Genomic DNA, 119,667 nt, shown 5'->3' on the forward strand with positions numbered 1-119,667 from the left:
TCTGTATCATTTCATGATGGAAGGCATGGGTAGAAGGCTCTATCCAGGAGCTCACCCACGCACTGCAGATTCCCGCAAAGCTGGCCCCCAGCCCCTCTGGCACGGACCCAGGACGCCCTGTTTGCACTTTGCAAGTCAGCTGCTCAATCACTCGTAGGTGATTGGACCAGGAGTGGTCACCTGATTTCATCTGGGCCAATCAGGTTCTCCCCCTGAGCATATGCTTACCATATTGTGCCTCAGATTTGCAATTCATAATTTTAGGCACTGGGGGCAGCTATAGGCCACGTGGGCAGAGGAGAGTAAGTAGATTGGCAGTGAGAGGGTTGAGAAGGGATGCATCTGGTTCCGACTCTCTCCTGAGGCACTGCTGCCCTTGGTCACTTCCAATAAATTTCCTTCATTTCCTGTTGGGAGCCAGATGGCTCCCAACAGCTCCAACACCTGCACTCACTCTTTCTACACCTGCCTGAGGCAGGGGGCTTGCATTTGAAAGGGTTCGGAACTAATGGTCTAGGCTGCATAGAACCGCAAACTTCTGTCATTAAAATAATTATATGTTAAGGCAACATCAGAGGAGATCTGGCTTCTCTTCAAAATAAGATTTTTGAAAAATAAACTAGGAAAGGGCAGATTTATCCTTCCTTCTGAAGATCGTGTTTCATTTGCTTCTTTGTTTTGAAAAGTCAACCAGCAGCTTCCTTTAATTGGGCAGGTATCTCTAATAAAACCTCAAGAGCAGCTGGGTCCTTGCGGCCCCTCCAATTTGCCAGTGGATCTTGTTACTTATTCAAGGTGCTTATGTTCGGAAAGAATCTGAGACCCTGTAACAGAGATCTTGGAAGGGGTGGTGAGGCGGAAGAAGGTGGGGGCCAGACAGATGTCAGGATGGGTGAACTGTGGTCAGCAGTTTGCTACGGGACCCTGGAGGGCCTTCTCAGGCTCTGCACCTCTTTTGTGAAATGAGGGACTGGACTCAGAGGTACTCAGCTCGCTTCCCATGGGGCTCTGTAGACCCAGGGAGGACTATCCTCAAGCTTGTCGTGGGCACCCACAGGCAGCCCTCACCCCCTCACAAACAGCCTGGAGGACCAAAGGGCAAAGAGCCCTGCCTTGGGTCCTGCCCCCAAGATGCCCCTTGCTCACCAAAGCCATGACCTGTGCCCACTTATGAAGGAAGCTGTCCCCATCACTCCCTAGACAACCTAGAGCTTTTAAAATGTAGATTAATTCCAAACCATTGAAACTGAGAAATTTCACACAAAATCTAGCTTTTTGACTCTTGAAATATGTTGATGATCTGTGAACTGTGGTGAAGTTTGCTGAGCTAGGTGGGGCTGTCACTTTGGAGGAAGCACCTGCTCTGCACAGCCCCCTAGTCCCCACAGGGCATGCGGGGACGGGGGCAGTGAATTGCCTGGGACATGGGCCTTCCAGTTTTAAACCTGGACCATCCTGGGGTAAACGGGGCTGGTTGATCACCATGGTCCCCACCCAGACCATTTGCTCACTTTTGGTCCCTCTGGCCCCAGCATCATAGTTTGGGACCTTGTTAATAATATACTTGGGGAAAAAAAGTGAAAGTGTTAATCGCTCAATCATGTCTGACTCTTTGCAACTGACTCTTCACAGACTATAGCCCACCAGACTCCTCTGTCCATGGAATTCTCCAGACAAGAATACTGGCGTGGGTAGCCATTCCCTTCTGCAGGGACTCTTCCTGGTCCAAGTATCAGACCCAGGCCCCCGGCATTGCAGGCAGATTCTTTCCCATCACATGTTAATGACATGCCTCCCCATTTCTTTTGCCACTCCAGCCCCTGACTCCCCTTTGCCTTTATCATGTGATGTCCGCACCTGTCCTTGACCACCAACACCTGCGTTTCTCTGTCTGGCAGCTTTCTTTTGCTAGGACCCACTTTATCCACCTTTAAAGCTGGCCCACCAGATAGAGTGAAGGCAACCCTGAGCCAATGCCTGAGCCTGGGTAGGAAGACGCTCAGGTGCATCCTGGGAGCAGCCTGGTCACAACCCCTCCCGTCACTGGCTCCTTCCCCTCCCTGTCTCACCCTCACTCTCCTGATCACTATCCAAGACCATCTGAATAAACCCCTTGCACTTGAATCCTTGCTTCGGGTTCTCTTGGTTTGAGAACCCAAACTAAACCAGCCACAGTCTCCAGCACAGAGTCCAGCAGCAGGGACACTCAAAAACCATTTTTGTACAAACCACAGAAGAAGCAGTTTCCCCAGGGCTTGTGAAGCCTTCCTGCTGTGCAAGAGGCAGTGCACTGTGGCCTAAGAGCAGAGCTTTGGAGTCAGACCTGGATTCTAGTTGCACTTGTGTCCCTTATTACCCACTCTGAACCTCAGTACCCGCATCTGTGAAATGAAGATAATCACCACTCACCCCAAAGGGTGCTTATAAGAATGAGCCGGGTAAGGCAGGAATACTCATTGCACTGTCTGCATGAGGCGCCTGTGTGCTCAGTTGCTCAGTGGGGTCCGACTCCTTGTGACCCCATGGACTGCAGCCCACTGGGCTCCTCTGTCCATGGAATTCTCCAGGCAGGAACACTGGAGCGGGTTGTCATTTCCCATTCCAGGGCATTTTCCTGACCCAGGGGTCAAACCCACATCCCCGGCGTCTCCTGCATTGCAGGCAGATTTCTTTTACTGCTGAGCCACCAGGGAAGTCCAAAAACCAACCATGCTGCTGCTAAGTCACTTCAGTTGTGTCCGACTCTGTGCGACCCCATAGACGGCAGCCCACCAGGCTCCCTCGTCCCTGGGATTCTCCAGGCAAGAACACTGGAGTGGGTTGCCATTTCCTTCTCCAATGCATGAAAGTGAAAAGTGAAAGTGAAGTCGCTCAGTCGTGTCCAACCCTCAGTAACCCCATGCACTGCAGCCCACCAGGCTGCTTCGTCCATGGGATTTTCATAGACAACAGTAAATGCAGTGTGGCCACATGTGACTTAAGGCTGTAGTCTGCCAATCCCTGCCTCAGAGTACAGAAATTAAGTCTGCTCATGTAAAATATACAGTAAGACAAATAATGAATTAGGGCCTAAAAGAAAGGTATAGAATCTTCTAGTCCTTTAGGAAAACCATCCTATAATGCCTGGAAAGTATTGTCTACTTTAGCTATATCTACACAGTCTCATTCATTTCTTACCCAAATGTGGTACTGACCCAATGGTGTGTGTCCCATCGGCATTCCTGGTGTCTCGATCTACCCCAACCCACAGGACCCGAAGTGGTCCTGTAATGAGGCTGTCAGCACCCTGAGGGACTGATTTCTAGGCACCCAGGCCCATGCTACCTTGGGACACAAGAGGCTGATGTAGCCACACCAGGATGAGCCAGATTCATCTTCAGTGAGAGTGCCTGATGGACAAGCTGTGTGAACTGACTCAGAGTAAACACCTCCCCGTGGTCAGTGCAGAAGCAGAGATCTAAGAGCAACCCACGGAACATCCAGAACAGATTCTGGATGTCAGGGAGAGAGCCAGGCAGAGGAGTGAAGGTTTTACAGCCCAGCTCTGGAGGCCCACATTATGAATCTCCAGCAGGGGACAGCTAGACGTCAAGTGTGGACAGCTGGACCACACTCAAAAAGCACACTCAAAGCAAAGCACATTTAGAATGTGGACGAACCACCACCATGGTTGGTGATGGAGACGCTGTCCCTGTGTCTCCGTGGCTGGCAGGCCTCCCCCATCCTTTATATCCCAGCTAAGGTGGCTTTAGCGACGCTCCCAGTGCTCACATGACTTTCCTACCAAGAGATCCTGCATTTGTAGTGAGTGCCCACTGTTTCGTGCAAAGCTTGGGAATCCCAAGACCTCACTTCTGACACCAACTGCACGTGGGAGTCCCCAAGATCACCCTTCAGTTTCATAATTCAGGACTCACAGAATTCAGAAAAGCCATTTTACTTGTGGTTACAATTTTCTGCAGTGTTCAGCAAAGGGCAGAGTCCGGGAGAGACCAGGCATGACCAGGCGCAAGCACCCCACTGCCCCTCCCAAGGCAGTCGGGTGGACAGCACTTAGTTCTCCCAGCACTCATGTGACCACATGCTCAGAAATACTGCCAAGCAAAGAAGCTCACCCAGCATTGACTTCCAGAGTTTTTATCAGGGTTCAGGCACGTGGACTTGGCTGACCACATACAAGATTGATTGCAACCTACAACCTCTCCAGAGGCTGAGTCCAAGGCCCCCCTCCAGAAGTCACATTGTCGGCACAGACCATTCATTGTGGCTCCAGGTAAACACTTTTGGGCAGGATATTCCTAAGGTGACTCCCAGAACTAGTCAAATCAGGCAAGGTTAATCCCTGACTGCTGGATGTTATAACAAATCACCACAAAGGCAGGGGCTTCAAATGTTGCAAATTATCCTGTTACAGTTCAGTGGGTCAGAGTTCCGAGATGAGTCTCATCGGGCAAAAAGCAAGGTGTCAGCAGAGGGGTTCCTCCTGGAGGCCCCAGGGGAGAGTCCACGCCTTGCCGCTCCCACCCCCCGGGAAAGCTCGCACTCCCTGGCTGCGGGCTGCATGGCTCCAATCTTTTGCTCCCATCACCACACCTCTTCTGTGATCAAAGATCCAGCTGCCTCCCTCTGAGAGGAACGTGTGTGATTACATCAGCGCACCTGGATAATCCAGGGTCACACGCCCCACGTCAAGGGTCTTAATCTCACCCACAGAGTCCCTTTGGCCTTCATGAATAATCCTTGCAGATTCCAAGGATTAAGATCTGAACATTTTAGGAGGCTCTTTGCATCAGCCACCATTCTCCCCAACACGCCCAGATCTTCCCTGGGCCACGCCTCTGCAGCCTTCTGATTTCAGCTTAAACTCTATCAATCAAAGGAGTATTTTTAGGATCCCTCTGTTGAAAGGGGCTCCGGCACCTCTGCCATCCACAGCTCCGTCCTTAGTAGCCCCTCCTTCCTCTTGCTTCTTTCCTTCCTGGAAGTAACTGTAATGACACAGAGTATTTACCTATTTTATTTTCTCATACTCTCTGCCTCTGTGTCGTTGACTTCTGCTAGCCCAGCACCCAGCACCCAGCCTGGCACATAGTATGAGCACAATAACTGTTTGTTACATGAATAGATGAGTTGGCAGTTTGTCTTTGAATGGACTCACAAAGCTTTCAGCTGACTGAAAGGCCCTGTGATAACACAGTCGATGGGGAGGAATTTGAGGCTGGAGAGTCCCGAGGTTGACTTCCAGATTTCTCTGTGATTTCTCTACTCTTAGCTTCCCTGAGCCTCCATGGGCAGACAGTCCTCTCCATGTAACGTATGCAGTGAACACCCACGACCCACTCAGCACATGTGAGGTGTGCAGTCAGCACTGGTTCCAGTCCCACAGGAGCAGCATCGGCACCAAGTAGGGCCTTCAAGAATTTCAAGATTCTTGGGTCCCACCCAGACCCACTGGACCAGAAATGCTAGGGGTGGGCCTGGGGATCTTTAACATGCCCTCCAGGGGGTTCTTTGCATGCCCACGTGTCAGAACTCCTGGGGGCCACGTTAGGTCTCTGCATTGCACGTGTTTTTAATTTCATCTCTGTTCGGCTGTGCTGGGACTTTGCTGTTGCGCGCTGTAGCAGGGGTTGCTCTCTGGGCGTGGTGCGCCAGCTTCTTGCCGCAGTGTCTTCTCTCGTTGTCGAGCACAACTCTCAGCACAGGGCTCAGTACCTGCGGCCCCGGGGCTCTGGAGTACTCAGGCTTCAGTAGTTGGGGCCCGTGGGCTTAGCTGTTCCGCAGCCAGTGGGATCTTCCCAGACGAGGCTCGAACTGTGTTTCCTACACTGGCAGGTGGATTCTTTACCACTGAGCCACCAGGGAAGCAAGCGCTGCGTGTGTTAGTACCTTCTGATCATGACGTGGTGACTAACATGAATGACTGTTCCTCCGGGTGTCCCTAAATCACCACGTGAATTGCCTGGGGAGACTGACCGAACCCCAGGGACACTGAGAGAAGTGGAAGCAGAGGGACCGCCCCATGGCCACACAGCTTGTCCCTGGCACAACCAGAGTCAGAGTCAGGACGGCCGCTCCCGACCCTCTCTTCTCTGCCCAGCGCCCCTCTCAGTGACGCTTAGGGGTGGAGCAAGCAGATGCTTTGGGCATTTTGACTTTTCTTACTTTAGTGGGTGTGCTGATTCTCAAAGCCCCCTGGGTGAAGGGAACCTGATTTCATGTGAGAAAGTGCAGACTTGGGGGTCAGACACTCAGCCTTTCAAGGGCCGGCTCCATCACTGCTGGCTGCGTGACCCCACCCCCAGGGCCGGGCTCATGAAGGATAGGGGCATTGGGTTAACACCTGGCACCTGAAGGCCAAGGGGCCCAGGTCATCCCAGGCCGAAATCACCCCGACACCAGAGCTCAGGAGCAGTGCTTAAGAGGGGAACCCGAGGACCCCGCGACTCCGACTACTGGAATTAACTTTTTCCTTTTTTGAACTGAAATAAAATGTGAATCATGAATAATTAAACAGCTGTCTTGTTCGATCCTTAGGGTAGATTCCCAGGGACTCCCAGAGCATTTGGGTGTGTCAGGATGGGGGTGGTCATTGCCAGGGGTCCGCAAGGGTGGGTCGTCTCTGATGAGGGTCCCTGAGGGGGACATTTGCTACAGGGAGCACCTGTGCCTTCTCCCCCCTGACCTGGAGCCCCTACCCCTGCACCTCTCACCCTCTCCTTTCAGGTTTGTTAAAGACTCTTTTGACTTCAGTACAAATAACTAGTGAAGTCATCAGGCTGATCTTTAGAGAAGCTGACATACAAACCATCTCAACCATCCTCAGCTTTTATGTCACAAAAGCCTCATCAACACAAGCTCTGAAAGGTTTCCCACATTTCTTCCAGCACAGTGCTGAGACTTCATGGCAAAGACAGGAACCCCATCCACCAGGCACCCACTGAGGCCCCGGCTTCCTCCTAGGTGCTCACTGGGCGCCTGCTGCAGCCCAGGCGTCCTCCTAGGTGCTGGGAGGGTAGAAGGGAAGGAGGAGACAGTCCAGGCCGGGACCCACTGGACGCCATAGAGCACCCGCCACCCTTCCCGCTGAGAGCATCAAAACTGTCTCCAGTCAACCGTGTCCTAGGGGGCGAAGCTGCCCCTGGCTGAGAATCACGGATCTGACCTCAATCAAGGACACCAAAACGAGGTGAAATAAGGTGGAACAAAGTGAAACTAGGTCATAGAACTGTAGGTATCTTTTAAACCCCCTAAGCTACTCATCCACATAGCTAGAATTCCAGGTAGATATGCATAGAGACACAGATGTAGAAAGAGCTGTACAGATAGGGATACAGAGGAACAGGGCCGTAGAGACAGATTCCTTCTGGCGCAGGTGGTGATTAGCACTCTGAAGAGAAATCAACCAGGTCCAGGGGCTGACTTAGAACAGGGGTCAGGGCGGGCCTCTCTGAGGAGGTGACGCTGGGCAGAGAGCACTGTGAAAGAGGGAATCGGCACAGGGATGTCAGGGTAAGAGCTTCAGGCACAGGGAGGGGAGGGAGTCGTGCAAAGGCCCTGAGGCTGACTGTGCAAAGTGAGCGTGGAGCCAGGGAGAAGGCCAGTGTGCTTGGGCCAGAGGTGGCGATGCAGGGGCAGGTGATGAGGTCAGCGAGACATCAGAGTCCTGGTCATATTTGGCCTTGGTACCATTGTGACCATTTTGGGTTCTGCTCTGTGTGAAGAGGAACCCACAGAGGATCTGATCTGAGCCGGGGAAGGATGTGATCTGACTTAGATCTTGAAAACCAGGCAAGGGGGTGTCAGGAGACTGTGGCGATGGTCCACACAAAGGATAGTGGCAGCTTGGAGGTCAGAGAAATATCCAACTTGGAATATAAAAGATCAAAGGACGGTTGGTTCTGGAGGTGATGGGGAAGAAGGGAGGGAGGGAGGAAAGGAGAAGGAGAGAGGGAAGGGGTGGGGAGCAACTGAGGGAAAGATACAAGGATGGACTTTTGGGCCAACAGACTTGGGTTCAAATGCCAGCCACACCACTTCCTAGCTCTGTGACCTTAGGCAAGTAGCTTGCCCTCTCTGCCCCTCAGGTTCCACATCTGTAAAATGGCTTAATCGTATTGCATCCCGCCTAGATGAGGAGGAGGGAGGCTTCTCACACCTCAGGCCCTCAATTAAAAGGGTCTTCCTTCAAGGGAGGTGTTCTTGCTCCCCTCTCCTATCTACCCCGCCAATTGCTCATCACACGGAGGTTTTAGGCAGTGGGCTCGGCAGAAAGCCAGAGCCAATGCCCTCCCATGTGGAAATGAAACCTGAAATCTTAAGGGACAGCAGACCCTGGGGCCTAATGACTATCGTCAAGAAGAGCCTTCTTTTTATTTTTTTGGCCATTCCACACACGGCTTGTGGGATCTCAGTTCCCCAGTGAGGAACTGAACCCTGGCCCAGCAGGGAAAGTCCTGGATCCTAACCCCTGGGCCAGCAGGGCACTCCCAATAAAAGCCTTTTGGAAAAACTTGCAAGCAGGAGCCAGGTTCTAAGGCCCCAGCCGGCTCTTAGAGCCAGCATTCCCTGCCCCCACCTCACCCCACCCCCGCTCCCTGACAGCTGGTGTGGCCCCAGCCTGCTCCCAAAGCCGGGGGCTGAGGTTTGCTTTTTTTCAGCCCAGTAACAGCCCCGCCCCCAAGGCCATCTCAGCACAATTCAGCAGGCTGGGCAGGTCGGAGCCCTCCCACAGCATCTGCTCAGAAACCCACCCGCACACCCCCACCTGGCAGGCATGCCCCTCTCACACGGGGTGGGGTACCTGCCCCGGGAAAGCCCGCTGCTCCGCAGAAGCTCTGCAGATACTTGGTACTGCTATGGAAACAGCCACAGTCACAGGGGCAGCCGGAGAGAATGTTTCAGAATCCTTAAAGGGCCTGGCAGCAGGGAGCAGGACCTGGAGATGAGCCTGGGGCGTCTGTCTGGGACTTTTCAAGCCTTCGGCAACCTGGGACCCACTGTCCCCACACTCTCTTTTTGGCAGAGAAGTAGCCAGCAGGGTGAGATGGCTCCAGGCTCCCACCGCCTCTGCTTCTCCCAGGTTGTCCAGAACAAGGAGAACTTGCTCTTGGAATGAGATGCCAAGCCTTCTTACATAAATATCCAGACCTGGGGCTTCTTCTGAAAAATCAGAAGATTCTGGGAACATGCAACCATACAGCGTGGGTGAAGGTGTCCTCTTTACCAGGGCATGGCCTCCCCCGGCAGCCACAGTGCCCACCCCTTCCTGCTGCCTCCCTGGCACTCAGCCTCCTTCCCCGCCCTCAGCCCCCTGTCCAGAGAGGCTTCTGGGGGGCTGTCCAGGTCAGAGGAGGAACTGAAGTGGGCTGGGGCCAGGAGAAGATGCAGGAGGCTTTCTCAGTTAGAATCAACAGAACTCAGACAAGGAAGAGAGAGGGACACGCAGGTCTGCAGGTCTTGAGCTGGGAGGTTGTTGAGGCTGAGATGGGGGTGGATGGAGATGGGGAACCCGAGGAGGAAGAGGAGGGCAAGGAGGTGTCCTCTTGGTGTTTGTTGAGCCCCAACTGAAGTACACAGGCCTGAACTCAAAGAGGAGGCGGTGCGTCATCCAGTCGTCAAAGCATTTTGAAACAAGCACCGCTATTTGCATATCCGATTGGCAAAAATAGTAAAAAAGATTACTAATAAAACAGAAAGCAGTTTAGCGGCTGCCAGGGGGCGGGGGTGGAGATAGGGAACAACTGCTAAACTGGTATGAGGCGTCCTCTGGAGAGACAGAAAGTTCTGGAATGACATAGAGGTGATGGCTGCCCAGTGATGTGAATATAATGCCACTTGAATTGTTCACTTTCAAATGGTTAAAATGGTAGATTTTATGTTATGTGCATTTTACCATAATTTTAAAAAGGCCTAACCAGTGATGGTGAAGGGTGTAGGGACACAGGAGTAGAGTGTCAATCAACACAGGGCTTCAGGAGAGCGCTGTGGTTGTTCGTGTCATCATCTAAATGCTTGTACCCAAAAATCTTGTAGAAACTCCTGTGACATCAATATACATATGCGAAGAGGTTCAAGATGGAGCTGTTAATTTAAAACAGACAGGGACCTCCCTGGTGGCCCAGTGGCTCAGACTCCACGCTCCCAATCCAGGAAGCCCAGGTTTGATCCCTGGCCGGGGAACTAGATCCCACATGCTGCAGCTAAAGATCCCACATACCGCAACTAAGACCTGGCACAGCTGAAAATATATATTGTAAAAATAAATAAACAATAAAAACAAACGAACACACAAAAATCGAAAACCACCTAAATGCCGCATTAGTTTTCTGTGAACAAATTACCCCCATATGGCAGCTTAAAACCAGACTTCTCTTACCCCTGCCCACCTAGGGTCTCCAGGTTCTGTGGGTTAGAAGTCCCTACATTGTGGGGCTGGGTTCTCTGATCAAGGTATCAAGGCTAAAATCAAGCTGCCAGCCTCGCCTAGAGATCGTGGTCCTCTCATAAGCATACTTAGGTTGGTGGCAGAATTGATTTTCCTCGGGGTTTATAACTGAGGCCCCCTTTTCTTGCTGACCGTTGTCCAGGAGTGGCTCTTCCACGTGCCCCCCCCACCCCTCAACCGTGGAGAATCTCCCCACAAGGGAGAACCCATTCCTTTTAGGGGCTCACCTGACTCGGTAAGCCCACCAAGGAGAACCTCCCTTTCTTGAAATCCACAGTACCAACCACATGAACTCTACTCACAGGAGCGACAGCCCATCGTATTTGTAGTTTCCTCCCATACTCAAGAGGAGGGCATGGCAACCCACTCCAGTATTCTTGCCTGGAGAATCCCGTGGACGCAGGAGCCTGATGCGCCATAGTCTATGGGGTCACAGAGAGCTGGACGTGACTGAGCAGCCGCAGTAGCAATAGCAATAGCAGAGGACACTCAAGGAGAAGGAGCCGTTTAAGGGTGGCGTCACCGTAGAATTCTGCCTGTCACAGTGTCCATCAGTAGGAGACCATGTCAGTAAACCACTGTAGCTTCATGATCTCAAAAACTGGAAAGAATTTAAATAAAACGAGAACTATCTATATGCACTCATGGGGAACATCTTCCTTGATGCCCTGTGAAGTGAAAACAGCACACTGCAAAACTATATATTATTTTTCCTCTGCGTGTGTATATATACAATTTCTTATAGATGTGCAATTTTACACATACAATTTCATTTGATCAAAAACAACTATGTATGCCTGTACATGTGTGTGTGTTTGTACATGTACAAAGAAAAATGTAGAAGAATACAGATGGTTGAGGGGCTCACCATTTATAGTTTGGTCTCTAAACTTTATTTCATCCAGCTGCGTATTATTTAGAATCAGTTGCAGTGAGTATCTATTATTTCTGTAGCTTAGAAAGATGAACACATGAATAAGAAAAAGCTCACAATGTAGTCACCAGTTGAATCACTGCGTTTTAAGGCATGGAAAGGAAACCTCTTCCATGTCTCCCCCTGCCCCCCAGGCTTTTATGATATGACCGTGTTGGGAGTAATTCTCAGGCCAGACTCATTTTCTCATTATTTCTCGTTTTGAAATATTCCTTAGTGACTCTTGAAGTTACTCATTGCTAAGGGAGCGCTCCCAGCAATCAGAGTAGTGAGAATTCAGAGCCACACCTTGTACAAGGCTGGGGGGCGGGAGCAAATGCCTCAGGGCAGGCAGGTCAGAGTTTGAAGTGGGTTGACTACACTCGAGGTAAGCAGCAGCCCATGAGATCTGAGTCAGGCTTAGAATCAGACCCGGGTGCTGATGGAAGGGCAGGACAGCCACACAGGCCAGGCAGTCAGCAGAATTGGGGTACCGGGAAGAGGGGTGTCATGAGTCAGGCTCCATGCAGAAAGTAAAAACAATCCAAAGTCTTTCCAGCAGAAAACAGTTTCACATGACACACTGGGTGCTTACAAAGCCGATGGCGGCCTGAAGGAGCAGCCCCAGGCTCCACTGCGGCTGTGAGCCCTCAACAGGTCCGAACAGGAGCTGCCACACTCAGGAGGACTGAGAAACACAAAGCTGCGAGGGGACCATGGAGTCAGAGCACACCTTCAGGGCTGCAGCCCCAGAGTGAGAGCCCCCACCGCCGCCCTGCACCTGCTGCTAGACACCCCAGAGCTGGAGACTGGACGCCAGCGTCCCCGCGACCTTGCCGGTCAGGGGAAAACAGGCCAGCGAGACAGCGCCCATCTTCTTCCCATCTTCCAAATCTCCCGTGAATGCCGAACTGCAACGGCCAAACTCACATCCGGAACTGGAGCTCCAAGAGAGTTTGGGAAATTCATTTTTAACTTTTCAAAAAAGTTAGAACGAACCCCAAGTACCCAGGGTCATTACCCAAGAGAGAGACTATAGTACAGGAGGGCAAGGATCCCGGGGCGGGGGGTGGGGCGCCTGGGAGACAGGGCAGAGCCCAGCACCAGGGGCCAACCACGCACTAGCAAGGCAGCGAGGAGAGCCCTGACATGGCCTCTAGTCATTTCTTGGATGAACCCTGTGGCCCTTAAACGAAGAAATAAGGATCAGGTTTCTCTGTTCTAACCTCAGTGTGGCTGCACAGATTAACTTCAGCTAAGCTCACACAGGGCTGGAGAGGGTGTAGAGAAAAGGGAACCCTCTTGCACTGTTGATGGGAATGAAAATTGTTACAGCCATTATGGAGAACAGTATGGAGATTCCTTAAAAAACAAACAAACAAACAAAAAACTAGGAATAGAACTACCATATGACCCAATAATCCCACTTCTGGGTATATATCGTGAGAAAACCATAACGGAAAGAGACACTTGTACCCCAGTGTTCATTGCAGCACTTTTTACAATAGCTAGGACATGGAAGTAACTTACATGCCCATCGACAGATGAATGGGTACAGGAATTGTGGTACTTATATACAATGGACTATTACTCAGCTATTAAAAAGAATGCTTTCGAGTCAGTCCTAATGAGGTGGATGAATTTAGAGTCTATTACACAGAGTGAAGTAAATCAGAAAGAAAAAGACAAATATTGTACATAACGCATATGTATGGAACCTAGAAAGATGGCATTGATGAGCCTATTTGCAGGGCAGCAATGGAAACACAGACATAGGGAACAGACCTGTGGACACAGTGGGGGAAGAAGGAGGTGGACAAATCGAGAGAATAGTATGGAAACATACACATTACTAAATGTAAAGTAGACAGCCAGCGGGAATTTGCTGTATGACTCAGGGAACTCAAACTGGGGCTCTGTGACAACCTAGAGGGGTGGGATGGGGTGGGAGAAGGAAGGGGGGTTCAGGAGGGAGGGGACATATGTACACGTGTGGCTGATTCATGTTGATGTATGGCAGAAACCAACACAATATTGTAAAGCAATTATCCTCCAATTAAAATACAAAAACAAAGAAAGAAGGGAAGAGAAAAAAAAATTTTAATGACTATTCTGTATCAAGTGGCTGCCATTATTAGCTATGCACGGTGCTGAGTGCTTCATGCATTGCCCTGTATCAGAAATTTTGCAGCAACCCTGTAAGATGGAGACTGTTACTGCTGTGGTTATTGTTAGTTATGATTTTTTTCTTTTTTTGGCTGTGCTGGGTCTTCACTGGGCTTCCCTGGCGGCTCAGATGGTGAAGAATCCGCCCTCAATGCAGGAGACCTGGGTCTTCACTGCTGCCCGGGGCCACTCTCTAGTTGTGGTGCACAGGCTCTAGGCACATGGGCTTCAGTAGCTGAGGCCCACAGGCTCATGTGTTGCGGTTCGAGGGCTCTCAAGCTCAGGCTGCATAGTTGTGGCGCACAGGCTAAGCTGCTCTGGAGCCTGCAGGATCGTCCCAGCTCGGGGACCGTCCCATGTCTTCTGCACTGGCAGGCGGATTCTTTATCACTGAGCCACCATGGAAGCCCCTGTTGGTATTATTTAAGAGGTGATGAAACTGAGACTCAGAGGGGTTTTGTAACTTGGCCAAGGTCACACAGCAAGTGAATGACAGAACCAGGATTAGAACCCATATATTGAACCACGGTATGACACTGGCTACCACGATTCCTCTTTGATGTTCTTTTTAAATAAGAAAACAGATCTGTACATCCCAAGTGCTGTTTGTTTGGAAGACAACTGTTCCCAAATATGGGATGCATGGGGACATAAATAATAAAAGGAATCCTTCGTGGGGGAGGAGCTGGAATCTACAGGACTAAACGGTGCCTGTGCTCCTGTCAAAGCTAACGTTCTGCTCTATGAACACACCTACCTCCCCCCGGCTAAAAAGCCACTGTAGCCATAGCCTTGCTGGCAGTGACTCCCGCCAGGTCAGGGTCTGGGGGAGGGAGGGATACTGCTTCTTGGAAGATGCTCTGTGACCATCCCTGAAGCAATCTACAGTCCCAGTGTTGCTATAGCAACTCGCATCTGCATTATTTCAATGAAACAGAAGAAGCATCTTCCATCTCTAGGCAACTGTGGCTTTGAAAAGTGACTCGTTCAATCAACAAGTATTTCAAAGTGTCATCCAGGAGTGGCAAATTCAAATGCTTATAGGATCAGACTGATAACATAAAGGAGTTCGTTTAAAAGGCTGGCCAGGGGTTTAATCAGAGAGTTAGGAGCAGTAAGGCCCTGGAGAGCATGCACACGTCCCCATCTGTAAGAGCAGCCATTTCAGTCCAGCCCCTCATCTCTCTGCTGGAATGTAATCCCACTGTTACTAGATCTTCAGATTTGTTGAAAGTTGAGAGTTGGATTTTTATGTGAAATCTTTCCATTTTGAAACACTGGCAACCAATTCAAGATTTGGAGTTGGGCTTCTGAGTACTGTTGTGCAGGTCATATGCTGCAGAACTCTGGGCTCACTCAGTTCAGTTCAGTTCAGTCGCTCAGTCATGTCCGACTCTTTGCGACCCCATGAATTGCAGCATGCCAGGCCTCCCTGTCCATCACCAATTCCCGGAGTTCACTCAGACTCACATCCATCGAGTCAGTGATGCCATGCAGCCATCTCATCCTCGGTCGTCCCCTTCTCCTCCTGCCCCCAATCCCTCCCAGCATCAAAGTCTTTTCCAATGAGTCAACTCTTCGCATGAGGTGGCCAAAGCACTGGAGCTTCAGCTTTAGCATCATTCCTTCCAAAGAACACCCAGGGCTGATCTCCTTTAGAATGGACTGGTTGGATCTCCTTGCAGTCCAAGGGACTCTCAAGAGTCTTCTCCAACACCACAGTTCAAAAGCATCCATTCTTTGGCACTCAGCTTTCTTCACAGTCCAACTCCCACATCCACACATGACCACTGGAAAAACCATAGCCTTGACTAGATGGACCTTTGTTGGCAAAGTAATGTCTCTGCTTTTGAATATGTTATCTAGGTTGGTCATAACTTTCCTTCCAAGGAGTAAGCATTTGGGCTCACTAGTCTTATGTAAATTCAGAGCAAACTGTGCAGCTATATATGTGTAATCCCATCACATCAAGGAGCCAAATCTAGCTTGTGGGTCACAACTTGCCAATTCCAACTCTCTAATCCCGCCTTAGAGGTTTGGCTAAGTTAATGATTGTCCAACTATCCAGTATAAGCCACGAAAAAACGACGATGATAGTAGTATTCGGGAGCTTTCTAGGTGGCTTAGTGGTAAAGAATTCATCTTCCAATGCAGGAGACGCAGGTTCAATCCCTGGGTCAGGAAGATCCCCTGAAGGAGGAAGTGGCAACCCCTTCCAGTATTCCTGCTGGGAGAATCCCATGGACAGAGAAGCCTGGCGGGCTGCAGTCCATGGGGTTGCAGAGTCGGAACATGATTGAGCACACACACATGCACGCACAGTAGTATCCAGTGAGATGGAAGAGTGTTCACCATATATTGATGAATGGAAGAAGCAAGTGACAAAACCATGTACAAGCTCAATTTTTGAAAATAAAAATGTATATGCTGCTTTAGAAAATCTGGAAGGATACACCCCCAGCTGGAATAAAAATTCTATCTTGAGGTGTAGTACTGGATCATTTTTATCCTCATCTTCTCTATCTCTGCTTTTTAAATTCTTTTATGATGGTGAGTATGTACCTTCAGACTTCCCCAGTAGCTCAGCAGTAAAGAATCCGCCTGCAATGCAGTTCGATCCCTGGGTCAGGAAGATCCCCTGGAGGAGGAAATGGCAATCCATTCCAGTATTCTAGCTTGAAAAACTCCACGGACAGAGGAGCCTGGTAGGCTGCAGTCCACGGGGCTGCAAAGAGTTGGACACGACTGAAGTGACTGAACACAGACAGACACACAGACATGATGGCGAGTAATCCTTACACAATGAAAAAGTTTAAGTTCATTTCAAAATTTGTTTTTAAATGGCATCAAAGCTTTTTTCCTAGCAAAACAGTGGGAAGTGGGGTTGTGGTCAAAAACAGGGGTTCCCAAACTCAAAGTGAAAGTGAAAGTGAAGTCGCTTAGTTGTGTCTGACTCTTTGCAACCCCATGGACTGTAGCCTACCAGCCTCCTCCGTCCATGGGATTTTCCAGTCAAGAATACCGTGATGTTTCCTTCTCCAAACATGTGGTCAAATACAGGGGTTCCCAACCTCAAACATGTGTCAGCATTGACCTAAGGGCATGTTTAAATACAGACCCCACTTACCCACCCTGGGGATACTAGGACTCAATAGGCCAATGACTGGGCTGTGGAGTCCGCCTTTCACCAATTCCCAGGTAATGCTCAAGTTCACAAGCTCACACAGGGCCTGGACCACACCCACCAAGAACCAGTGGGAAAGAGCAAGACTAGGCTCTACCCTCTGAAAAGACCTCCTTATCAGGGTGTCTAAGAATCCCTCCATCAACCTGCTAAAAATGCAGATTCTGGGATGATCCTCAAAGACAGTGACTACTGGGGGGGGGGGGTCTGAGCTGGGGCCTGGGAATCTGCATTTTAGCAAATATGCTAGATGGTTCTGCTGTGGGTGCCAGGGGACACCCTTGAGAAGCGCAGCACTCTTTTGCAGTGCCAGCTCATTTGGGTGATACCCATTTACTGGTATGCAGTGGGTTCCTGCTGTGTGCCCAGCACTGTGGCAGGAACTGGACAGACCCATATGCCACACCCCTCCCTCCAGGGGCGGTCCTGGGGGCGGAAGGAGCAAGCACCCAGTGGAAGCCTTCTGCTGAGGCTGATTAGCTGGGGTGTGGGGAGACACGAGGCAGGCCCCTGGGCAGCGAGTGTCCTGGGTCTAGAGGGAGGCAGCCTGGAGCTGGGCACTGGGAGTGTGTGGGGACATTCCTTCTCATGATCTTTCAAACCAACGATTCGTTCTCAACAGCAACCAGCTTCACTGCAGTCAGTGTTTGATCATCAAACTCAAAATATGTGCTGTTGGGGCACATGAAAAGGCGTTCAACACTGCTAATTATTATCAGAGAAACACAGATAAAAGCTGCAAGACATCCCCTCATACCAGTCAGAATGCTGCTGCTAAGTCCCTTCAGTCGTATCCAACTCTGCGCGACCCCATAGACGGCAGCCCACCAGGCTCCCCCGTCCCTGGGATTCTCCAGGCAGGAACACTGGAGTGGGGTGCCACTTCCTTCTTCAATGCATGAAAGTGAAAAGTGAAAGTGAAGTCGCTCAGTCGTGTCCAACTCTTCGCGACCCCGTGGACTGCACCCTACCAGGCTCCTCCATCCATGGGATTTTCCAGGCAAGAGTACTGGAGTGAGTTGCCATCGCCTTCTCCGACCAGTCAGAATGGCCACCATCAAAAAGCCTACAAATAACAAATGCTGGAGAGGGTGTGGAGAAAAGGGAACCCTCCTACACTGTTGGCAGGAATGTAAACTGATCCAGCCACTATGGAGAACAGTATAGAAGTTCCCCAAAAAACTACAACTAAAACTACCGTATGACCCAGAAATCCCATTTCTGAGATATACCTAGAGAAAACCATAATCTGAAAAGATACGTGCACCTCTATGTTCATAGTAGCACTATTCACAACAGCCAAGACATGGAAGCAACCTAAGTGTTGCTTCAGTGGATGAAGTGTTCATCAGTGGATGAAGAGATGAAGATGTGGTGTATATACACAATGGAATGGTACTCAGCCGTAAAAAAGAACAAAATAATGCCGTTTGCAGCAACATGGGTGCAACTAGAGACGATCATGCTAAGGGAAACGTGTCAGAAGCAGGAAGACAAACACCCTATGGCAGCGCTTTCATATGGAGTCTAAAACATGCCACAAATGAGCTTGTCTAGAAAACAGAAACCGACCCAGACACAGAGAGCAGCCGGCTGCCGGGGGGAGTCGGGGACGGAGGGGGCGGGAGTCGGGGGTCAGCAGATGCAAGCCATCACACACGGAGCGGACAGACAAAGTCCCACTGTTTGAGCACAGGGAACTATGTTTAACATCTGTGTAAACTGTAATGGAAAAAGAATATGAAAAAGAATGTATGTACAGGTATAACTGAGTCGCTCTGCTGCACAGCAGAAAAGAATACAACATTGTAAATCAACTATATTTCAATTAAAAAAAAAAAAACACGCTGTTAGGCAGCAGCCTGGCTGTCTGTCCTGGGCAGGGCCTCTGAGCATCTGCTCACGGCTCTTCCAAGCTTCCGCAGCCCCGTCCCTTCGTCATACTTCAAAGTCCACCTGTCCAGGGGGGCCCTCTCTGTCCCTCCTCCCTGCCCTTGCTTGGTGAATTCTTTTGTGTCTTTGTTTTTAAAATGTTTTGAAACTTCTATATTCCAAAACAGACAGGAGATCAGAGAAAACCACCTGACGAATCCCCAGGTGCCCGTGACACAGGTGGTCCCATTGCGCGGATTTTCTTCAGCTCTTCTTGGAATAAATGAACCAAACAGACACAGCTCGAGCCTCGCTCTGACCCTCCGTTTCCCTGAGGCCCCCCTCCCCCTGGCTTACCCATTCTCACAGCATTTGATGTATTTTTAATCATGGGTGTGTATGCATAACCAACAGATCGTGTTATTTAGCCTGAAAATTTACCTCTGATGTTACCACTCTGTACCCTCATTGCTTTGCAAGTTGCCTTTCGCGCCCACCTTTATGTTTGGAGACTTATCGGAAAGACCAGTTTGTCTTGTCTGTGCGTGCTGTCCACGGCTCTGCATGTCCTCAGCGGTGCCATCAGACACAGGCCTGCGGGGGTGAGCCCAGGGCGTATAACGTCTGCGCTACTTCTTTTGGCTTTACCAGACATAAGCCATAGCAGGCTGTGAGTCCTCGGTTCCTCCCTCATCCCCCAGCTGCCGGGCAGCTCCCCCAAACTAGAGTTGGCTGGCGCTGGGCCCCCCTTCCAGATCCTGGGCAAAGACAGGCAGAACTGCCCCCTCCCCGGGCTTGCAGCGTGCACTTTGAGGGACGTGCAAGTCTCGGAAGGCCGAGTCCTCACCTGAGCTTCGACTCTCTGGTGCAGCTCTCAGCCTCAGGGCCAACCTGCCCTCTCCTGCCCCATCCCGAGGGAGCCGCGGGGTCCCCTGGCCAGCCCAGCCTGGGGGCACACTCCAGCCTCTGCAGAGATATCTTAAAAATCTTCCAGAGGCAGTGATAAGAGAGAAGAAATCAGGCTGTGGGTTTGAGCCCCCAGAGGTGGAGTAGCTGGACAGGTGGGAGGGACTGGTAGACAGGAAGATGAGGTACATCCCTGCCCTTTGGCAGAGCCAGAGGTAGGAGCTGGGGGAGGGGAGGAAGCCCGTGGGCCCTCTGCCTGGTTGAGCGTGAGCCAAGTCTGACCCTGCTCTAAGCGGGCTCGGGTTCTATGGAGGGCTCGGAGGGCAGGCAGAGGCACACCTGCCCGAGGGGCACCCCACTCGTGTACTATTGGCTGAGCACCCCCTATGTGCAAGGCCCTGGGGACAGCGCCCTGCCCTGGAGAGGGTCACAGTGATTGGGGGAGGGGAGGAGTAAATGAGAGCAGTTTCCTAAGCCTCCTGGAACAAACGATCACGACTGGGGCTTCAAACAACAGAAATCTAGGCTCTCGCCGTCTGGAGGCCAGAAGTCTGAAATGGAGGTGTCAGCGGGACCAGGCTCCCTCCAGAAATCAGCAGCTCTGGGAGAGTCCTTCCTGCCCCTTCCAGCTCCCGCGGCTCCACGCGTCCTCGGCCTGTGACTGTCTCCCTCCACTTCTCACAGCCTCCCTCTGCTTTCTCTCATAAGGGATGCCTGGCCTCGGCTTCAAAGCCCACCCTAAATCCAGGATGGTTCACCTGGAGACCCTTAACTAATTACAGCTCAGTTCAGTTGCTCAGTCATGTCTAACTCTTTGCAACCCCATGTACTGCAGCACGCCAGGCTTTCCTGTCTATCACAACTCCCAGAGCCTATTCAAACTCACGTCCATCGGGTCAGTGATACCATCCAGTCATCTTATCCTCTGTCATCCCCTTCTCCTCCTGCCTTCAATCTCTCCCAGCATCAGGGTCTTTTCCAATGAGTCTGTTCTTCACATCAGGTGGCCAATGTATTGGGGTTTCAGTTTCAACATCCAATAAATATTCAGGACTGATTTCCTTTAGGATGGACTGGTTGGATCTCCTTGCAGTCTGAGAGATCTCAAGAGTCTTCTCCAACATGACAGCTCAAAAGCATCAATTTTTTGGTGCTCAGCTTTCTTTAGAGTCCATCATTCACATCCATACATGACTACTGGAAAAACCATAGCTTTGGCTAGATGGGCCTCTGTTGGCAAAGTAATGTCTCTACTTTTTAATGTGCTGTCTAGGTAGGTCATAGCTACCCCTTCAGTGAGCCTATTTCCAAATAAGGTCCTGCACACAGGTTCTGGGGGCTTCCCAGGTGACTCTAGGGGTAAAGAACCCACATGCCACTGCAAGAGATGTAAGAGATATGGGTTCAATCCTGGGTTGGGAAGATTCCCCTGGAGGAGGGCATGAAAACCCATTCCAGTATTCTTGCCTGGAGAATCCCAGGGACAGAGGAGCCTGGCAGGCTCCAGTCCATGGGGTTGCAAAGAGTCAGACACGACTGAGCTACTTCACACATATGCACAGGTTCCGGGGCACAGGTGTATTAATATCTTCAGTGGACCACTACTCAACCAACCCCACAGGATATGGGGGACCTTCCTGAAGAAGCAGGTCAGGGCAGGAGCCCATCTTTCTAGAGGGAGAGGGTGGGTGTTCAGACAGAGAGGAGGAAGGGTGCCGGATAGGGATCAGGGGTCCGAGGAGGAAGTGGACAGAGTCCCGAGTGGAGGGACAACCAGGGCTCCTGGCCAACCCCCCCCCTCAACCATTGGAAAATTTCCACTTGATCCCAGAGCAGTGAGGCACTGAGGGGCAGGGATTAGCAAAGGACTAGGATGTAGCTGTAACTGGCGAGCGAAATTCCCTTCTAAGTTTAGGGTGGGCTTTTCTGATGGGCTAGACGAGCCATGAGAAGGAAGCTGAGGTGCAGCCTTCCTGGCTGGCCACCCCCGACCCCACTCAGCCTGAGGGCAGAGCTCCCTCCCGTCTCTCAGTCTCTCTTGAGTCATGTCCTGGCAGCCGACCTTTTTTGGCTCTGTAGGCACCTCTCTTCTGTGACTCACTAAAAAGCGGGGAACAGGAAGCAGCAGGGAGATGAGAACAGGGACAGCACATCCTGGGGGTGGGGGCAGCGGGAGGCCCCCTACCCCCACCATGGCGGCACCTGGGGCTGGGCAACCCCCTTGCCAGCCTCAGATAGCCCCCTGGAGAGTAAAGGTCCGTGGCGAGGCTGGCAAAGTTGAGAAGCAGAAGCCTCCCCTTAGGGATCAATCAGCAAAGAGCACTAATACCCCCCACCTCCCACCCCTTCACCACCTCCCTCCCCCCAAACCCCTGGAGGGCACAGCCGTCACTAGCACAGCAGCTATTGGCTGGTTTCCACGTAGATCTCCTCTGCCCTCCACCAGCCCCGTGCAAGTCCCCAGAGCACGAGGCATGGGCCTAGCACAGGGCCTGGTCACAGCAGGAAAGGTGCTTTTTCAGGAAAGGGGGCACGGGTCTTGGCACTCCTCCTGCTGAGAGGTGGGGTCAAGACCCCTTCCCTTGAATGTGAGGGGGGGATGCTCATGACCACCTCCTCCTAAAGTCCAGTGGAAATGCTGCCATGTAACCCTGGAGACTTGGTCAGAAAAGGACACACAGCCGCATGCGGGTGCCCTGGGATGCTCCCTCTGGGGAATCCTGGCTGCCATGCAAGCCCACAGCCCTTAATGAAGTTAAGGTCCATATGCACAATGAAATGCTACGCAGCCATCCCAAGGAATGAAATAATGCCATCTGCAGCAACACGGATGGACCCAGAGGTTATCGTACTAAGTGAAGCGAGCCAGACAGAGACAACTATCATTATGTGGAATCTAGATTATGACACCGATGAACTTATTTATGAAACAGTAACAGACTCACAGACACAGAGAACAGACTTGTGGTTGCCAAGGGCAGGGGAGGGAGGGATGGAGTGGGAGTCTGGGGTGAGCAGAGGCCAACTGTTACGTATAGAACAGATTAAAAACAAGGCCCTGCTCATAGCACAGGAAACTAAATGCAATGTCCTGTGTTAAACCATAATGGGAAAGAATATGAAAAAGAATATATGTGTGACAATCATTTTTCTCTATAGTAGAAGTTACCACAACATTGCAAATCTACTATATTTCAATAAAACACATTTAAAACATTTTTTAAAAGGTCACAGTCTGATACACTGTGGCACGAGGATGTGCTGGGTGCACTCAGCCACAGACTGGCCTTGGCTGCTGGCCGGGGGCCATGTGAGACAGCCAGTTTGAGCATCCAGGCCAGTTGATCCGGCCACAGCCAAAAGGGAGACCCTGCTAGTGAAAATCGCCCTGCTGAACCCTTCCTAAATCCAGTTCTACAAATTCAAGGGCCAAACGACACAGTGGTTGGTTTACACCATTCAGTTTGGGGGAACCCGGAATAGCTACTGAATGTCCAGTGTGTCAAGTAATTAAGAGTCTGTAAGCAAGGAGGTTCGAGTACCCAGAGCTTCACCCCAAGACCTGCCAGACCCTGAGGAAGGCCAGACTAGGGCGCCCATGCCCTGGGCAGCGTTGGGAGCAGCTGGATGGAATCAGCTCCAGGCAGCACTACCAGATGCCTTCTGGATGCTGGTTATGGTGGTTGAGGGGGCGGGGGCAGTGGAGTTGGGGTCTTCCCTGGTGGCTCAGAAGGCAAAGAATCTGCCTGGGATGCAGGAAACCCAGTTTCTATTCCTGGATTGGGAAGATCCCCTGGAGAAGGGAATGGCAACCCACTCCAGCATTCTTGTCTAGAGAATCCCACGGACAGAGGAGCCTGGTGGGCTACACTCCATGGGGTCGCAAACAGTCAGACACGACTGAGTGAACACCACCTTCACTCTTGACGACATAAAGGCAAGGTCTCTCTGCCCTTGAGGACATCAAGATCCCATCAGCCAAGTTCTGAAATCCCAGCAAAGGCCTGAGCTGCAGTCATCAACTAGAACCCCAGCTCCCTGACACTAAAACCCAGCTCCACCCTCTCTGCCCTGCTCGGCAAACATACCCCCGGAGCCTTTGTCCCTGGTCTCCTTTTCCCTAGGCCCCTTAGCCGGCTTCCCTCCTCCCCTTCACACCTCAGGTGTTACCTCCTCGGAGAAGCCCTCCTTGATGCCCCTAACCAGCCCCAGTGCCTGTATAATTTTTTTCCTGAGGGGGCTTATCTACATGTGTAATTATCTAAGCTCTCCGACCAGCGCTGAAAGCCAGGAAGCCAGAGACCTACTTTGGCTCCCTCTGTTCTATGTTTAGGAAAAACTGGGGCACCCAGAGCTGTCAAGACTGAGTGGCAGGCCTGACGGGATGACGACCGGGCCCTGCCACACATCCTCATAATCCTCACTGCTCCTTAAGGATTTCACGGATGAGGAAGCTGAGGCTCAGAGAGGTTAACCAACCTGCCCAATGTCGCCCAGCCGTAAGCAGAGGAGCCTGGCTGAGGACCGGCCCCGGGCCGCCTCAGCCTTTGCCCACATCTTGCAGGATTCCTTCCTGGTCTCCCCCACCCTCCCCGCCCCACTCACAGCTCCTCCGAAGCCGGCTGTGCATCTGAAACTCCTCTGGCCTGATTCTGCACTCCCAGCAGGGCTGGCGTGCTGGAAATCTCGTTTTGAAGCTCAATCTCAGAAAGCATGTCATAGCCCAGCTGAAAGGGGACGCCTTCTCACAGCTTTCCCTGAATGCACAGAGTGGAGGGGTCTGACCACACAAGACATGTCCCAATCCCACCGTCTCATCACTATTTCGGGGCTGGGCCTCCCCCGTTTCCAGTCCTGAGCCACAGCACCAGAGCCACCTGGAGACTCAGGTTCGAATCCCAGCTCTCCCACCTGCCAGCTGGGAGGCCACAGGTGAATCACTGAGTCTCTCTGACCCTCGATTTCCATAAAATGGGGATGCAAACAGCACTTTTTTTTTTTTTTGGCCACACCATATATGGCATGTGGGGTCTTAGCTCCCCAACCAGGACTCAAACCCATGGCCCCTGCACTACGAGCTCAAGAGTCCTAACCACTGGACTGCCAGGGAAATCCCAAACAGCACCAGTTTCTTACGGTTATTGCTAAAATTGAACAAGCTGTGGAATATGAATACAACCAGCCCCCAAGAGCTCTGTGAAGACCAATTAAAATCTGAAACGACAACCGCCTTCATCTTTCCAGGAAAGAGAGAAGCTTTATAACACCAATCAGACAGCTTTGTTTTTTGAAAAACAAAAAAACTGTTTATTTCTGTAAACCGTTTTGAGTGCAGATGCTCTTGACGACCCCAACGCAGCACAGACTTCCCCCAAAGAAATGAGCAAGGAAAAGAGAAAAAGAACGCTACCAAACGTGCTCATGAACAACCAAGCCAATCGCATCTTTCTTTGACAAAAAAGGAAATCCTTGGGCTGCTCTGATGCCACCGAGGATTAAACCCACAGACTCTGGTCCCGCGAGGGCGGGGCTCCCGCTGCACACGCTCTGTCCCCTGCTGTGCTTGCTGACTGGCTGGACCTCAGTTCCCATCCCACACCCCGGACCTCTCTCCCTAACGTCCTCATCACTTGGGGAGCCCAGGAGGTGACCCCTGAAAGACTCCTCTTGTTGAATCTGGACTTAGACCTTTGCCCCTACTCTACGGCGTTGTGAGATTTCGATCAAGAGGGTGGGAACGGGCCACTTCAGACCGACGGCAAAGCCAGGCAACTTTTAAGGCAAATTTTCTCTCTTCTTGTCTGGTCTGAGTCAGGCCTGCGCTTCTCTCCACCGAGCACCGTCTCAGATGGGCATGGAGCTTAGGCAACTTGGAATGGGGGGGATGGGGGGGACTCTGGAGCGACTCTCAGGGGTGTGAGCCTGGCCAGCGGGATGCATGTGTGCTTGTAAAGGCTGCTGTTGAGGGCACGGCTCCTGGCACAGCCGTCACCTCAGCGGGAAGCAGGCAGGCGCCAAGGAAAACCGAGATAGCAGCACGACCCAGGTGCCAGAAGCGACACGAGGTTGGTGGGTGAAGCCGGGCAGGCTGCTTGTGCGTCAGAGAAATATCAGGAAAGGGTCACCACAGGAGGCGCCTCTGATCTGATGATGTGCGTGACCTTAGCATCAAAATGATTTTTCTTTAGAATAAGAAAGAAGGGCAGGGAGAAAGAATAAAAGAGAAAAGAAAGATGTTCAATGAGCTTCGGGGCTAGGACACAGCAGGTGCACAAGGGAAGTGGGGAGGGGAGCTGGATTTTGGACGGGGTGGTGGACGTCGCCTCTCATTGCGTCTCCTCTCCCTGGTGGGCTGGTGGGCTGGTAGCTGAGGCCGCGGTCCCCTCCCCTGGGGAGCAGGCAGATGACTTTGGCAAGGGGCGGGGTGTGTGAGGGGTTACTCCGTCTGGGCGTCGTAATTGGCTCCACCCGCCTTCTTGAGCTCATTCTTGATGAAATCTTCCTCCAGCTCCTTCCGATCGCTGATCACAAACTCTTTGGCGAAATTCTGCAGGAACAAAATAAAACACAGAGTTCCCGTTAAAAGAGAGGGGACGGGATGTGAGTGTTGCTCAGGCAACACACCAGGAAGTCTTGGCAACTCAAATGCTAAGAAATGATCAGAACGAAAATCTAGGGGCAGAACGGTTCTGCAGGAGGAAAAAACAAAACGTGGCCAGAGATCAGGAAATCAGAGACCCCGAGACCACTCAGAAAGGCCAGGGTCAGGTCTGGGTTCAGATTCTGGCTCTGTCATTTTCCAACTGTGCGGCCTTGAGCAAGTTCCTTCAACGCTCCGTGCCTCCGTTTCCTCACCTGAAAACCCATCTTGTTAGGAGAATAACTGAAGAGGAGGTTGGAAAGGCAGGCTGGTTTGCTGGTCAATGTTTAACACCAGGCGGTCTCACAAAAGGGGTTAGGGGTGGATGGTAGCCTTCTACCCATTTCCATGGCTGGCATAAATCTCCCCACATTGGCTGATTACAAACTATCAACAGGAGCTTGTAAGTGGAGCTGGGAAGAGACGCACGACTGGCTGTCATCAGCTGGTACAAGATAGCTTCAGACACTCCTGTGAAGTGGGGCCTCTGGTCCTAGGTCTGAGTGATCAGCCCAGACACTGGATGCAGTGAAGGCTGTACAGGGCTCTCCAGCCACACTCAGTTATTTGAAGGTGGAGGAATTGTGTGCATTAACTCAACAAACACGGTGCCATGAGATGGGGCTGTAGTGATGAGCCAAATGGCTATAGCTGCTGTGGTATACACGTGTCCACCATAAAACCCCACAGACCCAGCACACACGAGGCTCTCGCAAATGTGTGTGGCTTGAATGAGTGAAGCAGGTGATCTAAGCCATGAAGAGTCAAGAGGTATTTGAATACATGCATTATAAAACTGCTGTAAGGAAAATGTCAGGATGGTGACAGGTAAGAATATGGAGAAGTTACCAATATATGAATAACAAGTCTGAAGGTCAGAACATCGTCCACATTAAAAAAAAAGAGTCTGTGAGGAAATAATGTAAACAATGACCACTGTATACAAAGGGCCTAAGTGACCAGGCAGTGCCACACATTAGCAAACTTAATTCTTAAAACCTTTTAGCATGACTCAGCAATTCTACTCCCAGATAGCTACCCAACAGAAATGAAAGCACATGTCCACACAAACACTTGTAATCACAAACATTCATGGCAACACTATTCATAACAGTCAAAAAGTGGAAACAACTCAAATGCCCATCAACACATGAAAGGGCAAACAAAATAGGGTCTATCCATATGATGGAATATTACTCAGTCATAAAAAGGAGTGAGGTGCTGATTCAGCCTACCACAAGGATGAACCTTAAAACCATTATGCTCAAAAAAAAAGAACAAACCATTACGCTCAGTGAGAGAAGCCAGACATGAAAGACCACATATTGTATGATTCCGTTAATCCAGAGAGACAAAAGGAGCTAGAGATTGGAACAGAAAAAGATGGAAATGCTCGAAAATTGAATTGCAATAATAGTTGCACAACCCTGTAAATTTACTAAAAATAATTGAACTGCAGACTTAGGGTGAGTTAATTTTGTGGTGTGTAAATTATATCATAATAAAGCTGCTTTTTAAAAAATCCTGTAACATATTAATAATCAATATTATTTCCATTGTGAAGATGACAAAACAAAGGCTGGAGATAATGACAGTTGCCCAAAGTCACATGGCTAGCAGGTACAGCTGACTCTAAAGCTGGCCTTCTTCTTTTTATTTTTGTTATTATTATTTTTACTTTTGGCTGCACTGGGTCCTCGTTGCTGTGCACGGGCTTCTCACGGCGGTGGCTTCTCTTGTTGCAGAGCACAGGATCTAGGCACACGGGCTCAGCAGCTGGGGCGCATGGACTCAGTTGCTCCAGAGCACGTGGAACCTTCCTGGACCAGGGAGCAAACCCATGTCCCCCACATTGGCGGACGGATTCCTATCCCCTGCACCATGATGGACGTCCTAAAGCTGGCCTTCTTAAAAGCGTCACCATCTCCTTTAGGAGTGATGAACATATTTTGGAATTGGATACAGGTAGTGTCTGTACAACACTGTGAAGGTACCAAATGCCGCTGAATTATGTATTTTTTAATGGTGGTTAATTTTATGTTATGGGAGTTTCACCTCAATTTTTAAAAGAGGGAGAAAGAAACAAAAAAGAATGACTAAACCAGAAGCGATCTCAAGGTCAAGTTTCACAAAACATGCCAAGCCACCAAGAACACGAACAGGAAGGAGGAAAGGGGAGGCTAATATTTATCAGGCAACTAATAGGTGCCAGGTGCAGCCTCACACATTTTCTCGCTTATCCTCCTTCAGTATATTAGCTTTTTTGTTGTTTTTAAAGATAAGTTCCACGGGCTGGACTTGGAGAGATTGTGTAATCAGCCCAGATGACTCAACATCCTTTTCTACTCCCAGTCTGCCATACTGTGCTGCTAAGGGTCTGTGTAAGTCATCAGCATAGAGTGAACACAGCGAACGGCAGAGCCGGAAAAGGGAACCCAGAAATAAGGTGTTTCTCAACCTGAGCCCCAGCAGCAGGGGGAGGGGTGAAGAGCAAACCAGGAGGAGGAAGCCCCACAGCTCAAGATGCTATAGAAGGAAGTTCCAAAGTTCCTCTGCCCGTGATAGCTATATATGGCTATCTAGAGAAACAAGAACACTTGCGCTTGTGTCTGTTAGCCATTAGACAATGTAGGTTAAGAAGAGGTTTGATAAGGTCTAAGAAATCCACAGTCAAAGTGCACACAGCACAGTCCCCCTTAAAACCACAAGTATATGGGAAATCGAATCATAGCTAAAGAAGCAAACCACGGTAGCAGAACCCAGTGAAATACAGCATAACAATAAGCGTAAATGAACAAAATTACGTTTAAAAAAAAATCTATGTCTCAAACTGCAAAAATAAAACTCAAACCCTATACATTTGAGAATTCGAGACATGCTTAAAACCAAAAATTTTTGACACGTTTGCAAAAACTGATTCTTTCAAACGAAAGTACAGAGACAAGCAGCCTCATGGATCCCTACTATTGGAATCAGCCCCCTCCCTCCGGAGGGCAGACAGGAAGTGGCCGGCCACATAGAGGTGGTCCTGGCGGGCCTGGAGGGGCTCCCCCACCACAGGATGTTGGGGTGGAGTTTGTGGAGGGCAGAGGCTTCAAAAAGGTGAGATCGCCTCAGGGTGTGGACTCCGCAGAAAGTCCCCCAAAGGTCTGAGTCAACCTAAGCCAACCCCAAATGACTGTACACTTCTCCACCTCCGTTCCTTCCAGGGTCCTCACAGAGCGGGCATTCAACATGGCAAGGGAGGCGCCACCACCTCTGGGGAGTGGGCTTAAATGTCAGCTTTCAAAACCCGGCAGAAACAGCAAAAATGATTCTGCGGACAGCCAGACCTCAATGTAGGAGCAAAGGCCACGACCTGAGGGGCCTGCAAGGACTCGCCCACACTGAAAACCACAAAGAACACATCTACAGAAAGCAGGCCCCCCCCCCACCATGCACACACCCTGGACTCTCAGCCACAGTCCCTGGCACCCTCCAGGTACCACCAACACCTCCCGGAGAAGAGGCAGGCCACACGAAGGCTGCAAGCTGCAGGGCGCAAGTCCTTGCAGAAAGGAGACCAGAGCGGCCCAGAGCAACGCTAACACATAGGGAATCGTAAATTTGCTAGAAGCCACACCAGAACAAGTAATTTTGTTCTCCATACTGAATCTCAAAAAGCCAGTGCACTCAGCACACAGCAGTGTGACAAGCCAGGCTTCACATGCTCTGCGGCCACACATGGCCAGTGGCAGTCCGGATCCAGAGAGAACAGGAAAGAGCCTGAAGGAATAACGTGCTCAGGGACTTCCCTGGTAGTCCAGTGGCTAAGACTACACGCTCCCAATACGGGGGACCTGGGTTCATTCCCTGGTCAGGAAGCTAGATCCCATATGCCACAACTAAGAGTTCGAGTGTTGTGACTTAAGATCTCGTGAGCTGCTCCCAGAGCAGATGAATGAATGAAAAATAAAATATGTATGGCTGAGTCCCTTTGCCCTGCACCTGAAACTATCACAACATTGTTAATCGGTTATCTTTCAATATAAAATAAAAGGTTAAAAAATAAATAAAAGAATAATGTGCTCAGTCAAGCAGACACATTAATCATAAAATATTAGAGCTGATCTGGCTCAGGGGGAGGAGAGCCTTCTGGGGCAGGAGTGGGTGGGTGCTGGATCCATGTCTGGATCTGGGCGGTAGTTTCACGGGTATGTACAAAAATTGCAAATTTTAGAATTCATAAATTCATCAAACTGTACACCTAAGATATATGTGTTTTCCTTTACGTGTACCTTGGTTAACCAAAGAAAGTCAGGGTGAGGGGGCATTGAGCTGAAAGAGCCTGTGACACCCTGACATTCACTCCCTCGTTTGATAGATAATAAGGAAGAGACCCTGGAGAAGGCAATGGCACCCCACTCCAGTGCTCTTGCCTGGGAAATCCCAGAGGAGCCTGGTAGGCTGCAGTCCATGGGGTCGCTAAGAGTCAGACACGACTGAGCAACTTCACTTTCACTTTTCACTTTCATGCATTGGAGAAGGAAATAGCAACCCACTCCAGTGTTTTTGCCTGGAGAATCCCAGGGACGGGGGAGCCTGGTGGGCTGCGGTCTATGGGGTCGCACAGAGGCGGGCACGACTGAAGCGACTTAGCAGCAGCAGCAAGGAAAAGATCCAGAGAGGGGGAGTGATTTGTCCCAGGGAACACAGCAGCATCACACTAGGGCCCCGGGGACAGGTCCTCTTGCCCCGACATACTACCGGGTGGGCTGTGCGCCCCTCCCATGCCAGCAGCCATCACATCCTTCAGGCTGCCGGAGCCACATGCCAAGGACTTCAAAGCAACATGGGCTGGCCTGGGGGCACTGTCACCTAGAGTTCTAGAAAGATCTTTGTCATGTCTGGGAACTCAGTGTCCCTGGCTGACAGCCTGCAGACAGGGTCTCTCCCTTTTCTGCCAGGGCAGGACTTCTCAAAGGAAGACGCTTCATCCAGCTAACCAGGACTCCTAGATGGCTTGGAGACACACACTGAGCAAATTCAGGACACATTCTGTCCCCGGGATGTTTCTCAAGAGCATTTAAGCTCATACTTCAAAGACAGAGGATGGACATTGGTCTGCTTCCAAGGAGGGCAACTCTAGAGAAGGACAAGGATTAGGAAGTGGTGCTCTATACACAGTCAAGAATCTATTTGCAAGGCTGGTCTAAAAAGGGCATATTATAGTTTCCCATCCTTGGTTTTAAATCATCTCACTCTTATTACTTTTAAAATACTATTTATTTGGCTGTGCTGGGTCTTAGTTGCAGCAGCCGGGATCTTTGGATCTTCTTTGCGGCACGTGGGTTCTTTAGCTGCGGCATGCAAGCTCTTAGTTGTATGTGGGATCTAGTTCCCCGACCAGGGATTGAGCCCAGCCCCCCTGCATGGGGAGGGTGGAATCTTAGCCACTGGACTGCCGGAGAAGTCCCAAAATCATCTTGGTTTTAAATGGCCCCCAACTGCCTGGGTTTAAGCCCCCGCTTTGGTCCTAAATGTACTGGGAGTGGCCTGGGCCACGTACTGAGACGGCTGCCCTGTGCATTTCCAGCAGCCTGACCCTCCCCAGAAACTTACCCACCTGACCCTCAGTTTCCTCTCTCAGGTGGGGACAGTAAGAGGACCTATATCCTGTAAGGATCTGATGAGTGTGCCTAGCGCAGAGCAAGTGCTCAAGAAGGATTAGGTAATATTTCACAAGATCATGGATTTTCTTCATTCTCAAGATTGTTAGGGCAGTCTGTGAGCTCTAAAGAAGTTTTCTGAAATGCTCAGAGCAAATGTATGGTGCTGCTGCTGCTGCTGCTAAGTCGCTTCAGTCGTGCCCGCCTCTGTGTGACCCCATAGACGGCAGCCCACCAGGCTCCCCAATCCCTGGGATTCTCCAGGCAAGAACACTGGAGTGGGTTGCCATTTCCTTCTCCAATGCATGAAAGTGAAAAGTGAAAGTGAAGTCGCTCAGTTGTGTCCGACTCTTAGCGACCCCATGGACTGCAGCCCACTAGGCTCCTCTGTCCATGAAATTTCCCAGGCCAGAGTACTGGAGTGGGGTGCCATTGCCTTCTCAGGAGCAAATGTATAGGGTGAGGCTAAGTTCCCTTTCCCTCACCCACACTAACTTCTCTATCCTCACTGTTTACTTTTTAATGAAGGGAAGTCTGGGGAATTTCTCAGAATAACCAAGATAGAGACACAGGCTCTCTTCACCCTTGCAGAAGGAAGACAGCAAATCCAGCTGCTCACTCAAAAGCTGGGGACAGAATTAGCCATGGGAAGACAGAGAGGAGGTCTGTGGGGGCAGAAGTGTGTCTGGTCTTCTACCCAGAACATAAGGACCATGATGAGTTGCTACCCTACACAGAGAACACAGATGCCGGGAAAGTCTGGGGAGAAAAAGTGAGTTCAGTCTGTGATGCCAGCAATGCCCATTTCTACAAGGTGGCGCCAGGGAGGAGAGGTGACCTTCATCATATCCTAAGATAACGAGAGTTAATACAAATCACTCTTCCAATTAACACCTGCCTACTGAACATCTACTATATGCCAGACACTCTCTGAGGCCCTGGGCAGTCAAAATCTGATACTAACAGGTCCCTCTGACAGTCTCAGAGCAGAGAAAAGGAACCAGGAGGGCTCTAAAAGGCCCTGCAGGAAGCATTCAATGGCTCTAGGCCCTGGTCTCCATCTCCATGAAAGAAGCGGTCTGGATGGTGGGTCTGCTGTCTCTTTCCCCACCAGCCATCCTCGGATTTGCACCTGAGCCTCCAGAGCCCATGGGACAAAGTTCCACCTTGGACACCAGAATCCAAGGAGCAGTGAGAGAAACCAGCACAGAAATGTCAACTCTGGGATTTGAGCATGACTTTCAGAAAGAAGGTTGTGTGCTGGCTTCAGGCCCATCCCAAACTCTTGCAAAAATGGGGGGGATGGAACCTCCCCTGCCACCTGTGTGAGGTGGGGCAGTGTGTGTAGGCAGTGAGATGGGGCAAAGGGTGGATGGGACACATGCTGGCCACAATAATGTATCTTTTCCCCAAGTGGGCGAAGATTAATTATAAACCAAAGACCCTGGCATGCTGAAGAAAAGCAATTGGTCCCCAGCAGCCCGCATCTTGCTAAGAGAAAAGGCACCCTTCCAAGGAACATGGGCCAGATGAAAATGCACAGCTTCAAACCTGCCAACTCCTCCTGGGCCCCCTACATCTTCCCTCCTACAACTATTCTACAGAGTCTCAGAGACCAAGGTTTTAAAAGTCCTTCTAGTGGGGTATATTTACTAAAAGAGAAAAGGTTCCTGTAACTGGCATGAGTCATCATAGACAAGGGAAAAACAAGTTGGTTGAAAGGGTATGGTCCAGTGATTGACAGAATTTGGGAATGAAGGCACCTGCATCATTGTCACAGGTCAGGAATGAAACGACCCTATTTCAGGAGGGGACAAAGGACGAGAGAGGAGCATGCGGTGGCATTCCGAGTGGGCTCAAGGTCCAACACTGACCGTGGATATTTACAAGAGCCCCGACTCCACTTTGCCTGATTTCTGACAGGGCTCCATCTCGATCAAGGATGGTAAGAATGTGGGAACTGGGGGCTTCCCTGGTGGTTCAGTGCAGGGGACATGAGTTCAATCCCCGGGGCAACTAAACCCAAGCACTGCAATGGAAGGTCTGCATGACACAACAAGACCCCAAGTGCAAGTAAGAGCTAACACAGCCAGCTAAATAAATACATATACATAAAAAGAAGGGAGGAACAAGCTCCGCTCTCTCCTCTGGTACCCACGGCAGACATCACAAATCAGTCATGGCACTTTTCCCACTGAGTCCAGACTTAACCTCAGAATCCTTCTTAATCCACACCTCCAAATAGCCTCTGCTATCAATCAACTGACAAGAAATATTAACCCAGTGTAGGACTTCAATTTCTGCCTGGTTGAAGCTGTGGCTAACATGTCTTTCTTCTTTTAACTTGGAGTATAACTGCTTGAGAAAACCATAGTTCAAAATGACCACTGTACCCCAATGCTCATTGCAGCACCATTTACACAATAGCCAGGACATGGGAACAACATAAATGCCCATTAACAGATGCATGCATAAAGAAGCTGTGGAGCATACATGCAACGGAATATTGCTCAACCATAAAAAGCGGTTAGTATTTCTTGCTCCTCAGCAATACTCACTTTTGGGAATTCTTCCCAAAGGAAAAAATTCAACAGAATCTTTAAAAAATGACAACGTGTATACTCACAGATGTTCACTGTCAGTAAATACCAGACTGCTTCTACTTTTCAACAAAAGTTGAGTGAATAAGTAAATAGCACCTACACTGAACAGTTCCTACACGGCAGGCACTTAGGATACACAGTATTTAATTTTTACAATTCTATGAGTTAGATATTATCATCCCCAATTTTCAGAGGAAGCTGAAGCTCAGGGAAGTGACACAGCTGGCACAAGGCCACACACATATGGGGTGGGGCTGAGGCCCAAACCCACGTCTAATTCCACACCAAGGTCTTCATCAGGAGGATGAAAACCACACACACACACGCACACAATCCCACGTCCACTGAACAGAATAGTATTCAGCCATTAAAATTACAAAAACCGAAAGCATCTATGAAATGTTACGTGAAAGGACACACCCTGCACCTCTGCAATGCTTTGTAATAACACATATCACCCACCCAGGGCTCCAGGGGAATTAGCAGACTTAGCTGTGTGACTAACCATCACTTGAAGTGAAGCAAAGTGAAGTCGCTCAGTCATGTCCAACTCTTTGCGACCCCCTGGACTGTAGCCTACCACACTCCTCCATCCATGGGATTTTCCAGGCAAGAGTCCTGGAGTGGGTTGCCATTTCCTTCTCCAGGGGATCTTCCCGACCCAGGGATCAAACCCGGGTCTCCCGCATTGCAGACAGAGGCTTTACCGTCTGAGCCACCAGGGAAGTCCTTCATTTTGTCCTAACCATTTTTTTCACCGCCTGGGGATAAACCATCATAGGGGAAAGAACAGAGAGCCTGGAGCCTGTTCTAGGAGGGACTCTCAAAAGGCAGGGTGCCGGGGATAAGCTACGACAAGAGAAGGGCAGAGGTAGGGGTGGTCCCGCAAGGCAAGAGACTGAGGGAGCAAAGGTCTGAAAGGCTCAGCGGCCGAGGGCACAGGCAGCCGTCTCAACAGCAGCACTGGGTGTGCGGGGCACACTTGGGGACCTGTCTGGACTCAGCGCTTGGGCTCCTTCAGTAGAGACCTGCACGGCTCTAGTCTGATGTCCCCAGTCCATAGAAACCGTCTGCTGCGAGTGTCAGGAACCACTGTGTGGACACCAGGAGGCCGACCACTGCAGGGGTGGGGAGTGGCGGCAGGCAGGCACCATGCCAAGGCCGGCTGGCCCAGGGCTGGGACCCATCTAGGGTTTTAGTGATGGGCACCCAGCCCATCACTAAACCCGTTGAGAGCTGGCAGAGCTCTCAACTTGTGAAAGCGACTTGCATTTACATGCCAGGCTCAGGGTGTGGGCATCTTCCTCTTTCTCCCATGAGCTTTTAACCTCTTGGTAGCAAGAGCATAGTACCACATTCCCCACTGCCCTCCCCAGGACTAAAATGGCCTCTGAGCCCCATCATCTGGCTTCTGTCTTGACACTCATCCTTGGCTCGAGGCAGCACCCCTCCAAGCCTCAGTTTCCTCATCTGTACGTTGGACACATAACGGCACCTGCCCCTCCACACAGGATCCCGGCACGACCATTCACAGGCAGCTTGGGACTTTAGTGTGTGTGTGTGTGTCTATCTGTGTGTTTTTTATATATATATATACGGTTGTGCCAGATCTTGGTTGTGGCATATAGGATCTAGTTTCCCAACCAAGGATCAAACCCACGCCCCTTGCATTGGCAACATGGAGTCTTAGCCACTGAACCACCCGGCAAGTCCCTATGTTTCCAATACAGGATTCGATCACCGGAAAGCCCCCTTGTCTGAGTCCAGGCCCAGGTGAAACACATGAGCACAAAAAGCCCTTTCTGGTTCTGAGAAGAATAAACGGCCAAACCACAGGCTTGAAGAAGCATAAAGCTCCCCATAAAAACAGCCCTTTCAAAGAGGGATGAGGCATCTAAGCTGGGGCACAGCACTGATGCTCTGCAAGCGGGGGCAGCAACCCCATAAATCTCCCGACACCGAGGTACAGGGGTTCTCCCCGCTGATCCAAACAGCTCTCACCTCTGCTTTGCCCTGAAACAAAAGAGGAGCCTGTGGAAATCCCAAGCCACCCTCAAGCCCCTCCCTGAGTGCAAATGGCTTCCACAGCTTAATTTCAGAGCAGTTGTTGAACATTTACTAGCTTTTGTCCTAGAATAAGAATAAGGCACAGACTAGAGCCTACGTGAACAGATCTATTTCTTCACATTTTACCATGTTTTAGTACTTTTCTAGGCATGAGAAATGCAAATAAAGCAGCCATGGTCCCTGCCCTCGAGATTACTTTCTAGGGCCACTTAATTATAATTCAAGGAATTTGAGCTACAGTACAAACACAGGAGCAATTAATTTTGATTGAGGCTGGTAGGAGAATGGGATAAAAAATCAGGGTTGTGAAGGATGAACAGGAGTTCATCAGTCACTAAAAGGAGAAAACTTTCCCTTTGTTTTTCTTTCATCCTTCCAACAGCTCTGTGAGAATCTACATTCTCTTTAAGTGAGAACAGCTTCTAGAGATAAAGTTACTTGCCCGAGGTCCTAGGGGGAAGGGGCTTCCCTTGTGGCTTAGGTGGTAAAGAATCCGCCTGCAATGCAGGAGACCTGGGTTCAATCCCTGTGTTGGGAAGATCCCCTGGAGAAGGGAAAGGCTACCCACTCCAGTATTCTGGCCTAGAGAATTCCGTGGACTGTTATAGTCCATGGGATCACAAAGAGTCGGACACAAATGAGTGACTTTCACTTTCACTAGGGCGAAAGGTTAGTAAAGCTGGAATATCAACTTGGATCTCACTCCCATTAGGCCCATGATCTCTTCCATTTGACACAGCAGTATTTAAAAAATAAAGAAACACTGTGAAATGATGTTCAGTTTCCAGTTTCAAAAAAAAAAAAAAGTTCTAACATCAAGGAAGATTGAGAACCAGGTCAGTATTTTTAAAAATAAATGTAAGATGTTTGTTTCCTGCAGATTTTCTCAGAGCCTTTCATGTGTCATGCGAGCCTATAAAAGTAGTTTCCAAAAGGTATGTTGGCCTCAGAACATTCTTCCTGGTGCTAGAAGACTTTAGGAGATGTGCAGTGGGCTGAAGTGACAGAGTCAGGGTCCCTGGCCAGTCTGCAAGCACAGGGGACCTTGAGCAAATTCCCCAACTTTCCCCGGTCCTCAGACTCCTCATTTATAAAATGCAGATGATGGCAGAACTGGCCTAGTGAAGAAGAAAAAATTTCAATATGTGGAAAGTCCTTCAAAGTGCCAGGCATAAGGCAAGGGCACAGTAAAACTCTTGTTATTAACATAACTACCACACTTGTACATAAACATGACCCCCCTGGAAGAGAGTTAGGACATCTGGTCCTGGCCCTGTGGGTGGACGGGTCCAGCACGTAAACTGCCCCTGCTCCTGGGGTTCAGAAGCCTTCAGGATACACGTTACACTGATGGCTCCATGCTGTCACTGACAGGCCCGTCCTTCCCACCTCCACTTCCCCTTAGAGGAAATACTCCCTGCTGTTCTCTCCCCAGAGCTGCAAGCTGAGATGTACCTGCGGGTAATTGGTTCCGTGAGCATTCATATGATGTTCAAAAACAAAAAAAGATAAAAGGACCACGTGAGTACAGAGCTTCTGCAAGGCCAGCACAATGCTCCATCGACCGAGTCTGTTTCTAAATTGAGACAGCCTGGCCCGGCGCGGGCTGGTCTCTGGCGGGGCCGCTGCATTGTCCCTCTCACCCCGCAGCGGCGCAGGGACAATGGGCTGGGTGCTGTGTCGCAGGCACCAGCCAGGCATTTCTGTGCAGCAGACGACGGCTGTGACAAGGCAGTCACGCACCCTGTCCACTCAGCACATTTCAGGCCCAAGTCTGGGTGTCATCATCGCCCAGTCTGGCACCCTGCTGCTGCCCCCAGCCTTGCTGGCCTCGTCCTGTTCTCCAGCAGCCTCAGAGGCCAGCCTGGCTCTGAACACAGACTAGGGACCCGCCATTAAACCTCCTGACTTTCGACTCCTTGGGGCTCCAGCCCCGGGCCGGCTGCTTGTTAGCCATGGCTTGATACAAGTCTTATTGCTCAGGGCTACACTTAGGGTTACTCTCCTAGCTGATGAACCCAGGCACAGGCCCCAGGTGAGGTTTGGATTGTTTTGAAGTCAGCACCAGCAACGGTGAGTGAGGCTGGAACCTTCCTGTGTTGCTGACGGATGTGACTTTGGTCCAAGCCATTTGTAAGATAGTTAGGCATGATGGTTCAAAATCAAGAGTCATGTCCCAGGTTAGGGACTCAGCATGTGGACCTGTCAGCCCCCAGGGCAACCAGAAAGCTGTGTATCGCAGTGGTGTCGAACCAGGAAAGCTGGAAGTAATCGCAACTACACTCCCAGGATGCTACCAGACACTGTTCTAATTGCGATTCCTGATAGTCGCTCATTCAATCCCCACAACAACCCCAGGAGGCAGATTCTATACCAGCCCTGCTTCAGACATCAGGCCCAGAGGAGAGCAACTTGCCCGGGGCTGCACACTGAACGGCAGGCCTGAAACCTGAGCTCACTCCATCTGGTTCCAAAGGCTACACCCCCAGACCACTGCACTGCACACCGTCTCTTCTACTGACAAAGTGAAAGGTTCCTTTAAAAGTAATACACTGTGATAAACAAAGCACCCCCTAAACAGATGAGACAATTTCAGAATATATACAAACAGAATAGGACACAGCAGGTCAACTCATCCAATTCTTTTTTTTTTTTAAGAAAAAAAATTTTTTGATGTGGACCATTTTTAAAGTCTTTGTTGAATTTGTTACAAGCTTGTTTCTGTGTTTTGTTTTGGTGTTTTGGCCAGGAGGCATGTGGGATCTTAGCTCTCCAATCAAGGACCGAACCAACACCTTCTGCACTGCAAGGCAAAGTCAACTGCCAGGGAAGTGCCAATCCAACTTATCTTTAAATGAGGAAACTGAGGCCCAGGAAGGGAGAGAGACTTGCCCATGAGCAGGCAGGTGGCATAAAGACCCACGCTTCTTGATTTCAGTGGCTCTACATTCATTTATGGGCTTCCCTGGTGTGCAGTGGTAAAGAATTCACCTGCCAATGCAGGAGATACAGGTTCGATCCCTGTGTCAGGAAGATCCTCTGGAGAAGGAAACGGCAACCTACTCCAATATTCTTGCCTGGAGAATCCCATGGACAGAGGAGCCTGGTGGGCTACAGTTCATGGGGTTGCAAAGAGTCGGACTCGACTTATCAACTGAATAACAACATTCATGTACATTCTCTACAGACAGGGAGGCCTGGAGTGCTGCAGTCCAAGGGGTCTCAAAGAGTCGGACACTACTGAGCGACTGAACTGAACTGAACATTTCATACAAAGCATAAGGATGTGGAATATTTTTATTATTACCAAAAAAAGGCTTAAATTAAATCTTAAATTAAAAATCCATTTACTCTTCACATGAAAATGGTGGTAAAAGGCAGCTGGGGATGTGATCCTGTCCCCAAGACAAGGAATCCAGAAAGGCCATCTGGAGACCCCTTAAAGAACACCTGCTCTGAGTCCCCACTAAGCAGAGGGGAAAACTGACCTGCCAGCATCAGCATGATTTTAATGACTGTTGGAAGATACCATTACACCAGTAAAATCGACCCTCTGTAACATAAATGGCTGTATTTACAACTGTAGTATAAATGTGAGGTCTTGTAACAGCTTCAGGTAATAAACCTTTTTAAATGAAGAGGTGGGAAATGCAAAAGGTAATGGTCAAAATATCACACTGCACCTGCAGTTCAAGATCAAGCAAGCATCCGCTATGCTCTTCATATACCAGCGTCCTTTTCTTTTAACAACTGGAATCAGTTCGGAGCTGTCAGTCATGAGGCTCCACACCTCCCGGCCCCACAGGACATGCATGTGGCCTCAGCTGGGCCAACTAGATCACTTTAAGGGAACGATTGACACTAAGGGAGGAGGACTCTCTCTTCCCCTGGGATCAAGACCCAGAACAGCCACCAGGCCTGGACCATTTCTCCTGCTGCACAGAAGCCACCTGGGGCCACACAAAGAGGAAAGAGAAAAGAGAAAAGAAAAGAAGCTACAGCTTCAGCTCCACATCAAGCCACATCGTAAGCTGGCAATCCCTGCATTTCCTAGTTCAGAGAGCCAAGCAATTCCCATTTTGCTGCAATATGTTAGAGTTTACAAACAAATGAATTATAACCAGTACTCCCGACTGAAGTCTTTCCACCAAAGAATCATATTTCCCCAAACCACTCTCTACCCATTTCACCAAACTGAGAAGAGTTTTAGATGTAACAGGAACTCTGCAGACTGCTACTAGGGACAGAGTTTCCTTTGGGGGTGATTTAAAAGCTCTGGAATTTTTGGACAATGGCAGTGACCGCCCAACACTAAATGTATGTCACACCACTGAACGGCACACTAAAAGGGCTAACATCTTATGTTATTCCATTTTACCACAGTCTTAAAAATGGAAAGAAAACAGGGGTTCTGCAAGATTCAAAGACCACCCTCACTGGACGCGCCCCAGCAAACACCCTCTCCCAGTCTGTGCTGTTCTTCCGGCCACGCCGGGCTGGCTGATGAGAGGGCTAAGCGTGGATGGTGGAGTCCAACGGGAGACCTCTGATCATGGACATGCATTCTTCTGCATTTTCCATTCTGTTGCCACAAAGGAGACCCTTGAAAGCTGGTTAACCATTGAAGCCTCCAACTGTCCAGGAGAAAAACAGCCCGAGGGGTTGAGTAGGTGGCTGCCCAAAGAAAGGGTGCCAGGGCTGGACAGGGTGCCAGCTGCAGTATTTGCTGGTAATGCTGACTAGGCGAGGAAGTGAATGACATTTATGGAACGTTTACCACATCCCAGGCACGGTGCTAGCCCTTTAGGAGGTAATTTGACAGCCTATACCTTTTTTTTTTTAATGTGCAATATATAGGTATTTTTTAATTTTTGGCTCGAATATTTTAAATTTTCATTTTATTTACTTTTGGCCACACCAGCACATGTGGGAACTTAGTTCTCTGGCCAGGAATTGAACCTGTGCCCCTGCATTGGAAGTGAAGAGTCTTAACCACTGGGCCACCAGGAAAGTCCTAGCCTATTCCTTTTTAAAGGGATTCTCACCCCTGTTAACTCTGGAACACTTCCCCTCCTGAAACGTCGTGCTAAAGAAACGATTCAGTGTAGGGCGGCAAGGAGCTGCACATATTAAAATGTTGGTTGGAACGTATTATTTATAACAATAAAAATGGGAAGCAACTCAAGAGGCCAACACCAAGGGGATTTTCAATCCATCACAGTACACTTGTGAAACCGGAGGGTCGGCAGCCAGAAAAACGTTCATTACAAAGACTCTACAGACACATAATTTATGTAATTACGTTATGTTAGGAAAAAGAAGCTGATTAGGTGTGATTCATAGGCTGTGACTGTAGCAATGCAGAGGGGAGTGTGCTCACCCACAGGACTGGGAGGAGAGAAGGAAAAATCGGCCGTAATAATGGAATGATAGGAGTTCTCTCCTATTATTACTTTTTTAACAGAAGTTTTATTTGGGGATAGTTGTGGATTTAGAGGAAAGTTGCAAGAGACAGCACCAAGAGTTCCCACGTGCCCCACGGCCATTTTGACAACTGTGAACGTCTTAAGTTACCATGGTATGTTTATCACAGCCAGGAAGCCAACACTGGAACATGACTACTAACTAAACCCCAGACTTCATTCCGATTTCACCAGTTTTTCTAGGTTTCACCAGTCTGTCCTGGATCTAGTCCAGGACACCACACTGCACTCGGCAGATTTTTTTGTGTGTGCGTTTCTTATTTTTTAGGATGCAATGGCTTTTTGTATATTCTCAGATATGAGCAACCAATACCACAGGTTTTAGAACAGTTTAGAATATTTTCATCCCCTCTAAGGAAGCCCTGTACCAGTTAGCCATCCACCCCCTATCATGGGTTTTGGGAAATCCTTCTGCAAGATGGAGATCCCTTAGGTGGGGAGAAAACCCTCTCCCCTCCACCCCCTTGCCCCAGTCTATCCTTCTGGAATTTGGATTTTTTCCATGATTTTTTGACTTGCTCCTTCAGGCCGTGCTGGGTCTTCACTGCTGCGGGGGCTCTTCTCTAGCTGCGGGGAGCCAGGGTTACTCTCTAGTTGGGGTGCAAGGGCTTCTCTTGCTGAGGAGCGCGGGCTCTGGGACGCACAGGCTTCGGTAGTCGTGGCCCCCCGGCTCTAGAGCCCAGGCGCAACAGTTTCCGTGCACAGGCTTAGTTGCTCCACAACATGTGAGATCTTCCCGGCCCAGGGATTGCATTCACGTCTCCTGCACTGGCAGGCAGATTCCTTACCACTAAGCCACCAAGGAAGCCATAGAATTTGGATTTTTTTTTTTCTCAGCATGACCCCATGCCCTAGCTTCAAATGACCTGCTCTGGAAATTTCCAATAGTGTCAATTTTTGTTATGTCCAAAATGCAAAAATAAAAACTTTAAAATGGGAAGCTCTACAGGTAGAGCTGTCTAGAACTCCAGGGACAAAACCAAGGGTACACTATTTCCCCCTCTTCCTCTAGTCTAACAGGGACGCAGGAGTAAATCAGCTACCACCAGCGCCCAGCTACTCAGTCTAGGGATCTTTGCCATTGCTGATGCACTGATGCAGCCTTTGTCATTCTAGGGTCATCAAAGTCATCTTTAAACCCCTGCTGGTGCCCATGTGATTGACATTTATTCATTCACCAAGTGTCACTGCGCTCCTACTGTGTGCTAGACACCATTCGGCGGGCACCCGTGAACTCTCCCTTTGCGTCCTCACGGCCACGCCGGAAGCCCTCTGTCACCCACAGGAAGTGGCGCCATTTTGGTCATTCCTCCAGCCTCCTTCTCCATGAGCTGCCTGCCCCACCCGGAAAGGTAGACACCAGCCACCACGTCTCTAGTATTCGATGGTCAGGGTCACAAATGCAGCTACCGTACCCAGAAAGCAATTTGGGGTATCTCTCACCAGTGTCGCTAGTGGTCCAAGGACTTAGCACGCCACGTTCAAAGTCACGGACCAAGGAGCCAAGCCTGCCCCTTGTGTCCCTACTGGATGGTGACGCTTTGCGGAATGTGACCCCCCACCCCCCAGACCCTAAGAGAACACAAAGACGGTTACCTGCACCACCTCCTTCACCAGGGTCTTGTCGGTGCCGGTCTTAGCGCGCTGCAGCCCACTGACGTTCTCGCCGATCCATGTGATGAGGGCGAACTTGGACCTCTTGCTCATCGCATCCCCGGTGGTGAAGCGCACGAAGGCAAACAATCGGACGTCATCTGCACCAACAGCAAAAGGAGGGCATGGGGCTCGGTTAGAACACCCAGATCCACACCCTCCAGGCACCTTAAGGGCACCCAGAGTGACACAGAAGGAGCCACCGTTCCCTCCTTGGATCCCAACAACAATGCTGCAGGCGGAAATGCCCACTTCACAGACGGAAGGTGGAGGTGCAGAAGGGCCCCAGGATGCTCCCGAGGCTGCACAGCCAGAGGGAGCCCAGGCCTCTCTGGCTGCCACACCCACCACCCTGCCCTCCCCTCTGATAGTCATGCCTCAAATTCTGAATCTGATTCAGGGAGCAAAAGGTTGTCAACTGTTTTCTCCCAAATCTTTGAGGCCCTATTTGGAACAGGAAAGCCACACAGTAGAGAGACAGGAACCAAGTTGGGGTCAGAGGGCAGGGAACAAAGACAGTGGCCCTGCTTCTGGCCTGGAATTCAGCTTGGGGCCCCCTGGGCATTCTTAGATTGTGGCCAGACAGGCCAATAAAGAATTCTGAGCATTTTTCCACTAGGTGTGTTGTGCTTGTTACTTGGGGTGTGTGTGTGTGTGTGTGTGTGTGTGCGCACGCATATGTGTCTCTACCTCAGCACTTCGGTCATTTGGGGCTGGGTGGGTCTTCCTGGTGGGGTCGTCTCGTGCATTGGAGGACTGGGCAGCAACCCTGGCCTCTGCCCCCTCCATGCCAGTATCACACCCCTCAGCCCAGGATGACCACCAACAACGTCTCCAGCGGTTACCCAGTGTTCCCTGGGGAACGGACCACCCCCAGACGCAGCCAGGTGAGCACCAATTTCCAGACATACTTTGTGTCCCCGTTTAATCAGGACCCCTTTCAGTTTTGCACCAAAATCCAGCCCTTTTAGTTGAGGGCATCACATATCCTTACTCAGATTAATCCCTAAACAGTTCACATGTCAACTGCAGTTATCAATGAAGTCTCGATTCAGCCCCTCCCTGGTGATGGTCGGGATGCAGGTTGCTGCTCAGTCAGTTCGGTCGCTCAGTCATGTCTGACTCTTTGCGACCCCATGGACTGCTGCACGCCAGGCTTCCCAGTCCATCACTAACTCGTGTCCATCGAGTCGGTACTGCTGGTTTGGGGTTAATCATCCTGTACCTGGCCCTTGACTCAGGTCATGCTCTCAAACGGCTTTTTCTTGCTGGCTTTAGGATTTCTCAGGGACCCAGTGACTCATGGAGCTACGTTTCCCAAGCACTGTGTGCATCTGAATCACCTGACATCTCGCTTAAACACAGATTCCAATTCGGCACGTCTAGGACAGGACCCTGGGGTCTGCATTCCTAACTAGCTCCGAGGTCATACCGATGCTGTTAGTCAAAGGATCATGCTTTGAGGTTTCACGACTTTACTTTCTTAAAACCAAGGCATCCTGGGCTTCCCTGGTGGTCCAGTGGTTAAGAATCCACCTGCCAATGCAGGGGACACAGGTTTGATCCTGCTCTGGGAAGATTCCACATGCCAAGATGCAACTAAGCCTCTTCACCACAACTACTGAGCCTGCACTCTGGAGCCCCTGTGCCACAATTACTGAAGCCCTCGTGGCCTAGAGCCTGTGCTCTCCAACAAGAGAAGCCACCGCAGTGAGAGGCCGGAGCACTGCAACTAAAGAGTGGCCCCCGCTCTCAAACTAGAGAAAGCCCTCAAGCAGCAAAAAAGACCCAGCGCAGCCAATAAATAAGTAAACAAACAAAAGCCAAGGCGTCTTGATCCTAGAATCATTCCAGGTGCCTCCATGTGGAATCCCACACAAAGTATAAAGTGAAAGTGAAGTTGCTCAGTCATGTCCGACTCTTTGCAACCCCATGGACTGTAAGTCTACCAGGTTCCTTCATCCATGGGATTTTCTAGGCAAAAATACTGGAGTAGGTTGCCATTTCCTTTTCCAGGAGATCTTCCCAACACAGGGACTAAACCCGGGTCTCCTGCATTGTAGTCAGATGCTTTACTGTCTGAGCCACCAAGACCACCAGCCTCTGGGTGTGATGGAGACAGTCCACCCTGGCTGGTTAGTACCTCAAAGCCCAAGTTCATCCTAGACAACAAGACAGCCAGTCTAGCAGGGAACAATCTGACCCGGGGAAGCTAAGACACAGCGCTTGACAGGGCATGGACTCCAGATTCAAACTCTATATCCAGGCTTTTCTTAGAGGAAACAGATCATAATCGCCATTCACACTGACACAGCACCCTTCAGTTTATGGGTTAGTATTCACCAGGTCTTCATCAGGATGCGGGGAGGTGGGCCACGGGGGGCATCATGGTCACCATCATCTACATCCAAACCACCGTTTGGGAGATGAAGCCAGGAGGTCGTGTGACATGCCCAAGGTAATGCACCAAGGACAAGCCAGCCTGGAGCCAAGGTGTGTCTCAGGTGTGTCTGCCCAGCCCTCCTCCTTTAGGGAACTGCCCCTCCCCATCTGGCCATGGGAGGCTGGTGGGAGCCCATCCCAGGACCTGACCACAGGGGTCAGTGGGTGACAAAGCGGTGAGGACAGAGAAGAGAGATAGGTCTCAGGGACCCTTCATGGGCCAAATTAACAAGCTTAGTGACCGATATATGTCTCACATGTATGCATGTGAAAGCTGGACCATAAGGAAGGCTGAGCGCTGTAGAATTGACACTTTCAAACTGTGATGCTGGAGAAGACTCTTGAGAGTCCCTTGGACAGCAAGGAGATCAAACCAGTCAATCCTAAAGGAAATCAACCTTGAATATTCATTGGAAGGACTGATGCGGAAGCTGAAGCTCCAATACTTTGCCACCTGATGCAAAGAGCTGACTCACTGGAAAAGACCCTGATGCTGGGAAAAACTGAGGGCAAGAGGAGAACAGGGTGACAGATGATGTGATGCTTGGATGGTATCACTGACTTGATGGACATGAGTTTGAGCAAACTCAGGGAGATAGTGAAAGACAGGGAAGCCTGGCGTGCTGCATTCCATGGGGTCGCAAAGAGTCAGATATGACTTAGCAACCAAACAACAACTGGGGCCCCAACTGGTTGTGAGAAATGAGGAAGGAGAAGTCTGGGAACCGGAGACAACATGAGCGCCATCTCTAACTCCCTGAGGAACCTGACTTAATCCCCAAACATCTGAGCCTCAGTTGGCCTCATCTGAAAAATGAGGTGATTTTTTTGGTCCTCCCCATTTTTTCTTTTATGGAAGTAAACGTCACACCACAAAAAATTCACCATTTTAACTATTTTAAAGCATACAAGTTAGTGGCACTTAGGACGTACGCAATATGGTGCCATCATCACCACAGTCTAATTCCAGAACATCTGCATCGCCCCCCAAAAGAACCCCCTACCCACCAGCCATCACTCCTCACCCTTCCCCCGTCCCCCCAGTCCTAAGCAACCACTCAGCTGCTTTCTGTCCCTGGATTTGCCTTCTCTGGACATTTCACAGATGGAAGGAACCCTATACACTATGTGGTCTTTGTGTCTGCCTTCTTTCAGCTCAGCATGTTGGCAAAGTTCATCCATGTGGCAGCATGATCGGCACTTCATTCCTTTTTTTTTTTAATAGCTTGAAGGTTTTATTTATTTATTGGCTTCACTGGGTCTTCATGGCTTTGCAAGGGCTTTCTCCAGTAACGGCAAGCAGGAGCTACTCTTTATTGTGGTGTGCAGGTTTCTCATCACGGTGGGTTCGCCTGTTGTGGAGCAGATTCTAGGTGCACAGAATTCAGCAGTTGCAATGTGCTGACTCCAGGGCTTGCCGGCTTCAGCAGTTGCAGCTCACAGGTTCTAGAGCTCTGGCTCTGCAGCTGTGGCACACGGCATGTCAGTCCGCAGCATGTGGGATCTTCCCAGACCAGGGATTGAACTCCCCTGCATTGACAGGCAGATTCCTATCCACTGCACCACCAGGGAATTCTGGTACTTCATTCCTTTTATGGCTGAATAATACTCCATTGTATGGATGGACCACATTCTGTTCTATTCATCCATGCACCCACTGAAGGACTTTTGGGATGTTTCCAAATTAGGTGATTTTATACCTCTCTTCTACATCAGCCATGAGGATAAAATGGGATGCTGTGAAACCTGTCTGGCCCGACCCGATAGAACCTTCTCCCTGGAGTGGAGCTGTGGGTGAGGTGTGAGCACAGGAAATAGGGCTGGTGGGGCTGAGGAACTGAAACTCACACAGCCACGCACGGCTGGTACAGGAGCCCTTTCGTTCCCTGGTATTTCCCGGCACTGGAGGCTGCGTTTGGGAAGCCAGCACGCTCTTCTGAGTAGTGTTGCTGGAGGAACAGGAGAAGCAGTTCCAAAGTGTTTAATTAAATTGCAGCGTTGACTTGAAGGGGAGGCGGACCACACATCTGATGCCTCCTGACTTGCTAATGCCAAGACAACACCAGCAAAAGAACTTGCAGCCTGTTTCCACAGCAACCACTCTATTTCCCTTTACCTCATTGGTCAGTCTGGATGTTTGGGATCCCGTGACCACACTTGGATCCCAGCTGCTCCGTCCCTGGCCAAAGCCACTGAGAAAGTTACAAATCGTGTGTCCCAAGTACCAGCCTAGGACCTGTCACAGGACAGACGCCTTACCCCCACCCCCGAGGACACGGCCAGCCGTAAGATCTTCCAGGACTGCAGGCCAATGTCATTTAAATTATCACAGCAGGAGAGACCACTTTCCTGGATGGCTGTTTGGTGCTTATCTGACAATGGTCTGGCTGAGAAGATTGCTGACATTTTTGAAAATCCGAGGGTCACATTTTGCTTACAAATGTCCGCTGCTCGGGATGTGGCATGACACTGAAAAGTCAGCGGAAAGTCTGACGTGAAAAACCTGTTGGTCTGGGAGACCTCTGCACAGCTGCCCACACAGACCTCCAGCCCCCATGCCTCCTGAAGGAGGTTCTCAGCCCATCTGACCTCCAGCTAGTCAACGCAGGAGGAAGTTCTCATTTAGTCACTAACTTCCCTCCTCTGAACAAACTGGGCAGATCAAACACGGATGTGCGCATGGGTGTATCACCTGGAAGGGAGAGCTTGACCTCATCACATACATGTATATGAAGCGTGTCTGTGTGCGCCCGTCTGTGTGTGTGTGCATGCTCATGCATGAGTGTGAATGTATGTGATGGCGCCTACACACTAGGCCAGCAAACTTGGCTAGAAGATTGGTCCTGAGGTTACTGCCACCCCTGGGGTGGCACTGGGGGGATTCAGTGGCACATCTTTCCAGTCTGGGGTTGAAGGGGTAGAGGAGTCGAGGTGCAGCTCTGGATAACCCCAATGGGGGGACCCAGGCCCTGAATTCACATCAGAGGACACACCCTGAGCCCCCTCTGAGAGAGGTCCCGGAACAGCTGTCTACACCTGCTTGCCCCCTGAACCATTCAGTTTCAACATTCTGGTCTACAGCATCAGGTTGAGTCCAAGTCTTGGAATCCACTGGAAACTCATCCCCATTCCGTCCCAGCTCCGTGATAAGACCAGATTCCTGAATGCCTCTAAGCCTCAATTTCCTCATTTGCAAAATGGGTCACATATATCTCATAAGGCATATTGAGGGTTAAATGAAAAAGAAAGAGCGTGAAAGGCTTGGCTGATGGGGCTGGTGACTCTATTTCTCTCCCCACCTGTCTGATGAAATGAGGTGCACAGTGGCCTCCACTGCCAAATCCTAGGGGATAGCCTCCTTACCTTCCAGCCTCTGAGCTGGCTTTCTGCCTCCACCAATTAACGTTCACTCTGCTGGGTCTCAAAGTAGGGGCCCTCCTAGGCACATGGTCATGGAACCGCTCGTCTCATGAAGATTTCTTGAGGGCCTACTGTATGCCAAGCACAGTGCCAAGCATTAGGGGGCACAGATAAGACCAACGAGGGTCCTGAAGATAACAGAAGCCGTTCACTGAGCACTTGCTGTGTGGCAGGTGCCATCCTAAGCATTTATGTGTGACTGCACATTTTCTCATCCCAGCCTTTCCGGCTGGTCAGCACTGCCCACAATCCTACTTCACAGATAGAGAAACTGAGGCTCAGAGAGGTGAAGTGACAAGAAACCAGACATCTCTTTCCCCTGGTTCCATCTAGAGCAGCAGCTGTCAAAGTGTGTTCCTCGGACCAGCAGTAACATCATTTCCCAGGAACTCATTAGACTTGAATTCTGAAACTCTAGGAATGGGGCCATTTTTAAACAGAAGTGAGTTTCAAGGAGACCCTGGGGGAGATTCTTATGCCTCCATAGCCTGAGAACCACTGACCTAGAGGATGAGGTGAGGAGACTAGAAGATGGGGTTTTCAACTCGGAGGACCTGCTCTCCCCTGGCTGGGAAAGAGGGTGAGACAAGGGTCTTGTGGGCGGAAAAGCTGAAATGCCCAGGGTTCAGCCCCACCGCCATCCTCCCCACCCACACCTTTTCATTTTAAGGAAGTGATCATACAAAGGAGCTTCCTGTATGGTCTGTCGTCTCAATGTTGTAATTTATAGAATTCGAGGCATGGTACCTTGAGCATCTCACCATCAAAGACCACCGGGACTGTCCCCCAGAGACTCTCCCTCCCCTCGAACCCCACAGCCCGAGACAAAGAAGAGTGGTCTCTAGAAAAAGGGCTGCTGAATCACGGCACTAGTAACAGAGCTTTTCGGTGACCTCTGCGTGTCTACTGACATAAGCCATCACTAACAAGGATTCCCAAATGCATCACAAAACCACATAGAGCCCCATCTCAGGGGAGCCATCAACCAATGACAAAACAAGGTCGGGACCCCCATCCCTGAGGACTGTCAATGCCCTCTGGGCAATGCCTCTGGGCCCTCACTGTGGTGGCCTCAATTCAGGGCTGTGGACACTCTCCCCTTCCCACCCAGGAAGAGTCTTGTCCATGAAGAGATGGTCCTTATAGGGTGTTAACAGAAGTCCCCTCTCAAAAGAACTTGACCCTTTCATTGGTCTATGTAGCCTCATCACAGGTCAAGGATGGGTTATCAGTGTGAAACATCTCCTGCACCAGCCAATCCCACAGCCCTAAGGACCCCCAGGACCTAGAGACCCCACACAGGGCCCACTTGGTTCAAAGTCCTGTTCCTCTTTTCAAGGCTTCTCGTCGTCCCATATTAAGTACATTGATCTGCAGCATAAAGTCACTGCATGTAAAGTTCTGGGGACGCTGCCTGGCAGAACTGTGCTCAGAAACGCCAGCAGTGGTCACTAGGTGCTCCCTCCTCTGCAGCCCCTTCCTCCCCCTCCCTCCTCTGTCTCCCTCCTCGATCCTGCAAGGGGGTATGAAGGACATAGAATGATACAAAGAGAGAGATGTGACCACAGAGGGCATGGGAAGAGTGAAGAAAAAAGGGAGGTCAGGTGTCTCTGGAATCACCAAGGCCTCAGGGATGAGCTGCTCTAAAAATCATCCCCAAATCTATGAATGACACACAATCCCCACCAAGCTCTCGAGGACTCCCTGCCCTCCTCCACACCTCCCAGCCACACTGGAAATCTCCTAAGGTTCGGAATCACTGAGGGGCAGAGTCTGCCTCGTCACACTCAATATTCTTGCCATGGCGACCCTGACATAGGATCCACATGGGTCCAGGGCCCTCATCTTCCTCCTCAAAAGACCTGTCTTCCCCTCTGCCTCTTCCCACAGCTGGCACTGGCCAGAGGACAAAACCTAAAGGAGACTGAGATGCTGCCACGAGCCAAGCAGTGTGACGCTCTCACACTTCTGCAAATGTTTTGAGCAATTTTTTTTTCATTATACACAAAGCACATATGAGGTGTAGAATAACTAGAAATACAAACAAGCAAAAAACAAAACTGCCTCACCACCAAAATAGCCTAGTAAACTCTCTATGGAACCTAAGCAAAAGGTTGGGGGCACGTCCTTTGATATTTTTAGCTGCTTCCATACCTGTCCAATTCATGTCACATCTCCAGTGCCAAGCACAGAGCAGGCACCCAACAAAACATCTACCGGTCAACAGAAAGAAAAAAGAGAGAGAGAGAAGTAACCATCTCATAATTTCCACCCAACACTGAAGTTCAGAGCAAGACAAAAGAAAGGGGGAAGGAGACAGCAGGAAATTGCCCCAGAGTCGGGCTGAAGCTGCCCTTACCTTATATAGACTCCCTAAGAAGTTATGCAAACAAGGTTCAGTAAGGAAGAAAACAACCCACACACCAAAAAAGCTGAGCTGTCAGCTTCCACCAAGCAAGCTCCCCAGAGTGGGCATGAAAGGAAACAGGAAAGAATTCAAACATCCTGCTGCCTGGGGCGGAGGGACAGCTGGACAGAAGCCACAGCTGCATCATTTCCAGTGGGCTGCTGACAGGGGAGCCCAGGCGGCCACAGACGAGGACCTGGAAGCAGGGGAAACGGCCCCTCTCTGACACAGAGGACAAGGGCTCCATGGATGTGTACACAGTCCTTGCATATGAGCTCTCACAGCCCATGCACACTGACTCGTTGTCCCACCCTTCCTCAAGGCAGAAGATATCTCAAATGACTCCTTTCCCACTGGATTTTTGTGAAATGAATGACCCCGCTTTCCTAGTCTGACACAGAACACAAGAAAATGCAGTACAGGATAGCCAGAGGAAAAGAAAGATGATTACTTCAGTAGAACCCTCAGGGAAGGACCCGATCTGGAGACTGAACCGATCAGGACAGCTGAAGGTTTTCCCCCAGTGACAAAGCACCAGAACTTTTTTTTTTTTAGTGATTACTTTTACTTCCTTAAATGGAAGTCAGTGTGCTACACCCAACTGCATCTCCTGACTTAGAGAACCAGTGGTTGCAACCAGTTTCTGAAGGCTATGAGTACACGATGGCCTCGTTGACAAGGAGACACTCTGGAGACACTGAAGGATTCAGTGCCTGATTGCCTGAGCACTAAGTGCCCTGGGGTACATGCTCTGCGTTCTCTTATAGTTTTTCTGTTTCTTCCGTTGCTGTTAGTCGTTTGACAAACACTTGTTGACAATGTGTGGTTCAAAGACTGCTGAATAAGATACTATCCGAACCCTTCAAGAATACACAATCTAGCAGGGCAAAAAAAAGAAAAACTAAGCATGTGAATACAGTGAAGTTAGCACCATGACCGCAAGGCATCACAGGGCAGAGGGGAACATCAAAGAAATAAAGAAATTAACTCTGCCTGGGGGCCAGTGATCAGGGCAGGCTTCACAGAGGCCGTGATGTTTGATCTCAGTCTTAAAGGACGACCTAGAATTCATCAGGCTAACAGGATAAAGAGGAAGAAGTGGTCTATGTTAACAACTTAAGGGCTAAATTCTAACAGAACTCCAAAGACAAGAGCACCAGCTTCAGTGGGCAAGTTCAAAACGCCTTCCTCTACCAGCCGCTCTCTTTGTGACTTGCCACAGGCTAGAGGGGCATATAATTGGCTTATTATTACTGGGTGTAAAACAAGTGTTGAATGGCTCAGAATGACATCCCTTAGGGCTCCTCAAGTCTGCTCATCCCTATACGAGGAGGACAAGCATTTTGTCCCCTAGGAGGACATCTCCAGGACCCAGAATGGTACCTGACACACTGCCCACACTCAATAAACATTTCTTGAGTAAATGAGGAGCCTCTGCCCATCTATCTTAGGAGCTTAGAAGCATTTCAGTCCCCAGTCCTCAGCTGAGTCACTTCAGTGGGAGATTCTGTCCTGTAAGAATAAAACCAATCCCCTCCCTGGATTTTAAAGGTGTGCCTTCTAATGAAGAGACCAGCAGAAATAATCAGATGAGAATCAGGTAGCAATTGACTGATCTGGACAAAGGTGCCCTGTAAATAAAAGTGCATGGGAAGGGCAGCCCAACACCACAGTGTTGCTAGGATTAGCAATGCCTGCATCACGTGGGGCTTCTTCTCTCCCTTCCCTGCTCGCATCACCAAGCACGGTGCCCCACAAGAACAAAGCAGACACCAGCCCTCAGCAGCTCAGAGAGCCAGGAGGCCAGGGTTCAAGCCCTGGCTCTGCCTCTCTCTGCTGTGTGACCAGGGACCCATGGCATCCCCTCTCTGATCCTCCATGTTCTAAGCTGGGGGTGGGAGGGGTAGCTTCTCAGTCCCTGTCTCAGAGCCCCCTGCGTGGTGGGGACAAACACACAAGTGGGTTTCGCCCCCCTGTGGCTGTTGACACTTGCAGCCCTCAAGTTCACCCACACATTTACAGCTGACTCATCCCACTCTTTTATTGATTCACATAGCTACTAACCTACAAGAATATCCAAGACAGACTTTCCCATTTTAAGGACCCACTTCTGAGGAAAGGTTGCCAGCAATGTAATACCCCCCTGGACACCAGCTCGGTGCCAGGCACTGGACTAGAAGATGAAAACCCAGCCGTGGGGACTGGTGCCGGGTCTCGTCATCAATCCTCATCTGAATTGCGGAAAGGAAAGCGCAGAACTGAACCTGGCACAGAGCCAGAGGCACTAAAAATGGTACAGGGTGACGATAAGGATGTGGACGGCAAAGGCGGAGCGCACAGACGAGGCGGGAAACGAGAGCGTGCGAGAGCAAGTTCACGCGCGAGAGCGAGTTCACGCGCGAGAGCGAGTTCACGCGCGAGAGCGAGTTCACGCGCGAGACCGAGTTCACGCGCAAGCACGTGGCGGGGCTGAGTGCATCTGGAGCACACGGACCTGCACAGCCGCCCTGGGGAAAGGCAAGTCTGACATAAAGAGGAAAATGGCAGAACCAGAGATGCCAACCTGGTAATGAACCACAGGAAGGCCAAAGGCGAAATTCCACAAGGTCGTGGACAAAAGTTGTGGGAATAAAATGCACGCTGTTCAGGCAAAATCAGAGCCGTGGCCATGGCCCTGAGCCCCACCTCTGACCCCATTCCCTGTACACTGCGAGGCCATCACCTGCTGGATTTCTGCCCTCCTCCCACCCCTTTTCTTCTTTACTTTTTAAAACTGAGAGGTTTACAAACCATAAAATTCACCCCTTTTAAGTGTAAAATTCACTGGTTTTTAGTATATCCATGAGGTTGTGCAACCATCACCATTGTCTATTTTAGAACATTTTCATCACCCCAAAAGGAGACCTGGTGCCCATGAATAGTCACACTTTGTCCCTCATCCTCACTACTGGCAACCACTAAACCTGCTTTATATCTCAATGGACTTGCTTGCTCTGGAAACTTGAAATAAATGGAATCCCACGACATGCGACCTTTCACATCTGACTTCTCAGCATTATGTTGCACTCAGCAATATGTTTTCAAGGTTCACCCATGTTGTCTGGGAGAAGGCAATGGCACCCCACTCCAGTACTCTTGCCTGGAAAATCCCATGGATGGAGGAGCCTGGTAGGCTGCAGTCCGTGGGGTCGTGGAGTCGGACATGACTGAGTGACTTCACTTCCACTTTTCATTTTCATGCACTGGAGAAGGAAATGGCAACCCACTCCAGTGTTCTTGCCTGGAGAATCCCAGGGACGGCAGAGCCTGGTGGGCTGCCGTCTCTGGGGTCGCACAGAGTCCGACACCACTGAAGCGACTTAGCAGCAGCAGCAGCATGTTGTCTCATGAATCAGTACTCCATTCCTTTTTGTGGGTGATTAATATTCCACTAACAGATGGACCACACTTTGTGTATCCCTTCATCAGTTGATGAACATTGCGTGGTTTCCACTTTGGGGCAACTGTGAATCATGCTGCTGTGAACGCTCATGCACAAGTTTCTGTGTGTTTTCATCTCTCTCGGGTAGATACTAAGGCGTGAAAGAGCTAGGCTTAGCCTTTCAGGAACTGCCAAACTGTTTCCCACGGTGCCTGCACCAGCTCTCTTTCCCCTCAGCGATGCACGAAGGTTCTGACTCGTGACACCTTACAACACCTGTTATCACAGCCCCCTAGTGTGTGTGAAGTCACATCTCACTGTGGTTTGAGTTCCATTCCCCTAACGACTACTGATGCTGAGCATCTCTGCATGTGTTTACTGGCCATGTGTATGTCTCCTTTGGAGAAATGTCCATTCAGATCCCTTGCCCACTTTCCACTTGCGTTACCGGTCTTGTTGAGTTGTATGAGTTCTTTACATATCCTGGAAGCTGGACCATTACAGGATGCATGGTCTGAGGCCCTCCCCTTTTGCTGAGGTCACTCCTCACCTAGGTACCCGCATGCCCAGTTCCTTTTCATTCAGGTCTTGCTTTCATGTCCCCTCCATTTCAGGCCTCCCCTGATGACCCTGGCTAACAGCGGCCTCCCCACAATGTGTCTCTGGCCCATTGCTTCATTTCATTTTCTTAGCACTCATCTCATTCTGAAATGATCACATTTGCTAGATTGTTTATTAGCTTCCCTTGCATTTTCTGTGAATGTAAGCTCTGTGATCTGGATCGCTCAACTTTCCTAGTGTCCCGAGTCCCTGGCACATAGTAGGTCCTCAATATACATTTGTTGGATAATGAGTGTAACAAAGTGCCAAAGAAGAAAAGTTACTTTCCCCAAATCAAACACATAGCAGTTAGATTTTGCCAAATCAAGAACAGAGCAAGTGATGTAAATCAATATATATTTATATATATATTCAATATATATATTCACTATATATTTTTTTAATGTGCTTCCCTGATTGTCCAGATAAGAATAGATAAGAATTCACCTGCCAATGCAGTGGGCATGGGTTCAATCTTTGGCTCGGGAAGATCCCACATACTACAGAGCAGCTAAGCCCGTGTGCCACAGCGACGGAGCCCACATGCTGTAACTACTGAAGCCCACGCACCTGGAGCCCATGCTTCACAACAAGAGAAGCCATCACAATGAAAAGCCTTCACACCCCAGCTAGAGAGTAGCCCGTCCTCGCCACAACTAGAGAAAGCCTGCATGTAGCTGCAGCAACCAAGACCCAGCACAGCCAAAAGTAAATAAATAAATAAAATTTAAAAAACAGTGCAAGTGGCATTCCAGTTCAGGGCTACAAGAGCTCACCAGAGTGAACACAGGCCCTCCTTGACTAGGCAGGGGGCTCACAGGGGCTGCACAAAGTCTGACTCTTTTCCCTCCTCCCCAGAAGCCCCAGCATGTGACCCAGAGAGGCCCCTGGCCAGCAGCTTCCTTTATTTTCAAATCCTAAACAATACACTCCATTCTAGAGTCAGGGTAGAATTATAGCCCAAAAAAGGGAAGAAAACTACTTCCAGGTCAGATCAGATGACCTCCAAAGGCCATCCTTTCAGTCAAAAGCAACAGAGTCAGAAATCTTTCCTAGGAAAAATGGAGGCGTTTGATTAAGCAGTGTTGCTCCCCAGAGACCATCACAGGTTTTCCACTTGAACAAAGGCAGAAAAATTACCTCTGAGCTGTGTATTGTTAGAAATATGCCTCCAGCCAGAGGCACAGGCCTCCGGTCTGCCCCTTGGCTTTCAGAAAAAGAGCTTGTGGAAAACTGTTCAGAGAATAGCTCCTAAGAGTTCTTATTACAAGGAGAAAAATAATATTTTTTCTGTTCTTTTTATTGTATCTATATCAGAGGATGAATGTTAACTAAGCCTATTGAGGTCATCATTTCATGATACATGGAAACCAAACCATCATGCTGTACCCCTTAAGCTCATACAGTGGTGCACGCCAATTATTTCTCAACAAAACTGGGGGAGGAAGGAGAAGGGGAAAAAAGAAAAAAGCTCGCCCATGGTCTTCCCTCCTTGTTTCAAAAGAATTTCAGCTCCACATGTTGGGAAGCAGCAGGGTGTCAGGAGTGGTGGCCAGGAGGGCAGACACTGGGTAAGGAACACGGTTCCATCCCCACGCAACCCAGGGTAGGTGCTTTCTCAGCTCTGAGCCTCAGTTTTCCTGTCTGTGAAATGGGAATGACAATAGGACCCTGGTACCACATGGGGCCATGGTGTCACGAAATAAAGTGAGGATTAAATGACTCTGGCTGGCAAGACAGTGGCCCTCAAAGATGTCCATACTTTAATTTCCAGAACATGTGACTCTGTGACTGGACATGGCAAAGAGGACTTTACATGTGTGATTAAATTGAGGGTCTCAGCATGGGGAGATCGTCCTGGATGACTAGAGTAGGCCCAATGTCATCACAAGGGTCCTCAAATATGAAAGTGAGGAAAGCAGAAGAATCAAAGAGATGACTTCATAAGAAGGACTCATCCAGATACTGCTGGCCTTGAAGATGGAGGAAGGGGCCACAAGCCAAGGGATGCAGAACCTGTAGAAGCCAAAAAAGGCAAAGAAACAGATTCTCCTTTCAAACCTCTGGAAAGAATACAGTCCTGCCCACACCTTTATGCTAGTTCAGTGAGGTTGATTTTGGACTTCTGCCCTCCAGAATCTAAGACGAGAAATTATGTTGTTTTAAACCACTGAGTCTGTGGTCATTTGTTACAGCAGCCGCAGGAAACTGATACAATAACCTCAGCACAATTTCTGACACAACAAAAGCCCAGTGTTAGTCATTATTTTTAAGGATTATGATAATTTGTGACTGGCAAGGACAGTTACAGAAATGCACAAATGATTAAAAAAAAAAAAAGAATAAGTGCATGAAGAAAAATGAGACAGGTGACCGGAAATTAAGCCCAGAACTAAAACAGGATGTCAGGCAAGTTAATTTCAAATGCACTGATGAAACAAAACAGAAAATGCTAAGGTTAACAGCCCTGCCTTACACACAAGCCTCTGGGGACTTGGCCCTGCTGAGGCCATGAGCAGAATCTGAAAAGCTAAGGCCATCAAATTCAGTTGGAGAGGAAAACACCTAGGAGCTCCAGGGCAGGAATGTGGGCCAGAGGCCAGAGGGGAACAAGGGTTTCAGAGCCTCAGCACCTAAAGACTCTCCATACAGGCCACTGGGCTGTTACATTGGCAGAGGGCACGGTGGACTGTCCAGGGGTGAGCTCAGCTCTCACACATCTCAGGGGACCGTGTTCACTCATCTATTCAACACACACTTGGGGAGATCAGGTGTTGTTCCAGGTGCTGACAGCACAGCAGAGAACCAGGCCAACCAGCTTTCTACCCCCAGGAGCTCAGATTCTATCTAGCAGCAGAGTCAAACACCAGATACCAGAAAGCTCCTGTTTTGGATATAGTCTGGGGAGTCGCTAAGGGCTTGCTACCCATGACTTGGGTCCACACAAGACAGTGACACAAGCACTGGGGGAAAAGAGATTAGGACTAGGTAACCGTAAGGGGTGAGGATGCTTCACTGAGGTTACCACCACCAGAGAGACAAAAGTCCTTCTTTCCACGATCTCACCACTGAATTGAAGAAACAGATGCACACGTAATCACCGCAGAATGGGATGAACATCACAAACGCAAGGAGGCCATCTGAGTGGAGGGGATATTTACACTGGGCCTTGAAGGATGTATAGAAGTCCTCCAGGAAAGCAAGACCGATGAGGACACGCCAAAAGAAGGAAAACTGTGCACAAGTTCCAAGGAAGGGGGAGGGCAGGGCGGTGCAGCCTCAGACACAGACCTGGATTCAAAGTCCAATTTCTCTACCTACTGAACCATCACAAGCAAGTGACTTTTTATTATTTTATTATTGAATGAAAGATTCTTTAAGTTCTGTAGTGCTTTACAACCTTCAAAAGTTTCCCACATGATGTCATAAAATCCCATAATAATCATTTTTCTCCCACTACCCCTATCTTCCCCAGTGATAAAGGATCTGCCTGCAATGCAGGAGACCTGGATTTGATCTCTGGGTCGGGAAGATTTCCTGGAGGAGGAAATAGCAACCCACTCCAGTATTCTTGCTTGGAGAATCCCATGGACAGAGGAGCCTGGCGGGCCACAGTCCATGGGGTTGCAAAGAGTTGGACACGACTGAGCGACTTAGGACACACCCCTCACTTGCCCCTCCTCCCTCGCCTCTCCCCACTGGCAACCACTAGTTTGTTCTCGGTCATATGTGAGTCTAACAAGTGACTTTGGACTCTCTGAGGAAACAATTAGATTTCTTATCAGTAAAATGGAGATGACTCCTACTCTGGTGTCATTGTTCTTATTACATACACACCACTCACGGGTAAGAAAAATTAAATGAGCTAATACATGCAAAGCGCCTACCTAGTGCAGGGCAGTTGGCATCCATGGGGTCAGAATCATGCGCTGGGATGTGCATGAGAGGGGTGAGCTGCTGAGCATCCCATCCTAACAGGCATTCTGGGTCATTTCTAAGCATTTGGACCTTGTGGGCAAAAGCGACAGAAGGTTAAGGGGAGAGAAAAGCTCTCCCCACCTCCCCACCCCTACCTGGACTGCAAGCTCACCAGGTTCAGAAGGAGTCAACTCAGTCCTGGGCAAAGGGCTGGCACTCAAGAAATGCTCCGGAGAAGGAAAAGCGAGGGTCGTGGGTGGCGCCTGGGAAACACCCACACTTCTGGGGCACGAAGGGAAGCAGAACCAGCAGACGGAAGTGAGAGCAGGAGATGAGAAACAGGAAAAGAGAAGTAGGTGAGCTTTGCAGTACAGAAGCAGACGGAAGGGAGAACCACGTTTTTAGTAACTAGCCGTCACTGCCGAAGGCTAGAAGGAGAGAAAGGGAACAATACAAAGAAACGTCCACTCCATGTGGCCACCAGGACGTGACCGAAGACCAGGGCATGGGGTGCCAGGCTCCAGATGTGGGGTGGTGGGATGCCAGGATGTAACGAGGTGAAAAAACGGTGGGAGATGAGGAGATGGATGTAACATCTACATGATTCACCAGCAATAATTTCTAAAGGTTTGCATTAACGTCTAAAGACTTTCAAGGAAAAAAATAAATAAATAAATTAAAAAAAAAAAAAAGACTTTCAAGGAGGGAAAACTCAATTCATTTCAACTAACTGAACACTTTCGCTGAAGCAGAGACACCCTACTTAGCAGGGAAAGGGATATCTAGCAACCTTCTCCACGGAGGTATGGCCACAAACTCCACAGCAAATGGAAATATCACCCAGAAGAGCTGTTACAAAGCCTACGCATCTTATGACACAAAGAAGCCACACAACGCGGCTCAGGATCCCCCAACAACACATGCATGAGCCAAGAAGGCAGCGGGAGACTGAATTTTGCAGAAAACTGTGAAAATAATGTTTCCAGAGCACTTCAGGTACCACTGAAGAATCACCACCCAGCATTGTTTCTGGAGCAACAGAAATAATGTATCAATCAATCCCCGTTTGTTGATTGCATGACAGACAGACTGTTTAGCACTTTACAAGGTCCAAAGCCCTGTCACAGCTCTACAGCTTCTTCTGACCTCATATTCCCTTTGACTCACTAGATAATTTCTCTCCTTCCTTTCTCACTCAAATTTAGAAATTTGAGTAAAGCTAGAGGGGAAAAAAATGCATATGTGCAGCTTGGGGAAAAAAGTCCAGTGCAGAAGAGCAAAACAGAGAGACCGCCATACGTATGTGTGCTGCACAGCGGCACACGCAGAGGCCGAACTTGTCTCTTTCCCAACCTGTCCCTCTTGCAATAATAGCGAAGAGTCTCTCTTTGACTGAACTCTAACCACGCTCTTCTGAGCTCTTTTTCACCTGGGTCTCAACTTCTGGACTTCTGTGTTCGTCTTGGCCTTCACTGATTTTGGCAAGGATCCCACCAAGTCAACTGAGCCAGAATTCCCTGTCCGCCATATCTGATCACCCCTCAATATCTAATCAGACTCCTTGTTCTCACTCTTCCCGGTGATGTCTGATCCCTGGCATGCCTTCAGCAAGAATCCTGTTAAGTCAGTTTAGCCAGCTCTCCCTTCACCCCAGACCCTTCCTCTTGGTAACTTTCCAGCCATTGATCCCTACCTGGCTCCTTGACTCCAAATTCCCACTTCTCCTTGTGGTGTTCAGAGTTGAATTTGAACTCTCTCCCTTGTGGTGGTCCCTACACCTATCACAACAGTCCTCTGAATAAAGTCTGCCTCATTGTTCTTGTTTTTTTTTTTGCCTGCGCTATGCACCATGCTGCTGCTGCTGCTAAGTCGCTTTAGTCGTGTCCGACTCTGTGCGACCACATAGACGGCAGCCCACGAGGCTCCCCCGTCCCTGGGATTCTCCAGGCAAGAACACTGGAGCAGGTTGCCATTTCCTTCTCCAATGCATGAAAGTGAAAGTGAAGTCACTCAGTCGTGTCCGACTCTTAGTGACCCCATGGACTGCAGCCTACCAGGCTCCTCCGTCCATGGGATTTTCCAGGCAAGAGTACTGGAGTGGGGTGCCATTGCCTTCTCCTATGTACCATATGGGATCTTAATTCCCCAGCAAGGGATCTAACCCATGCCCTCTGCATTGGAAGGTGGGCGTCTTCACCACTGGACCATCAGGGAAGTCTCTGCCTTACTGTTCTTTAACAAGCGTTAGAATGAATGTTTTTGCCTTTAACAGTAAAGACACCCCCATTTTCCTTAACCATCCCGCTGCCAAACTCAGTCCCTGAGAAGCAGCTGCAAGGTTCTATGTTACTGATAACCACATTAATTGAGCACCCATTGTACAGTAGGCATTGCCTATAAGCTTTACGTGTATCATGTCAATTTATCCTCAGTTTTAGCAATCCTGTACCCAGTGTGCAATCACTAACTGAATCTTACAGATGAAGAAACAGAGAATCTGGGAGACTTGCTCAAGGTCACACAGCACAGCAAGGCTACGAGTCAAAGCAAGACACCCTGGCTCTACCATCGATGCTCGTAACTGACTGGCTCTAAAATCTGTACCAACAGAAAACTGGATTCATTCCCAGATGCCTAGATTCTTTCTAAAATAAAAATGCTTGCAACAGAGTATTTTGGGGTCAGTTCATCAATAAAAGATCTGTTAAACAATGTTACATTTATACGAGAGATAGATTAGGAGCCACTTTAAGGGCTGGGTGATGACAATAAAACATCAGCACCATGAGAACAGGGGCTTTCTCTGCTTCTAGATTTACCCTCAGTGCCTAGACCAGTAACCTACAGAGTAGTCGATCAAAGGAAGGAAGGAGGAAATGAATGAATGAAGGAACAAATTTCTGAGTGTTAAACTACATTTGAATTATATCTGGTTTTTACTCTCTTCCTTTTGCTTAATCTTGCTTTCTGAATATTCTGCCACAGACCTGTACCACTTGTAAGGTGAAGGAAAAAAACATTTCACAGACACCCTGAGCCATTGACCCAACACATACACATGATCTGTAAGCCCTTCCTACAGAGATCAGAGAGATCATACCACCAGGCAGTCTGGCAAATGACTCCTTTCTCCTTTCCCAGCTTAGCCCTGGCTCCTCCTCACTCCCCATGGTTCTGTCAGGGCAACCAGAGACCCTCCAGACAGCTCAGTACCCATTCCCCATCATCTCTTCCCTCCCCTCATCTCTCTGGTCACATACTTTACTTCCACATCAGTTAAATTCCACCAATGAAATGACAATCACAGTGACTACCATTTATGGAGAACGGACTACATCCTTGGCACCATGAGCTTGCTTTCTTAATCCTCCTAATAATCACATTATATATAGCAAAAGGATGAGCAGGTGAATAATTCAGGTCACCTGATTGGCAAGCATTTGAACCCAGACCATCCAAAGCAGCCTAGACCTTTAACCACTGTGCTAACCACCTCTTACCCTGTACTGACCACCTACTGCATGCAGACCTGGGTCAAAGGTTTCAAGCATGCCCACATGGCACCTACTGTGTGCCAGTCTGGGGTTGAGCACCTCTACTAAGTGAACTCAGAGTTGAGTGCTGACTGTCTGCTGAGCTAGGGCATGCACAAGAAACTTCAGAGCAGAAAGGACACTGTCATCCTAAACGCTGCTGCTGCTGCTGCTAAGTCGCTTTAATCGTGTCCGACTCTGTGGGACCCCATAAATGGCAGCCCACCAGGTTCCCCCGTCCCTGGGATTCTCCAGGCATGAACACTGGAGTGAGTGGCCATTTCCTTCTCCAATGCAGGAAAGTGAAAAGTGAAGTCGTTCAGTCGTGTCTGACTCTTTGCAACCCCATGGACTGTAGCCCACCAGGCTCCTCCATCCATGGGATTTTCCAGGCAAGAGTACTGGAGTGGGGTGCCATCGCCTTCTCCATCCTAAACGCTAGGAGAACAGAAATAATGATATAAAAAGTAATAGTAACAACAACCAATATGACTAGGACAGTTAAAAAAAGAAAAGTAAGAGTAACAACAGCCAACTGCATCACTATGTCTGGGCTCTCCATTTAGACATATAACTTCAGTGAACCTTCGCAGTCAGCATCAGAGGCAGGCACCATCAGAACCCCCATTTTACAGACCAGAAAACTGTGGCACAGACAAAGAAATGCCTGAGGTCACATGGCAAGAGACAGAGTTGGGATGCGAATTTAGAATTTCTCTGATTCCAAAGGTCCTGGCTGTTGAAATACAGAAGGGATTGCACTAGGTGGGTTTGCTGGCTCAGTCTCAGATGGACAGATACAGGGGAGAGGAATTCCACCCAGAGGGAATCACTGGCCTGCAGACTGAGAGTGTTACACAGGGTCAGGCTGCAGGTGCACAAAGGAAGCTGTGGGAGCTACTGCACAGGGGATGCAGCTGGGGACAGACAGACTGGAAGGCCAAGTAGACAGCCTGTACTTAGTGGGCAGATGGGAGCTATAGATAGTTAATGAGCAGAGAAGGAACTTGAGGAGACCCACAATTTAGGAAAAGTTACTTTGTAGGCTTACCACTGGTGGCTCAGTGGTAAGAGTCTACCCCCCAATTCAAAAGACACAGGTTCAATCCCTGTGGTTGGGAAGATCCCCTGCAGAAGGAAAAGGCAACCCACTCCAGTACCCTTGCCTGGAAAATCCCATGGACAGAGGAGCCTGGTAGGCTACAGTCCATGGGGTTGCAAACAGTCAGACGCGACTGAGCAATTTCACTTTCACTCCCATTTTGGGGGGTGGAGGGGGATAGAATGAATTTAAGGCAAGAAAGACCATGGGCTGAGAGACTGCTGCGATAAAGGGCGACCATGGGCCTCTTTTGGGTCTGCCCCTCTTCTGCAAGCAGCATGCCCTCGCCTTCACTCTTCCCTTAGGAACCCACTCTCCCCGACTCTACCTCTGGTTTGGTGGGGTGCCCCTCCCCCACTCCAAGCATGGGCACTGCTCCAGGTAGAGTCAGCCAGAATCGCAGGGATTAGTTCCCATGCACACACGAACCCAGTTAGAGTCTGTCAGTCTGGAGACTTCTGTGGAAATCGATGGCAGTCGGTCTCTCTCTCCTCCCCGAAGCCTGGAAGCCGGCTGGTTAGAGGTTATCACATCACCGCTCAGGGAGAACTTGCCCTCCTGCCCCCAAGACAAGCGATCAAGGAAGAAAACAGGGCTGGGAGAGGGGGGTGAGTTCGGACAGCCTTAACTGCAGTTAGTACTTTACCTGGACTTTCCAACCACAGAAGCTGAAACTGATTTCTTTTCTTCGGGGCTGGGGGAGTGGGTAAGCTAACTGCACCGGGCTCCTCTCACTGCACCTGACAGATCCAAGCATCCCACAGGGACTGAAGTTTGGGGTGAGAAGCAAGAGCAGAGGCGGTGATGGAGCAGCCAGTACAGAAGGAAGGGGCCAGGTGAGGCCAGCGCCAGAAGAGCCAGTGCGGGGCCCAGAGGGCTCCAGATCCTGTCAGCAAGAAACCGGAGGACACGGGAGGCCCAGCGACCTTCCAGTTCATGACCTTCAGGAACCAGCGCCTGGGGACAAGGAAAGGCCAGCCTGGGGGGCGGAGGAGGGGTGACAGGGAGAGGCTTAATGGGCAGATTCCATTCCAAAGAACCCCAGGGAAGGACAGAAGGAAGATAGTAGCCAGAGGGCAAAGGAGGGGCAAAAGAGGGTATTTCAGAGCAAGGACGGGGGTGGGGGGATGGTGAGGATGAAAAGGAGGAGAAAAAGCCCACAGTGGGGGTGGGGGGGCCCTCCAACCCCCTCGTTCCCCCAGGGCAGACGGAGGAGCAACCAGGTACTGTTTTTACGCTCCCAGGTCCCCTGTGACCTTGTGAGAGGTTTGGAAATAGGAAAGCTATGCCAGACCAAGAGCACTAGACCCTCTGGCTTGTCAGGACACCTGGCCAGAGATGAGGGCCACGGAGAGGCCTCCCCGCATCACAGGAACAGGCATATGTGCCTTCTGTAACTGCCAACAATCCCACCAGCCCCAACCAGAACCTGCTGTCCAGCAAAGATGCTCCACGACTCAGAAATGGGCCTCTAAACCACTTTCTCAGTGAGAAGAGGTCAAGAGCACAGGCCTCAAAGCCACCCTGCCTGGGTTCAAGGCCTGGGCCTGCCACGACCTTGCTGTGACTTGCAGGCGGGTCACTTAACCTCTCTGGGTCTCCGTTTCCCCACCTACAGAAGGGAAGCAAGCTCAGAAACGGAGACAAGGTGTGCCCAGTGCAGTGACTTGCACGTAGAAAGTTACTAGTCAACGTTCCGAATCCTTGGTCACTGGGTTAGGAGGACACAGTGGCACCATGGAACAGGCTTTCCTAAGACAAACAGGAGCAGACATGGCAACCATAGCTCGCCTATACATTTGTCCAACAGATGGCTGGGGAAGGAAGGCGGACTTCCAGCCAGAGCAGACGGAGCCTTCAGATCCCACGGCCCATTCATAATCTCAACAAGCAGCAGGGAAAGCATTTTTAGTTCTCCCACCAGGCCCTCCCCACTGCCATCCCTATCACTGGGGGAAGGGATGGAGTAGCAAACCACAAAGCCCCAGGGAGGGAGGAAGTGCTCTCTGACCACAGCCTCCCCAATTCAGAATCCACTCACAGGATGCTCTTTATTCCTGGGGTCACCTTCTCCTATTCAATGGACAGAACAATAGCTTCCTAAGCTGGGGGGTGGGTGGGAGGAGAAGACCCCAGTCTGATGGCTGGGGGTGGGGATGATGGATGGCTAGCAGGAGGAAACTGCTACTTTACTGTCCAGAGAGGAAGGAAGCTGGCTTGTGAGAAAAGCTCAGAGCCGGCAAGGCAAAAAATACTGCTGAACCTCCCAGTTATACACCAAACCCCAGGAGTCTGCACTTACTCCACTTGTGAAAGCAGGCATCACGGTGGTGAAAGGACAGAGGTGGCTGAGAGACAGGGTTCCTGAGTCAGGGGCCTGGCTTTCAATCCTGGCCCCGTGCACCTCAGCAGATGTGAGTTGTGATAGTACTTTACACATCTGCTTTTAAACAAAGGGTTCCTCAGATGGCTCAGTGGTACAGAATCCACCTGTCAATGCAGGAGACTTGGGTTCCATCCCTGGGTCGGGAAGATCCCCTGGAGAAGGAAATGGCAACCCACTCCAGTATTCTTGCCTGAGAAATTGCACAGACAGAGGAGCCTGGCAGGCTACAGTCCATGGGGTCACAAAAGAGTTGGACACGACTTAACTAAACAACATTTTAAACAATCCTGTCCAAAAGCAGTAAGTGAAGGTCTAGAGGTAGCTCTGGGAGATGTTTTAGTTGGGAGATTTTTTTTTTTTGGGGGGGGGGGGCAGGGATGGTAAATCTCAGCACCACCCAGCCCACAGCAGACACTTTATAGATATTATTTGAATTAGAATAAATTCAAAATAGTAATTTGAATAAAGAAAAGGGGCCGTTGCGTGATCTTGAGCACAGTGTTGTATTTTTTTTTTATTTCACAAACAACCATGTCATTTGTACAGGCACTGACTCACCTATCCTTTCGACAGCCCTCTAAGATTACAGGGGAGGAAACCAAGGCCCCAAGAGGTTAAGTAACTTGCCCCAAACCACACAACTAGAAAGCGGCCACAAGGGGATTCAAACCCACCATGCTGACTCTAGGTCCCACCCTAACTTTCAGGCCGTACTGCCTTTGTCTGAAAATATCTATTTCCAAGCCAGAGCCCAGAGCCCAGAAAAAGAGTCCATCCTCCAATCTTAGCTTTAAAGGGGCTTATTGCCAGTGATGCTGGGCCTTTTGCTTCAGTGGTGTGTGTTGGGGGCAAGGACGGGAGGTTGTGGTTGTACCTGCATGTGGTTTTTCCACTTAATGATTCAAGACAACCCAGGGAAAGGCACAAAGTTTACAAATCCTGAAGATTTTGCTTGACAGATTTCTTATATGTACACACCTGTGTAACTGCCTCCCAAAATACAGAATATTCAAAACACAGAATATTCCCAACCCCTTGAGACCCCACCCCACCTTCCATGTGCCTCTCCCAGTCAGTGGCTAGCCACCCACAAGCGGGACCACTCTTCTGACTTTTCACGCTGCAGATTAGCTTCGCCTTTTCTAAAATTTCACATAAATGGGATCATATGGCATGTATGTGTTCATATTCTGCTCTATATTCTACAAACAAAAACACATCACCAGCACATGGACAATGACGGCAGGAGAAAGGAGGGGGCTGTCGCTAACCATTCCTTTCTCCTTCGATAAGCACCAGGATTGTTTTTATTTTGGCTCTCTGACTGATGAAAGGGGAAACCCGGGAGGGCTGGACCCTGGAGTATGGAACTCCGTGAGTTAACGGTGGAAAGCTAGTGACCGTGGGGGCAAAGGAGCTGTCCCGCCTGAAAAGGTTACTGTGAGAGGGAGGAGGCTGCCGGTCACCTCTGGTTGTTCTGGATGCCCAGACGGGAGAAGGCGTTGTGGAGGCTTTAGAACGCTCCAATCTGGTTCCTCCAGCGCTGGGGGCGCCCAGGGTAGCCTCAGGCTCCTCCCTAGCATTGACCTTGTTCCAAAAGACCGGGAGTCCCCCAGAAGGCGTGTCTCCCTACCTGTGCACTGTTGGATGAAGTCCTGATATTCCGCTCCCTGCTCGCCGGGGACGATGGTGGAGCCGTCATATTTAAAAGTCACCCTTTGGATTGGGAGAAGAGAAAAACACACACATACACATACACATCAGCGTTGGTGCCTGAACGGTGCCGAGCTTCCACAGAACAATCTAAGAGATGCTCTGGCTAGCGAAAAGCCAGCGCTGGCTTTCCACGCTGTCCCGGGTTAAGGCTGCGGGGAGACCGCACGGGGATGACCCTTAATCCGTCCCGTCTGGAAGACGGCTCAGCGCACCAGGCCCCTCGCGAGCTCAGGCAGCGGGGCTCGAAGAGCAATGCAAAGTTCCTCACCAGATGACGGCCGAGCTGTCGTCGCGCACCAGGTTGTACGCCGTTCGGCAAGCCTCTTTGTCGATCTTGGTGGCCATCGCCGCGGGGCCGCAGTGGGGATGCTGTGCTCGCAGCGAAAGATGAGCGCGCTTGGGGCCAGCTGCAGGGATCGGAGCGGAGCGGGGAGGGGACGCGCGGAAGGCGGGCGGGCAAGCGGGCGGGCGGTTGGCGACAGCAGCGAGAGAAGGCGAGCTCCGAGCTCCGAGAGCAGCTGTGGCTCCGAATGCGCGAGGAGCGCAAGCTAGACCCAGGCCACGCAGTCCCGCCCCCCCTCGCCCATTGGCCTCCTAGGACGCATTAAGCCCCGCCCCCTATTTCTATTGGTCTTAGCGCGTATCGGGGGCGTGGCGTCTTTACTCACCAGCGGCCAATACCAGCCCGAGTGGGTTGCGCAACCCTGCGAAGGGGGCTGGAGAGGGGGGCTTTTTCGCCCTCCTCCCCTTCTCTCCTCCCCTCTTCTTCTCCCTCCCCCCCTTCTCCTTCCTCCTCCTCTTCTCTTCTCCCTCCCCCAACCCTTTCGTTGTTCTCCCACTCCCCTAACTCCTCCCCCATTTCCTCCTCCCCAAGCCCTGTTTCTCCTTTCCCTCTCTCTAGTCCCTCTCCCTCCTCCCTCCTTGAGTCTCCCTCCTCATTCACTACCTGCTCCTCACCTCACCTCCTCCCCTTGCTCTTCCCACTTCCCTAACCCCTTCTCCCTCCTGCCTCCCTATTCCCACCTCCCCTCCCTTCCCCCACCTCCTACCCCTAGTCCTCCTTATCCCCCCCAAACAACAACTCCGTTTACCTCCTTCCTATTCCTTGTCTTCAAGCTTTTGTCCCCTCTCTCTCTCTCACTTTGCATCCCCCCTCCTCCCTATCCCTTCCTCTACCTCCCTCCTCCCCACCAGGGCTCCCGGGCTGCAGAGCTCCACAGGGAAGCTCCACATGGGTGACTTACTGCATCAAACTGCCCCGCCCCAGTGTTGGGCTCCGTGGTTTCTAGGTAGGGAGAAATTGGAAAGAAGTAAGATTGTTAAATAGGAGGGGATAGAAAGTGGACTGCTTCTGAAACACTGGTGGGATCACTGTTTACTTTGTGTTCTGGTTATTTGCATTCACATCTTATCTCCCCCTTTGGGTTCCACTGAGGGCAGGAGCTGACTCATTCTGTCTTCTTCCTTCCCTCACTGACGCACTCATTCATTCCCTCCTGCAATAATTCCACAAAGACCAGTTACAGGGTTGAGGCAAGTAAAAAGGCTGGACCCCCCAAGACTCGGCTCTTGAATTGCATCCAGTGTTGCCTCTTTTTAACTGTGGGCCTTTGGACAAGCCTCAAAAACTCTCTGATTACTTTCCTCCAATGGGATAGTAATAGTACCGACAACATAAGAGTCGAACATAGCGACTAAACAACAACTACAACTGACATCATAGGTTTGCTTTATGATTAATGTTTAATTAAATTTGTAAACAAATATGTTAGACATTCAACAAAAGGTCATTGTTGTTGGTTATCAACTAAAATAAATCGTAAATAGAAACCCCAAAGGTCAGGGACAACGTTTAATTAATAATAAAATTAATTATCAATGGTAAACAAACAAAAATCAATCAAGCATTGAACAGACACATGGGGGGAGGTGAGTGGGAAAAGTAGGAGCTGGTATTGCTATAAATTAAAAGGCAAAAACAATTCCAGTTGGATACAGTTCAAAGCAGCTCCCTGATGAAGATAATGAGATAATTAGCTATTAGAAATCAAACCAAAGATGGATCCATACCTCACACTGCAGATAAGGGTAAATTCCAAAAGGATCGAAGATTTGCCTGTAAATAAAGGAAACCACAAAAGTGCCATAAGAACACATGGGAAGCTTCCTTTATAAGATTGGAATGGGAAACCAAACTAACCATGACTCAAAATCCAAAAGCCATAACAAAAGATAGATACATTCAGATATGTAAAAAGTCTTCTTCGAGGGGGAAGAAAAAGAAAACAAAACAAGGCAGTAGAGCAGTAGAAAGTATTTGCAACTCAAATCAGGAAAAATTTATCTCACTGACATGTAGAGAAACCAACCTAGAAAAAAGAGGGAATTCCCTGGCAGTCCAGCGGTTAGGACTCTATGCTTCCACTCCTGGGGAGGTGAGGAGGGTTGGGTTTGGGGAACTAAGATCTTGCAAGCCCTGTGGCACAGCCAGAGAGAAGGCAGAGAAAAGAAAAGTGAGCACAGGATATGACCAGACAGATCAGAAGGCTCTTAAACAATGAGAAGATGCTCAATCTCAAGCCCTAATAAGAGAAATGCAAATTGAAGCAAAACTGAGATAACTTAAAAAAAAAAAACTAACAGTTTAGCAAAGAGCAAAATTTGACAAGCATGCTTTGTTGATGAAGCCATGAAGACCCAGGCCATCTCATACAAGCTGGTGGGAGTGCAAGTGAGCACAACCAGGCATGGAAGCCACTTGTCAATATATAGCAAAGTTGGAAATCTCTGTGCTCTTGGCCAGTTTCCCCTAGAAACATCAACAGGACATAGGGCGCCCCGTGTGCCTTGGTCCTACACTCAGAGATTCTGATGTAGTTCATCTGAAGTATGACTTAAGGGGTGGGATTTTTTAAATCCCCTTTCATCATTTTCATGTGCAACTGTAGCTGATGGCTGCTGCTATAGACACAGTCAAGTAATCATTGAGTAATCATCATTCAAGTAATCACTGACTCAATGGATGAGTTTGAGCAAGCTCCAGGGAGTTGGACAAGGAAGCCTGGAGTGCTGCAGTCCATGGGGTCACAGAGTCAGACACGACTGAGCGACTGAACTGAACTGAATCACTGAGCTTTACTGTTAGTAGCAGAAGTCCCCCATTGATGGGGGGCTGGATGAAGAGATAATGATACAGGTGTGCCATGGAGAAATCTGAAGCTGGAAAAACAAAGAGTAGGGGGCTTCTCTCTATGCACTGTTACTGACAGATCTACAGTCTACATTAATGATAGAACATTAATGATAGAGAGTCTACATCATGACGGAACAAAGCAAAGTCCAGAACAGTATGCCCAAAACACCTTCTTGTGCGGCTACCTTTTTAAAGTCGGCGGAGGGAGTACAGAGATATTTGTGTTCGTTCATAAATACCTCTGGAAGAACACACAAAAGAAAAATAAAAAGAGTTGTACCTGAGATGGAGATGAGGAAGGAAGCCAGGTACAAAGGGAAGAGGAGAAGAGAGAGATTTTACCATATACCATTTTACCTCTACCTATTCTGTTCTGTTTTTGAGCATATGAATGCACTATATATTAAGAATGTTAAGCAACAACAACAAAGTGGTTTCTAGTCTGAATTTGATTCCAGAATTCAGGGACCCTGCCTGGGTGCCTTGACGGTTCCACCTTTAACTGTGTTTCTCCTATTCGTAGTTGCTGTCGCCCTCTACTGGACTGAAAGTGTAAACAAAACCTGATTTTGAGCATTGTGAGGTCAACATGCCCAGCTAAGGCAGAACAATAAACTGCGCACCAGTAATAAATGTGCTGTGTGAATATTTGTTTAAATCTGAGATCCACACAATATAAAAATCAATCTAATCAAACTCACGTTTCTTTAGAAAAAATCAAATCAAAATATTTGACATATATTATGTGCTATGATATACCTAGACAGTGTAATAAAAAGCAGAGACATCATTTTGCCAAACCATCACAAAGATCCATATAGTCAAAGCTATGGTATTTCCAGTAGTCATGTAAAAATGTGAGAGTTGGACCATAATGAAGGCTGAGTGCTGAAGAACTGATGCTTTCAAACTCTGGTGCTGGAGAAGACTCTTGAGAGTCCCTTGGACAGCAAGGAGATCAAACCAGTCAATCCTAAAGGAAATCAACCTTGAATATTCATTGGAAGGACTGATGCTGAAGCTGAAGCTCCAATGCTTTGGCCAGTTGATTCGAAGAGCTGACTCATTGGAAAAGACCCAGATGCTGGGAAAGATTGAGGGCAGCCAGAGAAGAGAGGACAGAAGATGAGATGGTTGGATGACATCACTGACTTAACGGACATGCATCCGAGCAAACTCTGGGAGATAGTGAAGGACAGGGGAGCTTGGCAGTCCAGTCTATGGGGTCACAAAGAGCTGGACACAACTTAAGGGCTGAACAACAACAACAAGGTGCTAGCTACCCTGTTAGGAATTGGGAGAGGGGCTTCCCTGGTGATCGGTAGCTCTGTACTTCCAGGGCAGGGGGCTTGGATTTGATCCCTGCTCAGGAAATAAAGGACTTCCCTGGTGGCTCAGACGGTAAAGCATCTGTCTACAGTGCAGGAGACCCAGGTTCGAGTCCTGGGTTGGGAAGATCCCCTGGAGAAGGAAATGGCAATCCACTCCAGTACTATTGCCTGGAAAATCCCATGGCCAGAGGAGCCTGGTAGGCTACAATCCATGGGGTTGCAAAGAGTCGGACACAACTGAGCGACTTCACTTCAGGGAAATAAAATCCCACTTGCCACATGGTGGGACCAAAAAAAAAAAATTGAGAGCAGGTATAAATTCATTCATTTGTTCATTCACTTATCTATCCATCCACTCATTCACTTATTCCTGGCACTGGGCCCATTGTGTGTCTAAAGGGATCACAAACACACTTGCCTGTAGGGGGCAGGCACGTAATGTGAATGAGCCAAGTACAGAGTCCAAGAACATTTTTTCCTGAAGGTCATTCTCCTCTGGGTGTCAGTTTCATCTTCAGAACTGCCCTTTAAAGAGAGCCGCTGGTTCTCAGATCTGTCCCAGTTGCTATGCAGGAATCTTGGCATGATGAGCCCAAGCCTTCCAGTTGTCTAAGAAGAGCAAAAAATCTGAATCTTTTTGTGAAATCTCATCTCTAGATTCTTAAACTTGAGCAGTAACAATGTTACATGTAAGAGCTGCCTGCATGCATATTTGAACTAGACAACATGCTCGGTGCCCTCATGGGAATCACCGTCTTGGAGGGAGATAAGCCACTTTGGCGTGGATGGTCTTCTTACTTGTTAACACGTGAGCGTTGGTCGCTCAGTCATGTCTGATTCTTTGTGACCCCACAGACTCTACCCACCAGGCTCCTCTATCCATGGGATTCTCCAGGCAGGAATACTGGAGTGGGTAGACATTCCCTTCTCTGAGGATCTTCCTGCCCCAGGGATGCAACCCAGTTCTCCTGTATGCATTGTCTGCATTACAGAGGGATTCTTTATCCTCTGAGCCACCAGGGAAGCCCAAATGAAAACTCAGTTCAAGTAGGCCTGGACAGTGGAGAGAAAGCAATGACTCTGTGCTGGGAAAGCCCAGAGTTAGTAGAATTCAGGCAAGTTTTAATAAAAATAAAAGACAGGTAACCAAATTTAAAAATATTGAAAGGGGACCTCCCTGGTGGCTCAGTGGTAGAGAATCCGCCTGCCAGTATAGGAGACACAGGTTCGATCCCTGATCCCAGAAGATTCCCACATGCCACAGAGAAACTAAGCCTGTGGGCCACATCTACTGAGCCCGTGCTCTGGAACCCGGGAGCTGAGACTGCTGAGCCCTTGTGCCCCGGAGCCTGTGCTCCGCAACAAGAGAAGCCACCGCAGGGAGAAGCTCACTCATCACAATTAGGGAAAAACTCACGCGGCAGTGAAGACCCAGCAGAGCCAAAAATAAACAAATAAAATTAGTTTTTAAGGTAATAAAAATACACAAAGGAAGGGAACTTCCCTGGTGATCCAGTGGCTAACACTCTGCACTCCAAAAGCAAGGGGTCCGGATTTGATCCCTGGTTGGGGAGTTGGATCCTACATGCCACAACTAAAGATCACATGCCACACGTGTCAACCCGGCCCCAATGCAGAAAAGTAAATAAATAAATAAATATTTTTATAAATGGGACAAGCTAGGACCCAGCCCTGTGATATTAGGCAGGGGAGAAGAAGGGGACAGCGAGTGGTGAGGGGCAATGAGACAGTTGCTGCTGCTGCTGGTAAGTCGCTTCAGTCATGTCCGACTCTGTGCGACCCCATGGACGGCAGCCCACCAGGCTCCCCCGTCCCTGGGATTCTCCAGGCAAGAACACTGGAGTGGGTTGCCATTTCCTTCTCCAATACATGAAAGTGAAAAGGGAAAGTGAAGTCTCTCAGTCATGTCCGACTCTCAGCGACCCCATGGACACAGCCCACCAGGCTCCTCCATCCATGGGATTTTCCAGGCAAGAGTACTGGAGTGGGGTGCCATTGCCTTCTCTGAATGAGACAGTAGACAAATAAAATTTTAAGTCTGTTAATGACCCAGAAAATGGACAATGGTCAGAGACCAGTGCAGGCAGGTTCCCCAGCAATTCACTGGTACTGCCTCTTTTGAGTGCCACCATTAAGCCAGATGGGCAACTTATATAATTTATATTGATATATTATTAATATAGCACCTATATACCCTATTCATGATATAGTAACTATATTATGCAGTATTAGGGATAGTAATCAGGGGGCTTCCCAGGTGGCTCCGTGGTAAAGAACCTGCCTGCCAACGCAGGAGACAAGAGAGACACAGGTTCCATCCCTGGGTCAGGAAGATCCCCTGGAGAAGGGTATGACAACCCATTCCAGTATTGTTGCCTGGAGAATCCCACGGACAGAGGAGCCTGGTGGGCTACCTTTGATGGGGTTGCAAAGAGTCGGACACGACTGAAGAGACTTAGCACTCATGCAGAGTGAGTAATAGCTTCCTATGGGTTGTGTTCTCCGTGCCGGCCAACATGCTAAGTGCTATACAACCATTTTCTCAAGTGATTCTCACATCAGCCCAAGAAGACAGTGTCACTGACAGCCGCAACATAAAGGAGGGAACTGAAGCGCTGAGAGGTGCCACCATCTCCCCAGGTCACACAGCAAGAACCTTGCAGAGACACTGTTAGAACCCTGGCGGCGTGACGTCAGGGGTCTGAGCCTCCCCGGGAAGAGGCAGAGTCTGGACACCGTGAAACTGACCCAGAGTAACTCAGCTATGTGTGCTCCATACTAGAAACACTGTGCTGACTTTTTAAGACCATCATTTTTGCATGCACTTTGTTTCTGTCATTGCAAATAATAACCTACAGAATTTTGAAGGTCAGTGTCCTGGATCCCACATTTTCCTTGGGGCTCTACATTAAAAGAAGGAAAGGAAGAAAGAAATCCCATCTCAGCTGTAATTAGAGATGGAAATAAAACATAAGCCTGAAATTTGCTGTTCTCAGCAAGGTGGTTGTCATTCTGAAGTAGGTGCCTTACATGGAATAGATATTTATAGAAAAAGGTATTTATAGAATCGGTGCTGAGCTCACTCATTGTCAAATCTCTGAAAAGAGGGCCCCTGAGCTTTTGGGAAGTGAAGGTGGTGAGCTATTGACAGAGGGACTGTAATACCTACCTCCTCCCAAATGGTCTTTCTCAGGAACTGTGAGTCACTCAGAGAGAACTCCGCTTGGACTCCAGCAATCCAGCAAGAAGACACTGGAAGGGCAACATGATCTAGGATTTTATCTACCAGTGAGTAAGGGCGGGGTGGGTCCAAGCCTCTGAGTGGGGCAGTGTGGTCTAATGGCTGAAGGTTCAGAAAATTTCTCTCCCAAACCCTGGCCCTGCCATTCCCTTCCTGAGCCTCAGTCTCCTCTTCCATGAAGTGAGGACCACATGTGGAAAATCATATCAAAGGCAATAAAAGTAACTACTTAAAAAAAAATTTTTTTTTTTAGTCGCACCCATGCAGCATGAGAATCTTACTTCCCTGACTAGGGATCAAACCCACGCCCCACGCCCCCTACATTGGGAGCAAAGAGTCTAAACCACTGGGCCACCAGGCAAGTCCCAAAAAGCAGCTGATATTTTAAGTGCCAGCCACCCTCCCCCTCCCCTTTCCAATCAGTATGAAATTTTAAATTGCCTTCCTAGAAGTAGCACACAATACTCCACCGGGAAACAGAAACTGTATATATAGATCTCATTCAGCGAGTGGAGGAGTATATAAGCAGGAAGAATTGAATGCAGGATATTGACTACAGCAGAGAGCAGAGAAGTCCAGCAGGTTGGTGAAGCACTCCAAGAAATCAGCCACAGCCGAGAGATGGGTGACAGCCCTGGGTCAGAGAAACAGGGTCGGGGGACACTAGAGTAGAGCTGAGATTACCCAAGGGATTCTGCAGCTCAGAGAAGGCATGGCTACTGGAGATCTGCTCCAGAGAGGGGTAGAAATACCCCTGCCGCTTCTTCCCTCCTGCCCTCCACTCTCTCACCAGGGTCTCCCACTATCAGACCCAGCAACCTGCAAGGGGGACCCCCTTCTCCCACTCCACCACCATCCCCCTAGCCCTTCAGGGTCAAGGAGGGTAGTTAGGAGGAGGCGGCGGGTAGTTAGGAGGAGGCGTTCTAATGTCCAGAACCAGGGAAGAAGACATGGTCGAGCTGGTCAGACCACGCCTTGAGAATTGTGTTCTGATGTGGGGATTGTGCTTAAAGGAGGACCCCAGCAGACACTGGGAGGGATAAGAAGCCACAGATGTGGTTATCCTGTAGGAGAGCGGTTTTGTGGAGGATAGGGGAACTGCCCCTTCACTTGGGAGGAAGTCCCTCTTACAGCAGATAATAGTGTTCTTTCAAAAAAAGAAAGAAAGAAAGACTTGGCTGCACTGGGTCTTTGTGGCTGCGCACAGGCTTTGTCTAGATGCAGCGAGCAGGGGATCCTCTCTTTGTCTAATTGCTGTGCATGGGCTTCTCACTGTGGTGACTTCTGCTGTGGCTCGCAGGCTCCAGAGGTCAGGCTCAGTAATTGCGGCACTTGGACTTAATTGCTCTGTGGCATGTGGGATCTTCCCAGATCAGGGATCAAACCCACAACCCTTGCATTGGCAAGCAGATTCTTGACCGCTGAAGCAGCAGGGAAGTCCTGAAGGTAGTCTTATATGACCCTCCTGGGAGCAGATCTAACCCAGTTACAGGAAGACAGAGTTGGAGTCAATATAAAGAAGCTCTTTCTCTTTCATAGACATTAACACAACGTTGTGAATCAACTATAGTTCAATTTTCATAATATATTGATTTAAAAAAAAAAAGGAGAAGAAGAAAACTCTTTTCTGATGGAAATGAATTTGGCTTTCCTGGGAGGTAGGGAGCTCCCCATCACAGCAAAGGATTTGTGAGAGTCATTTCTTGATCTAGTGACCGTTGCTATTTTGAACTAGCTTCTACTTTTGACATGACAAAGAAGTTCCAGTAACCCAGGGGATCCGGTATTGTCAGTTAAAATCTTAAGCTTGCTTTGTGAAAACCTGTGTTATTTCCCCTGGTGTGGTGTGATGTGTTTAGTCGTTCACAGGCTGTAAGTTTCTCACAGACAGGAACATGTATGTGGATCGGCCTGACTTTGAGCAAATATAATATGTGAGAATTTTGGTTCTTGGTTCCACTACAAACAAACAAACAGCTATCATTTAATTCCTTTAAACAATAATTTTCCCTAGGACATTTAAAATATAATTTCAGGGTCAAATAAAATTTTTCCCGAAGTGTTTATTTTATGCTGGCTAAGGGAAACTATTATCCAGAGAAGGTCTATAGAGAGGAATAAATTAATGTGAACAACATGCAAATAAAAAGCCACAATTTTCTGTGGTATTTGTTAAAATAAGCATCTTTTTGGCTTTTAGCACCCCGTAACAGCAGCCTGCCAGAGTAGGCAATGGCAACCCACTCCGGTACTCTTGCCTGGAAAATCCCTTGGGCAGAGGAGCCTGGTAGGCTGCAGTCCGTGGGGTCCCGAAAAGTCAGACACGACTGAGCAACTTCACTTTCACTTTTCACTTTCATGCATTGGAGAAGGAAATGGCCACCCACTCCAGTGTTCTTGCCTGGAGAATCCCAGGGATGGGGAAGCCTGGTGGGCTGCCATCTATGGGGTTGCACAGAGTCGGACACGACTGACGAGACTTAGCAGCAGCAGCAGCAACAAGTGCATGTATACGTTCTTTGAGCACAGGCTGGCTGAAATACACTAGTGTATTTTTTTTTAATTGAAGTATAGTTGATTTACAATATTGTGTTAGTTTCAGATGTATAGCAAAGTACTTCAGTTATTTTGTATCTACTCTTTTGCAGATTCTTTTCCATTGTAGATTATTATAAGATATTGAATATAGTTACCTGTACCAGATAGTAGGTTCTTGTTTACCTGTTTTATATAGTAGTGCATATCTGTAATCCTAAATCCCTAATTTATCCCTCCTCCCCCTTTGGTAATTATACATTTGCTATGCCTGAGTTTGTTTTGTAATAAGCTCACTTGTATTATTTTTTAGATTAGAGATCAGTGATATTACATGGTATTTGTCTTTCTCTGACTTAGTTCACTTAGTGTGATAATCTCTAGGTCCATCCATGTTGCTGCAAATGGCGTTACTTCATTCTTGTTTATAGCCGTGTATCTTTCCTCTTGCATGGACCTTCTATACCCTTCTAGTATGATTTCTTGTTTCCCATTCTTTATGGTGGTTAGAGAACCTAAAGAATCTTTCAAAACCATCAATGTGCAGAATGAAGCCCTTTACCTGGAGTTCACAGTCCCTTCCACCTTCTCTTCCCTGGTTTCTACAGTTCATTTGATGTCAATTTCCTTAATCAGTGGCTTCAAGTTTTCCCAAGTTTCATTTCCGTTTTCATAGAGACAATATTCTTTTTACCCTCATGTTTCCATGATTTCTGTAACATTTAATGGAATCAATAATTGATGATAATAAACAAAATTGCCATACACAAGTTTGGGAGCAAACACACTGACTCTGCCTAAGGGTAGAGGAGAAAGGTGAGAAAGAAGTATGTGGGTGGAGAGTTCAGTGTGCACGTGTGTTTCACAGAAGAAATAGGACAAGTTCATTAACCTAGTGAGTCAGTTAAATGAAAGCTAGTTAAGAGAGTGTCTTTAAAAAATAACTATAAAAATTAAACCTTTGAAACTCAAGTAAAGCTTTGAAAAAAATTAAAAGCTTTGAAACTCAAGTAAAGCTTTGAAAAAAATTAAAAGCTTTGAAACTCAAAGTGCCTTTTGTGTGTGTGTGTATTAGCTGATATTACTTGGTCATCCACCATGTGCTCTTTCATTCAATAAATATTCCTTCTGTGATCTCACAATACTAGACATATTGCTGGCTACAGGCTGATTGGTAGGGTCACTCTATTATGCCCATTTTGTTGGTGGGGAGACTGAGGCTCAGCCAGCTGCCATTGCCACACACACTTAAGGACAAGTGCCAGGTCTTTTGGTTGTACATCCTCATGTACTTCCTACCATGTAAGGTGGAGGGTTCAGGTTTCTCTTCCCCTTAAACCAGAAGTTCAGGTTCTCCATGTTGACAGCATGAGGGAGAAAGCAGATTATTCTATAAGCCATTTTGGAAAACTGACAGATAAATAGATTGAAAGGCAAATTTTCCCAGTGTTTGGAGTCAGAGTGCTGACAGCAAGCAGAAGGGACATTAGATGGATTCTGAAGAGAATTTATTTTTTGAAATAAGTGTGTATGTATATATCTATGTACTTATTTACTTGTTAGGGCTTCCCGGGTGTCTCAGCTGTAAAGAATCTGCCTGCAATGCAGGAGACAGAGGAGTTGCAGGTTCAGTCCCTGAGTGGGGAAGAGCCCCTGGAGGAGGAAATGGCAACCCACTCCAGTATTCTCGCCTGAAAAATCCCATGGTCAGGGAAGCCTGGTGGGCTACAGTCCACGCAATCGCAAAGAGTCGGACATGACTGAGCATGAGAATACATTTATTTATTTGGCTGCACTGGGTCTTAGGAGGGACACTCAGGGTCTTCAGTCTTCATTGCAGCATGCAGGGTCCCTTTTTAAATTAATTAATTTTAGTTTTGGTTGCACAAGGTCTTCATTGCAGCACGCGGGCTTCAGTCGCGGTGAGCAGGGGGCTATTCTGTAGTTGCAGCGCATGAGCTTCTCATTTTAATGGCTTCTCTTCTTGTGGAGCACAGACTTTCGGGTGTGTGGGCTTCAGTAGCTTAAGCACAGGGGCTCAGGAGTTGTGGCTTCATACTGTATGTAGGATCCGTTAGTTGCGCCTGTGGGATCTAGTTCCCTAACCGGGGATCTAACCCGGGGCACCTGCATTGGGAGTGCAGAGTCCTAGCCACTGTACCAGCAGGGAAGTCCCTGAAAAGAATCTAGGGACTATAGGGAGCTCCCCACCTCTCTCCTCCTGCCCTCCAGTCTCCATCTGGTGCCTCCCCCTGGTTGAACCCAATAGGAAATCACAGGGGAGGGAGCCCAGGTGATGCTTTCCGTCAGGGTCAGACTTCTAGGACACAGAGAAAGTGAAGAATGAATCTGAGCACAAGCAGATGGGTAACAACCAGAGCCCACCCCACTTGCCAATTGGCATCACTGATATAATTCTTTTTTCCTTTATGGTGTTAAGAATTCTCTGAGACTGATTCAGAAGAAAGGGGCAGGGGAAGGACATTCCAGCCAGGGCCGTATTGGTACCAGCTCACCAAGGGGGTCAGAGGGAGAGGGTAGGGGCAAGGTCCTACAGTAGACACAGGGAACTGTATTCAATATTCTGTGATAAGCCATAATGGAAAAGAATGTACATACACATATAACTGAACTACTGCACTGTACAGCAGAAATTAATAGAACATTGTAAGTCAACTATACTTCAATAAAATAATACATACATATATACACAAGTAAAGCTACTTCAACCACCCTAGCCAGGCACCCAGCTCACTGCCAAAGGGTTTCTGTTTTCATAGAGTCCAGCTTCCCCTCCATGGACCCCTGCAAGCACCCCATGTCCAGCCAACCTGAATTCCTCCTCCACTGTCCACTGCTTCACTCCTCCGGGTCTTTGCACCGGCTGCTTCCTCTGCCTGGGACCCCCTTCACCACTCTCATCTGCCTAGAATCTCCCACTTACCCTTTCAAACACAGCTCGGGGGTCACTGCCCCACAGTTTTGTCATGCACAGAAAAGCTTTATCTCAGGGGTGCCAGGGAAGTTTAGCATTTGAAAAAAAAAAATTGTTCATTCCTGGAATTAACCATGCCAACAGAGCAAAAAAAGAGGGAAAAAAAAAGTCTCTGGGGATCTGAAGATGTATGTGTGAATGAAAATATCAGTGAGCCAGTATCACACACAGGTCATCATGCTAAGCCCTCTCCATGGAAGGGGAGGCAGGTAGACTCTACTGTAAACCTCATTTCTCAGAGGAGGAAAACAAGGTACAGAGGCTGAGTAATTTGCCCAAGGTCACACAGCTGGCAAGTGGTAGAAGCAAGGGCTGAACTCTGGTATCTTCACACCACGTGTTGCAACCACGTGGCATACTGAATGAATGACTGAATGAGTGCAACCACCAGAACCAGAATGATGGTCGATCCAGAGAGAGGACAGCCTTGCTGAGTCAGGGTGGGCTGTCCAGGTCAGTCCCTGCAGTGGGGGAGAACAAGGCAGGGACAGGCAGTTCAAAGATGGAGAAGGATGACACCCCTTCCCATGGAGCAGCCCCTTCCCTGGGGACCTAGTGTTCCTCCTCCGTTGGGTCCCGACGACTGGGGGCCAGCCTCCACCCTCCCCTTATCTCACTATATTACAACTGCGAGTTCATGTCTCTCTCTCCCACTTCGGATGCCAGGCCCGGTTTCACTCAAACGTTTCTGGCCAGGACTATTTGGCCACCTAGGGACAATCCACTTTTCTTGAATAAAGGAGACAAACGATATTCAAGACTGCAGGAGCCCTGGTGAGAACACAGCCAGACCCTCCTCAAGAAGCATTGGAGCAAGAAGCCAGTTGCTGGCAGGAAGTCAAAGCAGGACCAGCTGCTTGGCTGACAAGGTATCAACCAGGCACTTGCTCTTTTCCCAAAGAAGGGTCAGGCTTGGGCCTGAAGTCTGAGCTTGAACTCTATAGACAGGAACTAAGCGGGCCTGCAGCTCATGGGGGAGCTTGGAAGAGGTGTTGAAAAGGATGTGTCTGAGAATGCTGCTCCAGGCTGTTCCTAGAATCCCATCAGTATCTCTGGGCCAGTGGGAAAGTGCTGTGATCAGTTAGCAATATCTGCCATGTGTACTCTACCAGATGTAGAGGTATGCGTGCTATCTGTTACCATCAGGTGGCAGGGGTGTGGGAGAAGGGGCTGGGCAGATTAGTAGTCATAACAGAATGAACATTTCTCAAGAACTTGGAATGTGTCCTGTTAAATGCTTTGCCTGTTCTATTTTATTTAATCCTCAAGATAACTCTTAGAGATAGGGACTCTGGTCCCACCCCTATGGCAGCTCTATAAGAGTCACAATTTTACCTACTTATATACTTTTTCATATTTATTTATTTATTTGGCTTCGCTAGGTCTTCGTTGTGGCACATGTTCTTTAGTTGGGGCATAGAAACACTTAGTTGTGGCATGTAGGGTCTAGTTCCCTGACCAGGGATGGAACTCAGGCCTCCTACATTGGGAGCGTGGAGTCTTGGTCACTGGGCCACCAGGCAAGTCCCACCATTTTATTTATCTGTGTTCATTTTGGAGATGAGGAAACTGAGGCCCAGAGAGACAAGTAACTTCCTCAAAGTCATGCAGTTAATAAGAGCTCCTCTAGGGCAGCATCTCTGGAATGTTCTGAGAAATGGCATTGTTCTATAATCTGTGCTATGCACTAGCTACAGGTGACTAGTCAGGATGCGACATGGAGGTAAGGCAACTGAGAAAGTGAATTTTAAATTTCGTGTAATTCTAACTAATTGAAATAGAAATGGCCCAGCACAGCTCTAGAGCTTGAGAGCTCAACACCTTAGTCCGATACCAAATACCAGGTCCAGGTTTTCCAAGTCAAATGAAAACACTGAGAGTTTTTTCAGTTATAATTCCATCAGGAAGGGCAGGGGGGTGTAGCAGTGAATGAATCACGAGTAATTGTACTACTTATGTGGTTCTCCTGGCCACACAGTTCTGCGAAGGCTTTTATCCACACGCTGGGTTTCACACGAGAGGCTTGAAGATTCCAGGGGAGACATGGCTTGTCAGGGTTACCTGCTGACCTTGGACCACAGCCAGCTGTGCAAGCCTGAAATGCCAAGCATTTCATTTTCACAGCTGGCAAACAGGGAACCAGGGCACACAGAGTCAAGCTGTGGGCAAGGCCAGCTTCCTTAGAAACCTCAGCAGTAAGTGACCAGCAGTTCTGACCTGACAGGTCCCAAGTCAGCATCAGCTCCAGGAGAAGCCGAGACACGCAGGAAGCTTCGGGTACATTTAGTGCCTCATATCTGCCTCCCCTCCCCTCTTCTCTCTAACCTTCTTAGGGGCTGGCTTCTTCCTTTCCCTCTAGTCATGAAACAACATGATCTTGAGAAAGCGCCTGAAGCTGATGAATGAATGCTGAGGTGTCAATGACTCAGAATCCATTTTCAAATGATTTCTATTTTAACAGGAAACAAAGTCTTCAGCTAAGGAAGAGTTTTCTAACTGGTAGACAGGCATCATCAACAAAAGTTCAAATTTATGGAGCTTTGTGCATGGGGTTTTATGCTTCCCTGTGGCTCAGATGGTAAAGAATCTGCCTGCAATGCAGAAGAACCGGGTTTGATCCCTGGGTTGGGAAAATCCCCTGGAGAAGGAAATGGCAATCCACTCTAGTATTCTTGCCTGGAAAATCCTGTGGACAGATGAGCCTAACCGTTTACAGTCCATGGGTCGCAAAGAGTCAGACACAACTGAGCGACTAACATGCACGGGGCACTGGAGGAAGTGTCAGCATGTATTAATTCATTTATTATTCATTCATTCATTATATCATTCATTCATCATGTATTAATTTGTCAACACCACAAAAGGAACAAAGGCTATCCCATTTGGAGGTGGGAAATGGAGGCACATGGTGCAGCTGGTCCAGTTGGCACCAAGCCAGGGCCCAAATCCAGGCACAGCTGGGGAGGCAAGTTTTGTGGAGAAGGAAGCAGAAAGCAGAAATGCCAACTGAGGGAAAGAAAGTCTTTTCTCTTTTAATCTGAGATTAGGGACGACCAAGGCCTGGGCAGCAAACCTCTGTGGCTTCACCCATTTACTGGTCTATTGCTTCTTACCCTCCAATCTAAACAGTTACAAATTTACTGGAGGGACAGAGCCAAGAACTCCACTTGCAGACGTGATCCAGGGTGGCTCACTTATGCTGGGCTGCAATTTTTCTAGATTACTCAGCCTTTGGGAGGAAAGCTGGGCCAAGGACAAACCTCTGGTGAGAAGAGTGTTTAGAGAGCCGCCTCCCTCCTCCTTCCCTCCTCCTCCAAGAGACTCAGGGACCTGAAGGCTCCCTGGGGAGCTAGGGCTGCAGCTGCAAGGAGCAGTTCTCCTAGGCCTCACCCCATTCCCAACACCACCTCCCTCCCTATCCCTCCCACCCGCCCCCCACCCCAGGCCCAGCTGTTCTTGGGACAGGGCTGGCAGTTCACTGACACCTCTCCAAAGGGCCTGCACCACACAGAATCACATGCATGCATCTGTGAAGAACACAGGCATGCAAAAAACACAGGGCTGCTCTACACTTAGGTACTGACAGCTGTTCTCCTCGACTGGGTAATGTTTTCCCTTTTGTGCTTGTCCCTTTTGATACTGAGTACTTCCTTAGTTTTTATTTATTTTTTAAATTTTGTTTGTGCTCTGCGGCCTGTGGGATCTTAGCTCACCAACCAAGAATCAAACCTGCTCCATGGCAATGAAAGTGCCGTGTCCTAACCACTGGACCGCTGGGGAAATCCCAAATCCACCCTTTCTAACTGTACAATTCAGTGGTTTTTCATCTATTCAGAGTTGTGCAATCATCATTATGACCGAATTTCAGAATATTTTTATCACACTCCTGCCCAAAATCATCCCTTAACAGCCACACCATTTCCCTCAACATCCCAGCCCTGCTACTGCTACATAGATGGCAGCCCACCAGGCTCCCCTGTCCCTGGGATTCTCCAGGCAAGAACACTGGAGTAGGTGGCCATTTCCTTCTCCAATGCATGAAAGTGAAAAGTGAAAGCGAAGTTGCTCAGTCGTGTCCGACCCTCAGCAACCCCATGGACTGCAGCCTTCCAGGCTCCTCCGTTCATGGGATTTTCCAGGCAAGAGTACTGGAGTGGGGTGCCATTGCCTTCTCTGATCCCAGCCCTGAGTAACCACTAATTTCCTTTCCATCTCTATGGATTTGCCTGTTCTGGACATTTCATATAAATGGACTCATACAATACCCGTTCTTCTGTGTCTTTCACTTAGAATAATGTTTCCAAGGTTCATTCAGGCTGTAGTGTAAGTTAGACAATGATAGATCCGTAGTGGTTAAAGCTCATTTATTCCTCAAATATGTAGTTAAGAGGCTACCAGGTGCCAGCCTTGGGGCTGGCAGCAAACCCTGCCTCAGCAGGTTTCCAGGTGGGGAGAGAGAAGAGTAAGTCAAATGAACAAGGACTGATTGAGAAGAATTAGACGGAGGTAAGCACAGAGCTCAGAGAAGGCAATGGCAACCCACTCCAGTACTCTTGCCTGGAAAATCCCATGGGCAGAGAAGCCTGGAAGGCTGCAGTCCATGGGGTCGCTAGGAGTCGGACACAACTGAGAGACTTCACTTTCACTTTTCACTTTCATGCACTGGAGAAAGAAATGGCAACCCACTCCAGTATTCTTGCCTGGAGAATCCCAGGGTCGGGGGAGCCTGGTGGGCGGCCGTCTACGGGGTCGCACAGAGTCGGACACGACTGAAGCGACTTAGCAGCAGCAGCAGCAAGCACAGAGCTGTTTGGTAGTGAAGAGAGGAATGGTGACTTTAACACAGGGGGGCAGCGAAGGCCTCGGTGTAAGTGAAAGCAATGGGGCCGGCCGAAGTAAGGCTGGAAGAGGGTGAAGGTGCAAAGGTTCCCCCGCGATGCCCCCTCCCAGCACTCAGGTCCCCCAGGCCCGGGATCTCGCCTGTCTGGTCCACGCCTTGTCCCTGCGCCTGGGACGGCGGTCGACACCCAGGAAGCAGGTCGCGATGCTTGACTCGAGTGGCCCGCCGGGGCCGCGAGCGAGTCCCCGGGTCGAGGATGTGTGCGGGCCGAGGAGTGCGCGAGGACCCCACGCAGGCCCGGACCCGCGCAGGCCCCGCCCCCGGCGCAGGCCCCGCCCCGCGCAGGCCCCGCCCCCGCGCCGCCTGCGCCCACCCGCTCCCGGACGCCGCCATTGGCCGCGCGCGCCTCCGCCCTCGGCCTCGCACTTCCTGGCGGAGCCATGGCCGCGCTCCCGGCCGGCCCGCGGGCTCCGGCGCTCCGGCCCCGCCGCCCAGCCCGCTCGGCCCCGCCGCCGGGGGTCCCTGCGCCGCGCCAGTAGCGCGCCCTCCCAGGTGGGCCTGCGCGCGCGCCCCGCTCCTGCGCGGGCCGGGGCGGAAGCCGCGCGCCGTCCGGGGGCCGGGGCGGGGGGCGGGCCTGCTTCGGGAGGGTCGCCGGCGCCGCGGTTCCGCCCGCGGGAGCCCTTTGTGCTCGGCGGAGCGCCGGTGAGGACCGCGGGGCTGGGGAGGGGGCCGCCGCCCCCGCAGGTGGGACGGGTGCGGCCTGCGCGGCGGCGCGCGGCCCAGGTGGGCGAGCGTCCCCGCGTCCCGCCGCCGGCGCCCTCCCCGGGCGCCAACCCGCTCCGCGCCCTCCTCAGCCTCGAGGCCGGCGCGAGCCCGCCCGGGCGGCTGTTGTGCCGGCGGTTCCGCCTAGCGGTGTCGGGTCCGAGGAAGCCACGGCGGCGTCCGCCGAGAGCCGGGACCGGTGAGTGCGGGCGGCCGTCCGGGTCCACCTCCACCTCCACCTCCACGACGCGGTTTTCCCCACCCCCCGAGCGCCGCGGTCCGGCAGGTTTCAGGGGCTGAAACCCGGGCTCCCTGGGGACCTGCCGGCCGCCCGGACGTGGCGTTACTAAACCGTTCCGTGTTTAGTAAAAGACCTCTCAGCGCCTTACTGGGTATCGCCACCGTCCCTGCGGATGGCCTTGACCCCTCACCTGCTTGCAGAAAGCACAGGAGGCACCTGACATCCACACTCCTGGACCAGCTGGGCCCCCGAACCGCTTGCCCGCAGACAAAAGGGAGCCTCCGCACGGGGAGAACTCTCTCTAGAAACGTTGGCCTAGAAAACAAAGCTTTTAGCACTGAAGGCAGACCTGAGACCTGGCTGGCTGCCTCGGGTGGTGGAGACCGTCTGCTGCGGGTGACCTTGGGCAGGCTCCACGGCCACCTGAGCCTGGGCATCAGGAGCGGCGCTGACACCTGTCTCAGAGGGTGAGGGTGAGGGTGAAACAAGGAAGTCAGGGATGAAGTGTAGGATGGATGCTGGTGTCCTTCCCTTCCGTCTCTGAGCCCCCAGCACCGTAGGGGCAGTCAGGAAGGATTGGGGGGAGGGCTACAGCTGGTCTTTGTCACAAAGTTGCTGATTTGCTGAGAGAAATCTAGTTATCCCTTCCTTCCCCCCAGGAAACTGGCAGGGTGGACTGCACCGGGATCGCCCCCACCCCCTACTCCCCCGCATCACTGGAGCCCCCTCTTGTCTTCCCTGATTATCTTAACAGCGCTGGACTCCTTGTCTCACTGTTACTTAATAGCAAAAGCTGACTCTTCTCAACTCGGATAGCAGGGGATAGATCCCTCTGTAAACCTTCTGTCCCAGTATATGACTTGTGCCCATGTTGCTGGTTTAATCCTTCTTCCGTGTGCTCCCATCCTCCGAGGTCCCGCGGAGCCCGGCTCTGTGCTCTTAGTGAGTTATTGACATTTCCAAAACTGGAAGAAGCCTGTCATGGTGTGGGTACACCAGCCCTTGCCATAGACTCTGTGTAGAAAGGTTAAATTGCTGGTTCAAGTTTATCTTGGATGTTCCAGGCAGGGCACACCCCCATCCCCTCCCCCCATTCTCTCACGGAGGTTTCCTGCCTGTGGGTGTTTGTTTAATGGCCAGGTGGAGTAGCCTAGGGGTTGAGAGCGTGCAAGCCTCCTTACCTTGGAATCCTGACTCTTGCTGCTTCCTGAGTGTGAAGCTGAGCAAGTTCCTTCCCCTCCCTATGACAGCTTCCTCCTCTGTAAACTGAGGGTAATAATAGTGCTGGCCTCCTGGTGATGTTGTGGGGCTTAAATCAGTGAGAAAGAAAACAAGACAGTGCCTGTGTCCAGAACATATTTTATACTTGGCAGTCATCACTGAACCATATCCTGAATGTCACGAAATTTTACAAGGATGAGACTCTCAAAGCCTAGGCCCCATTCAAGGGCCCGTGTCTGTCCAGTTTTGAAGCTGAACAGATTCAGGTTTGATTCCCAGCCGTTCACTAGCTTTGTGACCTTGACCTCAACATCTTCATCTGTGAAATGGGTTAAGTGACATCAGCTTGGTCAAGCCGGATGGAAGTTTAATGTGATAGCAGGTGTCAGTCCCTTAACGTAGTCCCAGGGTCATAGTCTGGGTTCTAAAATGACAACTGTTGATATTGTGGTCTTGATCTATTGGAAAGACATCCTTCTGATCAAACATCCAAAGGTAGGTGTTTGTAGGTGAGCTTAGCGACAAGACGTGGTGGGAGTTTAGGTGAGAAGGGAACACTTCCTACATGTTCTGTCTGATTTTAACACCCGAATGTTTTCAGCACTTGGCATGACAGAGTGCTTGGAAGTACAGTGTTCTCTCTCTCTCCCCTCCCTTCGCTCTTGCTGTCACTGACACCTGCCAGCAGAGCCTGCGATTTGTGAATGACCTCGAGTTAATACTACATGCTCAGAAACCCCGTTCTTGTCATAGGGCTGCGATCTCGTTTATGATGGAGGGGAGCCGGCAGACGCGAGTGTCTCGGCCGTACAAGATCAGCGAGTCCTCAAAGGTCTGTGAACGGGTCACTGTGCCGATTGCCCAAGAAGCGTGAGGGTTTTCTAACAAGCTCATTCTCATTGTACAGGCTGATTTTCTATTCTTGGCATTGGTGTTAATCTCCTTAACGATGACTAGAGGTGGCACAGGCAAGGAGTGGAAAAATCATAAAATCAGAGAGAGTGGGGGTTGAAGGGAGTGGTGGATGTTAGAAACACAACTGGACTCCTTTATCCTGCACCTCGACCCTGAGAGGTGTACAGGACAGGGTGGATGACATGGGATTACTGTTTCCACCTGAGGCTCCAAAGATGTCTGTCAAGAAGCCAGCCCCCAGCCTTATAGTGGGGGCAGCACTTGGCATACCTGATGTGAAGGGCCAGAGCCTTTCCTGGTCGTGACTTTCTGGGACCCTAGGAGTGAGGGAGGGTGGGCCCCCAGGGCGCTGCTACCTACCTGTGTCACGCTGACTGCATCAGACTCGTCTTGGGAAGGGGGAGGGGACAGGTGTCTCATTGGAAGTACATGTACCCAGCCCCACCCCAGACCTGCTAAGTTCAAGTCTGGGAGCAGGACCTGGTAATCTGTAACCTTTAGCAGACTCCTCAGGTGACTTCGAGTGGCCCTTGACCCCACAGCCGCTGTAGATAAGGTTCAGGGGACCAGTTTGTGGGACAGTCCCCATTTATACCTGTCTCTTTATAAATATCAATAGTGTCCTTTTCTTTAAAAGTCTCCTTTTTTGACGATTAAATGTCATGGTTGGACTATATCATGCATTCTCCATGGAGCTGACATTGCTCACAAGGAACTGCAATGTGTTCTTGAGGGTGTGGAAAGAATTTACTCTTTCAAAGTACATATAATACGTGCCCAGATATATAGACTGTATATTGTGTGTTTAAATGACATAGCAAGCTAGTAGGGAAAAAATATTTTAAAAGCAGACAAAGGAAGAAAGATGAAGAAATACCATTTTAGATAAAGGGAGCTGCGAGCAAATTATAGATGAGGACAAAAAGAGGAGTGAGGTTCAACAGATGTGTGAAAAGGAAACATGGGGTGTAATTTTCAGGGGAGGCTGATCCCCCTGAGAACTCTCCTGTTTCCATTTGAGCCGACTGAGAAGGCTCTTGGCAAGCCTGGCTTTATCTGCTGTGAAAACCCAGAAAGGTCTCACTGCTGCCTCAAAGGGGCTTTGTTTCGGAGCTTGGCTGCCGAGACAGCGTAGCTTTCTAAGTTCGACAGCGCCAGAAACCTTTGTCCCTTCAAGCCAGATTCTGAGCCTGTTTCTCTTTGAATTGAAGCTTTCAGGAATAGGCTTCTCTATCCCTTGGTTCGTTGTATTTATGTTCCTAACATTTCATATTTACCAAGTGCCCAAATCATAACATGCCCTTGAGTTTCTAGACATTGATCACACCCGTGTGGCCAGAACCTGGATAAGTTGAAAAGAACATTACCAGACCCCTCCAGGTCCCTGCAGTCGGGAGAGCCACTCCCCCAGCTTTCAGCAGCTTCACCTGCCCTTGAACTTGCATGAGTGGAGTCAGGGGTGGGTGTGTGTGCCTGCTCCTTGCTCTCGTTGCGCTGCCTCGGAGGGCCACCCCAATTACTGCTTGTGGCGGCTCACCTTGCCTGCCTCAGATCAGTGGAGATCTGAGACACTGCTCATTCATCTACTCTAAAATGTGCCGCTCCAGTTTGACGCTGAGTTCCTTATTCTCCAATGTTTATTTGTTTATTTTGGCTGTGCCACGTGGCTGTGGGGCCTTAGTCCCCCGCCCAGAGATTGAGCCCACACCCCATGCAGTGGGAGCGAGGAGTCCTAACCACTGGGCCCCCAGGGAAGTCCCTGGATCCTCTTTTAGTATCAAGTACCCCATACCTCAGGCTCCCTGGAGGCTCAGCGGCAGAGAGTCCACCTCCCAGTTCAGGAGACACAGGTATAATCCCTGGGTTGGGAAGATCCCTGGAGGAGGAAATGGCCACCTGTTCTAGTACTCTTGCCTGGAATATCCCATGGACAGAGGAGCCTGGCGGGCTACAGTCTATGGGGTTGCAGAGTCGGACACGACCTCACAACTAAACAGCAACAACCCCTTACCTGCTCCTGTTTGCCCAGCATTAGACCCTGAGTGCCTGTGTTTCTTCACCTTGCCTTGCCTTTGATGAAGGTGCTAAAATAAATGGAGGAATGAACAGTGTTCACGTCATGGGAGAAAGTCGAAGGCCAGAGTTTCTAAGTTATGTGAAGTGCTGCAGCTCGTTACTGATGACCCTTTAAAGTCGGGAAGTCACGGTTGTCTGTTTTTAGTTCTTGTCTCTGCTGCTACACTAAACATCTGGAAACAGGCTGTGGTGGAGACCCAGGTGAAGAACTAAATGAGCCCACCTAGCCTGGAGGCTCAGCTGTAGAAGCAGTGAAGCCGTCTGCCCTGGCTGCCTGCCGCAGATGGCCCCATGGCAGCTCTCCTCCGGGGTTCTCCCTACCCTTGCCCCTCCCCAGGGCTATTTCCTTTTCACACCGCAGCTAGGGGCCTTTGTACCCCTATTTAACTGTGATAGTGCCAGTGCCCCCGCCAGCTTGGAAGCAACCAGGAGACCAGGGTGGGCTCAGAGCCCGCCTGAGGCCCCTCAATTGCTTCTCAAGGACACTAACCTTCACTGTCACTTGATAGCCCGCTCCTGTGTTGCCTTTTTATTTCCTTACTTCAGTCTGCACCCAAGAGGGGCCCCAAGACAGCTTATGCTGGAGCCCAGACCTTTCCTGCTCAGTTATAAGCCAAAACCAGGCTAGCCCAGCGCTCTCTGGATAACCAGAATAGGCAGAAATATCCATGTGTGGACCTCCAAGAAGCCACCCTGTAATGTTAGGCAGACGAGCCTGGCTCTGTGGACTTGGAAGAGAAGGGAGCTGTAGGGATTGGCTGCATGGTGTCCTCAGAATGTGAGGATGTTGCCTGAGACTCATGTGGATGGAGCCATGGATGTTGGAACTGGCTGGACGGGAAGGACCACAGGGAAATAAAGTGGCCCATTACTGGTGCATTGGAGGTGGTAGAGAGCAGATTTGGAAGGGAAGGAGAAACTAAGCCCCTGCCTTAGAACACATGTTGAGAAGTAACCTCTAGGGACCTGTGTGCAAGTCAGCCAGCTGCTTGCACCTGCCCAGCCTCACCACCCCCACCTCCCACACACCAGACTTAATGCCCAGCCCTTTTTCCCAGTCACCCTTGAATCACCCTGCTGATGTTTCTGAATGGTCTGTTTTCTCATATGTTGAATCATCTTGTTGTTTTTATAGGGAGTAAATAGAGCAGTGTGAAATATCCTGATTACTCCATCCAGGATTTAGAAACTGTTATGTAAATTCTGAGTTCTCTTTGTGTCTTTAAAAGCCCAGGGCAGGCAGACAACAGTCAATCAATGTCCACTAACCTGAATGTATTGAATTAACTCCTATTAATTATTCCTATCAATTGATTTGTTAATTCCTGTGTAGCATGGTGATTAAAGGTTTGGGCTCTGGAATCAGATATAGGTTCAAATCCCAGCCCTGCCTCTCAGTCACTGTGGGATTTTGGACAGATGTAGTCTCTCTGAGCCTGACTTTCCCTCATCTGGAAATATAATTGACGCTCCCTTGGAGGGTTCCCATGATGCTCGAACAAGAGCATGCAGTCACGTGTCCAGGGCGGTGTGTAGCACAGTGTTCCTGCAGTTTACATACGTTTCTTTTAACCCTGGCCCTGACTGCTGAGGCCGTGCTTCTGAAAGTAAGATTGCCCAGGCACGTTAGTCTCTGGGCCCCATGACCTTGCTGGATGGTCTCTGTGGCCTAGGTGTCAGCACTGCGCCTCTGTGGGGACTGAGGGGCCCAGCAGGTGACTCTGCTGCCGCTCCCATGGGGCCAGCTCTGTGCCAGGTTCTGTCTCATGACCCCCACAAACCTGGGTGATAAACACACTCAGCCTCACTTATGAGACCCGGAACAGAGGCTCAGAGGCTGCTTGAGCCTCAGAGGCTGCGGAGCTGGGGCTCCACCGACTCCTGTCCCACTGGAGAGGCTCCGCCCCACATAACTTCACCCTCCCCACAGGACAGCGTTTGCAGACCTCTGCCATGACGCACACTTGCTGAGAAGGACACAGAGACGGGAAAGGAGGGAATGAAGAACACTTTGGGGAATTCTGTCTATAGAGGAGGAGAGGGGCAGGAGATGAAAGGAAAAAAGAAAGATTGAGTAAATTTTATTTGTAAAGGAATGGAACTAAAAGTTGCTCAGTCATGTCTGACTCTTTGCGACCCCATGGACTGTAGCCCACCAGGCTCCTCTGCCCATGGGATTCTCCAGGCAAGAATACTGAAGTGGGTTGCCATGCCCTCCTCCAGGGGATCTTCCTGACTCAGGGATCAAACCCTGGTCTCCTGCATTGCAGGCAGATTCATTACCATTTCAGCCACCAGGGAAGTCCAGTACAAATATATAGCCACACACAGACACAGACACACACACACACACACCACCCCCATCCCCCCCCCAATTTCTGCAAGGTACTCTGGCACTTTATTTCCCATTCTCGTTCTGCTGTGTGTTAAATGCTGGTCGGGTAGTGCTAGGTGGGTCCGGGGCCCCCTCCCCTCCTGACAGGCGCTCTCGCCACTGCAGGTGTACCGCTGGGCTGAGCACTCGGGCACGGTGCTGCAGCGGCTGAACGAGCAGCGCCTGCGCGGCCTCTTCTGCGACGTGGTCCTGGTGGCCGACGAGCAGCGCCTGCCGGCCCACCGCAACCTGCTGGCCGTGTGCAGTGACTACTTCAACTCCATGTTCACCCTGGGCATGCGCGAGGCCTTCCAGAAGGAGGTGGAGCTGATCGGCGCCTCCTACATCGGGCTCAAGGCCGTGGTGGACTTCCTGTACGGCGGGGAGCTGGTGCTGGATGGTGGCAACATCGACTACGTGCTGGAGACGGCCCACCTGCTGCAGATCTGGACTGCAGTGGACTTCTGCTGCGAGTACCTGGAGCAGGAGGTGAGCGAGGACAACTACCTGTACCTGCAGGAGCTGGCCTCCATCTACAGCCTCAAGCGGCTGGACGCCTTCATCGACGGCTTCATCCTCAGCCGCTTCGGCACACTGTCCTTCACGCCCGCCTTCCTGCAGAACATCTCCATGCAGAAGCTGTGCGCCTACCTGGGCAGCAGCGAGGTGCAGCGGGAGTGCGAACACGACCTGCTGCAGGCCGCCCTGCAGTGGCTGACGCAGCAGCCTGAGCGCGAGGCCCACGCTTATCAGGTGCTGGAGAACATCCACTTCCCGCTTATCCCCAAGAACGACCTGCTGCACCGCGTCAAGCCCGCCGTGTGCTCGCTGCTGCCGCGCGAGGCCAACTGCGAGGGCTTCATCGAGGAGGCCGTGCGCTACCACAACAGCCTGGCGGCCCAGCCCGTCATGCAGACCAAGCGCACGGCCCTCCGCACCACCCAGGAGTGCCTGCTCTTCGTGGGCGGCGAGGTCTCCGAGCGGTGTCTGGAGCTCAGCGATGACACCTGTTACCTGGATGCCCAGAGTGAGCAGTGGGTCAAAGAGACGCCCCTGCCAGCCCGGCGGAGCCACCACTGCGTCGCCGTGCTGGGGGGGTTCATCTTCATCGCCGGCGGCAGCTTCTCACGGGACAACGGAGGGGATGCGGCCTCCAATCTCCTTTATAGGTATGACCCCCGCTGTAAACAGTGGATCAAGGTGAGATTAAAGCCAGATTATTTCTTTACTCTTGAGGACTTTCAATCTTCTTAATCTTAGTCTTGACTGCCCCCTCACCCCCTTCTCTGAGGCCTGGACAGCCGTCCTGCTTCTGAACTAGGTGTGATGATAAAGTGACGAGCTCCATCACGGCCCCCTGCCTGGTTAGAGGCAGTGAGGGCTGACTGGCCACCTTCTGCAGGGATGGGCCACGCCTAGAGCACCGCTGCCCCATAGAACTCTGCACCCGCAGAGCACTTCTGTGGCTCTGCCATCCAGCGGTAGCCACCGGCCACGTGTGGCAGTTGAGGGCTTGAAGTGTGGTCCATGGGACTGAAGAACTGAGTTTTCAGTTTTATTTCGTCTTCACGGATTTAAACGTGAGTGTGAATAGCCGCATGAGGCTAGTGGCTACCATCCTGGATGGCACTGGTCTGGATACTTGACCCATACTTCTGACAGCCTCCCCACGTCTCGGAGTCTCCACCAAGCTCCTCTTTGGGACAGGTTTGGAGGTGCTTCAGGGAGGCTGCAAAGGCTCATGCCTCGTAGGAGCCATGGCCCCTTGGAAGGTGTGGTGGCTAATGCTGGGAAGGGCTTGGGTCTTGGTATCAGACCCAGGTTCACGGCCCAGCTTGGCAAGTTGTAGCTGAGAGTTTCAGGCTGGTTCCACACCCGCTCCAAATCTTAGCTTCTCTCTCTGGAAACGGGTAAGGGGACGTTGACCTCCCAGGGTTGTGGTTGTAGCTCACATTGTTGAGGGGTCGGGGTTGTGCTCCTTTCCTCCCCAGAACCACAGCGCCACCCACGAGAGTCTGTCCCAGTCTTTATACTCACATCTCAGTCTCCTGACCTAACTTGGCGGTTTCCTGAGCTCAAGGTTCAGAAGGGACTCAGATGACTTTTCTATTTTATTCTCAAAAATCTAAAACCAACAACTTTGCAAGTCTTGCCACAAGAAGGGGGCTCCCAGCCTTGAAGACTGGCCTCCAGACCTTCATAGCGGTGGCAGCCTAATCATATAGGCTGCTGTGGGTCCGTGTTCATTCGAATGTCTTGCTTTTCTTTAAAAAAGAAAAAAGAAGCTTGGGTCTCCTGTTGTTAATTTCCTGCTGAGTGCCACTTTCTGCTCGCCAACACAGATGGCAATCAGTACTAATTTTTAAAATATATGATTGTGGGGGGCAAGGGGAAAGGTGAACTTCTTTTTTAGGAAACTAATCCATCAGTGGCTGGGACCCGTGTGTCCTGCAGAATTCTAGTGCATGTGTGGCCAGACAGGTTTGGGGAAGTGAATTCTCCGTGCCCCTCATGGGGATTCATGAGCTCTTGAGGGTCCCACCCAAAGGGCCCCCCTTTCTTCTTCCAGTTTGGCTCCCTTCCCCAGACTCAGGTGGCCGCTGCCTCACCCGGCTGTGTCTTCATGGAGCATGCTGGGGACATAGTGCTGGGTGTTGATGCTGACCCAGGTTTGGGAATGGGGAAGTACAGGTGTGTCGCCTCCACAGGTGGCCTCCATGAACCAGCGCCGTGTGGATTTCTACCTGGCCTCCATCGAGGACATGCTGGTGGCCGTCGGCGGCCGAAACGAGAACGGAGCGCTCTCCTCGGTAGAGACCTACAGCCCAAAGACCGACTCCTGGTCCTACGTAGCCGGCCTGCCAAGGTGATTGGGGTGTGGGGGCAGAGCTACAGACGCTGAGGCTCCGGGGTGGCCGTTGAGCCCACCTGCCTGTCTGGGTTTCTTGGCCTCCGATTCCAGGCAGTCTCCTGGCTTGTGAATGACAGCGCGAGGGGCAGAGGGCGTAGTGCCGGCGTGTCGGGGCGCCTGTTCTGGGCTGCCCGAGTGCTCCATTGCCAAGTTGCCTCACTGCCTGGGTTCCAGGGAGTGGGTGCTGGGTTCAGGGGGTGAGAGACTCACTGAAAACCTCTCAGCTTCGGGCAGGAGGAGTTCAGAGGGTGGGGGTTGTCTGTGCTCCATCTGACTTGAACGGGTGTCCCCACCCCATGCTGTCTCTGCTGCTTCGTCTGTGAAGGGGGCGTGATGGCTGTCCCACCCTGTCCAGATGTCCGTTCACTGCGATTAGCATCACAGGCTTAGCAGAAGGGCCTGTTGTTTATCTGACCAGCCCCCTGCGATCGAACCTGCAGGTGCACCCTCTGAAGCAGGCTTGCTGTGGAACATGTCTGAGTGTCTAGGGGACTTTGTCCCTGGACGTTAGAGGGGGGCATGGGGTGAGCGTCTGGGTGTGAATCCCAGCGCCTCCACTGAGCTACCTGGGAAGCCCTACCTGGACACCTGTGAAAAGATGAGTAGACAGTCACGGTAGTAGCTACTGATGACCATGTGCCAGCCTGGGCCTCGTACTTCACGTGATGAGTTGAGTCCCTTGATCCCCAAAATAACTAGCAGGGTGGATTGTAACCCACGTAGTTTATCACCCAGAACCAGATGACCGTGGATGAGGAAGCCGACTGTGGAAATCTTGACCTTGTCCTAGGCAAGCCCTGAGCGTCCTCTCTCCCTCTGTCCGTCCGCAGGTTCACCTATGGCCACGCGGGCACCATCTACAAGGACTTTGTGTACATCTCCGGGGGCCACGACTACCAGATCGGCCCCTACCGCAAGAACCTGCTGTGCTATGACCACCGGACGGACGTGTGGGAGGAGCGGCGGCCCATGAGCACGGCACGCGGCTGGCACAGCATGTGCAGCCTGGGGGACAGCATCTACTCCATCGGTGGCAGCGACGACAGCCTGGAGTCCATGGAGCGCTTCGACGTGCTGGGCGTGGAGGCCTACAGCCCGCAGTGCAACCAGTGGACGCGTGTGGCGCCCCTGCTGCACGCCAACAGCGAGTCTGGCGTGGCTGTGTGGGAGGGCCGCATCTACATCCTGGGGGGCTACAGCTGGGAGAACACGGCTTTCTCCAAGACCGTGCAGGTCTATGACCGTGACAAGGACAAGTGGAGTGAGGGCACCGAGCTACCCAAGGCCATCGCCGGCGTGTCCGCCTGCGTGTGCGCCCTGAAGCCGCGGCTGGAGGACAAGAAGAAGAAGGGCAAGGGCAAGAGGCCTCAGGACCGTGGCCAGTGACCCCTGGCGTGCCGACAGACCAGCAGCCACCGGGAGAACCCCGACACCATTATGTACGACCTAGCAGCTTTTTTTTTTTTTTTTACTTTTATGATTCTTGGTATTTCTATGGTATCACAGTAACCAATTAAATATTCTATATGACTTGACATACCATCTTGCTTGAGTAATTAACCTGGGGCCCAGGCAAGAGTGGTCCCTGCATCTGTGCGGGGCTTCTTCCCAAGTTACCAACCCCTGTGGGTGCCCCCCCACCCCCCGACCATCCCACTGAGAGCAGCCAGGGCAAGAGTGACGCAGAAGTTTCTGTAGTGGAATGAAGGGCTCCGGTGCGACAGTGCAGGCCCCGTAGTCCACTCCTCCCCAAACCTGGCTGAACTTTTCAAACACTCGGTTCCTGGGCCCCACCTCAGAATTAGCGATTCTGAAGGGGGCCGAGAGGGAGGCTGAAAACTACTGTCCTTGGAATGACTGAGCATCAGCCACACTTGGGAATCACTGGTGAGGTGGTTTTTTACAGGCAGGGCACAGAGACTCCTGGAGAGTGACCGAGGGTCACCAGCAACCCAGGCAGTCAGGTGAGGCGTGGGACCTCTCACCAGGGAGGTCTCCCCACTGGGCTTTCTTCCTCAGGTGGCCGTTTCTCCCAGTTGGTCATTGTCTCAAATTCCCAAAGGGAACAGGTAGTCAAGGGAGAAAGGAATGTGGGCACGAGGCTCTTGATAAGCGTTATTCTGTAATTTGTGCTTTGGTCTTTTTACTGTCTCTTCTGGAAGCCACTGATTCTTAGATTACTGATGTACTGAGCCCTGCCAATCTCCAGTTATCACTCAGGAAAGAAGGGAGGTGGAATGTGCCGTTGTGTTCCATGACCCCTGCTCTGAGACACCCCAGGAGGCTCCCACACGAGGGAGGGCCCAGGGACCCCGACCAGAGAAGGCTGTCGGAGCATCTCCCCAACTCCGGCGCCAGATCCTACCCCACCCTGCCGTCACCAGGTAGCCCTGTGCTGGGGGCACACTCCAGCAAGTCTCGAGCTGCTGCCCACCTCCTCAAGGACGGGTGTGACCCTGGCCAGGCCTCCTCCCAGGGGTCGAGGTCCCCCAGTCTGCATGAGCTGTGATGGTGGGTTCCGCACCTCCTCCTGAGATGTGCCACCACCCCCGCTGGTCCCGCAGTTGCCAGAACTGACAGCAGCAGCATGTGCCCTTTAAGGAGCGTTCGAGACTCCTGCCCAAGCCACCTGTCATGCCAGGACAATAGGTGTGGAGCGGGTTTTAATCACCAGCCAGCGGAGGCATTAGTGATCCTGCTGTGGCAGAGATCTTACTGCAGAGACCAGAAGGCCTCGTGATTTATCGTTAACATTGGCATTAGAATAAGAAGCTCAGTGAACTTCTTTCTCCTTTTCCTTTTTTTCTGTCTCTTTATGGCCCTTCCTTCCCCTTCTCTTGAAGGTTCACTGTGGTTTTGGTTGGTCTGTTTCCATAGTGACCAGGAGAGCTGAGAGCCAGCTGAGAGTTGAAAACTTGGTACCCAAATGACCGCCGCCTCTCAAGAGATGGGTGACCTGTCTGCATGTTTAGCCTATGGAAGTTGCTAAAGGCTTACAAACCCCTGAGAGGTTTTGCAAGGCATGCAAATAATCAAACCAAAAAACTGTCCACCTTCTTGGAGCTCCTTAATACAACATTTCAGTGTATTAAAGGCTCTGAGAAGTCCTGTGTCACCTGTTAACTCTCCATCAACCCTGCACCTCCAAACTGCATTGAAGCTGCAATCCTTCTTTCATCTCAAACTTAATCCAGCCCTCCCCGGAATCCATGTTATGGCACTCCTGCCAACTGTGGGAGAGCTTGCCTTCCTCCTGTTCCAAGGCAGGTTTCATTGTTCCCTGAGAGGCACAGAACCCGTGGTCTGTTCTCCCCAGCTCAGCCCAGGTCATGAGCAAAGAGGCGGTCATTCAGCCAGAATCCAGGGCAGATTTGGCTGAGCACATAGAAAGACCATCCTTGCTGTGAGGAGCAGGAAGGCTTTGACCTCAGGAAGACAGCTGTGAATTTTTAGCCTAAGCTAGCTGTTGTGCTTTTGACAATAAGGTTGTGCTGCTGGCTTCTATTCAGATTTTCTCGTGCCTTGATGTCTCTCTTGCCGCTATGCTATGAAGGATGTTTGTGATCTGTGCACCTTAGAATCTGATATGATTGAGGTGTGAGTATTCTTTTAAAGGTAGGGTCGATGAGGAAAATTTCTTCTTGTAGACCCACTTCAAATAGTTAATGGTGGCTCCACTGTTCTAAGAAAGGTTTTTCCGAGCTCCTCGGGCTCCATGGAGAGGAGCTTTGTCACCCGGGGCCAGTGCCTGCCTGGGTGCGGGAGAGCGCAGTGGTGAGATTGTGGCAGGTTCCTTCTGTCTGCGCTTTTAAGGTGGAAATCAGTGTGCTGTGCAAGCCAACTAAAACTAGAAGAAAACTGTCTAACCCAGGTGGGCAGAGCTTTGGGGCACACTTAGCAGGTGGCCCTTTGAACTGCAGAATCACAGTAATGATTTCCAGCTGCAGTGACAAAGGCTTGGGGTCTCCTGGCCGCCACGTTGAGATGGCAGCTTTCCCCATTGTGTTGTCAGCACTCCCAGCTATTCGCCTTGAACTTTGACAACACCTTGATTGTCTTATTTTGATCTTTCAGAATGATGGGCTTTTATTCAGGTTCTGTTTTTGTTTTTTTTTCTTTTAAAGAACTAGAGTTTTAACTTCATATGAGTGGTAGGTTTTGAATTTGATCCTCACCCAAGTTGGAACCCTGTTTGCTTAAGACGTTAGTGTAATGACAGAAAGAAAGCAGAGTAGTAAAGGTGAAGAGTCTTTGTTACTTACAGTGGTCTGTCTGCTGTTTAAAATATACAGAGATTATCTTAGCACCTTGCTTGTGTGTATGGCTCAATCTGTATTTCTAACATCCTCCTGCTTTTAGAAATCTAGACTGCCAGGTGGTAGGTCTACGTCTTTCTAGGTCTTAATCTGAGCAGAAAACCTCATGTGTGTATTTCTATTCTGAATGCCCTTCCCTTTGCCCCTTAAATCATAAGTTGGCCACATGGTGACTTAGTGGGAACTGCAGGAGTCAACCCTAAAGGGTGTTTGTTCAGTGTTGGATGGCAACCCAGATGCCCAAGGGAAGTGGCGTCCCTTGCAGGTCTAGGGTCCCACTCTTGAGTTCAGGTGAGTTAAGGGCCTGGCCTCTAAGCCAGCAGGGACCTCTGGGTGACAGGCAGCCATGTGGGAAGTGAAGGACTCCACCCCCACCCCTTGTAGACCTAGCAGCCTCCTCCTCCTCTTACCCTTTCCTCCATGCATGCGCCTTGGCCAGCATCTCACTGAGCTTCTGGCTCTCAGGTCTTCTGGTTAGAATTCGAGACCCCTGTTCCCAAACCTGGAGGGGTAGTTCCAGCCCTGTGACGTGGACATCCTTGCTGTCTCCATGGATTCTGAGCATCTGCAGAAGGGAAGGGGCCGTGTCCCTGGCCTCCAGGATAAGCCTCTGGAATGTTGGGCCGCTCTCCAGGTGCTCGGAGAGCCCATCCCCTGTGTCCGCCAAGCCTGGCAGTTTTTAAAGTTTTTTGAAATGTTTTGATACTTTTTGATACCATTTGCTAATAACCGTTTTGTAGTTGCCTGCTGGGGTTTTCATTTTCCATCTCCCCACCACAATGCCCCCCGAGATCAGCACCAGAGTCTTGTCATAGCCACCTCCATGGCCATGACGCTCTGCCATGGCTGCGATCTGATCCGTGCTTTTGAGTTGTATGATGTCACACATGGCCCAGGAGTGTGACTGTCTTGGGCCCCCAGCTGAGCAAAAGGGCAGTGGTGTGTGATGAGGATGCGCCAACACCCTGAGACGTTGAACATTTCTTCCAAAGCTCCTACCGCAGCAGAGTGTGCAGAGTTGAAAAGATCCCTGAGGGTCGATCCATCTGTCACCTTTCCAGTATGGGTCATTTTTCAACACAGGGCCTGGCTGGGTCTCGAGTCACTCTTGTTTGTCCACCCTTTCTTTTATAAAGACACATTAACATGAAATCCAACAAAAGCTGTAACCTAAACCATCCTGCACTTTACAGAGTTTTGGAGATTGCTCATCTTTTTTTTTTTTTTTCCTTTCTACATGGGCAGAATTTGTGGCTTTGCAGGGTGTTCAGTTTGGTGGTCTCAAGAAATTGTATTTTGGTTGCCTTAGAAGAATCAATGAATGTACAGATTTGGGGGAGGGGGGCCGGAGGACAAAAACCTTCCTGTGTCAGTTTTCTTTGAGAAAAGGAACTCTACTTTTCCAAGTTATTGGAGCCGTCTTTACAGGTTTGCTTGTGATGGAAGGAAAAAGTCCTTTGGATCAACTGAAATCCATCATTACCACCGGCTCCCTTGCAGAATTAGATCTTTGATGATTAAGTATTGGTAATTCACTGGGTATGTTCTGGCTACTAATGCTACTGAAGCTGGTTATCATGTGTGCTATTTTTTTCATTTGTTGCTTTTGTATTGTAACTGTATGACACCCAAAGCTTTTCTGTTTCTTATCTCTTGTTAATTTCCTGCATGTTGAATTTTTTTTCTCCTTCTGTTTGTAACTCCATAAAGTATTCAATTCTTGAAACACATTAAAAATGATTTGCCTGCTAGGGTATGGCTTATTTTATAATTAAAGCCCTAGTCTTGTGTGGTTATTGTTGTAATCTTCAGTCCTATTTTCTCTGCCCAAATGAAAAAGAGCCCCTTTGCATGTTGAGCCCAAATATAATTTGGAAATTAACCAGACTGCCTTTCGGTGTCATGGGAGGCAAGGGCATTCCCAGTCAGCTCTCACTATGCTCCTAATTACTGTATTTTACCGGAAGTTTCATTCAGTTTCTTGATGACAGCCCTAAGTCCTGTGACCTGAAATGAAACTATTTGCTTAAATTTGTGTCAGTTGGGATAATCTGATTAGAAAAGAAAAACAAGCAATGGGTTATCTTTATCAGAAAGATACAGTAGCATTTCTGTAAGAACAGAGTTGCTTTACCGCCTTGAGGGCCCAAGAAGAGGCAGAAAGATAGCTCTGATGCCCTGCAGGGGTTTCAAAGCCTCCACCAGCAAGCAGCCAAGCCAACACCGTGGTTGCCTCCTTGAGCCTTTGGTAATTCAGCTTTGGGAGAATGGTGGGAAGAACCTGCCTCAGATTTGCCTCTGAGCCACTAAGCTGCCCCAGATGGAATACAACTAACAGATGGTAAATTCTCCTGGATTCTTTAACTTCCAGAAGAATCTTAGGTTAGAAATGAGACGCCTCCCATTTTCCAGATGAAGCACCCAAAGCTCGGACTAATTATATTACCCACATTGAACTACCTCTCCTCCCCAGAAGGTCCACATCCATTTGGGTCCTCTTGAACAGAAAGAGAACCTTAGACAAGGACTTGGAGGCAGGTGGCTGACCTTGGGAGCTGGTCTCATGGCCCAGGAAGCCCAGCGAGACCAGGAAGGAGGAAAAGCTGCTCACAGGGTGCTTTAACTATGGCTGAGTAGTGAGTCACCCCAAGCTGTGGCTTAAAGCCATAGCAGTTATTTTTGGTGACGAATCTGAGGGTTGACTGGGCTGATGGAAATAGCACTCTCCTGGGTCTCAGTCACAGCCAGATAGGAGCTCCCCGAGACTCACTACATGTCAGGGCCTGAGACAGCTGGGGCCCCTCCCCACTCATTTTTTTCCTTCTGCTCTGCTCCCCCGATCCCACTGGTCTCTCTCTCTCCCCCAAAGCAGTAGGGTTAGTCGCTCAGTCTTGGCAGACTCTTTGCAACCCCGTGGACTGTAGCCCACCAGGCTCCTCTGTCCATGAAATTCACCAGGCGAGAATCCTGGAATGGGTTGCCATTTCCTTCTTCACGGGATCTTCCCAACCCAGGGATCAAACCCGTATCTCCTGCATTGCAGGCAGATTCTTTACTATCTGAGCCACCAAAAATCTGCCTTCTCTGTCTCCAGGTCTTTCTTTACCACGTTTCTTATATGGAAGCCAAAGTCTCCCAGAGCAAGTACCCCAGGTGTGACTAGCAACAGCCACATGGCTGCCATATCCTGCTCCTTGAGGGCATCACAAGTGGCCCCCGTGGACTCCCCTGGTAGTCCCATGGTCAAGACTCTGAACTCCCCGTGCAGGGGTCATGGGCTTGATCCCTGGTCGGGGAATTAAGATCCTACATGGGGGCAAAAGCAAAGATGCCCTAGGTTGGAGGTTGAGGGGTGACAGATGGCACCTTTTTCAAGGGGCATCAATGAATTGGAAAGTCCCACAGCAGCCCGTGTGTCATCACACATCTGCCCAAGGAAGGAGGGTGAGCGCTCCCAGAGGCCCTGGTGACATCCATCCAGGGCTGCCCTGCTCACAGAGCCAGCTGTTCAGAGAGCTCCCACCCTCCTTCCCTGGGGCAGAAAGAAGCACCATGTGTGACGCAGGGGCATCCTGTCAGCGTGCGGCCAGCCCTGAAGCAGAATCAGAGGAGGGCAGAAGGTCCATGTTGAACCCCAGAGGCACCTGCTACTCCTGGAGCTCGATTTTAACCTAAGTTGGCCAGCTCACACCCAGCTCTTTCAACTGCTTGAAAATGGCCACCATGTACATTCCCTGCATGGGATGTTATGCCCCCAGAAGGCACTGCTGGGATGGAAATACCAGAAAATGGAATATTACTCAACCACGAACAGGAATGAAGCTCGACACTGGTGACAGCATGGACGAAACCTTGAAAATACTATGCTGAGTTGGAGAAGCCAGGCACAAAGAACACCACATCGTGTGATCCGTTTACAGGCAGTGGTCAAACAGGCAAACTCAGAGACAGAAAGTGGGTTAGTGTTTGCTTAGGGCTAGGGGAGGGGTGTGATGAGAGGAGACAGGGGTGCAGGAGTTAAAGGATATGGGTTTCTTCTGTGGTGATGAAGATACCCTAAAATTGACAGTGTTTGTGGTTCCACATGTCTGTGACTGTATGAAAAGTCATTGAATTGTATGATGTATGAATTATATCTCAGCACATTTGTTTAAAATATCAAAGCAATACTTTACCCCAGAGACTTTTCTGGCAATCCAGTGGCCAAGACTCTGAGCTCCTAATGCAGGTTCGATCCCTGGTCAGGGAGCTACATCCCACAAGCGGCAACTAAGAAGTTTCCATGCTTCAACTAAGAGTTGACATGCTGCAACAAAGACCCAGCATAGCCAAATAAATAAATAAATATTTTAATTAAAAAATGAAAATAGTAAGTAATTCACCCCATTCTCTGAGTTTTCTGTATTGGTCTCCCAAATAACTACAGGTTGAGATTCAGACTAGAAACCCCCGTCCTTGGGTTCTAAAATTGGGGTTCTAAAAAAGTAAGAATAGGACTTCCCTGGTAGTCCAGTGGTTAAGTCTCCGAGCTCCCAGTGCAGGAGACACAGTTTCTGTCTCTGATCTGGGAGGATTCCACATGCCACGGGGCCACTAAGCCAGTGCGCCACAACTACTGAGCCTGCAAGCCCTAGAGCCTGAGTTCTACAATGAGGAGCTGGAGCACCACATCTGAGACTAACTCCATGGAACTAGAGAAAACCTGTGCAGCAGCGAAGACCCAGTGCAGCAAGAAATAAATAAATAATATTTTTAAAAGGGTAAGTGAAGTCGCTCAGTCGCGTCCGACTCTGCGACCCCATGGACTGTAGCCTACCAGGCTCCTCCCTCTATGGGATTCTCCAGGCAAGAGTACTGGAGTGGACTGCTATTTCCTTCTCCAGGGAATCTTCCCGACCCAGGGATCGAACCCAGGTCTCCCGCGTTCCAGGCAGATGCTTTCACCTCTGAGCCACCAGGGAAGCCCCTTTAAAGGGTAAGCATTCTTTTAAAAAGAATTTTTTTTTAAAAAGGGTAGCATTAAAAAAAAAAAGTAGCCTTGATTTCAGGCCTGCCAAGGGAGCAATTCTGTGTGCACACCTCGGGGTATCCTTCAGAGGGCGCTCTAGAGCAGCAGTCCTCAAATAGTGGTTCTTGGATCAGCAGCATCTGCATCCCAGGAAACTTGGGAACGCAGATTCTCAGGCCCCATCCCAGATCCACTGACTCAGCCACTCCTGGGGTGGAGCCCAGCAATGTGTGTTTTCATGAACCCTCCTAGGAAGTCTAAGGGGCTTCCTTGTAGCTCAGTCAGTAAAAAGGAATCTGCCTGTAGTGCAGGAGACCCAGGTTCGATCCCTGGGTTGGGAAGATCCCCTGGGAGAAGGAAATGGCAACCCACTCCAATATCCTTGCCTGGAAAATCTCATGGACGGAGGATCCTGGTGGGCCGCAGTCCATGGGGTTGCAAAGAGTCAGGCGCGACTGAGCAACTAACAATTACTTAGGGAGTCTAAGGCAAGCTTGACTGAGGATCACTACTCTCTAGACGGTTTTGTCTCCTTTCTGCCCCCGCAGGCTTTCCTGAGCTACGAGTCTGCCAGATCTCCAACAGCTGTGCCCGGTTTGCACTGACCAAACCTGAACTATGGGGCGTCCCTCTGGTTAGAGTCCAACTCAGCACAGGGGTAGCCAAAGACTTAGGCTTGAGAAGTCTGGCGAGGTCTCTGAGCAAACCTCTGCAGGGCCACATACCTGCTTCATCCCAGGGAAAGTGATCCTCGTCTGTGCACTTCCTGTTGATGGGAGGCAGGAAGTCCTAGGGTGTGGCCCGACCCTTTGAATCGTCTCCAGCATCCGCTGGTGCTGGGACTTCATGCTTGGCTTAAGTGGAATCTTTTGACCAGGCGTGCCATAGCAGTGATTCATCTTCCCAGGGGTCACCTAAAGGCACTAAAAATATCACTCTTGTCTGCAGTTCTAAGTGCCTCAATGCTGCGGGCTTTCTTTTTTTGTTGTTCTTTTTTTGTTCCAGACTGAAATTCAAGAGACCAGGATTCCAGTCTGATCTTCCTAACTAATTAGCCTCAGACAAGGCTGTGCTTGGTGTGTCCTGCTTTTAGAACAGGGACTGGATCTCACCTCGGCCACATGGACGGAGCGCAGGGCTGTGCTTCAGGAATGTGGTTTTTTGCTTTCACTCTGAAACACGCCACCTGGACAAGAGATTTTATCTCTTAAGTCTCAGTTCCTTATACTGTGGATGAGCTGTCCCTGAGAGCGTGACCTGCCTCACCCTTATCTCCTATGCGGCTGCCCCAGAGGAGGTCTGGTCAGGAAATGTTCAGGGAACTCTAAAGTGAGATCTTCCTCTTGGAGACTCACAGCAGGCTACATTCGTATATTATAGCCTCTGAAAGTCCCATTAAAGACACCTACCTAACTTTGGTTAGGACCCTTCCCTGGTGGCTCAGATGGTAAAGAGTCTGCCTGCAATACAGGAGACCCAGGTTCCATCCCTGAGTCAGGAAGATCCCCTGGAGAAGAGCATGGTAACCCATTCCAGTATCCTTGCCTGGAGAATCCCATGGACAGAGGAGCCCGGCAGGCTATGGTCCATGGGGTCGCAAACGGTTGGACGTAGATATGCAGATGACACCACCCTTATGGCAGAAAGTGAAGAGGAACTAAAAAAACCTCTTGATGAAAGTGAAAGAGGAGAGTGAAAAAGTCGGCTTAAAGCTCAACATTCAGAAAACGATCACGGCATCTGGTCCCATCACTTCATGGGAAATAGATGGGGAAACAGTAGAAACAGTGTCAGACTTTATTTTGAGGGGCTCCAAAATCACTGCAGATGGTGACTGCAGCCATAAAATTAAAAGACGCTTGCTCCTTGGAAGAAAAGTTATGACCAACCTAGATAGTATATTCAAAAGCAGAGACATTACTTTGCCAATTAAGGTCCATCTAGTCAAGGCTATGGTTTTTCCAGTAGTCATGTATGGATGTGAGAGTTGGACTGTGAAGAAGGCTGAGCGCCGAAGAATTGATGCTTTTGAACTGTGGTATTGGAGAAGACCCTTGAGAGTCCCTTGGACTGCAAAGAGATCCAACCAGTCCATTCTGAAGATCAACCCTGGGATTTCTTTGGAAGGAATGATGCTAAAGCTGAAACTCCAGTACTTTGTCCACCTCATACGAAGAGTTGACTCATTGGAAAAGACTTTGATGCTGGGAAGGATTGAGGGCAAGAGAAGGGGACGACCGAGGATGAGATGGCTGGATGGCATCACTGACTCGATGGACGCGAGTCTGAGTGAACTCCGGGAGTTGGTGATGGACAGGGAGGCCTGGTGTGCTGCGATTCATAGGGTCGCAAAGAGTTGGACATGACTGAGTGACTGACTGAACTGAACTGAACTGAGTAACTAACACAGCTTTGGTTAACCCACGGTTTCTCAAGATTGTTTGTGCCTGGGCCCGCCCCCCCCTTGCTAATAACTATAGAGGGCTTCCCTGGTGACTCAGGGGTAAAGAATCCACCTGCCAGTGTAGAAGACATGGGTTCAATCCCTAATCTGGGAAGATCCCAGATGCCTTGGCACAATGAAGCCCAAGTACCGTAACTATTGAGGTGTGCTCTAGAGCCCGGGAGCCGCAAGCTTTGAACCCCACACACCCTAGAGCCTGAGCTCTGCAACAAGAGAAGCCATCACCAATGAGAAGCGCTTGCACCCCAAAGGAGAACAGCCCCTACTCACTGCAACTAGAGAAGAGGGCATGCAGCAAAAAGTCCCAGAACAGCCAAAATTAATAAAAATTGTTAAAGTAAACAAAAGTAACTGTAGAGATTTTATGTCATCATAACACCTTTTAGGAAACAGGAAGCTAAAAGATTTCTGTGTCTCATCAACTCTGACAAAGATTTGGTAATACTCCCATCACCCACTTGGAAAGATGTCACAGAGATGTCAAAGAATCCTCCATAGGATTCCTCACAGAGGACAGTGGCATGATGCGGTTACTATGTTTTAAGGTCTGGCTCTCAGTTTTGTGTATCTAGAATCTTGGTCTGGTTAATGCATGTGTGATGGTTAATTATAGATGTCAACTTGGCTGGGTAACAGTGCCCAGATATTTAGTCAAACATTACTCTGAGTGTTTCTGTGAAAGTGTTATTTGGATGACGTGAACACTTAAATCGGTGAACTTTGGGTATAGCAAGAGGCTCTTCGTCCTGTGGGTGGGCCTTGAATGAGGTGAAGGCCCAACTAGTACAGAGACCAACCTCCCCAGAGCAAGAGGGAATTTTGCCAGCAGACAGTCTTCAAACGTGAACTGCAGCACTGGCTCTTCTCAGGGTATCCAGCCTGCCAGCCAATCCTGCGGATTTGGGGCTTGCCAGCCTCTGTAATTGCATGAGCCAATTTCTTAAGATAAATGTCTCTCTATATCTATATCTCTATCTACACACACTTTCTATTCATTCCATTCTGTAGAGAAGGCTAACATAACAGCCCCAAGAAAACAGACTCAGGGAACTGACTACATGAGCCAAATTCTGAACGAGTTCAGCCTAGGGTCCTGTGTGTACTGTCTATCCTTTCCCCTTTTTAAAAAATCTTAATATAAAATATATTCAAGCCTGCAGGTGGCCAGGGCTCTGCATACAAAGCTTTCTTTACTCTTTATCAAACTTGCTTTGCTACCACCGGTAAAACGGCAATGGTTTTGGAAAAGCAGCATTTTTTTTCTTTTCTTTTTTGTCTGCATGGCATAGCATGTGGGAGGTCTTAGTTCCCCGACCAGGGATTAAACCCTTACCCCTGCAGTGGAAGTTCAGAGTCCCAGTCCCTGGACAGCCTGCAGTGGGGGCAATGTGGTCAGGTGCCCCTCTTCTTTCCTGGGAGGCTGCCCTCCCCAGAACCTGCATATGCTGATAGATTAAAAAATTATTGTATAACTAATATATCAATACTGCTAATAGTGGCAACACTAACTTATATGCAAAACACTTTTATTTAATCATAGAGCAAGCACAGCATAGTAATTACCTACCCAATGGTAATTACCCTTTTATTATTTTGTAAACTTCTGTGAAAAGAAAGCATCTTAAATTGGAAAGAAACAATCCATGTCACAAGCCAGTTAGTCAAAAAATGTTTGTCTCTTTGGAGAACCCAGAATGATCATGGTAATTTCCACCCCTTATAAAGCGCTTATCATGGACCAGGCATCATGCAGAGCCCTTGGGCTTTGATGTGTCTTCATGGCCTTGATGGAGATGCATCTCATAAATCATGATTCGAGATGAAGAAACAGAGACAGAAAAACTAAATCTCTTGTTGAGGGCGGGGGCAGAACTGAAATTTAAGCCTTGGAGCATTCAACTCAGAAGTAGAGCAATGTGAGCCAGCATGTGGCCTAGTCAGTACGGGTATGCTCTTCACAAAGCCCTGCTAGTGGAAATAAAGAAAAAGATGAGGCACTGTGCCTCTGAACGAGAACTGTGAATCCTTTGGTTTGCGTTTCTCTCTCTCACCAGACCAAGCAACCAGAGGGGTTCTATTACCGAAGGCAAGTTCGCGCGCCCCACACAGTGAGGTCAAACAAACCAGAATGTCAGAGTTTGAAGCAGAGAAAGATGAATTGTAGGGCCAAGCAAGGAGAATAGGTGGCTCATGCTCAGAGAAATCCGGACTCACTGATGGTTGTTAGAGGAATTCTCATAGGCAAAAGTTAGGTGAGGGTTGCAGGGTCGTGACTTTCTTCTGATTGGTTGGTAGTGAGGTAACAGGGTGATGCTCCAGGAATCTTGTGTCCAGCCTGAAGTTATCCACCTGGGTGGGGGCCTTAGTTTCTGCAGAAGAACCCAGAGATATTGTTTGAGGGGGAACCAGGACCCTACCCCATGTCTACACTACTGCTTCTTGGCTGCTCCTTGCTTGTTTCTGCATCCCCTGGGCCTCCCTGGTGGCTCAGATGGTAAAGAATCTGCCTACAATGCAGGAGACCCAGGTTCAATCCCTGCGTCAGGAAGATCTCCTGGAGAAGGGAATGGCTACCCATTCCAGCATTCTTGCCTGGAGAATTCCATGAATAGAAGGGCCTGGCAACGCACTTTCTTTCCCTTCCCGGATAGGCAACTATCTAAATCTGCCCTTTGGAACTCAGGGAAGGTCAAGAGGGCTGAATGAAGCCTATTTCTTACAAATAAGAAATGATACAGAAAGGATGTGTACCATGGAGGGCGCCACTGGGTCCTACTCCGTTTCAGTTCTAATCATAGTTAAACACCTCATCTTAGACTGTTTCCTCTACCCCTTAAAACAAATCAGAAATCCATATGGCATTAGGATCACATTGCCTCTCTTACCTGTGACATCAGCTAACAGGTTCCATCACATCAATGTCTTTCCATTATTTCCCCTGTTAACTAGCTCCTCTGTAGCATCCTGTTCAGGATGGCTTAATTGGGAAGGCTATGAGCTTTCTCTAGCTTCAGGCATGGCTGTATCCAGGAGCTCACAAAGTGTCTCTGGGGGACTCAGTTCATGTGGAAACCTGAGTTGTCTGGAGTTTCAAGCTGCTGTATCCAGGGGCTCAAGAAACGTTGTCAGCTGTCTCTTACCCCGTCTTTGTCTCTGTCTCTCCATTTCTCCATCTTTTATCTCTGCTGAAATCTGCTTTTTTTAAATTGACGTGTAGTTGATTTACAATATTGTGTTAGTTTCAGGTGTACAACAATGTGTTCAGTTATACATACGTACACTTTCTTTTTTATATTCTTTTGTATTATGGTTTATTGTAGGATGAGCTTCCCGGGTGACTCAGTGGTAAAGAATCCACCTGCCAATGCAGGAGATGCAGGAGACGAGAGTTCAGTCTCTGGGTTGGGAAGATCCCCTGGAGCAGGAAATGGCAACCCACTCCAGTGTTCTTGCCTGGAATAATCTTGTGGACAGAGGAGCCTGGCAGATTACAGTCCATGGGGCTGCAAAGAGTCAGACATGACTGAGCGAGTGAGCACTCACGCTATTATAGGATGTTGGTTATAGTTCCTGTTTGGCTTCTTCTAAAGCGATGATTCGCATATGACCACAAGCTGCCCACCCATTAGAACCTTGGTGTGCCATGTGCGGCTGCATTACAAGGCTGTCTTTCTCACTGGGCTCTGATCTATCTTGGTGTTGCTGAGTCTAAGCTCATACTGCTTACCACATGACAGGTCAGTAATGAAGAGATAAGTTTTTGGGACAAAGAATAGCAACTTTACTTGGAAAGATGGCAAACCAAGAAGAAGGTGGGCCCACTTGTGCACCAAAGAACCATTTCGCCTGAGTTAGAATTCAGACTTCTTTTACACTAAAAGGGGAGGGAATGAAGTCAGACACTTCCTGGGTCTGGGCTGCCTCCGGAGGGGTGTGTAAATTTCTTTCTGCAGTCATTCACAGGTGGGCCTGATCAGGATGCTTCCTATGGGCTAAACAAAGGTATTAAACAAATATATTTGTGACATGCTTAGTCTTTAGATTTGGCATGCAAACTTTTAGTTGAGGCATGTGGGATCTAAGTTCCCTGACCAGGGATCGAACCCAGGCCCCCTGCATTGGAAGTGCAGAATCTTAGCCACTGGACTACCAGGCAAGTCCCCCCAAAACTCTTGCATTACAGTTATCAATCTTCACTTGACAGTAGAAAGGATACTTATTTTTCTAGGTTAAAGAAGACTGAAAGAAAGCTATCCTATCTCTCCTCCAGCACCAGCTGTCTGTTTTGCAGAAAAAAAAAATGTTAGATGAATATCAATGAAAAATAAGAATTTCTTGGATGAACGGGAAAGGTTGGTAGGGGTGACTGGATCAAGAAACATGAAAGGGTATGAAATAGTGATGTCACCTCTCTAACTCAGTGGTAACATGAACGCATGGCAGCTAATGGATTAGTCTACACGATATAAGCTTCCTTTCATCATGCCAGTCCATTTCAGTATCTGTCCTGTGAGGCTGGCAGGACACATTGGACTTTCCTCCTATATGAGAACTGAGTTATAGAAAATCAATGATTCCTTCAGAGATTCAGAGTCAATCCAGACCCTTGGTACTTCTTACCTTGGCTTACTCCTCTTCTTGAGCACTTTCCCCCTGGCCAAGGTCCTTTAAGATAGCAGCACCTGTTCTCTGGTCTGCAGACAGTGCCCAACCCTGGGTAGGGCAGAGATGAGGAAATAAGTATGACAGAGGAGAGAGGAAATACATTGTGTGGGTGTTCTGCTCCAGAAGAGACTTCAACTACATGAGTTCTGCCACTCAGAAGAAAAGGGCAAAAGGAGAAGTAAACGCATGAACACGCCCTTTGAGGAGCTGATTTGAGAGGCAGCAACCTGCATTTCCTGGTCCATCTGCTCCCTTCCTTCCTTCCTCAGGCAGGGTGCTGGGCTGACTCTGATGTCAATGTTTAAAGATTAAGCATACTTGAGATAACATGCCCTGCAGAGCAAGCCATGATTAGGGGAGCTCCAGGGGGACAACCTGAGGCTCCATTCTGTTCTAGGGTGAAAACCCCCCAGAGCTGATTTTATTAAATGACACAGAGGGAAGAAGGCCACGTGACAACGCAGGCAGCGCCTGGACTGCTGAAGCGCTAGGCCGAGGATCCGCGGCAGCACCAGAAGCTGCAGAGAGGCCTGAAATAGATGCTCCCTCAGAACATCTGCTTGTCACAGCAGCCTTAGGAAACTCATACAGCTACTAGGCAGGTTCTTTCCTTGCCTGGAACAGGAGGATGAGATTACTCGGATGCACAAATTTGGCTCAAGGGCTTTTACCCAGCCCTTCCCCATCCCCACTCCTGCCCAGGGGACAGCCCTGCCAGGCACCTGTCCAACTCTCTCCCCGCTGCCCCCAGCCCCTTCCCACTTTCCCTCTTGCTTCTCAGAGGACCTAACCAGATACTCCCATATCTTAGATTCAATGGTTCTCAAGATTTCATCTTGTTTGCTTCACTTACTCCTTTTCCCTCCCTGGTTTGGTTTTTTTTTTGCCTTAAACATTTTTCAAGCAAACCCTATACACCCTGTCATTTCACCTGGATATATTTCAGCACGTGTTAGTCTCTCAGTAGTGTCCAAGTCTTTGTGACCCCGTGGACTGTAGCCCGCCAGGCTCCTCTGTCCATGGAATTCTCCCAGCAAGAGTGCTGGAGTGGGTAGCCATTCCTTTCTCCAGGGTATTTTCCTGACTCAGGGATCAAACTCAGGTCTCCTGCAGTGTAGGCAGATTCTTTACCATCTGAGCCACCAGGGAAGCCCATATCTCATCAACATCCCTTGAAACAGGATGTGGGGTTTTCTAGAACAGCCCCAATTTCACTAGCACACCCAATACATTTGTTGGCAGTTAATTCCCTGGTCTCCAGGCCTTACCCACACTACTAGATTGTCTCAACAACGTCTTTTTGTGTGAAATAATGCCATTTCCAGCAACATGGATGGACCTAGAGATGATCACACTAAGGGAAGTTAGAAAGGGAAACAAACATTATATAATATCGCTTTTATGTGGAATCTAAAATATGACACAAATCACCTTATCCACGAAACAGAAACAGACCCTCAGACATAGAGAACAGACTTGCAGTTGCGGGGGGCGGGGTGGGGGAGGGGCAACTGGAGGCTTGGGGTTAGGAGACACAAGCTGGTGTATAGAGAATCGATAAACAACGAGGCCCCAGTATAGAGCACAGGGAGCTATATCCAGCATCCCGAATCAACCACAGTGGGAAAGAATATGAAAAAAGACTCAGCTATATGTATAGCGGAATCCCTTTGCTATACAGCAGAAATTAACACAACATTTTAAATCAATTATACTTCAACAAAATAAAATTTTTAAAAAGAGAGAGAGGGAAAAAAAGGATTTTCCTGGTGGTCTAGTGGTCAAAATTCCATACTTCTGCTGCAAGGGGCACAGATTCAATCCCTGGTCAGGGAAGTTCTGTGTGCTACATGGTGGGACCAAAAAAAAGAAAAAATGTGAATGTCTTTTTATGGTTTGACTCAATTTCCAAATCAGATCCCAAGCAGGCATTTGGCAAACCTTTTTTTTTTTTTTCATCAAAATCCACCCCACTTAGAAGTGGTGATTTGAAAAAAAAAAAAGAAGTGGTGGTTTGGGCTTCCCTGGTGGTCCAGTGGTTAAGGATCTGCCTGCAAATGAAGAGAGATGGGTTTGATCCCTGGTCCAGGAAGATCTCGTATGCCATGGAGCAACTAAGCGCATGTGACAACTGCTAAGCCTGAAGGCTGGAGAGCCCTTTCCCTGAAACGCAGAATAGCCCCCCTTGCCGCTACTAGAGAAAGTCTGCCCGCAGCAAGGGAAGACCCAGTGCAGCCATAAATAAATCAACCTTAAAAAACAAAACTATAGTTCTATCTCATGAAACTGCTTTAAAAACCAAAGTGGTGGCTTGACTATTTTCAGCTTTCAATACTGGACTGGGTGGCCTGTCCCTTCTCCAGTGGATCTTCCTGACCCAGGAATCAAACTGGGGTCTCATGCATTGCAGGCGGATTCTTTACGACTAAGCTATCAGGGAAGCCCCTCTTTCAGCTTCCTCAGCCCCCACATGGGGAAACCAATAATCTTCATTTCACTGGGCTTTGTGAGAATTAAAAATGGTCACTTGTTCATTCATTCAAAAAATATATATTGCAAGGTTGCCAAACATCTGGAAGGGTTACAGGTGTGTAAAAATATCAGGGAATAAAGGTAAGTTTCCTGGAGCTTAGAGTCTAGTGGAGGAGATGGATAATCCGCACCTAAAATAAATATTCTGCACACTGTCATTTAGTGAGAAGTGCTGTGGAGGGAAAAACAAAGACAGAACAGGAGAGACCGTGGTTGGGCAGAGAAGAGGTCCTTTCAGAAAAGTCCTTTGGGGGCTGGTGGCCATCAGAACCAGAGATCTGAGGGAGTAAGGGGAAAGGAACTTGCACGCAGGCAGAGGGGCACATGAAAAGTGAAGTGGGAGAATTGCCTGGTGCCGAGTTGTCCTTCTCAAAACTCTTATCGCGTTTTTTTTTTGCTGCATTGGTTCGTCACTGTTTTTCGAGGGCTTTCTCTAGTTGCAGTGAGCAGGGGCTACTCTTTGTTGTGGAGTGAAGCCTTCTTATCGTGGTGACTTCTCTTGTTGTGGAGCACAGGCTCTAGGTAATTGGGCTTCAGTAGTTGCAGCATGTGGGCTCAGCATCTGTGGCTCATGGGCTCTAGAGCAGAGGCTGGATACTCTGACGCCTGGGCTTAGTTTGCTCTGGATCATGTAGCATCTTCCCAAACCCAGGATTGAACCTGTGTCCCCTTGAATTGGCAGTCAGATTCTTATCCTCTGTGCCATCAGGGAAGTCCTCAGATTTCTCTTCATTTTACAAAATTATTGCTGATCCCCAAAACTTTTGTTTTTGTGAATTCTATCTTATTGCCATTTACCAGTTAGGAATGAAAACCAAAATATTTATAAAAATTATGACAATTTATTTCTCATAAATTCATTGTGTATCAGTGTAAAAAAGAAAATATTTTTAAGGAAATATAACTTTTCAAAACGACAACAACAGAATGGTGTTGAGAAGAGTAACATTGTTTTGTATCTTGCAGCTGCATTCTCATACCTGCTTGTGACTAGTTAGTTGTGATATGTTGCTTTGAATTGAAGTGTGAAGAAAATCCAGCCTCACACAGGGCATGCAGCTGGGAAGGCAGAGAGGAGTTTTTTCCTAAAAAGTATAGTTCTCAAAAAGGAATGGCCCTTTTTTTTTTTTTTAAAGAAAAAAATTAGAAAGGGCTTTTTTCAGTAATTGTGTATATTTTTATTTGTTGCTTGTGAAAAGCAAATTTCTTAAAGGAAAACTGCAAAGTGGAATGTGAAATCATCTCAATGAACTTTTCAAACTCTGTTAGATTAAAACCCACTGGTCTATCTTAGTACTTTGAATGGATCTTTTATTCATGCGTGATTTTATAACATCCTACATGGGTCATTTGGAAAATACTGATTCAGTGAGTTATGCACACCTTTCAAATGTTGAAATGTTCCATTAGTATTAAAAAAAAAAAGGCGACAACCCTCATTTGTTACTATCACCATTAATCTCGTCAGAAAAGTCTTTAAATGTGGAGAAGTTGCTCAGCTCACAATGGTGGATATGTCTCCCCAAATTCCAATTTTTCTTAGAAAGCTTGAATTTTATTATTGGCAATAACATCCTGTCAAATGCACTGAGCCCTTGTTAACATTATCTTCCTTTCCAAAGTCTGGATAATGATAATTTCCATCATTTATTGAGTTCTTGCTCTATGCTGAACATCTTATTAAGCAATTTACATATGTTTTATTATTGTATTCATTTCCACTACATTCCTGAAAGGTATCATCCCTCCTGTTTTACAGAGGAGGAAACTGAAGTCTAGAGAGGTAGGTACTTGCCCAAGGTCACACAGCTACCGGTACTCTTCTATACTATCAGAGCTCCAGAAAATAATTTTCCAGGTAGGATAGGTCTAACTGAAATAGTCCAACCCCTTGGACCCAAGAATTAACTCCTGCTTGTCAGACCATGTAGCCATTGGTTTAGATAGGAAAATATGGGGCCCCTCTCAAGAGGTAGCTATCAAGGCTTAGCTCAAATGTTACCTCCTTGGAGAAAACTTATACCTTCCCTGGGATATAATAAAAAGTCCCTTATCACTAATTGATTGGTAGTTAAAAAGTGCTAGGCACCATATTCCATGAGCTAGATACATTAGTTTCCTCCTGGCAACATGCTTGCAAAGTAGATTGTATTATTCCTCTGTGTTAATTTCCTGTTGCTGCTGTAACAAGTGGCCACAAATTTACTAGTTTACAAATTATTTTGCAGTTCTGTAGGTCAGAAGATTCACTGGGCTGAAGACAAATTGTAGGCAAGGCTGTCTTCTTTCTGGAGGCTTTAGGAGAAAATCTGTGTCTTTTCTAGCTTCTAGAACTGCATGCCTCCATCTTCAAAGCCAGTAACCTAACATCTTGAAATCTCTCTTACTCTGTCTTCCCTCCTCACTTAGTTGTTAACTTCTCTGATTGTCTGACTCTCTGGCTTCCTCCTTCTTTCTTTTTTTAAGGATCTTTGTGTTTACATGGGTCCCACCCATTTAATCCAGAATAATCTCTTTATCTCAAAGTCTTCAATTTAACCCCATCTGCAAAGTCCTTTTAGCAATGTAAAGTCACATCTGTACAGGTTCTGGAGATAGGGAAGTGGACATTTTGGGGATGGGATGACTCTGCTTACCACACCTCCTTTTACAAAAAATTCACAGAAAGTTTAAGAAAGTTTACCTGCTGAAACTCACGCAGCCCAGAGAGTGCGGGTGTTGGAATTTTACTTTAGGCTTTCTTTGGTGGTGGTGGTGGTGGTGGGGTGCTGTGCTAGGACTTTATTCCAGAGTTCGGGCTCCCTAGCTGTGGGACAAAGGCCCATATGGGATCTTAGTTTCCCAACCAGGGATTGAACCTGTGTCCCTGCATTGGAAGGTGGCTTCTTAACCACTGGACCACCAGGGAAGTCCCTTTCAGGTCTTTCTTGACTGTGCTTTCCTCCCCTGGCTCTCATTGCAAGCATAGTAGTGAAGGTAGTGAAGTCGCTCAGTCGTGTCCGACTCTTTGCGACCCCATGGACTGTAGCCTACCAGGCTCCTCAGTCCATGGAACTTTCCAGGCAAGAGTACTGGAGTGGGTTGCCATTTCCTTCTCCAGGGGATCTTCCCAACCCAGGGACTGAACCCAGGTCTCCCGCACTGCAAAGAGTTGGACACAACTGAGCCACTGAACTGAACTGACTCCCCCACTGCAGGCAGACGCTTTACTGTCTGAGCCACCAGGGAAGGGCCTGCTAAGGACTGCAGGGCCTACAATGACGTGTTAGTCGCTCAGTCATGTCTGACTCTGCAATCCCATGGACTGTAGCCCGCCAGGCTCCTTTGTCCATGGAGTTCTCCAGGCAAGAATACTGGAGTGAGTTGCCATTTCCTACTCCAGGGGATCTTCCCAACCCAGGGGTCAAACCTGGGTCTCTTGCATTGCAGGCAGATGCTTTACCATCTGAGCCACCAGGGAAGCCCAGGGCCCCACAATGCTTGCTCATATTTCCCTTTT

At 49.6% G+C, this 119,667-nt stretch overlaps 2 protein-coding genes, 2 long non-coding RNA genes and 2 other non-coding genes across 11 annotated transcripts in view; 2 read left to right on the top strand and 4 right to left on the bottom strand.

Annotated features, from left to right (window-relative positions):
• LOC138418383 (uncharacterized) overlaps window positions 1-2,124 on the top strand; it is a 12,335-nt gene extending 10,211 nt beyond the window's left edge. The window contains exon 3 of the long non-coding RNA XR_011248532.1: window positions 1,633-2,124. This is a non-coding gene — a long non-coding RNA (uncharacterized lncRNA). The remainder of the gene's footprint in view (window positions 1-1,632) is intronic.
• A 22,643-nt stretch (window positions 2,125-24,767) lies between these two features.
• COTL1 (coactosin like F-actin binding protein 1) lies at window positions 24,768-88,929 on the bottom strand. Of its 4 annotated transcripts, XM_069549658.1 has the most exons (8): window positions 88,868-88,901; window positions 87,877-88,001; window positions 70,598-70,643; window positions 69,772-69,812; window positions 68,796-69,243; window positions 68,445-68,527; window positions 43,526-43,683; window positions 24,768-26,035 (listed from the first exon to the last, which is right to left on the bottom strand). In XM_069549658.1, the coding sequence occupies exons 5-8, from the start codon at window positions 68,870-68,872 to the stop codon at window positions 25,925-25,927; spliced, it is 429 nt and encodes a 142-aa protein (XP_069405759.1). In that variant the 5' UTR covers window positions 68,873-69,243; window positions 69,772-69,812; window positions 70,598-70,643; window positions 87,877-88,001; window positions 88,868-88,901; the 3' UTR covers window positions 24,768-25,924. The 4 variants fall into 4 exon arrangements, with proteins under 4 accessions (XP_069405759.1, XP_069405758.1, XP_069405757.1 ...); XM_069549657.1 differs by lacking the exon at window positions 87,877-88,001 and having other exon boundaries at window positions 88,868-88,929; XM_069549656.1 differs by lacking the exons at window positions 87,877-88,001; window positions 88,868-88,901 and adding an exon at window positions 86,824-87,014.
• Window positions 80,946-81,018, bottom strand: TRNAG-CCC (transfer RNA glycine (anticodon CCC)). The gene has a single exon. It is a non-coding gene; the product is annotated as a tRNA-Gly (tRNA).
• Window positions 87,048-103,275, top strand: KLHL36 (kelch like family member 36). Of its 3 annotated transcripts, none has more exons than XM_069549654.1 (6): window positions 87,096-87,235; window positions 87,538-87,644; window positions 89,661-89,739; window positions 94,399-95,472; window positions 96,981-97,138; window positions 98,014-103,275. In XM_069549654.1, the coding sequence occupies exons 3-6, from the start codon at window positions 89,677-89,679 to the stop codon at window positions 98,567-98,569; spliced, it is 1,851 nt and encodes a 616-aa protein (XP_069405755.1). In that variant the 5' UTR covers window positions 87,096-87,235; window positions 87,538-87,644; window positions 89,661-89,676; the 3' UTR covers window positions 98,570-103,275. The 3 variants fall into 3 exon arrangements, with proteins under 3 accessions (XP_069405753.1, XP_069405755.1, XP_069405754.1); XM_069549653.1 differs by having other exon boundaries at window positions 87,106-87,235; window positions 87,538-88,153; XM_069549652.1 differs by lacking the exon at window positions 87,538-87,644 and having other exon boundaries at window positions 87,048-87,235.
• A 7,213-nt stretch (window positions 103,276-110,488) lies between these two features.
• LOC138418551 (uncharacterized) lies at window positions 110,489-113,758 on the bottom strand. Its single transcript, XR_011248616.1, has 3 exons — window positions 113,592-113,758; window positions 111,857-112,474; window positions 110,489-111,340 (listed from the first exon to the last, which is right to left on the bottom strand). It is a non-coding gene; the product is annotated as an uncharacterized lncRNA (long non-coding RNA).
• On the bottom strand, window positions 113,055-113,127 carry TRNAG-UCC (transfer RNA glycine (anticodon UCC)). Its single transcript has one exon. It is a non-coding gene; the product is annotated as a tRNA-Gly (tRNA).
• Window positions 113,759-119,667: the final 5,909 nt, after the last annotated feature.

Source organism: Ovis canadensis, chromosome 14 (genome assembly GCF_042477335.2).
Source record: "Ovis canadensis isolate MfBH-ARS-UI-01 breed Bighorn chromosome 14, ARS-UI_OviCan_v2, whole genome shotgun sequence".
Taxonomy (NCBI): domain Eukaryota; kingdom Metazoa; phylum Chordata; class Mammalia; order Artiodactyla; family Bovidae; genus Ovis; species Ovis canadensis.

What these genes read in the sequence shown, in the direction of transcription:
- KLHL36 (XM_069549652.1), top strand. Translation starts at nt 89,677, where the DNA reads ATGATGGAGGGGAGCCGGCAGACGCGAGTGTCTCGGCCGTACAAGATC. An exon ending in AGATCAGCGAGTCCTCAAAG is followed by an intron (nt 89,740 to 94,398) that starts GTCTGTGAACGG and finishes TCGCCACTGCAG; the next exon opens with GTGTACCGCTGGGCTGAGCA. An exon ending in GCTGTAAACAGTGGATCAAG is followed by an intron (nt 95,473 to 96,980) that starts GTGAGATTAAAG and finishes TCGCCTCCACAG; the next exon opens with GTGGCCTCCATGAACCAGCG.
- COTL1 (XM_069549657.1), bottom strand. Translation starts at nt 68,872, where the DNA reads ATGGCCACCAAGATCGACAAAGAGGCTTGCCGAACGGCGTACAACCTG. An exon ending in GACAGCTCGGCCGTCATCTG is followed by an intron (nt 68,528 to 68,795) that starts GTGAGGAACTTT and finishes CCCAATCCAAAG; the next exon opens with GGTGACTTTTAAATATGACG. An exon ending in TGGTGAAGGAGGTGGTGCAG is followed by an intron (nt 26,036 to 43,525) that starts GTAACCGTCTTT and finishes TTGTTCCTGCAG; the next exon opens with AATTTCGCCAAAGAGTTTGT.